The following is a 126,980-nucleotide window of genomic DNA, read 5'->3' on the forward strand; positions in this document are numbered from 1 at the left end:
CCTGCCAATGGAGTTCAGATCATTCCTTGGCTAATACCAATTCTGTCAAATGACAGGATGAGAAAGCATAATCACAAAACACCAAGTCCCTAAGTAAAAGCCTCTCTCATTTAAAGCATAATAAAGCAAGGTACATGACATGTTCCTGGAAAAGCACTGAAATGATCTGTGAGGACTTCCCTCCAGTTATATTTTCTTTTCATAGCAGTGACATTTGAAAAAATTAATATCCTTTCTTTCAATCAATATTTTTGGAAAATCTCTAGATGTAAGGTCATTTGAACATACATCAGTATTTCAACATTACATTATTTTCTTTATACCTATGTTTCAGTATTTTTATTAATAAAAATCTAACTATTAAGATTGTATCACTCTAAAATTAACAAGAACAACTACAAAAAAATGACTTCAGGGCTTAAACAAGTGAGAGGTTTCTTTTTCTGGAGGTAGGCAGCTCAGACTGGAGCAGCTCCTCAAGAATGTCTAGGAATCAAGCTCAATTTGTCTTCCTGCATTGCCAGTCATGGTCATATCCAAATGATCGCAGAATGGTTGCTGTGTGTTCAGAAAAGAAGACAGAACGATAACAGTCTTTCTTTGATCCAGACTTTATTCCAGAAAAGACAGCCTCCCTAGAGACTTGTGCCTATATTTCATTGACTAAAACAGTGTCACATGGCCTCCCCTAGCTGCAAAGGAGTCTAAGAAGGTAACTACTTTATTTTCTAGCCTCTGTAATAGAGACAAGCAAGAGAAAGGGGGGTAGAATTGAGTGTCAAATGAACTAATCTGCGTTGCCTGCCTTAGTGACTTATATACTAATATATATAAAAGTAAATGCAACTTACAACTGCACTCCTCCCCTGCAGCCTATTAGATGGTTTCACAGTGACATACAAAAAATACAAAGGCAAAATGCTTTATAAATTATAAAATACTTTGTGAATGTCATCTTCAGGTATATTTAAATGGTTAATTAAATTTTCAGCTTCCAAGAATTTTATGAAAACATCGTTTATCTCCAACTTTGATTCCATACTTGATATATCAAAAATATATATTCTCAGCCAGTATGATAGCATTATTTTCTCTCTTTTCAGTGATCATTCTTAATAATCATAGACACTGTTCTGGGCCACCTTGGGTGAACATTTCCCTTTTTATCTCTAGCTATTTTGTTCTTCTCACATTTATCTATTTGTATCTGAGAGTAGAAGCTGTACCTGAATTACAAACAGGAGGGAATTGCCAATTCACCAGCTGGCTATGTATTCTTTTTCCTTAATCTACTGCACATTTTGTCCAAGTGCTGATTTATTTCATTGAGTAGTTGCATCCAGACAGCTATATGCCAATCATGTGTGCCCTGATTACTCATTATGAGCCTTAGGATACCATACAACTCACTAATGAGCATATTATAATGCTGGCCAGTGACAATTAGACGATAATCATGCGCACTGCTTTATTTACTGTCCACTCATTTAAATTAATTGGGCATTTAATTGAACACAGTGTGAAAGAAATTGGAATTGGGTTTCTAAGTTAAGTTACTTTCATCTCCCACATCTTAGGGGTAGGTGAGTTTATTCACTTGATCTGGAAACTTAAAGCAAATGCACATAGACATAATTATTTTATAATGGTACACACATATGTAAATTTATCTCAAATTTTGTTTGAAAATAGCAATAAAATTTGCAAATTTTTAATCTCCGCTAATATCCTTCTGTGACCTGCTTACAGAGAAAATCTAAATGCATGAGGTATTAATAAATCCAACTCTTGGTTGGAAATATGAGATGTGATCTTAAGCCAACCTGATATTGTTCTAATATTTTCTTAGGATAGGAAATTTACATTTAATTTATTAATAAATATGTGACAAACCACACTTAATTATGATCCTATGTATTTTTATCTTTCAGGACATAGTATCAAAATATTTCAGGTTCTACATTTTTTAGTGAGTGTTTAATTGTCAAAAATTGCATGCGTGAATGCACCATTAAGTTCAAAGTGTTTTTTCATTGAAATAATTTCTTAAAAGCACATGTAGAATAGACATTGAGTAACTATATTAAAAAAAAAGAGTTTCTAGACAAAAGACTCTTTAGGCCAACTCTTACTTTTTCCTCAAATAATAACATTCCTGGCTTATGGACATCTGCCTCCATGTAATTTTGACAAGCATCAAATGACTGACATTTTCTTTCTAAAATAAGTTGGAAGATCTGCTGCTCCAGCTATCCATAAGAATTCTTCATAGGAAAAAATTATAAACAATTCTAATAAATTAATTGGAACTAAACTTATTTTGGAAAGAAGACCTCAAGGGAATTAGGTAATATGGCAGCTTTTAAAGTTACATTGCATTACACTAAGGCTAAGCAGTCTTAGTTCTCTCCCTTTGCCAACTCAACTCAAACAGGTGAATCAAATAAAATGTAATGCATTTGATGTAAAGAATGCAAAGGACTTTGATCCCTCTGAGAAGAGTTAATATAATTTTATTTGTAACTCCTGACATCATGATGTCTAATTCTAACAACATCTCTCTTTAGTCCAAATGGGCACTATGATCTTTGTCTAAACAAGTTTTCCAAAGTTTCAGAGTACAGTATAAAGACAAGTTTCAAGGGAGAAGCTGGGATAATGTTTTTATAAAGCTCCAATTGTAAAGGAACAGCTGAGGTTCAGAATCTAGATTCTCTAACTCACTCTGTCTCATAGAGTAGCCTCTAGTCACATGTTTCTACTGGGAACTTGACATGTGGCTACTCTGAACTGAGATATGCAGTAAGTGTAAGTACACATTGGTGTTTGAATATTTAACATGATACAGTGTTAATAATTTTTATATTAACTACATGTGGTGGTGAGAATATTTTGAATACATCATGTTAAATAAAATATATTACTAACATTAATTTCATCTTTTCTGTTTTCCTTTCTTTAGTGTAACTAGGAAATTTTAATTATATATGTGGCTCTCATTAGTGGCCCATACTATATTTTGATTGGAAGGCACTGCTCTATCCTAACAGGCAGAATGAATATTTCTCAATTCTATCATCTTGGAGCTGACAAATTATTGACTCAAAAATGAAAAAAAAAAAAAGCTCCTCAGTCCTTGAGGTGTTCAAAGTCTCATTACTCCAAGACCTCTCATTAATTCCTGTGTAGTGACAAGACTGGCTCCTGCACAGAGAAAGCACTGAGTGACCTGGGAAGCAGCTAGACGTTGGCTTTTCACACACACTGGACCTAGTTTCTTTCATTTTCTACATATAGACATTTAAAACTAAATTGTTCCTGAAGGTCATTAGAAATTAGCTTGGATCCCAATGTATGACAATGTGTGTAGAAGTAAAATAATCATCATTTCTTCTAAAAGGAAAATAAAAAATAACCATGGCATCTTATAATGGGTACATCATCTGTGCGTGAAGTTCTTGAGTCAAGTCAACTGATAGGGGCTCCTGTGGTGACCAGCTTGTAATAGGCTCCTTTCTGGGCCATCAGCTCTTTGTGGGTCCCCTTTTCAATCACTGTCCCCTGTGACACAACAGCAATGATATTTGAGTTCTGGATGGTGGACAGCCGGTGGGCAATGACAATGCAGGTCCGGCCTTCTCTGGCTTTGTCCAGGGCAACCTGCACTGTCTGCAAAGAAAAGATGGAAAGATGATGCAAAGATGCCTGCTTGTTCCCTGGCCCACCATTACAAGGGTTCTGTTTGATACTACCTGAGTAACATTGCTATTGTCAGGGGTTCAACCCAAAGACTTCACATGAAAGAAATAAGTGTTTGCTGAGTACACAGCATTAATGGTTTGAATTGCAGTCCATAGGCTGAGAAATTTCAGTGAAACAATAGAGAACCGAACTATGAGGTCTTGTAATTTCAAAAGACTTGATGGTCTAATTTGCTAAAATGAAACCAAAGAACCAAGGTTAAGGCAAGAATCATTATCATTCCTGATTTTGTTCTTCATCAAGGACATTTTAGCCATCTCCAAAATGGAATCCTGGTTTTTAAGGAGTTAATAAACAGTAAATTTTATAATTGCATTTTGCTCAACTGCATTTCCTGTCATGCAAACTTCACATCAGATACTGTATCTTACTTAGTGTTGTATGCTGTCCACCTGCTCTGCCACCTAACTTTAGAACTATAAAAACTAAAATACCCAACAAATGACCTCGATTATTTTACTTTCCTTAAGAAAGCTAATTATTTTCCTTGGAAAAAAGGTCACTAAGCCTAGAAAATCTTTTAAAAAGTTTTATATTAAGGTTAAAATTTTTTTTTATTTGAAGCAATCCTATTTTAAGTTACTATCTCTAGACTATTGTCCTTGGCTCCACAAAGTATTGGCAATTTCTACTGTTAATGAATCAGAAAATTGAAAATTGAAGGACAAATATTGCAGGAAAAGATTCATTTATGATGATCTAGGAGTTCAGAAAATCAATACGTACCTTTTCACTTTCTGTGTCTAAGGCAGAAGTAGCTTCATCTAGCAGTAAGATTTTAGGATCTCGCACGATGGCCCGAGCAATAGCAATGCGTTGTTTCTGTCCACGAGAGAGTTGAGACCCCTGGGACCCAACGTTAGTTTCATATTTCTGGAAAAAAAATATGATAAGTTTGGAAACTAGTAGCTACCATTGCTCTTATGCTGTATAGAGCCTACATCAATGATCCATCTGGGAATCTAAACAATTTGTTGTTTTTTTGAAATTGGGATTAGTGAATGAGTTCTTCTATGTACGATGTCAAATCCATTTAGAAATCTAAGACAAGCATGGAGTTTGTGATCCTTTTGTGATGGGGGAAACAGCGGTGGGGGGGTTTTGGGGGGGGTGGAGACAAGAGGACTTTAATCCCCTTCTCTACATTTCTTTTAGCTTTGTATTTTTTAATCACTTTCTCCCTGTGTGAGATTCCTCTTTGATTAAAGATTCCCTAATTTCCAAACTCCTTTGAGAAAGATCTCTCTAAAACAGAATAATCCTAAGAGTGGAAGGGCCTTGAGAGAGGTCTGTTTGTCTAGTTCCCTGTGGAGGACACATCATTCTAGAAGGCAAGCCTGGGTGGGGCTCTCTTTTCTGCTGCTCATTAGCTCTGTGATCATGAAAAAATTATTTAAATTTCTTTGAGGTACAAACCAGTCTGAAAAATGCAGATATTAATAACTAGTTCACGTATTTGTCATGCATTTTAGATGAAATTATGAAGGAAAATTTCTTGCTAGAGACTGGGCATGACTATATAAAATAATTAACATTTATGGAATCTTTGCTATGCATAAGGTATTGTACTAACTATTCCAGCCAGGTTATCATTTAATAGTCACAAAAATCATTTTCTCCCTATGTCAGAGATTATAAAATTTAGGCACACACAGGTAAGAAAATTGTATAAAGATAAACAAGTAAAAAAGCAGTGACAGTAAAATCTAAATCCAGGTGTGTCTAGCTTCTAAGCCCTTGTCCTTGAACTCTCTCTCCCGGCCTTCCACAACAAAGTCTGCTTCTGCCTCCTTTGCCTCCTGACAGATGCGCAACCAAGCCAAGTGAGATTCGTAATAACCTACTTTGTCCTACCTTAACCACTGAGAAAAAATGCTCAGTGAAAGGTATTATAGGTAAGACTATATGAGAAAGAGGCAATAAATTAACTCCAAGCCAGCATCTCCCACAAAATAAGTAGGTGCTCAACAAAGATTTGTACAATAAATGAATCTTCCAGTGGACACGCAAGCTTTGCTTTTCATTTAGGATACAGCAGTGATTTTCCACATTAGGCTACCTAAGTTAGAACGAGGCAAGAGCCTAAGACTGAGAAGCTTTTGTGAAGAGAACAAAGAAAAAAACCCAGCACAAACACCACAAAATTTAGAAACATAGTCACTTACAAAGAAATACAATTTCCCAGTGGCATTTAAAAGACAGAAGTGGGAAAAGTGAAATGTAATATTTGGCTCCTAAAATTCAGTTTCCATGTCTTAATTTTCTTTGTGATCACTCATCAAGAGAGACTCATGGTAGACAGAAAAATTTAGAGTCAATACTGTGTTACATTTGAACTTGACTCTGGAGAAGTGTGATGAACTAAGACAGATGCAGTTTGCCCCACCAGCTGCAGTTTATGCTGCCAAGTAATGAAGTTATAGTGATGGCAATAGTAACAGCAGCAGCTTTCATTGTAGGGCTGTTATGTATATTCTTTCACTTTCATGCTCTTTTTTGCATTTTTGCAGATGACTGAGTCTCAGAAAAGATCAGTAATCACCCCAAAGTTACACAACTAATAAGTGGCAGAGCTTGGATTCAAACTGATGTCTGCTTTACATCTCAAGACTTTCTTTTTTTTTTTTTTTCTATGCTAAGCTGATGTTCATGTGCTACTGCTTTAGGTACAACAAGTTCTATAGCATCCTTTGCACATGATAATGTAATACTTCTCAAAACAAAAGAGTATGTTAATGAAGGACATTGATTTTGCTTAAAGACTGAGTTGAATCCCAAGCACTGGGAAATAAATCGTGATGCCTTTGACCTTCCCTTTGAGCCTAAATTATAATAGTCATTATAGTCTTCAGTCATTCTACCTGTCCCCATCAGCATCTCCCATAGGGAACAACTCTGACTTGGGACTTACCTCTGGGAGAGACATGACAAAGTCATGCAGCTGAGCCTGCTTTGCGGCTTCTATGACTTTTTCCATGGGAATTTCTTTGGTGTTGTCCCCATACTTGATATTGTCCATTATGCTGCAGGCAAACAACACTGGTTCCTGGGAAACAATTCCTATGTTCGAGCGGAGAAACTGAACATTGACCTTTTTGCTGTCATGCCCGTCTATCATCTGCCAACAGAGGTGACAACCAGGGAATGAGGTTTTAGAATTCCAGCAGCGAGGAAAGCCCCTATTCTAGAGTTCATGTTATGTTGGACACTTGCTTTGCTTAAGAGATGATAATCCCAGGATGCTTGGAAATAAACTATGTTGTCTTCGACCCCCTGGAGGTGGTGTCTGTCAGAATAATGTAAAGTTGTGATCAGACCAGGGTTTTATTTGTTTGTTTCCCAAACTCTCACTCGATAGGTGGTACAAATAAGGAAGATACTCAGGAGAGGATTTAGTTGCTTTTTTTAAAATTCCCCTTATATTTGGGTGTAAGACATTCTCTACAAGTGTGCAGAACTCCCGGTTTTGCAACTCCATGGGTTACAAAATTGGGCAACATAAGAATCAAACCTGTTTCCATGATCTTACTCCTCTGCATAACTGAAATAGTAGATCCAAGTAAGAGAGTACATTTATTCACTTACTCAGTCACTCAATAAACATATACGGAATTCCCTGCCACAAAGGCACCTTGCTAGGCAGCCTTTTTGTCTGCTATAAGAAGAAAAGATCTCTTTTTTCTAGGAACTCATTCCCTAGTTAGACAGTTAAGTATAGGAACTCAAATACCTACCGTTTGAGCTGGTTCACTTAAAAGTCCTAGAATAGTTAAGATACAGTATGTCTAAAATACTACTGTAAAGTATTTGCCCTTATAATTTCAGAAAAAGACTACATTAAATGGTGTGACATATTATTGTGCAGATAATGTTTCAGCAATGGAAAAGGCAAACACTATTAGAAAAAACATACGGCATTCCTCAACAATTAGCGTTCTCTCATTCTCCATAGCACTTACAGTCTGCAAAGCACAATTTAATACTAAATTAAATACTGGAGCTGTTTGCTAGTTGTTGTACAAGTGCTAGTAGTATAAGCTTCTAGAAGACAGAGACACGCTTCATGCTCTTTAGAGTCTCCCACAGGGCCTAATGCAGTACTGCACACCACAGGTATCCAATTAAGTGTTGAAAGGTTGAATGCCTGCATTTGGTAGCTTCCTTAAGATCAAAAAGGATTTTTCAAAATTGTATAAAAACTGGTGTTTCATCTACTTACAAACATTTGTGGAAATGTTTTACAATGACAACAAAATGTAACATGTCCACAGAATCATATTGATTTCTTCATGGGCATTGCTTTTTACCTGTGACCAGGACATTAGCTGAGCACATTTAGGGAAATATACTTAATGTATATATTTTTCCCAGCATTTCTCTTCATACTGCTATCTTTCCTTATTGCAAGGAAAATTAAACTACTCAGGGAAATTTTTGTTAAAAAAATGCATTTTTCAAAATATTAAATGAAGAGTAGAGCAGAATAAAGGAATCTCAGACCCACGCCTCTGAATCATATCTTAGAAAATGACTGTTGAGGCACTCCAACAAAATGAGAGGGAAAATCACGAAAGAGGAAGATGTGGGAACTCTGGAAATAATGAGTCTAATCTAAGAAAACTGCAGGAACCTCACAGGGTGACAATTACTCAGCAGGTACAGGTTGTAATTAGCCTAGGCAGTGACAGAAATGAGGGAAAGAAGCAGGTCCTTCAAAATAGGTAGCAGCATGGAGGACCCACGTATGAAGGACTCATGGACAAAGCCAAAGTGGGGAAGGAGACAGGGTTGGGGGGGGCAGGGGACAGTGGTGGCAGGAAAATGGAGACAACAGTACCTGAACAATAAAAAAAAATTAAAAAAATAGGTAACAGGATAGAAACATTGGAAAAACACAAAGATTTTATAAAGGCAGGGAATGCAAGAAGAAAAAATCCTTTCTGAAAAACAAAAAAATGTAATGCTAATGTACCTCACTACTTGACTATGGGATAGACATTTATTTACGTAATCATAATACAAGTTGTTAATTGATTTTCAACTTGAGAATCAGCCTGGAGTGAAGTCATGAAACGTAATAAATGTTATAAAGAGAATGTAAGACTTTTTTGTATTCTTGATCATATAAAGGTGTAGTGTTAGGACTTGACAGGTAAAAGGAGGAAGAGGTGAAAATAAAGGTAGAACTGCTAATATTTTCATCTTGGGAAGAATTCAAGAGATGTTATCTATATATAGGTGGTGAAAAAAATCAGAAGTGTATTAGTTAAATTTATAAATAGAGGAACTTTTATATATTTATATTGGGAGGAGGTGGGTAAACGGAGGAACAGTGGTGAGTGGTTAAATTTCCATTTCTTGAAAATAAATCAACAGGATCTAAATCTGTTAAATCATGAAACAGCAGCATAAGCATATTATTTAGAGACAATGAGGTAATCACTGGGAGATCTAAAAACATCAGTGGTTAAAAAGAGTTGCCTTTGAGCAGAGTAGTGGGGAGCGGGAGAAAGGGTAGAATAAAAACTTGCTTTTCATTACAAATCTTTCTTATTTTACTTTGTACTCCTTTGCATATATTATTTGGAAAGAAAAAAAAGAGAGAGAAAGGAGAAAAAATAGAAACACTGTGAAAAATAGCAACAAAGCAATCCACGAATTTTTCAAATATTCTCATCACAGCTTTATGGAGCATGACTATCATTGGAGTTCCTTATACTATTAAGATTTAAGCTTCTTGAACCAAGATTGCCTCTGATTTTTTTTCATACTAAATCCCCTTTCTTACTCATTTATCATTGTGTCCCTCCCTTAACACCCCCATTTTTTCCGTTCCCAGTCATTAGTTTCCTGATTAGTCTGCACTTTCTGCTCCATTTACGGGTAAGTGAATGCTTCTGTTAAATACACTCGTCTCCAGCTTTGCAGTGTGCCCAGTTTTCTTTGTCTAACTGGTCAACAGGCCATCTGGAACTGGGAAGAATATGATATTGGAAATTGGAAGGTAGAATCAGGTCAACCAGCAAATGACTGGTATTAGAAACTATCCATAGGGGTGAGCGTCCAAGGCAAGTGCTTTAGAGTAAGTCTGACTAGGCACGATTTTGAAGACCACATTCAGGGGTAGGAGACAGTTTGCAGAAAGCAAGTTTCTCTAAAGCATTTGCATTGCTTACCACCTTCCCTTGGTCAGGATCATAGAAACGTTCCAACAGCTGAATGCTGGTGCTTTTGCCACATCCACTGCTTCCAACAAATGCCAGTGTTTGCCCTGGACTAACCGACACTGAGAGACCATTCAGAACTTGTATATTAGGTCGAGATGGATATGTAAATTTACAGTCAACAAAGTCAATCTGCCCCTGGAAATTGTCCTGTGGGTGGGAAGATTAGAATTATATATACTCCTACTAGAATCTAGAATATTGAAAATGCACATAAATCTGAGTTTTAAACCCCTACTTAAGATACCTTCAACACCATGCTGCCAAAGTGCAAAGTATAAAGACAGAATGGCATTCTATTCCCCATTTTAGCAAGTATAGAATAAAGATGCTTGAACAGTGAAATTAAAGACATTTGAGCTCTTATACCCATTCTAACCTAAAGGGATTTCCTTGTCATCCAAGAGAAAAACTAGAATACATGATTACATCGCAGAATCCAGGAATTATCCAGACCCCTATAGCTCTGTTCCTCCAAAGAAATAAAATAATAGCATTGCAGTTGAAATGACTTAGAAAGTTATGTGACTCCTATACTGCAAGGGTGAATACCTTCAGTTGTACTATATGAATTATGAACCTTAGAAATGGACAGACATTTAATAGACTATACAGAGACTTTACTTTTATTGAGCTGAAGGAGAGACAGGTCATTAGAGCAATTTAAAAAGATTTCTGAATTTAGGTTAGTTTTACTAAGGTTAGATTTGTTTTGTTCTCCTGAACATATTTGGGTATTAAAAAACAAGCAGAGAAAATTTAAAAACATGTGTGGAGTCTATCAATTAGAAGAAAAGATATTTCATTAAGATTAAACTAGTCTTGGCAGGTGTGGCTCAGTGGATTGAGCACCAGCCTGTGAACCAAAGGGTCGCCAGGTTGATCCCCAGTCAGGGTACATGCCTGGGTTGTGGGCCAGACCCCTAGTAGCAGGTGTGTGAGAAGCAATCACACATTGATGTTTCTCTTCCTCTCTTTTTCTCTCCTTGCCCCTCTGTCTAAAAATAAGTAAATAAAATCTTTTAAAAATATATTAAATTAATTTTCTAGTAGTCCATATGAATGAGCTAAAACTTGAACCCAGATAAACACAAATTACACCCATATTATTGGACAAGAAGAACTGGTTTTCCTAAATTCTATACCAGAATATCAGTAGAAAACATGGTGGCCAGGTAGCTTCATTATTCTGGAACTAAGTGTGTTTTATAGAATATAGAATTTAGCATTCACTGGATATTGTTGCCTTCTTCAAATGCCTGCTTTGTGAATACTTTTTAATGCTAATTTACTTCATTTTTTACATCTATAAATCTGTCTGTCTATTCTGAGTCCATGTGAATGAACCCATGTACTGCAACAATTTAGAAGCTAAGTGGTGGTGTTGTATGATCAGCTGCAAAGGTTGTTCTGTGCACACGCATCAGCACAGCCCTCCCTCACTGCTCTCTTACTCCCGCCTCAGTACTTACCCATTTTTCACCTGCACCACTGTATACACTGATAGGAGGTCGTCGGTCCAGCAGTTGAAAAAACCGTGCAGCTGATATTTTAGCTTTGGCATAACTTGGAGTATAAGAGTAGGCTTTTCCAAGAGCTGTTGCACTCAGCACAACTGAAGAGATCACCCTGCAATTGGACGGACACCCGTGTAGAGGGGGCTGAGGTGTGGTGAACTAAGAGTCAGGAGTTTAGGGGTCTACTCCGGCTCGGCTAGCAGAGGCCTGAGCAGTGTGGGCAGGTCACTTTAGACTTGTCTGGAAAGGTAGAATTGGAGAGATTAGCAGTTTTCAAATTGTGTGCTTGAAAAAAAGGGCAGAAGGAGGATTAAACAAGGGAGGCTCAGACCTCCAAACTATGCTTCAATGACAAGTCTCTTTTTTAAAAACTTGTTTGAGAAAAGACTTCTTAAAAAAAAAAAAAAGAGGGCATGAAAATCATTAGACTGGATTGATTTTTATACAATGCTAACATTCTTTGAATCTATCATAAGTGCATAAAGGAGAATAATTGATGATAAAAGCATCAATTTGTACCAAGTATGCATGCAATTCATGCTTCAGACAGCATAAGAAAGATGTAATTGCCTGTATTTTTCTACTTGGCCCAGACTCTAACTATATTCAACATGTGTTTAATTAATGAGCAAATGAGTGAATGAATAAATGAAAGATAAACGTGGTGAGAGAGAGCTCTGTTGCTATATGCACTATGATGCAAGGGGCACCCTGCAAAGCTGTCTGCACGCACTGCAGAGCACAGAGGACCTCCCTCGGCAGTGGTGGCGGGCAGTGTCCTTGTGTGTTTTATTGCTCAGTTTATAAGCAGGAATTGTTTGAGGCCAGACTTGCAAACCGAAACACTTCCAGAAGCCCATCTCAAGGCCTAAAGCAATAAAAAACTGGAATAAAATGGGAAATGGTGGGAGGTGGTCTTTCAGTTTTTAAAGAGAAGAGAGAAATAAGGAGCTTATTATAATCTCCAGATTTTTACGTGACAATTAATGCTTCAAAAATCTTACATAAACTAAAAAGCAACAGTTTGTGATTTCAGACTGAAGTTAATAGCTCTAAATGTGTAAAAATTTAGAAGAGGCCTTCCTAGGTAGGGTCAGTGTAATGGGGAAGGAGAAAAAAATTCTTCTATATGGCATCTCAAAGGCAAGAAGATGGAATTCATGACTTGAGAATGAACCCAAAAGAAGAGATTTCTTTTGGGATGGCTTTTCCTAAAGCCCTGCAAGGTTGTCTCAGACCATTTCCCCTTACTTCTCCAATGCTCCCTCTCATGGCCCTTCTAAAGCCCTCTGACCAACCACACCGCACCCACACACAAGCCCGTTGGTGCCCTGACACGCGTAGGCTCTCTCTCACCTCTGGAAATGTGAGAAACTGGACTCAAAGCTGATCTTATTAGAAGAGCAGGCTCCAGCTTTAAGAAAGGAACATAATTTCCCTGAGCTGCCCTTTTCTGTCTCCACCTAGAAGGAGTCTGCTGGGAACATGCCCTTTTGGTAAGAATTAGAATTCAAATAAGGTAGTTCTCTGAACTATCCTGTTTAAGGTCTCTAGAGTTTCTCAACATTAGCCAGTATGATAGATTATGAAAACACTTAATTCATCTTATTATTCCATATGCACCCCTTTGCAATATGACTTTTTACTCCTCTGTGATATTGTGATTTATAGTAAGAAACATATTTTGCTTGCTCAGTTCTTGACACAGAACACCTAAACCTTGGAATTTCCTATATCTGGAGAGCAATCAAGGTGTCTTTGGCTATGTTAATGAAGTATATTTTGGAAAGTCCCTAGGTAACCTAAGGATGGGGGCTGGATGCCTGGGAAAGCAACCATTTGATTAAGGATGGACCTTCCAGTCTCTTCTCCCACATTTCACTTCCAGAGAAGGGCACAGAGGTTGAGGGACCTGAGGGTGGTGGGACTGGCAGGCTTGTGGGACTGTGTCCTTAACCTGTGGCCCCTGAGCTATATCTCCAGGCCCATGGTACCAGAATGAGATTGAATCGAAGAACATTCATCAAGTGTAAGAAGTGTTGTGAGTAATAGCAGTGTGAGAATAAAGGAGAAACATTGTATCCTCTCACCAAAAGGTGGGTTCTACTTTTCTATTCTTTAAATCTTGGCTTGGTTGTATGTCTTTCTTTGGTCAAAGAGATATTAGGAAATAGGATGCCTGCAGAGGCTTGACTTGCATGTTGGGGCTTGCTCCCTTTCGTTGCACTTGGAATTCTGAGTCCATAATGAGAACAAAACAAACTCACTTACTAGAGCAGCCCTGCGGAGACAGAAATCTGACTGAGTTGGCCAAGTCCAGAAGAACCACCCTGAGACCCCACAGAATCTTGAGAAATAATAAATCCCAGCCTTTTTCAGACACGAAGTTTAGGATGATTTGTTAAGTATCAAAAGCTAACTTACAGAACCAAGTTATTCCTCCCAGAGTGATGATCTTCTATGACCTTGGCCTATAGTCCTCACCTGAACACATAGCTGAAATGGAGCCCTTCATTGTAGATTAAGTAACCTCCATATCTGTAGGAAGCAGAATTAGCAACAAACACAATGCATTGGGAAAAGCCAAAGCAGAATCCATAAACATTTGCTTTTCGAATGGCAGTCTTGAATGGCTTCACCAGCTCTCTCTCAAATGCTTCAATAAACTGCCTCTCCTTTCCAATTCCAGCAATAGTGCGGACGTTACTAAGGGCTTCACTTGTAATCTGAAGAATGAAAAAGAGTTTTAGGAATAAAAAAATTTAAATAACTACTTTCGTGACATTTCAGCCGCTACGTGGACTAAATCAAGTACAAGTAGAAGAATGCAGTACAAGTCAGAAACAAAGGCAGCATCTGGGAACACAAAGAAGTTGATGCAGATCAACTCAGTTGGACTGTGAGACATTCTGTCAGTCAAGTTCAAGTTCTACTTAAAACCAACATGGTTTTGCTGCCTCCACTGACTGTGGAGTGGCAGGGTTGCGGGGGGAGGGTGGAGAGATACTTGGTTATCCTTGAAAGCTTTTCAGCTTCTCCATTAATTCATTTAAAATGTCTAAAATGGTATCTCTAGATGTCTTCTTAGATAAAAGGTTATTTAATAATACAAATTTAAAATATTACCTTCTATTTTCTTAAAAAATTAATCTGACCAAATATTATTTAAATAAATTAAAATTATGTATAAAGTTTATCTTTTAGTCTCTCCTAGAACTTTATTTCAATCCACACTCCAGAGTAAATAATCACTGTTTCTGAATTAGGGTCCTCTCCTAAAAAAAGACACAAAGGTGGGCTAGTTTCAACCATTGGCATACAAAATCCTTTTAGCTTTTGCCTGCTTGGGCAGTGTTCACATTCTCTCTCTTAAAAGAGACAAAACCTAGATTATCATCAAGTTGTTGAAAGAATGAGGGTGTATATATGCATATGTGCATTATTTCTTATAACTAGTAAATGTCCATGTTCTCATTCCCTTGTTTACCCCTGATAACCAGACATCAATTAGAACATACTTTTTAAAAGTGTATAACTAACACCTCAGTGAATTTGAAATCTAAGCTGTACTTCAGGGTTCTATTTAGGAATGACATTTGCCACAAGTCTACCAGACACTAAAGTGTGAAAATTAAAAGTGTGTGTGATTAAAAAGCTATCTCTGCTCCATGTGGGCAGCATGACCTGGGGAAACCATTAAGCTGAAAAAAGAAAACTGAACAGATAGAAAATTGAACTATTGAATTTGCAAAGGAAAATACAGCAAATTGAGATGTGGAAAAAAGAACGATTTGAGAAGAAATTGAACATGCCCCTCTATCTGTGCAAACTTACTCAAATCCTGTATCAGAACTTCAGAGCCACAGCCTTTGGGGGGAGGCACATATGAAAAGGGATAGTGGGAGGCTGATAACCATGAAAGTTAGTGGGCTTACAACTTCTTAAGTCTCTTTGCAATACACACCTATTCTTAACAGTTTGTGTGAGTGTGACAGCCACTGAGCCGTGATCAGTCTAGAAATTGGGTCTATAAGATTACCTGTCCCGCAATCTCCAGAGCCTGCTTGTCTTGAGAGGCAAATCCTGTCAACATTTTGGTCTGTACAGCTCCCGATAAAGCCAAGAAAGGGAGGAAACACACTATGACCAGGCTTAGCTTCCAGCTAAAGAAGAAGGCGATAATCATGGCCACAGCGATGCTAGTGAAGGCATTGACCATCATTCCAATTTGAGAGCCGGTAGCCTGAAAGTCAAAAGCAATCAAATAACCTCAGACATAGAGACTCTGTTACCATAAACTATTATGTGAAAAGGCTATTTTATGCCAAGAAAATCGTTTTTAATAAATTACTATGATAGCACTGACGACCAGTCAAGATGGCAGTGTATGCAGACATGGTTTTGCAAAGTGGTAAGCTTGGCTTGCCTCCTTGCAAAACCATGTCCAAATTACAACTAAAATATAGAACAACCATCACTCAGAACCATTGGAAATTGAGCTGAATGGAAGTATGACAAGTATAGAATTAAAGAAACCACATCCACCCAGACTGGTAAACAGGGTGCAGACACGGAATGGGCTGGTCCCTTACCCACATGTGGAAGGATATCTCAGGAGGAGGAATCCCAGCCCCACACCAGACCCCCCAGCCCAGGGTTCCAGTGCCAAGAAGATAAGCCCACAGAACTTCTGGATGCAAAAACCAGCAGGGATTGAGTAAGTGGAAGAAACTTCTGGAGCCCCAAACAGTTCCTCTTAAAGAACCTACACATGGAGTCACCTACTCAGACTCGCTTCCTCTGAGCTCTAGCAGTAGGGTAGCAGCTTGAAAGGCACACGTGACATAAAGGAGGAACTGAAGTGCCTGGCATCGAGGTGGACAGAGGTCATTGTCCCTTTGCTAAACCCTCCCCCCACAGAGCTGGCAAGATGGTGCCATATCTGAGACTCCATCAACCTGGCTAACACTGTGTGACCATCTTGAAGATCCCCAGAGGCTCTGCCCCACCAAATTTACAGGCCCACCCAAGCTGCTTTTCCATAAGAGTGGTTTGTCTTGGCTCCTAAATCCTATCAAACAAGCAACAGTTGGCCTCAGTGGGCTCCAGCGGCAGCCAGATTAGAGTCACAGCTTGGCTTCACCTGGGAATCTCCAAGCCTGGCACAAGTACTAGCCATCTCAGATTGCTTGATAGCTCAAGAAGGGTGGGCCGGGGCAAAACACAGGTGGGGTCTGACTTTGGCCTCCACCACCCAGGAAACCCCGGGGCCAGCACACCCACTGGACAACTGCAGATCATATCAGAGAACCACCACCCTGCACCTGCACAGCTGATCCTCCATTGAGGGTGGAGGTTGGTGGTCAGTGGTCACAGCTAGTCCTTGCAGCTGACTGGCCTAGGTAAATCCCTCCCATTGATCTGCCAACAGCAACCAAGGCTCAACTACAAGAGGAAGGTGTACTCAGCCCACACAAAGGGTGAACCTCAAGTACCCAGCATGGGTGATAGGGGAGGCTGTGCCACTGAACTGTACAGGACACCTACTATAGTAGGCCACACTACCAAGATACAGAGTCAAAGAAGCTCCACCTAATACATAGAAACAAACAAAAGGAGGTTGCCAAAACAAGGAGACAAAGAAATGTGGCCCAAATGAGAGAACAGATTAAAACTCCAGAAAAAGAGCTAAATGAAATGGAGCTCAGCAATCTATCAGATACAGAGTTCAAAACACAGGTTATAAGGATGCTCAAGGAAGTTAGTGAGGACCTCAGCAGCATTAAAGAAAATCCAGTCAGAAATGAAGGATACACTAACTGAAATAAAGAACAATTAATAGGGAAACAACAGTGGAATGGATGAAGCCAAAAATCAGATCGATGACTTGGATCATAAGGAAGCAAATAACAATCAATCAGAACAATAAGAAGAAAAAAGAATCCAAAAAATGAGAATAGTATAAGCAGCCTCTGGGACAACTTCAAGAGGTTCTTCATTCGCATCATAGAGGTACCAGAAGGAGACGAGAAAGAGCAAGAAGTTGGAAATCTATTTGAAATAACAATGAAAGAAAACTTTCCTAATTTGGTGAAAGAATAGACATGCAAATCCAGGAAACACAGACAGTCCCAAACAAGATAGATGGAAAGAGGCCCACGCCAAGACACATCATAATTAAAATGCCAAAGGTTAAAGATAAAGAGAGAATCTTAAAATCGGCAAGAGAAAAGAAGTTAGTTACCTACAGGGGAGTTCCCATAAAACTATCAGTGGATTTCTCAAAAGAAACATTGCAGGCTAGAGGGGATTAGCAAGAAACATTCAAAGCTTTGAAACATTCAAAGCAAGAAACATGAAAAGAAGGGACCTACAGCCAAGACTGCTCTACCCAGCAAAGCTTTCATTTAGAATCTAGGAGCAGATGAAGAGTTTCCCAGACAAGAAAATGCTGACGCAGTTCATCATCACCAAACCATCATTCTATGAAAATGTTAAAGGGACTTATTTGAGGAAAAGAAGAATATCAAAAACTATGAACGATAAAATGGTAAAAATACATATCTATCAAAAATTGAATCTAAAAAACAAACTAAGCAAACTGGAAGAACAGAGACAGAATCATGGATATGGAGAGCATTTTGATGGTTGCCAGATAGGAGAGGGGTGTAGGGGAATGGGTAAAGAGGTGAGGGGATTAAAAAGTACAAATAGGGAGTTACAGAATAGCCGTGGGGATGTCAAGTACAGTATAGGAAATGGAGTAGACAAAGAACTTAAATGTATTATGCAGGGACAGGAATAATGGTGGGGGGATTGTCTGAGGGAGTAGGGGGTGCTGGGTGGAGGGGGGCAAAGGGGAAAAAAACAGGACAACTGTAATAGCATAATAAATAAAATATAATTTTAAAAATTATTATAAAATATATATAGCATAATGTTTATTATTTTAGCCATTCATAAGAGTGTTATTCAATGGCATTAAGTACATTCACAATGTTGTGTAACCATCACCACCATCTACACCCATAATCTTTTCATCATCCCCAACGAGAACTCTGTACCCATTAAATAACAATACCCATTCCTACCTCTCCCAAGGCCCTGGTCACCTCTATGCTATTTTCCGTCTTTATGAATTTGCCTTTCCTAGGTACCACATATAAGTGAAATGACATGATTGGTTTCTGTGTCTAGCTTATATTACTAAGCATAATGCTTTTAAGGTCTATTTGTGTTGTAGCATGTAACAGAGTTTTATTTCTTTTTTAAAAATTGAAGTACAGTTAACATACAATATCATATTAGTTTCAGTGTACAGCACAGTGATTTAACATTTAAGTATCTTAAGAAATAATCACCATGATAAGTCTGGCAACCATCTGTCACCATACAAACTTATTACAATATTATTGACTGTATTCCCTATGCTGCACATTACATCCCCATGACTTATTTATTTTATGACTGGAAGTTTGTACTTCTTTTAATTTCCTTCACCTCCCCTCCCACCTCCTTCCCCTCTGGAAATCATCAGTTTGTTTTCTGTATCTGTGAGTCTGTTTATGTTTTGGGGTTTTTTGTTCATTTGTTCTATTCTTTTAGATTTCACATTTAAGATTAAGCATATGGTATATGTCTTTCTCTAACTTATTTCACTTAGCATAATACTTTCTAGGTTCATCCATGTCGTTGCAAATGGCAGTATTTCATTCTTTATGTATATATGTGTTACATCTTCTTTAACTAGTCATCTGTTGAAGGACACTTTGGTTGCTTCCACATCTTGGCTATTGTAGATAATGCTGCAATGAAGAGGTGCATATATCTTTTCAAATTAGTGTTTTCATTTTCTTCAGATAAATATCCAGAAGTTGATATTGGATCATTCTTTTTAAAGGCTGAGTATTATTCCATTATATGTATAGGCCACATTTTATCTATCCATTCATCCATTGATAAACACCTCAGTATTTCTACCTTTTGGCCATAATAAATAATTCTGCTATGAACATTGGTGTACAAAGATTTTTTTGTGTGTCCCTGATTTCAATTCTTTTAGATATATACCTAAGAGTGGAATTACTGGGTTATATGGTAGTTCTATGTTTTAAAATGTAGGTTATTTTAAATAATGGTCTCTCCTAATGCACTTGAAGGCTAGATAAGTAAAGGTCCATTTTATTCACAGCTTCTTGAAAGCTCTTCTATTAACTGATCTCATTTCATGGGTGTCAGAGCTTGAGTAGTCAGTGTGAGATTAATTCAACCCTGAGCATGGGCCGCATGTCTGTCAGGCATCATGCATTTGGCTTGCTTGAAAATACCCAGGCATTGGGCTTATGATGATATTACTTATTGTTTAGTGAAGAATGATGCTTTTGCTATAATTACAGTTTTGAAATTCATACATTACTGTTATAAGACACTACTTTGATTCTCACTGAAGTTAGCCTGCTCACTTGTACAAAGTTACATGCTGACTTAATACACAGCTGTTTAGTCAACACAGATAGACAAAATGGATTCAGTCCCAATATAGATGGAGATTGGACCACTGTGGTAATTAGTATTTATACTAATCAAAATATTCGATGGTTCCAAGTCTTCATTTTACTTGCAGCTATGCAAATATGACCAAAGGTTGGTGCTTTCTGTGTAGAAAACACAGGGGTGAATACAACTACAGGACTAATCAAAATTGAAGAGATGTTAGTATTATTTAAGACAAAGAATGTAAAACAACCAAAGGTAAGCTATTAGCTATTCAAAAATAACCTGCATCTTCATACTGTATTGAACACTCAAATAGAATATGAACTCTGTGGTCCAAAGAATTCCCATGTGTTTGGTACTAACTCCCTTGAGAACAAGAGTAAAATCTAAATTAAGAATTTCTTATTTGACTCCAGAGGTGGAAGTAAAACTCTCTCCAGCACATAGGGACAACTATTTTACAGATTTTTTTCTGGAGGAATCCAAAAGTCCTCTTTCCTTAAGACAAATGAGCTGATACTTCCATAACAGTGTTAAATAATCGTGCTGAGGAGAATCAAGATGGCAGAGGAGTGAGTGGAAGTCACACTGACCTCCTCCCAGGACCAATCTGGAATTACAACTAAACTGTGGAGAAATTGCCTGGAACAAACAACTGAACAATAGCGAGAGAGGAGCCTTATAACCTCAGACAGAAAGAAGAATCAGCTTTAGCACAACCTAACTGCCACTTACCCTAGTCTCCAGCAAAGGCAGGGGCAGAGTGGGCTAGAGACGCCTGAGGAGACTCTCGGGAAGGGGGCTTTGGGGAGAGAACTGAGAGAGTAGCTGGCAGGATCCCAGTGCTGACTCCTTCCCCATAAGGCAGCAGCCATCTTGCTTAAGCAGACCACTCCCCTGAGCAGTAACAGTGTGAGAGGACACAATAGCCCAGTCCCCAGGAGGGACTCGGCCCTGGCCCAGTAGTGCTAAAGCCTGACTGCTGAATACACAGTGGCAGCCACAGATAGTAGATCCCTGGCTAAAGGGGGGCACCGAGTGGCCTAGAGATACATGAGGAGAGACTGGAGATGGAAGCTTTTGGGAGAGAATGGAGAGAGTAGCTGGCGGGATCCTGGTGCTAACTACTCCCCCACATGGCAGCGGCCATCTGGCTCAGGCAGACCACTCCCCTGAGCATCAGCAGCGTGAGAGGACCCAATAACACTGCCCGCAGGAGGGACTCTGCCCTGCCCTGTAGTGTCTACGCCAGCCTGATGAGTGCAGAGTGACTAGATTAACAGCTGAAGGAGACAGCCACAGACAGTAGATTCCTGCAAGTCTCGAACAGACTGCCTAAGGTCAGACAGGGTCAACATCTGACATCATCAGAGGCAGATCCAGAAAGTAAAAACAGTGATCTTCTACCATAGAAGTTCACACCACAAAGTCAGGAAATCAAGACAGATCAATTTAAGAAGCAGAAGCAAAAAAGAAGAGTCTCACAAATAATGGGAAGACAAAGAAACATCCCCCAGTTGAAGGGAAGGAGAAAGCCCCAGAAAGAGAGCTAAAAGAAATAGAGGCAAGTAAACTATCAGATATTGAGTTCCAAACAATGGTTCTAAGGAAGCTCAATGAGCTCAGTGAGCTCAGGATTACAAAAAGCTACAGGGAAACTATGTGGAACTTATTGCAAACTGTATCAGCATGAAAAAAAAAAACATATAAACTATCAATAAGAGGCAAGAGGAAATGAAGGATACAATTTCCGAATTGAAGAACACAGTAGAAGGACTCAACAGCAGGCTAGGTGAAGCAGAGGGTTGAATCAGTGAACTGGAGGATAAGGTAGAAAAAAGCTCCCAAAAAGAGCAAGAAAATGAAAAAGACTCAAAAAGAATGAAGAGGTGTTTAGGGAAGTGCAGGACAATTTGAAACATAATAATATCCATATAATAGGGATACCAGAAGGAGAAGAAGAGGAGCAAGGGTTAGAGAACTTGTTTGAAAAAGTAATGATGGAAAACTTCTCTAATTTGAGGAGAGAACAAGTCACACAAGTCCAGGAAGCACAGAGGGTCCCATTCAAGAGGAATCCAATGAGGCCACTCCAAGACACATCATTATTAAAATGGCAAATATCAAAGACAAACAGAGAATCCTAAAGAAAGCAGGGGAGAAAGATGTGGTAACATATAAGGGAGCCCCTGTACGGCTAGCAGCTGACCTCTCGACAGAAACACTGCAAACCAAAAGGGAATGGCAAGAAATATTTCAAGTCATGAAAAGCAAAGGCCTGCAACAAAGACTGCTCTATCCAGCAAGGCTCTCAATAAAAATAGAAGGCAAAATAAGGAGTTTCCCAGACAACAGAAGGCTAAAAGAATACACCTCCACCTTACCAGCATTGCAAGATATGCTAAAGGGACTGCTATAAGATGAAGAAAAAGAGTCAATGAATACACAGTTCCTTTCACAGTCACCAATACTTGATATTACCAATATTTTTAACACTTATTAATCTGATTGTGACAATGATGTGTTATTTTAGTTGTTACTTTATTATTTGTTGAAAATAAACCTGTTTTTGTATATTTCTTGCCTATTTCTATTATTTTTAAAAAGCTTTAAATGACTTTTTGGTACTCTTTATCAATTTTTTGATTAAATGTTTGTAGATTTTTTTCCCCTAAAAAAATCCCAACAACTATTAACCCTTTTTTAGATGTATTGCAAATACTTTCCTTTTCTATTACTTGTCCTTTAACTTTTTTAATATGTATATTACTGTATAGTCTTAAATGTTTAATATAGTCATATTGTCAATATTTTACTTTATAGCTTCTTGGTTTGAATATTTGACTTCAGAGTAAGAAAAATATTATTTTGTATTTTCTCCTAAAACTCCTTAGATTTTACATATTGATTTTTAACTTACCTGAATATTTTTTGTAAAATGTATGAAATAGGGCTCTATGTTTGTTTTATTTCAAGTAATAATGGGCCATGCACCTTATTTGTTGAATATGCCTTACTTTCCCCATCGATTTGAAATATTAATTTAATCATATAGTTATGATTAAATGATATTTATGATATTTAATCATATATTACATTATCATATAATCATATAATCATAATAATCATACATTGTTAGATATATACATTTGTTTCTAGAATGCTCATTTTATTTCATCGACCTACTTGATTATTTCTGTGCTGTTACATTGTTTTAATTGCTGAGACTTTATAATGGATTTCAATTTTATAATACTTTATAATGGATTTTGACATTTAAAATTAATAAGTAAATAAAATCTGCATTTAAAAAGAAAGAAAGAAGGAACTCCTACCTTTTGCGACAACATGAATGGAACTGGAGAATATTATGCTAAGTGAAATAAGCCAGTAGGTGAAAGACATATACCATATGATCTCACCTATAAGTGGAATCTATTCAACAACATAAACTAATGAACAAAATAAACCACAGGCATGGAAACATGGAGCAGACTCAAAGTGACCAGAGGGAACAGGGAACGAGGACAATGGTAGAAAGAAGGGGAAGGTACTAAACAAAGAACATGTATGAATGACCCATGGACATGGACAACAGAGTGGGAATTGACTGTGGGAGTAGGGGGTTGGGGTGGGATGGATGGAGGAGGACAAAGGGGGAGACTGTAATAGAATAAACATGATTTAAAAATAAATAAATAAATAAAAGTTAAGAATTTTTTATTTCTGTACCTATGTTCATAGCATCATTATCCACAATAGCCAAAAGCTGGAAGCAACCCAAGTGTCCATCTATGGAGGAATGGACAAACAAAATTTGGCCTATACATGCAATGATATATTTTTGACCCTTAAAAAAGAAATGCAATTTTGGCATATTTCACAATATGAACAACACTTGAAGATATTAAGTGAAATAAGCCAGATCACAAAAGAACAAATTTTGTATGATTCCACTTATATGAGGCTTCTAGAATTTATAGAGACAAAGTTGAATGGTGATTATCAGGAGGAGAGAGAAGGGAGCAATGAGAAGTTATTATTTATTGGTTACAGAGTTTCTATTTGGGCTGATGAAAACTTTCTGGATATGGATAGTGGTGATAGTTGCATAAGAATGTGAATGTGCTTAATGCCACAAAATTGTACACTTAAAATTATTAAAATGGTAAATTTTATGTTATGTATATTTTACCACAATTTTTTAAACAAGAATTTCTGGTTGGAAAGGAGTATTTGAAAAATAGCTGTGCAGTTTTTTTTCAGGATATTATTTAGTTTCCTTTTACATTTTATTCAATTGATACATACTGTCTTAGGCTGTATTACTATACATCTATATGTACATATATAGTGTCTTAGGGTGTGTATATATACATGTATATGTGTATATATAACATATGTGTTTTCACAAAAAAGGATCATACTCTACATACTACTTTGTACTTTGATTTTTTTTTCACTTAGTATAGCATAACCATTGTTCCAGATTATTATATATGGCACTTTGAAAAATAGCTGCTTAATATTTTTTCATTTTGCTGTATCATGATTTGTTTGACTATTTTCCCACTGGCAGATATTCAGATAGTTTCCACAGGATTTATTAGTTTTTTTTTTGTCAATACAAAAAATATTCCTTCAATGCACACAATAAGAGAAAATTTACTATACATAAATTTTGGTCAGAGGGTTTACCTACCTGATTGCTGTCTTAAAAATGTTGAAAGACTTTATACTGTGACCAATACTATATTAGTGTCAGTTTCTCTTCATCTTCACAAATACAGGAAGTTATCATTCATGATAGTTTTACTGAGTTGATAGGTGCAAAATGGTATCTCATTGTTTTATTAGTATAGCTCTATTAGTGAAGTTGAACAAATCTTCATTTATTAACTTCCTTTTTGTATGATTCTGCTTATATTAGGCTCCTAGAGGGAGGCTCCTATGAGGGAAGAATTGCCTATCCATATATCTATTTTTAACATTTTTCATTAATTCATTTTTGTCCTTTTATCAATTTTAGAAGTACAACACATATTAATTAAGCATATTAATCCTTGTTATAGATATTTTTCTAGTTTTTGATTATTTTATTAAAAAGGCTGAAAAATTTATGCAGCCCAATAATTCTACTTTATGGTTTTCTACAATATTTAGCTTAAGATAATCTTCTATACTCCCTCTACTATTACTCTTATTCAACAATGTTTGAAAGTTCTAATAATAAAATAAAACAAAAAAATCATTGCTACAAATATTGGAAAAGAAAAAATAAAATTATCTTTTTTGCATATAATTTGATTATGTACCTAGAAAATCCAAAAGACTGTATTAACTTTTTAAAAATTATAATTAATAAGAGAACTTGAAAAAGTGAGTGGCTATAAGATAGATATACAAAAAAGGGTAGTTTTAGTTTCAACCTACAACATTCATTTGAAAATAGAATTGAGATAAATATGTATTCAAATAGTAAAAAAGTAAATAAGAAAAAGGAACAAGATAGAGGAATATACTAATATAGCTATAAATCTTGCTATAAACCAAAAGGTCTTGTTTGTTTTGTCTCTCTTGGGAACTTTTGGTATTTGTACAAAGCCATCTGTGAGAGAGAGAAAGAGAGTGTGTGTGTGTGTATGTGTGTGTGCTTAATTAGAATCAAGATGAAATTTTTTAAGAAGTCAAGATGATATTAAAGTATTTAGAATAATCAATTGTCCAGGAATAGATAAGCCATAAAGCGTAATTTTATCAATTTTATCAGTTTTAGAAGAACAACACATATTAGTATTATTAAGTGTATTAATCCTTATTAGGAGAAAATTATTGTGCCTTACCAGATAATAAGAATTTATCATAAAAGTTATAATAATTAAAACTATTTTAATTATAAAACTAATTTAACTATAAATGAAATTGATCAATGAAAGAGAATATGGAATCCCTATATAGTAGTTCTACATGTACGTGGGAAGTTGATAGTCACAAAGGGTAGGAAGATTTCAAATCAATGGAAAATGAAATCTATGTTAAATATTTTTTGAGAACTTCCTATTCATCTTGAAGGAAAAAAGCCAAATTCCTACCTTATACCAATATTAAAATAAATTTGACCTGGGTTAATAATCTCATTTAAAAAAATATTAGAAAACTCTTAGAAACTTTTTTTTAAAGGATAAATAAAATTTTTGTGAGATAATTAGATGCCACTCTCTGAATTCTGGTGAGACTGAATAACCTTTAAAGGCCCCTTGCAGATTGAAGGACAGAGGAATAGAAAAGATTATGGCTTATTTATTCAACTTTACTTCAAGAGTAAGGTGAACTGGACACTAGAATACTCAGATGATGAGAGTCAATTGGTACAGACTTTTCTTTAAGCAGTAAGATAATGCATATAAAACCTTTCAAAATGATTATAATTTTGGGATAATCCAATGGTTATGCTTTGAGAACTAAAACATAACAAAGAATGCACCAGGCTCGGTAGGGAGGATTTTCCCCATACACCCTTTGCCCCCACTCTCTGAGGAGCCCTAGTAAGTCTTGTGGAATCTGAGCCTCCGAGCTGAAGAATGTCCTGAGAAGAGTCTCCTTAACTGCTAGACTTCAGAGGAATCCAAAACCCTGACATATTTTGACTCGTGCCATAACACTGATTCTGGGCACTGCCTCGCAGACACTGTGCTTTTCAGCTACTGTTTCTCAGCATTGGAAATAGGAGAATAGGTGGCTCTGGGGTGTCCAAATCCTGCGAGGTCCTATTTCATAGGAAATACATAGGTGATTGTCCAAAGGCTCCAAAGAAAGAAAGTCTACTACAGTTACTCTAGCCCTAGCACACACCCCTCATATCCCCTGCCCCACCCATAGCTTACCCCTTGAACTTGGGAGGCATCTGTAGCAAGCCTTGTTGTCAGTGCTCCAGGGCTATTTCTGACGTCATCAAACCAGCCAATGTTTTGCCCTAATATTGCTCTGAAACCAAATTTACGTAGCCTTTTTGTGAGGAGTTCTCCAGATTTAGCAAAAGCATATCCCTAGACCACAAAAGAGTCTTTAGTGATATGTTAATATTAAAAAGATGGAAATAGCTAAATCACTTATTTAAAAATCAAATTCCTTACCTGCAGAAATTGAGTGCAAAGGGATACACAGCCCATCACTACAAAAAGCAGGCACACACCATGGATCTGCGACCTTTGCTCTTCTTTATCAGGCAGTGAAAAAGTCTTTGCAAGTAGTAAGCAAGGAAGTAACTTTATTATCACAAACAATAGCAAAAGAAATCAAATTTCTTTTAGAAATTTCTCTTAAACATAGAGTTAAAAATGATTTCACTTTAAACCTCCTAGTAATTAAACCAAAGCTAAATTGGAGTACATGTACTTTAATTCTGGGAAACCTGGAAAATGAAAACCAATGGTTATGATTTACAGAATTTTCAGCTTGTTTCTTTCCTTGATGTAGGCAATTATGTTGGCTTTCTTTTGATACAGATGAAAAATATGATGAAATGCCTCAAATCCTTTATGTAATAAGGTAAAGAAAGTGAAGGAAGAAAGGAAAGAAGGAAGGAAGGAAGGAAGGAAGAAAGGAAGGAAAGAAGGAAGGAAGGAAGGAAGGAAAGAGGGAGAGAAGGAAGGAGATACTTGAGAATCTAAGGACATTAGCTGGGGAAAAAAACTCAAATATTGTAACCTGGGTCTTTCTTCAATAACAGATGCAGTGAAGATTATGTTCCACTCGGGTACATTGCCTGTCATTAGTTTTATAGAATGCATACATGCGCACGCGTGTGTGTATACACACACACACACACACACACACACACACACACCCCATCATTATAAAAGCAACTAGCTATCAAGGCATTGGCTGGAATTGGCAATTGGTTTAGGAAAGAAAAATATTTCCATCCACCTGAGGCTGAAGTTGTTGCCTCTAAATCACCAGAAACTGTAAACAATCCCTTCAAAAACTATGAAAATTGTGAGTGGGTTTTCTTAGCCTATAAGAAGTAGTAAACTGTACTCACCGGTACCTACTTTCTGAATTTACAGATGTGCTCGAGTAGTGGATTGAGGACCAAGCTATTGCAATAAGAAAATGGAGAGAACAGCTGCATATTCTAATGACATTTCCCCACAGTGAAATGGGTTTTAGGTATAACAAAACCTTTCTAATTCAGACTAAATGAGGAAACTGTGAGAGTTCAGAAAAAAAGTATATATTATAGAACTGTACAATAAATCCTTATTTATTGCTCAAAGGAAACCATTTATTCAATAAACATTAAGTGTCTGCTATATGCCAAATAAATCTTCTGAAAACAATGTATAATAAGTTCCAAAGTGGAGGGAAGTTTCCAGATTAATGAGATTCTAGGACAAAACATTTCTAGAGCCTTCCTGGTCCTTAATACAGGTAACGGTGGGCTCAGAACTCACCGCAGTCATCCTTTCCCCCATAAAATAGCTCACATTTTCACTTTATAGGATTTAAAAATTCAGGAATTTAAAAATCTATTTCAGTTTGCTTTCTGAAAGCAGTGGACAAATCCCCTGCAAACCCAAGCTGTGATGGCATGATTTCCATCTCACAGACTAGAGAACTGCAGATGAGCCAGTTTAATCCTTATTTTATAGATGGAAAACTAAAGCCCAAAACATCAAGTCTTTTGTGCAAGTTCATGTAGCTGGTGGTATGACTGGATAAGGAAATGCTTATTTTTCAGATTTTAGTGCAATGGTTTTCTTGTGAGTGTGCCTTTCGGCTCTTGGTATTACTCATCTTCTCAGTGTTAATAAAAGAATAATTGACTAATGTTAAATCCACATAACTGTCCAATGTAAGATTGGACATCTATCTAAGCCATAGTCTTTTTTCACAAAATTCTGCCCCACGAGTTCTTTCTACTTTCTTTGCATCTGCAACCCAAAGGGCTAGCCATCAATGGTTCCTCTGTTCTTAGAGGAGCTGTAATTTGATCAGATATCAGGACCATTCTTGTAAGTTTGTTTAAGGAGGAAATTTACATTCATTAAACTCTTGCTATTTACCAGATACCAAAAGTGTTAAATAACCTAATTTAACTTAAGTGAGAATTTTCTTAAATTGGCCTTCTGAAAACAACTAGGTGAAGTTGATTTTCCTGTCCCTTATTACAGATGAGGAACCTAAGTTTCATCAAGGAGAAGCCACTTGCCAAAATGCTCACAGGAAGTACAGAGCAAAGACCTACTACATACCAAGCCAGGACTGGCTGACTCCACACTTTAGGCCTTTTCCCATCCAAATTGCTGTGCTTGGAACACTGGGCACATTTTCCAAGTCAAAAAGACCCAGGGAATGTGAATCAGATAAATTATGTCTTGCATATACATTGAGGCTTCCCTAGACTAGCAGTCAGGCTCCTAATAATGTCCAGGCATTTGCAGAGTCCATGTTCCAAATGTGAATACTGTGTCCTTTAGATATGTCAGAGTTAAAATAGCACAATTAAAAACAGGCTATTATATGACTCATGATTATACCTTATGGGATAAAAACATCATGAATCTACTGATGAATATCTGATAATTATGCCAAGAGACAAACAGAAATAATCTTCTTTACCAGAGAGAAAAAAAGTTTGTTTACGATCATCCTGTAGCAAATATAACCCTGTGAGACTATTAACCGTGAATAGGCTTTGGATTTCACCAACAGACTCTGCTACCCTGGTCCTGCAGCACTTAAGTGAAAAGCTTAATTGTTCAGGCTGCTTGTTAGGATTTCTGGCTGTGACCAGAAGGTCATAGAGAATACTCTCTCCACCATTAACCAGTAGGAGTTCTAGGTGGGCAGGGATTATAGCTGAATCATCAAGTTTTTTCTGTCTTGGCCATTTCATAGACCACTAGAGCTGGAAGGTATCTTAGAAATTATCTCTGTTGATCCTTCAGTTTATAGTTCAGGAAACAGAGGCCCAGATAAGTGGCATGATGTGAACCCAGAGCATATGATTGGTTAAGTCCAGTTATCATGGCAGTGAAGGGTTTCAGCTAGTTTTAATATTAATTGCTGAATTCTGCACCAAAAGCAAAATAAAAATCATAATAATAAAACAAATACAGTACTTGGTAGGTAACTAGCAGACAGTTTCAGAAGAAAGAAATTAGGACTGGGAAACCAGGACTCTTTCCTGACAGGGAAACCAGGACTCTCTCCACAAAAGCTCATGTATAAGGTGAAGCTGGGTGGGTATATTCCTTTCTCTGCTTTTATAAAACAAAAAGAGATGATCAACAAAGATGCTGACCTCCTGGATTTATTTTAAAAGCACACATCTTTGGTATAGCCTTGGGTCTTACAGATTCAACCCCATCCCCTATGCCTTCTACATCCACATCACGGCTAAGTGCGATGCATTTCCAGAGCTTCTTGCTACTAGAATGTCAGGTTTATGAGAGCAGAGAGGGGTTGTGATTTTCTCCTTTACCTTTGTATTCCCAACAGCAACAGGATCTGGTAAACAATAAGTAATCAATAAATGTTTGTTAAGTGGTGAAATAATGAGTGGATTTTTTTGGTTTGTTTGTTTAATGTCTCTCTTCTTCGTAGACTTAAAACTCCATTAAGGAAGACACCATGACTGATGCTGCATTTCCAAGTTCCTAGCACTGTGTCCAGGGGAGATAACAAGGATCTGTTGACTGATCAGTCATTTCTATTATTTTAGGATATTGTACTTACTATACATTAAGGAATATGAATTAATTATTTAAAAGATTTTCAGCATAAAGGTTTTACATAACCAGAAATTCCATTTACCAGAGTTGAAGGTCCCTGTGTTTCCAATTTCCTCTTTGAAATGAGTATGATTTCCTCACTTACCACAAGGGGGCAGTGTGAAAGTTGAAGCCAGGAGCCCTCCCTACTCAATTGACCTGATTTTGTTTGTTTACTCTCCAGGTCTTTCCATACAGTTCCTGTCTGTGGGAACATTTTTTTTCTGGTCAGGAGCTCTGAGAGCCAGAGAAGGAGAAGGAGGGGGAGAGGGAGGAGGAGAGGAAGGGGGAGAAGAGGGCAGGGAGCGAGGGAGGGAGAGAGAGAGAAAGGAGAGAGAGAGAAGAGAACTAAAACAGGACTCTTACCAAGCTCTGACAGTGTGGTGTGCTGGCAAATCCTTTCGACTAGGCTTCCAAAAGGCTGGGTGCTAGTCCTGGCCCCATCACCTAATGCCTGTGTTACCTTGAACAAGTTAATAAAGTTCTCTAGGTCCTAGGTTTGCCTTCTTGTTGACCTCACAGAATGTGTGTGTGTGTGTGTGTGTGTGTGTGTGTGTGTAAATTTCAACTAAGAAAACTTGATAGCATTTTGATAAATAATTTCACAACAATAAGGTTGCATTAGAACCTGACTCTATAGTCCCACTGCCTGAATTTGAATCTTAGATTCACTACTTGTGATCCTAAGTTCTCTATGCCTTGGTTGGCTCCTTTGTAAAATGGGAACAATGTGAATACCTACCACAGATGGTTATTAGGAGAGCTTAATGAACTGTTATATATAAAGTGCTGAGGCAGTATCTAGTTAATGTTTATAGTTATTTTTTATTATAGCAATGAAGTCAGATGGAGAATATCAAACTTCTAGGAAGTGGAAAACAAGTAAATTTCATCTTTTCCCATGCCATTTTTTTTACTTTTCTCTCCTTTTCCCATTTTCTCTCTATCTGCCAATTTCAATGATGGAATCAGTAGGAAAGCAGAGAATTATACAACATGCACTAACACCTGCTATTATAATTAAAACTTTGTACCACAGCAATTCAGCAAGATCAAACTAGCCCTAAAATACAAACTGCTGAATTTGTGTTATTCAGCAAACCTGCCCGCATTCTGATTTGGTTCGCGTGCAGGTAAGTTGCTCTCTCCTAACACTGCATTGGCAGCCGTGGTGCAGTTTTCACAGGCACGATGACACTGAGTGTCCTGCCAGCCCCAATGGCCAGGCTTCACTTCTCCTTCTTACCTTCAGTGTGTAGGGATACTGGAGGCATTTTTAATTCTTTAGAGATGAGAGGGAAGCCCCTAAATACATTCAAGAGCCAATCTATTGAAAATGACAACATCGACGGAGAGAAGAACAAAAGGTGAGGAGAATAAAGCTCGTCGAGCTGTTTGCTTACCCCAAGAATCTGGCTGAATAAAAAGGCATAAAGGGGTGTGACTGCCCCATTGGCAGCTGCACCCACAGACCCTACCAGCATGTAGGGCCATTCTGGGGCATTGAGTTTCAGAATCCTCCTGACCGGGGCAGGTTCAATTTCTTCTTCCATGGGAAGGTTCTTGTCCTTGAGGGGAGAGAGGGTATGATTAATCATCCAAATGTACACATGGACATATTTTCACATGCTCTTTTGTTTTTTTAATGCAGTAGACCCTTTGACATTCACAGATATAAGAGTCATGGTTTGATTGGTTACGAGTGACCTGAAAGATCTATAAGGTGTGTTGACTTGTTATTTTGTGAGAAATGGCTTTGAACTTCTTGTGCTCACGTTGTCACTGGCAGAGAGGAGCCCAGAGAGACTGCTCATCTGAAAGTGAGCTTACAGTTCATATTTCACAGTGGCATATGTATCAACTCTCAGTGAATAATAAATATGTTGGATCTGTAAGAAAAATAAACCTCTGATTTTAAAAAAATAATTGTGTTATAGTAGTATTGACGAATTTGAGGATGTGTGAAATTTTCAAGGTATGTCAAAGTTCTTAAGGCAAGGCAGAATATCTGAAACGAGGCAAAATATTTTTTAAAATTTGTGAAATAGTGTCAACAGTTATCAGTTACATGTTTTCTGTGAGGTTTCCTTAATTAGTACCCAAGGACAAATTGCAACCTAAATAGTTTCTCAATTTTACATTTTGTTCACAAGGAGTGAAAATTATTTCAGTATTTCCCTATTCTGATCTCTCTTTATTTGCCATTAAAGAGTTAGAGCCAGAAAATTTTTATCTTCTCAAAGGCAAATATTATATTCAGAACCTCATTTTTACCATCATTTTTCCTTGCTATAGATATTACTCAGTGCTTTGTCTTTGGCCCATTTATTCAATAATTTTTAAATTTATTACCCACTTTATTTGAGAAAGGATTTTAGGTGCCTTATATAGATCTGTAATAATTTTTATATTTTTTCCATTAAAATATACTAAGCTAGCTCTAGGAAATTGACTACAAAACTATTAGTTAGTGTTCTCTTTCATTAACATGTAGCAGTTTACCCTTTTGGTAGCTGAACGTTGGGAACATACAAGAGCAAGGAATGCTTTTCTTTTGCTGATAAAACAATTCAGTTTAAATAAACGCCCGTATCATGTCTATGTCATTATAGTTGCAGCCAAATAAGATTGAGGAAGGCAGCTTAGCTGGAGATGGATGTGCTATTGCCTTCATTTTAAGTTCTCTCTTGGCCTGCCCTCAACATTTGCACTTGTCATTACTACTCACTCATGCAGCAAATCCTTCTGTTCAATTATTTTACTTCTGACAGCTTAGTAAATCTAGGAATCAATGCCAGAGAGGAAGAATGGAGTCTAGTAAAGCTGAGTGGAATAGGCGTAGAAAGAATGGGATTCTTGGTTGTGCCCCACACAGCTGACAATGGAGTATATCACCAAGCACTTTAGCTCTTTGGGTCTCAGTTATTTGATCCTTGAAATGAGACAGTTGGGCTAAGGAGGCAATTCTCTATGGGTCTCTCATGTTTCTGCACATATTGTGAACAGAAGCATTGATTACCTTTGCTCAGACTATTTTTTCAAGGATGTATACCAAATAGCCTTGGAAGACACAGATGCTGTCTCCATCCCAAGAAAAGGTCAGATGTGCGTACTACCTATTAGAAGAGTCAGGTTCCTCAAGCTGGGGATTCCTCTCCTGTAACACACGTCCCTTCAGTTACTGGTATCATCTGGCCCCGTTTGCATCAACTTACGGAAAGTGGGGGTTGGGCTGGGAACCAGTGTAAATGCTGTGCTCTGGCTACTAATATTGCTTTAACAAAATCTTTTGTCTTTGACTCAGGAGTGTCGTGTATTCTGCCAGCATCTGTGAAATTGTGTCAGGCTAACTTGATAGTTTGCAATAGAGCAAAATATCAGACCCTTTACAGTTCTCAACAGTGACTGGTGTCCAGATTTGGATGCACACTAGACTCATGTGGATCTATGATCAAATATACAAATTTCTATGTTCTTCCACCAGAAATTCTAATTTAGTAAGTCTAAGTTTGATTCTGTGTTTTAAAAAAAATACTCCTCAGGCCCTGACCAAGTGGTTCAGTTGGTTGGAGCATCATCTCATACACCAAAAAGTTGTGGGTTTGATTTCCAGTTAGGGCACATACTTAGGTTGTAGGTTCGATCCTCAGAGTGAGTTCATACAGGAGGCAACTGATCAGTGTTTCTCTCTCACATTGATGTTGCCCGCTCTCTCTCTCTCTCTCTCTCCTTCTTCTCTTTCTTTCTCTCAAATCAATAAACATATTCTTGGGTGAGGATTAAAAAAAATCCCTGGGTAATTTGGTGACATGGCCCATTTTGTGAGATCCTCAAAAGTACTGTTTACAAGCTCTCAGACCCCTTTCAGCACTAAATATCTGGGATTCCATGATTATACATTTGGAAAGTGTCAGCCAGAACATTAAACTACAGCATTTTCTGGCATCACCTTCACACAGGATGGCCTTTTCATGACTTTACATGACAGAAATTTCTCTGGCCTTTTGATACTTGAAGATATCCCTAACCCTACATAACAATATCTAAGGCTTTTAAAAGCCTTACTTACTATGAAGTAACTTTGCCTAGTAGCTCTCATTCCAAGATAAACTAACAAGAAGCAAAATTTAATTAATTTGAATAGTTTTCTTTTGTCCGCAGTTACTCAACATTTGACTTTAAAGGAAACTGTTCCCTAACCCCCCAAAAGATGTGGTTATAAAGACTAAATGATGCAAAAACCAGGAACTCTGTCCCTAAGTAGTTGACTTTTGACTAACTTTCATTTGATATTGCCAAAAGCATAGTAGAAGAACAAAAGGAAAAAAATATATAATTAAGGTCATTATGTAAAGAATGCTTTTTATCTCTGATTTTGTAAAGCTAATGACAATTTTATTCATCAAAAAAAAAGCTAAAAATGAATTAAGATGAAGAAATGAAAGATGAATAAATTCACGGCAAACCAGTAACTCAAAGAGAAAGAGAAAGTTACAAAAATTCATGTGTTTCCTCATTTCAGAGTTTCTTTCTCTATTGCAGCTATGCTGAGTCGCACAGCGCTCATTTGTTTATCATATATAAAGAAGTGTCCTGCCAGCAAGGACATGGAGAAGGTCACAGAGAAGGACAGCGGGCCTCATTCATCCTTGCATCCCTGACACAATACCTGGCATGTAATAAATGTGCAATTGATGTTTATTAGATGAACAAATAAAGGAAGCGTTTGTGGCTATGGTACATATATGCAACAAAATATTTATTTAAAAAATACTGGTTGTTTACCTACTATGTTGATGGTTAGACGCTAGACACTGGGCTTTTCCCAGTTTCCTTCCTTCCATCTCCTTGTATAGGTGAAAATATAACTTCCTACTTAAATTTTATGTCCTTCTTTCTATGCTTTGTGACAGTGATTCCTGCATGCCAATTTATAGTCTCCTGCCTCAATAATGACTTTCAGAGTTGATGATAATAAATGGTAATTACGGCAAGCAGAGATTCTTTAAATGAATAAATACTGATAGTCAATTTGATGGGTCCTGTCTCTCTTGTGCCTTTTAATCAAATGCCTAAACCCTATCTCGTAAGCTAACTATGATGAAGTGATGGGTTTCTAATATTTAAAACTTTAGGGGAACAGGATTTCACAGCCCAAAAATATGTTTCTTTAGCATGAGGATTATTTTAGGCTGATTATTTTTAAGAAGTAAGTTTCAGGAACAGCTTTCCACCCCCTAACTGCCTAAAAGAATTTAAATTAATGCTGCAAAAACATAGGGGTACATATATTCTTTCAATTTAGTGTTTCAGGTTTCTTCATATAAATTCCCAGAAGTAGAACCACTGGGTCATAAGGCAGCACCTTTTTTAATTTTTTGAGGTATCTCCATACTGCTTTCCACAGTGGCTGTACCAATGTGCATTCCCACCAACAGTGCAAAAAGATCTCCCTTTTTCCACATCCTTGCCAGCAGTTGTTGTTTGTTGATTTATTGGTGGTAGACATTCTGAGAGGTGCAAGGTGATATCTCACTGTGGTTTTAATTGGCATTTCTCCGATGATTAGCATCCCAAATGTCCATCAGTAGATGCGTGGATAAAACAACTATGGGACATTTATACAATGGAATACTATTCGACTATAAAAAAGAAAATTTTACTTTTTGCAACAGCATAGATGGACCTGGAGAGCATTACACTAAGTGAAATCAGCCAGTCAGAGAAAGACAAATACCATATGATTTCACTCATGTGTGGAACCTAATGAGCAAACTGAACTAACGGACGAAATAGAGACAGATTCATGGACAGAGAGCAGGCTGACAGCGCTGGGCGGGGGGAATTGGTGGGGTGGGATTGAGCAAAAAAGAAAAATAACTCACGGACATGGACAACAGTGTGGTGATTGCAGGGGCGAGGGGATGGATAGAGGTGGAAGAGTGTGTAAGGGAATAAATGGTAATGGAAAAAATACAATAAACTATTAAAATTTTGTTTAAAAGAATTTAGATAGGGGGCCTGTTCCAGGAAGGGAGATGTCGCCAGAGATGACTACAAAGAATGTGAGCTAGGTGTGGTCGACTGAGGGGAATTTAGCAAAACCTAATTATTTAAAATTCCCCCTGTATTCCTTTGTCTGTGCACTGCCTGGCAAACATTTGCTTTTCCTATCTTCCTGTGAATTGTCTTCCTGTCACTTGAAGTCCTAGACCTCCACCCACTTCCCTAGCTCTGGAAGACATACAAGCCTCAATTGCCTGGTTGTCTTTGGGCTTCATATTCTTATGGAGACCCCATGTGTCAGTTTAATTCTTCAACAAAGCCCAAGGAACCATGAGAGGTAGGGATAAATTTTTCCTCCCCAACAAGGTTGACTTGATTTCATATATACAGGGATGGGTGGAAGTAGATTTACAGTTGTGAGTATGTGAAACACAGAGTTTATTCCTGTATTATTATTTATTTATTAAATATTATATTATTTATTATTATTATAACCTCCTTTGCCCACACCTACATTCTGCCTTGCCTTTTAGTTTCCCTGAAGGAGATGCCTAGTTTTCAGAGACTGAAACCTCTAGCCCTCAGGGTTCCCCTAATCATAAAATGAATTTTATCAGCATTACCACTAACATCAGACCCCCTTCCTGGGAGCCAAAAGTACGGCTTGGAGAGTGAAGAGAAATGGGCTGCAGTCTCTGCTCTGTGCCCAGCTCATGACAAGACTTACCAAACCGTCTCTTCTAAGTTTGCAGAGTCAAAACTCTAAGAGACCACAAGGTGGAGTAACTTCTTTATGTAATTAAACATTTTGCATTGCAATGTTAAGATAGGACATTTCCCCCATTAACGGAAGGTAAGGTTACAGCTTCTAAAAAGGAAGAATTTCACTAGTGCTTGAGCTTGCAGAATTTAGTTAGCTATTAAAATACTTTAAAATTTACTTGAGATTAAAGTAACCCAAATATTAGAAATTCTTTATAATTTACTGGGATTAGAAATTCCACAAGTTAAAATTTATTAACCCTAGGATTCCATTGTTTTCTTCATAAAAATATTTTGTGTTTTTAAACCTAGAAGACTTTAATATAAATATCATACAAGCAAACAGTATTAATAGATGCATAAGATATTTTCTTTTTGGAGCTTTAGCAGAATCACTTTGGCTTCCTTGTCATTTTCTTCCTCCTTTTTTCTCCCTTAACTAGAAAGAAAATATAAGGTAGCTCTTTTAAATGGGGGGTAGGCAGAAACAAATGTATTTGAAAAAATAAATTAATTAATTTAAAAAAATTATACTGAGTAACATTCAATTGAGTTTAATTGTTCCATTCTGATTTATAACACTAATGAGTAGGTCATCATATGGAGCATTTTTCTATCTCTAAAATGAAACTCTGTTTTTGATTTGTTTCCTTTTATTGCAATGACTCCCTTTGGAGCTTTCCCTGCATCACAAAGATGCCACAGGAATCTGAACTCCAGGGAATTGATCATCCTCTGCAACTGTATCAGGCCATCTACCTGTTTCAACAATAACAACACAATCAGATTTTCTTTTTCTTCCTCCTAACTCTCTTGATTTTATTGTCAAATGTTTGCCCAGAGGAAAGCAAAACATAAAAATGCACAAATTGGATATAATTGGTGCTGCTATGTTTGAAATTTCAACATCACATTTGGTTCTTTCTCCCTTGAAGCTCTATTAAACTCCTTACATTATATCCCTTGTAGTTATTAGTGGCAGCACCATGAATGCCAATGAAATACCTATTTCTGTTGTAGAACTAGAAGAGGACTCGAGTCCTTATGGGAGAAACGCAGTAAGCAATCGCACTTGCTAAATATTTTGTTGCACTGTGACTCATCCTGCTGCACCCGAGAAAAAGAGTTCGTCTATGAAATTTACTTAAAACAACTCCGTTAGGTAGCCGGACCTCTATTTATTCATTATTAATGCACTGAAACCAAAAGAGAACCTTAAGGATCCTTCTTAGTCATAAGGTCATAGCAGTACTTGCACTCTCTTTCGAATTTGTCATTGTGAACCAACGCTTGCAATTACTTCCAAAATGAATTCTCACATTGCAATTTTTAAACACACTTTGAAATTACATCATGTATAATAAATGTGCTTGCATTTAAACTATCCTCTGACTTATTTCCTTTGATAAATATTGTGCTTTAGGCTTTATTTTATCATAGAAATTCCAATTTGTATACTAGTTTTAAAAACTTCTAACTTACTAGGTGCAGGGCACGGGGTAAGGTGCCTAGGTTGAAACAAACACAAATAATATATAGTCCCTAATTTTGAGAAGCTTATAATTTAGTAAGGGGATAAAATAACATGATTTCAAGTAAAGTTCAATAATCAAACTGCCATTAAAAGAGTCAAGTGAAGAGTCATGGGTGATCAAAAGTGAGAGCGTCAGGGTTGGAGAATAAAGTGCAATGATTAAGAAAGGCTTTGGGGAGGAGGAGGGTCACATTCACTTTGTGTGAAAATTAGTGCCCACAAAACCTTTGGATACATGCACTCCGATGAAGGAAGTTTTATATTGCTCTATGTGTCGATTCCTCTCCTATCTCCTTCATGTTCGTGTTGTTTCGAATCATGTTAAGATTAATAGTATGGATTAGTTACCTCAGATGGTAAATAGACTTATCACAGGGGTCATTTTGTAACTCATGTAAATATCATATCATCATGATGCACATCTGAAACTAATAGCATGTTGCATGTCAATTATTTGTCAATTAAAAAAATTTGTGATTACTTGTGTAAGGCTAGCCTTATCAAACATTTCTGTTGATCAAACACCTTTGCCAAGGTTATTACAATTTAAGAAACAAATTTAAAAATTTGGGGAAAAAGTCTTCAGATAATCTTAAAAACTTTTAAAGGGTATCTACATAATCAAATAATCTGCTAAGTACATGTAATTTGCCCGTGTTTATTAGAATGGTACATTTAAGAACTATTAATTAACCCTAAATTGCCGAGTTTTGGTTACCATGTATTATTAAAAATAATTAATCAATCTTTATTTCTTAAAAAAGATGGTGTAAAATTTAAAGTTTCCATCAGGTTCTTCCATTTACTTTGACTTAGTGAAATATTACTAGATACAGGCCTTGAAAACTCATATTCTAGGTTTAAAGGGCACACAGTCAAGGGAGATCATCCCCCCATGAGTGGTTGGCGACTGACCTTTCTGTCTTCTTCGTAAAGAGATCTATGATTTACAACAGCTAACGGAGGCTCATGTACCAAGTAAGAAAGCTGAGACTTGGAGCGTTGCCGGATGGAAGCTCTGTAAATGAAAAGATGAGAGTCTGTAGACTGTGGGCAGGTTGGAACAGGACTCAACTGGCATCCAAGTTTACAGTACATGTCAAATATAGAAATGTATGCCAGGTCACACATAAGCAGATAAGGAAGCTTTCTGGTTAGAATTGACAGAGCTATTCTTAGGGCAGAATTAATCAGTAGGGCTGCTCTGAGTCCCAAGCTAGACCTTGATCCAGGAAGGGAAAAGAGAGGAGGGTAAAGTTGTCTTACTAGGTTACCAGAAAAGGTGTCAGACTCAAATACATTCCAAACCCACATGGTTCTTCTAATTGTTATAATGGCAATTGGTCCATTGCCTTTACTTCCCTTCTGGCTGTGAGTTCTAGTTTTGTTTTCTCCTCCCGCCCACTGCCCCCACCATGTGTTTACTTTAAAGTAATGCCACCTGGATACAAACGAGCTAGTAGGAGGAAAGAGAACCCCTGGTGAGATTTTTCTCCATGCTATATGTCATCTGTACGAATGCATTTTGTCAACAAATATCTTATTGAAATATAACTTAGCTTGATGTGTTCACTTATCCACTCAACAGAGGTTTATTGGGCAACTACAACATGCAAAGCAGTTCCAGGTGCTGTGAGTCTGGTCATTCATAGGCTTCTCCCTCAAGGAGCTTAAGTCTTATAGAAGAGCAACACATGTACCCCCAATACTGAAATAATGAAGAATGTGCTAAGTGCCATAAAGCACATTTAAATAAAAGAGTATGGAAATTTAAAGGAAAAAGAAATGTATGACAGGTATTACCAAGAAGGGCTTCTTGAAAGAGGTGACAAATGAAGGATTTGGTTTTTTGTAGGCTAGAAGGAAAAGCATTTCTGAATGAGAGAACAGTGTAAATGGAAGCATGAAGAGAGGAGAGAACTGGAATACTCATTTTATATACTTAGTACAGGACAGATATAGGCAATAATTGGTTCAGGATGTTGTGTTTTGTTTTGTTTCCTTGAGATTTCTGGGAAGGAGACGCCTACTCTCCTCTAGGTCATACTTGAAAATATATAGCGTTGGGAGCTGCTGGTAATTATGTCAAAACTCTTAAAAAAAGAAGCTTCCTGAAAAATAAAGCCAATAGTGAAAAAAACAGTAGAAGTGGAGAGAGATTTGGACAAATCTTTTAAGCCCCAGCCTTGCCTGAGGCCAAAGGGTCCTCCAAGGACTACTTAGTTATGTCAACTGATTCTCTCTCTTTAAAGGTTAAACCAGGCTGGGTTAGGTTTTCATTGATTTCCAAACAGAATTTTCAATGATAAAGGCAATGCTCACGACTTGAGGAGAGGGAAACTTCCTTATCAAAGTATTTAACTGGAACTAATATGTGTAAAGAGAGAAATATTAGAGATGAAGAGACTTAGTCAGATGCTTAGTGCAATCTAGATGGAACTATTCACGTGAATAAGTCTCTATCGTTTGTTTCCAGGTAAAATTGGACTAAAACAAATATCAGAGTGGTGCCTATTATATACATCATCTAGCCTCCTTGAGAAGGCAGTAATTCATCAACCTAATTACTCTAATTTATTACCGCTTTCTTAATGGTACCACCATTCTACTAGTCACCCAGGTTCAACAAGATGCATTTATCTCAAGTCCTCCTTTTTTCTCACTCTTGCATATTCTAACTCTTGCCAAACCTCATTATGAACAGGCATGAAGCCACTACTCAGCCCTACTGACTGCTACCAAACTGGCTTCTTCTGGGACAACACATTTCCCTTCCACGTGACCTGAAGCTCTACAGCAAGAGAGTAATTTCTTTTGATTAGGTAACTAAGGTGGAGCTGTCTTCTCCAGAATGTGTAAGGGACAGACAGGTGTCACCTGGAGAAGGCAGAGTGCATGATAAGGCTGAGACTGAAGGTCACACGGCTAAAATAAAACTCAAAGCATTAGAACCCATAGTAGGAGTATGTGGAGAGAGGAAGGTTTCAAGATACAGTTGAGCACCTCCCAGTTCTGAGCATGGGAAGGTCTCTATCCTTGTCCCTTCAGGTTTATATTCTAATCTTACACTTCTGAAGTCTTCCTATCCCCCAAATCATTCCTCATGTCTATCACAGGCTGTCCAAATGAGACGGCTCATCAGGCACTCTGCTTGCCAGCCAGTTCCCCTTCTGATCTACCACAAACACCAGAGTTAAAATTCTTTCTCACCTCTCTCTCTCTCTCTCTCTCACTTCTTTCCAGAAACCTACACCTGCCCCTCCTTTTCTCAGAATCTGCGTTACCACTGCCCACTGCAAATAAAAACAGCAAATTCAGGAAACAGATGCTTGTTTTCTCTCAACATTATTATTTAGGAAATTAATTACTATTATCCATTAAATTGTCCTTCGACCTAAAATATATGACTAAAGAGAGAGACTTACCCTTCAGAAAGACTGTAGGCAAGGAAATAAGATACAAATTAACATTCCACTTAGTCATCTTTTAGCAAAAAAAAAAATCTGTCAACATACACAATGAGGTGTTTTTAACCATCCTCTCAAACTTATAAATCTTTCTCTGCAGACAATTAATAGCTAACTTTCTGTGTACAGACCGTATTTCTGGATTTTTCATCCTAATCACCAAAATGTATAATTTGTGAGAACAAATGGGCAAATAGGAAATGTCTGTATATATTAAAATGTTTATTTGGTCCTAATAATAAACTGTAAGTAAACTACCTAGAACAGGTAGAATTTGGAAAGTTATGAAAATATCCATTTTCTTGTTGACATGAGGTACACTTCCTCTCTGTAACCATCAACTTAATGATCAAAAGAGATGTCTAGTCATAGTCTGTGTTTAACAACTTAGTTTATCTTCAGGTTATGATTCTAATGATCCCTGTAATTTCATTTTTCTTCGAATCAGAAAAGCATGATTAAACTTAATGCCCAGATGTCTATAAAAACTGTCTAATAATTTTGGCAGTTTTATAGCTTTTACTTCATAGAGTAACTTGAAGTTATCATTTTATTATTTTCCAGATTCAATAAATTCAATAAAACTAGCATTTTATGAAATTTTTATGTATAGTTTTGTTCTCAAAAGGAAAAAATTAAAAACTCTGTGCATAATTTCAGGGAACTATACTTTGAATATTAAAAATAAATAAATTTGTGTTTGAACTACTTGAAGCTGTTACCTGAATATTTTGTTTAAAGCTCTTTAACCATTTTTTAATAAATGATTAGCTAGCTATCTTGGACGAGCAAGTCCTCTAACTGAGCTTTTGCTCAGAGCACTGCCCTGAATGAAATGATTTAGCAGTGCTGAGAAAATGGTAGAGAAATATGCTGTCAGCTCATTGCATGCCACAGTATTCTAACTTAAGAAAAAAATCTTTAATGACATTTTTCATGAATACAGACAATATTCCTGAGCAGAATTTTTAATTCAAAACCTTTTAATATCAAAAAAGCAATTTTATTAAAACTTTTAAACCAGGAAAGACTAAAATTTACGGTCTTGTTAATAAACATACACTCCAAAAAAAAATGTTTTCAGAGTGAATATCCATATATAGTCATCCATAGAAAAATAAATAGTTAAAATTTTAAAAAAAGAAACACCTGAGCCCTGGCTGGTATGGCTCAGTGGATTGAGCACCGAACTGTGAAGCAAAGGGTTGCCAATTCGATTCCCAGTCAGGGCACATGCCTGGGTTGCTGGCCAGGTCCCCAGTAGAGAGTGCACAAGAGGCAACCACACATTGATGTTTCTCTCCCTCTTTCTCCCTCCCTTCCCCTGTCTCTAAAAATAAATAAATAAAGCCTTAAAAAAAAGAAACAGCTGGTATTTAGGAAAATCATCTCTAAACATTAGAAAATACATTTCTTTTTTCATCTAATTAAACCACAATATGGCTTTGGATGGGTTGCTCTGGAAGAAGATATATTTGAATTCAGTTGCAATTCAGTAGGTTAAAGAGTAGAGCTAAAAAAATTAATTTGACCTCCATGTAAGATGGTAATTCATAACACAGTTAGCTTTGAGGGAAAAGACTAAGCACAGATTTTTTTAAAATCCCCTTTCTAAAGTCAATAAATAACATTTTGACTATAGAGCACTTCTATCATGACCCTACCTTCAGTAAGATGAGAAGCTAACAAAAAAGTCCCTATGAGTTAGAAACAGGAATGTCAATATACCAACCAAGGATTCATTTGCATGTTGCTATTACACAAGACCTGGGGCTATATGTTAGGGTTCTCCTGGTATTACCTGAAACATTGCCTGAGGATCATTGCTGCAGAAGGCTCTTAGGAATATTTGCAAACCAAATTTGTCCCATGGCTTGAACTTACCTTAAACTATCCCGGTAGCTCCCTTTACTAAAGGTCTGTTTGCTCTCAGGCAAAGCACCTTCGGTGTCATCTTTTCCTATTAACACAGCATGAGAGATTTCTTAGTGCATGCAGCAAGCAGAACCAAATCAAAATAAAATTATTTACTGTGCTTGTCTAGCATATCATTACTAAGTGTGATGCTAAAACATTCTATTAACTTTATTACATTAAGTAGCACTTGTCTAGCACATTCTAACAAAAATATTTCAAAATACTCAGCAACATTGAATCTTTTGAAATGTGTGTGTGTGTATATATGTATGTATGTATACAAGTATATAAACATATATATAAAATAGACTATGTGTTCTCACCACAGAAATAGATATCTTATAGCATGAACCATAAAAAACTTAAGAGAAGCCCACTAGAAGTAGGAAAAAAAGGATAGACTCACCACACATTTTTAAAAAATCATTCAGAATATATAACACATGTTAAATGTATACAATTATATGCAGTTACAGACTACAGAGTTATGCTCAGTGGAGTTCAAAACCTGTTATGTGATATGGTATAGAAAGTGTGGAGTGGTGACTGATAGATTGGGATAAGCCACCAAATCTAAAAATTCAGATTAAAAAAGAGAAGGTGCACTAATGCTTTACATTAGCAAAAATAAGCACAGATATTTTAGTCATTGATTAATTCACTCAACCAACAAGAATAGCGCTAGTACTGTGTGCAGGACACTATAGGAAGCATCTTTTATTTGCAAAGTTTGGGGGAAAGGGAGAGGGATGGAGTTGAAAGTGTTTCCACAGAAGACCTGGGTTTCAGCTCTATGATTTCCTGAAGTAACTGAACCTCCTGAGCTCCTGTTCTTCCCTTTATCATTTATATAATGTCTCCAAGGGCTTTTGGGAGAACCCATAAGACAGTCTATGTTAAAGTACATAGAAACACATAAAGGATTATATATGTTAACTATTTAATATAATGTATAAGCATAATGAAAAAGGCACTTGCCCTTCATGCCCTCTTCATTAAGGGTTTGATCTCCTTCACTTTGCAAAGTCACTAGAGTGAAGTAAACTCCTTTTCTTTCCAACAATTCTTCATGTGTGCCTTTTTCCACTGCTGTACCATGTTCAAAACCGATAATGACATCTGCAGCTCTAACCGTGGATAGGCGATGAGCGACTGAAATGATTGTATGCCCTTGCTGAATCTGTAACAATGTACAGCGCGCCGTTAAATGAGACTGTAAGACAGACCTGACATTGACTTTTGGATCATCTCAGAATCTACTAGTAAGTCAGAGCCTTGGTCCCTGGGAAGATCCTTAAATAGACTTTAGAAATGGCCAGGACACTTTTTCACATTGCTGTGCCAGTTGCTGCTATTAATCAACAGCTAAAAACAAAAAAAGGAAATTTAAAACTCACATGTTTTAAGTCAGACTTAACCAGATTTAAAATTTTATATGGGCAACTTTTGGAAGTAAATCCTAAGTGTCTTCCGCTCAACCGTGAGGAACATTGTAGCCAGCCAACATGTTCTAAACAGTCAGACTGGATACACTGACCCATGTAGCATCTCTCTCTCTCTGTCTCTCTGTCTCTCTCTCTCCCCCCTCTCAACAAGCAGCCTTTCCTAAAGCACCACAAACATTTCCACATGTAAAGCAAGCTCAGACTTTCAACAAACCTTACTCAGTGCCTCTTGCACCATGGCTTCGCTCTCATTGTCCAGTGCCGAGGTAGCCATGTCGAAAAGCAGGATCTTGGGATTTCGGACAAGGGCTCTGGCAATGGCTACTCTTTGTTTCTGGCCGCCACTCATCTGGCTTCCTCCTTCTCCAACAAGAGTGTCAAATTGCTGGGAAGAAAGTGACACTAGCAACAAGGAAGAATTTGGTAACTCCTGACAATAATCTATCACAAGGTCCTTTCTCCTTCCTCCTCAAGCATGAATTTACATAGGTTCAACTTTTACTAAAATACTTTTTCCTGAAACAGGTTATTGTCTCTTCACTATTTGTGTGTTAGATAAATAAATTGATGTATTCTTTTATTCCAAGATTCACTGGCTGTATAAATGTTTCTGTTTTGCTCAACCTCAGATAAAATGTTTCCACCAAACTAAAAGCTGATCAGTCTTGAAAATCCATTGTAGAGGATTAAAGGACATACCAAATCTTGTCTTTTTTCTTTAGCTAGACAATACAGAAAACACAATGCTAAAGCAGTTTTTATATTGTAAATAAAAGACCAAACTACCTTTATATATATTTATTACCATTGACAGCAAATAGTTACTGTGTATCTTGTATGTGTAGCATTATATTGGAACCTCACAACAAAGTGTTGATATCAGACTCTTCTCTTGAATATGAGTAGAGCAGCCGCCATACATAAAGCAAGTATAGAGCTGAGCTCTTTACACATTTTCTCATTTAGTCTTCACAGATGCCCCATGAGGTAGGTACTGCCATTCTCCTTAGTTGATGGATAAGGAAATACTGGGGTATAAGGGGATGAAGTAACTTCCCCAAGTTTACAAAGCTTGCAAGGAGAGAAGCTGGTATTTGTACGAAGGCAGTCTGATTCTAAAGCTTTATATTCTTTAATCACTAGACTATATTATACTCATGGCTGTAAACCCATGCATACTGGAAATTTAGAAGGTTGACCAGAATGTGTTTTAGAAGGGGGCATGGCAGGAGCAGAAATGGGGAATGTCTGTAATAGTGTCAACAAAAATAAAATAAAATAAAATAAAATAAAATAAAATAAAATAAAATAAAATTGTGCTGGCTTAAAAAAAGGAAGGAAGGAAGGAAGGAAGGAAGGAAGGAAGGAAGGAAGGAAGGAAGGAAGGAAGGAAGGAAGGAAGCGTTCTAGAGTACAGACTCAGGAGCCAGACCACCTGGGTGTTAACCTTGTCTCTCCTGCCTTGAGCAAGTTATTTGACCTCTCAGAACCTCAGCTCTCCATCTGTATTTAGGAGAATAATAGCAGCTGCCTGAAAGGATGGTTGTGAGGGCTAAATAGATGTAAAGTGCTTAGAACAATGCCTGGTTTGTAGTCAGCACTGTATATGTTTTAACTAGTAATGACTCTTCTTTGACTTAACTAATCCTTAGCTGTAAATCCATATAATAATATGGAATTGGTTTTGTTGTCATTGTTGTTTAAAATGAAGATAAATGAAGAATTTTTTAATATACTGGCTACAGTACTGGGGACACATATTAGCTGCCTAAGCACAGGAAAATTAAGTGACAATGGGAAATATCAAAACAGCATTGTGCACCTTATTGCCACATCAATTTATTACCTGCTTAGACAAATGCTTAATAGAAAAAATAAGGAAATGTATTTATGTCAAAGGGACCTTTAAAAAAGAAGTTTCCCAATTTGGTAGACTCTTAATAGATTAACAACACAGTTTCAAACAAAAGGGAAACTGTGGTACCTTTCCAGGTATCCAACTGAAATATGTCATTAAGAATTTAATAATTTAGGATCTGAATGAAAAGAGAACGACATATTGTAGAACTTTCTTTCCTTCTGACAGGTTTCCCTCCGGAATGCAGGCGAGGGTTACCTGCGGCAGCTCCATGATGAAGTTGTAGGCATTAGCTTCCTTGGCAGCCCGGACTATGTCTTCCATCGCTGCGTCCTCCCTGCCATAGCGAATGTTCTCCGCGATGGTGGTGGAGAAGAGCACAGGCTCCTGCTCCACAATTCCAATCTGAGCTCTAAGCCACTGGATGTTCAGAGAGCGAATGTCATGGCCATCCAAAGTCACCTAGAGAGCGTGAGCACAGCATCACCTGTCTTGGAATCCTTGAGGTTTCTGACTCATAATGCTATGATGTGCTTAACCCGTGGGGAGGGAAAAGAAAGACCAACAAGTCTGTAACAGAAACAATTCCTCTTAGAATGCGGTTGCTTATGTAAGAATGATTGACAGTACATAACTGAAATCAAATATAGCTGTCGGGCAATCCACTGTAGAAACACAAATGATGTAAAGGTCATTTAATTTAACATGATTGGCAAAAGGTTTTAATTTCTCAGTAAAGAGTAGAGTCAGTTACTTACCATACTTTTAATATTTTTACTGTTTTGACTAAAATGGACTTCAAAAGATACAATGAAAATAAGCAGTGATCCCTATCTTGTATATATGTTTTATAGAAAAATCTTACTTTCTGGCCAGATTCACCAATTACCATTTTGCTGTTCAATAGCAATTGAAACTATAAGTGGGATAAGAATATTAAAATTACCATTAGCAGACAATATAAAAATCTTACATCAAGAAGCCATGATTTTTACATATTCAGAGCATAGTTATGCAGGTATGTGGCAAAACAACAACAACAAAAAAAAAAAAACTAAGCAGAGAATGAAATGTCTGTGACAAAGGAAAATTCTGGTTTCTTTGCCATGTTAGTGTAATGGTACATGCACTATAGAGAGCACACTACAGTGAAGTCTTTAATATGTACTCCAATGATTCCATCCCACAGCACTAAGGAGATGTTGACAAGAATGATTTAGGGAGTGAAAAGCCTTTGGCATCCAGCAAACCTAGGTTCAAATCAGGGGCAAGTCACACTCTCCCCTGACCCTTTCTCCACATTTGTGAAATGATACTTACTTTGTGCAATCTTGTGAAAATCAGTAATCATTTTATTAGGTACTTGAATTATAATGTGATAAATGAGTAGGGATTATTAATATTTTATTTCTTAGTTTCAGTCTATGTTCATAATCAAATAAACATATAGAAAAAAGAGGCTAAGAAGCTTCTGAAATTATATAATATTTTTTTAAACCTAACTTCTCAAAGCAGTAATCAAGAGCCATTCTTTGTTAATTCTGGCTGTGTACGCTTTCCTATACTTAGCATTTGAAGAACTTCAGGAGAATAATTATTCTGTTACAATACAAAGAAGTAAATGAAAACCTTAGCTCACTGAAGAGGCAGCAGTACTGCTTTGCATGTATCTGCGCGGTCAGTTCCATTGCTCAGAGAATGGGCTGGTTCTTCAGTGAACACGGTCATGCAGGGAATTAATGAGCGAATGACAACATCATTGAGTCAACTGTGTCATCCTGTGTGTCAGGATGGCCTCAGTGTATGCTAGGCCTTCGTGTTTGATTACATTGTCACCACTGGCACTCTCCCATCCCCTGTATTGAGAAGTTCCTGGAAGACACGCACCATGCCCTCACTGGGGTCGTAGAATCGCTGAATGAGCTGCAGGGCTGTGCTTTTCCCAGATCCACTGGGTCCTACCATAGCCGTCACTTCCCCTGATTTGATGACCATATTAAGGTTATTTAAAATCTGCAGAGAAAAGAGAAGAACAATGTTCAGATTGTCGGCCATTACGCTACAAGTTAGACTGCTTTGTGAGGATGTTGTGTTTGTTTATGTATATTACCCGTGGATATCCATGAATAAGCAGCAAATTAGTAAACAATGCCTAGGATGAAGTTTTAGCATTTAGCACATTACTTATTATTTGGCTGATAGCAGTGACCAACAAATAAAATGATGTGTAGTAACAAAGTAAATCAACCATGTCCACTTTTAAATGTTCCAGAATTTAATTTGAAACATTTCTGACATACTAAGATACCTCAAGAAAACTGTCCCAATTAGTTAAAGAAAGCCATCAAGTTAGAAATATAATAGTAATTTACTGGTCACATACCAATAATAAAACAGCTTGCAAAGTTTAAGCTGTCAAACACTTGTATTGTGAGTGAACATATTATTTGAATGTTTGTGGTGTGTTTGCTCGGTACAAAGCTCTGTTGAAGGTAGAGACTGAATGCTGCTAAGTCTAGAAAGGGAAGAACAAAAAGTAATTCAGAACCATCTATTGGACATTTTCACCAATTCAGTGGTGATTTTTGTATTTATTATGTATTGCTGGTTTGGGGTCCTCCAGATGACAAAATCTCACCTTTCATTTCACACTAGAAGGTCAGGCTTACAAATTTTCACTTATTGGGCCATAATCTGCCCCCAGGGCAGGCAGGCATTGAGTATGATGCTGCTGCTGCTGCCGCTGCTGCTTTTTTTGTTTTTAATCACTGTAGTCTCAGTACAGAGTGGCACCCAGCAAGGCTAAATAGATACTAGGGTATGAATGAAGAATATTTACAGATCTAAGTAAGAAGATTTTTATTAAAACAAACTTTTGGTATCGGGACTAAAAGGCAAATCAGAAATGAAATAACTGTGTTTCAATTTTATTAGTATTTGTTGAACAGCTATTATGGGCTGGTTCTGAACAAATATTATAAAGGAATTTTTTAGCCATCCCTTCAAAGGTCTTTACTGAGTAAACACTACCTTGTGATTTGTATTTCACTAAGTACTTTCACATATGTTATGACAAATATTGTTTATATACCTATGTAATATATATCATGAATCAAATATACTTAATCAAACCAAATATAATCATAGTATATATGGACTTATGCTTTATATATACATATGATGGATGTACATATATGTGTGTGTTATAGGTATGTGGTATCAAAATTAAGTTGCTTGAAATTTAGTTCTGTAGGGATAGCAGAAATATTAAGGGTGTCTAGAGATACTCTGTTCAAAATGAGGAATAAGACTCATTTCAAAGCTAGTTCATTCTGGGGGAGTAGATCCTTATTTTCCTGTAGAGTAAATTGCCTTTAAAGATACTTGCTCAGCGGGGACAGGAAAACTAAATGTTCTTCCCCATGGGCGACGTATGAGCATATCACAAGATCACCTTTGCACGGAGGACTGATCTAGTTGCCGTGTGAAATTACAGATAAGAAGTAAAGAAGTGCAGAGGCGGCAGCTTTCCTCTGCCACTTCATCCCCCGCCCACTCCGAGCCTTCTGCCGCCTTCTGCCGCCGCCAAGGAGGTGGTCTGACACAGCTGCGCCTCCTCATTGCTCTCTTGCCTTGCAGTTTATGGAGCCTGCGGTTGCTACGACAGGACCTGGCACCCTCATTTCAATAGTGTCATAAAGTGGACTTAACTGGAATGTGCTGCCAAACCGTTCCCTCCAGAGGAACATGCACATTAGTGTTGTCACAAAGACATATGGTTTGGTGCCTGAGAAATGACACAGCACCCACGGACACTTCCAGAGAAACATGCTCCTTTTCTGTGTTACTGGAGATTGAGTCATGCTTCAGAGAAACAAGCAATGTGTGGCTCTGGAAATGAATCATCAAAGAATAAAATGCTATTGTTCCTGGGGACAACATTGACACTTACCTTCACCTCTGGTCTGGAAGGATAGTGGAAGGTCACATTACGGAATTCAATTTCACCTTTAATTCGATCCAACTTGTAACCATCTTCTGACATGCAGTCAATAACAGGCTCCTGGAGTGGGATATAAAAAGGATATAGCAACAGCATGTATGAGATGCATTTACTGTCCGTTTCAACTTGAATTTACTCATAGAGGAGAATAATAGCCAGCTAAAACATTGCAGAGATACACTAAAGATAAGTTGCTTCTACATTAAATAATTATTAATAGTAATAATACTCATTATCACTTATGGAAATATTAATGATATTACATTACTCTATATTAATAGTTTTATGTTATGTTCTATATAATATATTAATACATATATGTTACATATATTATATGTAACATATATGTTATCTATATTATATATAAATATACAATATAAATAACTAATAGATAATATAAAATATGGTCAATTAAAATGATTTATAATATCATATTAATTTAATTATTTCTCAATATATTACTATGATTTATTAAATGATAATATATACAGATGTATAATTAATACATTAGTATATAATATATTAAGATTATCATGTATTATTACATTATTAAGATACTTTGGAAGACAATGTACAAGCTGTTTTAGTATACTTTTTTCACTATGCAATTACCACTGTAACCTAACAAGGCAGATGATATATCCATTTTTTTCAGTTGAGGAAGTTGAGGAATCTCAGAGAGGTTAAGTGTCTTGCCTCAGGCCACACAACTAGTCAACCAAGCTGGGGTCTAATATTTGAGTGTCTGTTATAAATGATGATTAAAAGCAACTGAACGTCCTCAGATGGTGTCTTCAAACACTACAAACTTTCAGTTGATGTGCTGAATTTCACCTCTGTTGTTGTTAGCAGTGAGCCTAATCTAGAGCTTAACTGCCTGAGTTAATCAGGTAGGAGTGAGGGTCCTCTCCTGCTGCCAAACCACTCCCAAGTCAGCTTGTTTTCTCTTCCACACCAGTGAGAGAAATTCATTATCATATCTCTATTCGAAGCTATAGTATAACCTACTTTCTTCTTGGGTCTTTAGGAACCATATTAAAATCATGTTTAAATGCCTTAATTTTTTAAAATAATTTTAGGGGCTTTCTAGGCTCATCATCTTAGTTGAGCACCCAAGAATGAGGTGGAATTTGGATCGTTCAACAGGCCTATGTGATTTTCAACAATCTCCTTATATCTTAATACATAAAACCCCAAAATATAAAACAGGTAAAGTGATGAGAAATTTTCTGAGGCAGGTTATATGCCTCATACATCGTGATGACTTAGGGAACCTAGAAGACATCTCTGGCTTTACCGGGCTTCTCTGAACTCAGGGCTTCTCTTAATGCACGTTTTCAGAGAAAGAAAAACGCATTGCCATCTTCCCTTTCTTTTCTTGGATTTTGACTTTCTAGCTTGATTCAATAGATTAACCAGGAAAACCCTAGCCATACTACCAGGGTCCTTTTCAAGCTCGCATAGACTTTCTGTCGCATTTAGGAGACAATCCAGCCTCATGAACGTGGTCTTCAAGTCCTGCATGATCTAGTCCCTTCTTATTCCTCCAGCCTCTGTCCTTTGCTCACTCTGCTCCATTGCACTGAATTTGTTTTAGTTCCGTGCTTTCACCAAGCTCTTTTCCAATGGAAGGCTTTCTCCCATGAAAACCCTTCCCACTCTTACTTCCCCTGTACCACCCCCGTCCCACCCCCAGTCTCCCTTTGCAGGGCCAACTCTACTTCTTTACTTCCTCCTCAGAGATGACACAATCACCGTCATCAATTTAAAGACTCCTTCCCACCCCCAACTGCTGTCACAAAGACCTATTTTATTTCCTTCAGTGTCCTGTTGAATGTACTTACTTCTTTATTGCCTGTTTCCCAGTTATTATATGAATGCAGGATCCTTGTTGGTTCTGTTTCACTCTTGTACTCCCAGTTCAGAATAGGGCCTGACTCATGACAACGTTTATTAAGTACAGCTGAGTTAAGAGCATTGTGATAATTTCTCATAGCTTTGAACACTGAGGGTAAATTCTTCAAGAGTTCATTTCTATTCTCACCCAACCTGTGAATGGCCTTTACTTTTGTCTTTTACATACCCGGTCTATTGTCTCAAAAATGCTGGTGGCTGCTGCACGGCCAGTTGCAAAGGCTTCCAAACAGGAAGATGCATTGCCAAGATTTAAAGCTCCCACTATGACGCTGAGGAAAATCTGAAGAGAAGAGATAAACATAGTTTTCCTGTGTTTTAGAGCTATCCAAGTGAGTTCAGAGACTTTAACCAACACACAGGGGGTTAGACTAGTGATATGATAATTTAATTCTTTATGTAAGTAGCCATATAATGGTTTTTCTGGTGAAAGGGTCCTTGAAACAATAAAAACACTATGATTAACTTGATCGTCCTAGAGATTGGTATGTGTAATATAGATCTAATACTACTGCTACTGCTATATTATTGCTAATAACTAGTATATAGGATAACTACTGCTACTAATACTAGCACTATACTACTACTACCAAAAATAATAACAATAATAATAAGATATGTTTCTGAGTGCTTTACCTGTATTACTTCATTTAATCCTTACAAAAGATGTGTATGAAAACAGAGGTGTGTGGAGGTTGCCTAACTTAACATATGTCACAACATATATTAGGTGGTAGGGCAATATTTAAACCCAGACTCACGACTGATATTCCATTTACCTCTCAGGCTCATCTGCTGGAGTTTGCATGCAGGTGGAGTGGAGGGGTTCCTGTGCAGAGCTGGGAAATCTGTCCTTGACTCATCAGTCTAGCCATCTCATTAGGTTAGGAAAGGCTACCTGATGAGGTCTAGATGCTCCTACTAACCAGCACTTGTTTTTATCAGTGCTGTTTATAAAGGAAGAGGCCGTGAGTCAATTCCTCACATTGGCCTCTAGGAAAAATACAGGACTCCCTCTCTCCACCCTTTCAACCTACAAATGATTGCTAGTCTCATGACACACATGGAGGATGTTTCAATGGCCACCACCTATTGGGGACAAGAGTGATCTGCTGAGCTAAAAGTTGACTTCTGCATGAATGCCATCTTTTTCAGGTAATCAAATGATCCTAGTCTGTTGTGCTTTCTGTGAGCCAGATTCTTCCCAGAGTCCCCCTCCACTCTCTTCCTTTCTTATGGCTGGATCATGGGGCTTCTCAGGACCTGCCAGCCATCTCCCTCTCTCTTCAGTAACCTCTCCATTCCACACATCAGGATTATGTGGGCCAGCCTCCTTTTGACTTCTCCCTGAATTCCCCACTCAATGCATGGGGACAAACATTATCTCTTCATCTGTCCTTGTTTCTTTTCCTTGATTATGGCAGGTAGTTCCTTCCATGGACAGATTACATAATCTTTCGAGCCCCAATTTCTTTATCTGTAACACAGGGATAAGGAGAGTACATACCTCATGGGATTGTTATGAGCATTAAATGAGGTAATGCATGTAAAGGTGATTAATCTAGTTCAGCCACATAAATAATAGGGATAATGATGCTGAAACAAGCAAGATTCCACACTTAGGAAGTGATAAGGTGAACAGACAGAAGAATAATTGTGGTATGATTTGGGTTAAGACCACTTCATCCAAGGTCTTCCTACCTGAGCAAAGGAAGCCTTCCACGTGTGTTAGATCGTGGGTCAGAAAACATTTTCTGTAAACAGCCAGAGAGTAAATATTTTAGACTCTTCAGACCACACGGGCTCTGAAGCAATTATTCAACTCTGTTATCTAGAACAAAAGCAGCCATAGACAATATTATACAAATGGCTGTGGCTGTGTTCCAAAAAAACTTTATTTACAAAAACAGGCTTAGCTTGCAGGCCATAGTTTGCTAACCTCTGGTCTAGATTCTAGACTGACTCAGGAGGGTCCTAAACTGAGGTTTGGGGTCAAATCCTTGCTTAGCCAGACTTTGCAAGCATTGCCTCAAGCAAAGTTCTCTCTCAGCATCCTTAGGAGGCAAGTGAGTGAGACAGGATAGGGGCAAGCACCTAATACCTCACAACCATCATTTCTCACTCCAAATACCATTTGTTAGCCCTGTGACACTACTATGAGAAAAAGGAAGGCAGGAAGGACCACTGGGAAACAACCTATCTGTGGGATTGCTGTGCTGGAGTAAAGGGAATCTGTGGCCTCTTGGAAGACAGATCCAGAGGCAGGAAAACAATGGTTAGTGGGTCAGGCCCCAGAGTCACAGAAGCTTGAGTTCAAATCCTACTCCGTGCTACTGGGCACATATTTCTCAATCTCATTGCTTCATTTCATTTTTCAGTGGTAGTATAATGACATCAGTTACACAATAAAGTTGTATTACATATGGTAATTTTATTAAATACCTCATTCAGTGCTTCACACCTTATATACACTGAATAATGTTCCTCTCTATTACTGCTATTATTTTTTATTGTTGAGTCCTGAAACTTTAGATGGAAATGAAAGAGCAGGCTTCTGCATCATTCAGTTCCCTTTCATTTTTTTTTCTAATAAATCACAGAGCATGATTTTTGTCTGGGTACAAGTGATACTAATTACAGTCATTTATGTGAACTACTTACAATTTATGCCCAATTACCATGCAGCCAATAATGATTTTGTGCATCACAAAATACATTCAATTAACCTAATTGTTAGTTAGTTTAGTGGTTAAAACACTCAACTCATGTGCACTCAGTCTTCCTAGTTTACTGTTCAGAAGTATGGCCAAAATGGTGCACACATGCATTTGACTCTCTTTGATGAGTCAAAGAGAGAGAGGACAAGGGAAAGAGAAAGTAGGGGAGTGGGGGGGAGGGGAGAAAACAATCAATGATCATACTGTTAAAGGATGCCTCCCACCTTCCCAAAGAAAAACTTCTTGAAGTATAAGAGGAAGCTTGCAGGAAGAGGTTAGGAGTAAAATGTGAGTTAATAACTCATGACTAATACAGGGAATATAGTCAATAATATTGTAATGACTACATACAGTGCCAGGTGGGCACTGGAAATATGGACAGGAGCACTTTGTAAAGTTTATAATTGACCACTGTGCTGTATACCTGTACACAAATACAAAATAATGTTGAATGTATACTGGAATTGAAAATAAAATTCTTAAAAACTGAAAAAAAACAAATAACTGATGACTAAAATGTTAGAGACATATAGTATTCCATGTCTGCACATAGTAAATACTCAAGAAATATCAATTGAGAGAATTAATTATTTACAGACAGTATAGAGTATCCCACAATCCAACTGGCAGGAAACTTGAAGGTGAGAACTGTTTAATTAATTAAACAAGGAGGTCATTAGACTGAGGTGGCTTTAATGCCTTAGTAGCCTACATAAACAAACCAAAACCTGAGCCTGAAATTCTGCAAGGTTAAGAAATCAAAACCTAAGGGCAACCAATCACACACAGCCAATTAGGCTTTTTCAAATATGGCAGTTATTTAAGTTATAACCAATCAAATAGTTTCATTGTTTTGCTTCAGGCTCTTCTCCATAAAAGTCTTTCCCCTCACTTCTATGAGTGAAGCCCTTCTAAAGACTTCTGTTTTGGCAGTGTCTGATTGGTATTGTTAGGTAGCAGGTAGGAATGAATGGCAAGAGGGGAAATAAAGGCAGGGCCTTCACCATTACAATCTAACAAAGAACTTAATACAGGAGACTAGAAGCAAAGGAAGACATGTCTCACCCATTGACCCAGCAGTCCTGACCTGGTCCAATAAGGCTGCCAGGCATTCCAAATAACACAAGTAAAACTATGATAGTGCAGACTGTGGGGAGCCCATGAACATCTTTGTGTATCATCTCCACTAGCTGGGAAAAGGAAAGCCTTGAGACTGTGTCATCATCCAAAGGCCTGGAAGGGAGAAGGGGATGGGTCTACAGTGCCCAAAGGAAATCCCATAAAACAACTTTGGTTAGTTGCCGGCCTCCTATCATATATACAAAATGAACAAATAGAATATGGTGTGAGATAAGGATTTGGGCTAACAGACCCCTCACACACACCTACATTTGGGTAGTCACATGTCCCCAGAGGGAAGCTGGTGCCACCTTTTCCCATCAATTAAAATGTAACTCTCTCACCCCATCCCACCAAGTATATAAGTCCTCAGAACAAAGGACTTGCCCTCTTGGCCATCTTGGCTCTCTTGCCTGGGGGATAAGGGAGTGCCCCTGACCATCTAGCCTCTGGCCAAGGGGCCCCTCGCCACCTCCTTTTTTTTGGGGGGGGGGGCACCCGGCCGCTGGCCACCCAGGTGCTGGCCACCCAGCCTTTAGCCACTCTGTCACCCTACTCTCACTCCTTTGCTTTTGCTGTCCTATTAGAAGTTAGCACTAACAAACTTTGCTTGCACAGTAACAGGCTTGCTGATCTGTAATTCTTTACTGCATTGGCAAGAACCACCAAGTTTCTCCCAGAACAGTATTATTTTTGTTCAAATAAACTGCTAAAAGTTTTAATACACCTCCGCTTTTCTTTTAACAGAACCATATAACTGGATTCTTGCTAGAGAGTTATTGAAAATTTTTTTTATTTGAGTGTTACCAATTGGTATAGTATATTAATTTCCAATTTACCAATTTATTTTTCCCTCCACTCTTATTTCTGCATATTCTGCCCTCTTCTTGCAGGCATGGAATGAAAGGAAGGAGGTCTTTTCTCAATGCATGTACTTCTGCAGAATGAGCAGATATAAGCAGCTGTGACTAAAATCAACTAGTTGTATCTCTAGTTTGGTAAATGCCTAAAGTTCTGAAGAATCATTAGATCAAAAAAGAGAAGAGACTTTACAGTCAGATTTCAGATCTGCAATATTTTCACTGCCTTTTCAAATGTTCCAAATTATATCAAAGTTGAGAATGTGGTTAAATTATGATAATGATAACACTTTCCATTTACACCATCCCTTTAAAGTTTACAAAACAGTTCAACATGCATTATCATATTTAATTTTTTTAAACAAAATTCAAGTGATGCCAGCTGTTCATCTTGCCAAAAATTGCTGAATTTTAAAACTCATTCTTAGTGTATTATGCTCTTAATGAAATCAAGTCAGTGGAGTAGAATGATTATGTTTTGACCTCTGAAAATCTTTTCTACTTGCAAATAAAATTTCCATTCAACTTTCTTTAGAAATGTATTGTTATTAAAACAGTAAATCTCAAATCTCAGGTTTTTAGTTAGCAAATATCTGGTATACAAGATTTTGTGTTTTGTTTTGTTTTTACTGTTTAATTGGTACCTGTTCTTCCTAGAACCTGGAACCAAAATATTTTATTTAAGAATTAATATGCTTAAATTATACTTAATTAAATGATTAATAGGCCAAATTACACATATATTTTATGTTTTATCTCCTTGACCTTGTATAGAGCTTACTGTGTGAGGGTGGTACAGGGTGGGAACAAATATAAATAAATGCAAATGTTCCATTTCATTCACGTGCTCTGAAGGAAAAGTTCAGCAAGCTATACGAGAGAACAAAAAAGCAGATGACCGTGAAAGCCTGGCTGGGACGGTGCCATTCACTCAGCTGAGAATCCAGACAATGACAAGAGTTCAGCTGTTAACAAGAGGGCCCCTGACTAAGGAGGAAAAGCCTTGGGAGAGTGAGCAGGAGGAATAGCTTTCCCTGACCGCACCGCGCCTGGTTATCCTGCTCATCACTATAAAGGTTCCCTGCCCTCTACCGTATAGCACGTGTTAGCGTTTGCCATTATGCATTTATGTGATCATGTATTTATTGCTTTATCTTCCCCCCTGCTAGGGCAAAGGTCACATTTCTTTTGCTCACTATTGAATCTTCCGCACTTTGTGTGGGTCTGGCATATAGTAGGCTTTCACTAATTCTTGAAAGAACAACTGAAAGGACATGGCAAATTATTCACAACATTAGTTACAGCATGGCTATAGCACAAGTGACCAATAAAGTATGTTTGTATTATCTGTTCAGTTGAGGATATTATTGGCTTGACATTTTAGTTACTCATTATGTTTCCACAAATATGCCCATTAGCACCTATCTTGTGCTATTATTAGGCTCAACGATATGGGCTGTTAATTTTTAGCTGAGAGATCACTGACTTCCAATATTCTTGGCACATTATCTTTTGGACTCGGTCAGAAAAATCATTGTTTTACAGCTATAAAACCTTCATTTAATTGGAAATCATTAAATCACTGGCTCCTAAATTCAAATGCTCAGCATACTTTTACTATAAATATGCATACATATTGCTTGTTTCTATAGATGGACTCCATCAAGTCATTGACACTTTCCTCCCTCAGACACCAAAGGAATCAGCCAAATCCTTTAACTGTGGGTTTTTCTGAGATGCCAACAGGAAATATTATATGAGGGTCATCAAGACCAAAATACCTGGACAAGGGTTCCTGCTGTATATTCTCCATCATCCAGGACAAGTTTGGAGCCGTACCAGAAGGCCAGTGCGTAACACAGGAAGATGAGACACCACATGAATCCAGTAAAGAATCCCATCACTATCCCTTTTCTAATTCCCCAACGCTGGGCAAACATGAGATTTTTCTCATACCTGTGAAGAGAAAACATTTGAGTCTATTTCATCAGCAGAAGTAGCAGCACAAGTTAGGGTGTTTCAAACAGACCACAGTGCAGTGGCTTTCCTCAATGACTATGAAAACACCCAAACACAGAGCACCTTTGAGGAAAGAAAACAACAACTTCTGTGTAGCTTGTTTAAACCTGACAACGAAATGAGTTGAAGGGATGATGCCTAACAAGGCCTCAAAGTTGATTACTTCTTGGATAAGTATGGGGGATAAGCTTTGCCCTCAAGAGAAAAGGATTTTTCAGCACAAATGGATATGAGGTATCCAGTACTATTTGTGCTTAAATTGTTTTATTAAGTCACATGACATGCTTCCTATCAGAAAATGATGCAACTGTTTTCCCCCCATGTTTGAAACTAGTATTTGCACCACATACATTCACCCATCTGCCTTGTGACCAAGAATGCCCTGTTGTAAGATGACGGGTCAGAGTCACAGCCATGGGACATGGATAACTATGTGGGAATTCAATCCAAGCACTAAGCTTAAGTAATTCTATCATCTAGCCATCAATAACGGGCATTGTCTTAAAGCTCAGGCATTCTTTAACTGCCTTCCTACACCTAAAAAAATTAATTAATGGAGAATTTTTAACATTTCATGGGACAAAACTGAAGGTCTATCCTATGTTTGTTACGTTTTTAAAACATTTACACTGTACATTGTATTAACAATAGAAGATAATATCTTTCATAGTGGAGGAAATATGCTACTGAAATTTTTTATGGGAAATAAGATACCTTTATACCACAAACCAAAAGAAGCAAATGACCCACGAACACAGACAAGAGTGTGGGGATGGCCAGAGGGAAGGTGGAGTGGGGTTTGGGAGGAGGGGACAAAAACAGAGAAAATGGGGACATCTGCAATAGTGTCAACAATAAAAATAAAGAAAAAGAGAAGCACATAAAAAAAAGCAGATAATTAAAGACTGTAAATCCTATTCTCTTTTTTATTTGATGAATTTGCTAGCAATTGAGAAGGACACCATCATACTAAATCTATAACACATGAAATAAGAGTTTAATTAAGTTGATGGTTATTTTATAAAATCAGTACCTGACACACGTAAGCACTCAATAAATACCAGATAAATGGAAGAATAAATGAAAACAATTGTTTGGCAACTGTGTTTTTTGGTCACTTAGGTTTTTATTTTCATTGAGTATTAATCTCCTAGAATGATGGTCTATAATATACCAATGCTAAATTATGTTTGATTAAATTGAAATCTGAGACCTTACAAAGAGTGTGTAGTAGAGTAGCTGAATAAAACATGTTGTTTTCAATAAAACTGTGTGACTGAGCTCTAGATCATGTAGGCTTTTCCTCAATGGCAGAAAACAGTGTTGCAGACTGGCGTGCGGTACAGTATGTGCACGTACACCCCACCAGAACTTGAAATAAATACCTCAGCTCGCTTGCAGTAGCATAGACCAAGGTGAAACCGCTTTGTACGAAAAAATAGGGAAGCTTCAGGATAATAGGTAGATAAAGGAAATTCAAAAAAGTGGCAGACTTTTTTTTTAATTGTTCTTTTATTGTATTTGTTTCCATTACCATTTATTCCCCTTATACCCTCTTTCACGTCCACAGCCCTCCCACTCTCCGCAGACATTTCAGTTAACCAACCTTTCAACCTCTTTTTTCTCACCACCAAAAGCAGCCACTGTTCGAATGGATGAAATGACTTCGTCAGCCACTGACCCTGCTTTGGCATATGCCTTCAATTCACGGTCAGTAAACCTGGACACACTCTAAAACCCAACAAAAGAAAATAAAGTAAGGACCAGGTAATCAGGTCAGTCTGTCACTCAGTGATTCCTTTAGGTGCGCTAACAGATAGCATGGGTGAATACAAGACTAGATTCTCACTGTAACAGCAGTTGCCCAGGAAGAATTCTGTCCAGGTTTGATCCATCCTAAGCCTCATCTGCAGCTGTTTGGTTGATGACATATCAAAATGACTGCATTAAAAGTCAGCCTCAAAAACCCTGAAACAGAGTTAAGTCCCACACAGGGCATTCTGTGAGACCACAGTGCTTCAGTCCTTAGAGTAATGAAGTTTTCAAGGCAAGTCATGGCACATTTCATTGCCACTGGCCAAAGGCTATTGCACAATTCACAGACAACCACAGAGGCAGAGGCCAAAGGTCAGGGCAGGCATCCTACTGGTTAGAACGTATAACGACAAGAGAGGCACTGAACATGCAAAGGCACGATGAGGCAGAGGTAATTCCACAGGAGAAAAAAGCTTTGGATAAATATGACACTATTTTCACTCGGCTATAGAGGCTCAACCACCTTGTACAAAAGAGGCTTTGTACAAAAGGAAAGAAAAACACATTGCACTTAATATTAAACAAGTTACTTTCTCTAAAATAGGACTTCTTAGTTTGAGTCCTAGTTAGAATTAACCAACAAAGAAATTTCTGACACAGATGAAGAAACAAGAAGGGGGAAAAAGCAAATATTGTGGAAGATTAACTCAATCAGAAACCTAACAAATATATAGTACCCACACAAAGAGGCTTTATCTTCCAAGTTTTTTGAAACTTTCGGCAGCAAAACACTTATCAAAATCTTGAGCACAATTCTGAGACATAAAATAAGTAAAAGTGTTTTATTACAATATATTTATTTCACAAATCCACATTTTATAAAACTTTTGTGAATTGAAAAGGCAACAATAAGAAAAGGAAAAAGTGAGGCTATTTTCATCAACATTAAAACATGGGTGTTATGGATGACATTGCAGTTTCTACCAGCCCTTTTCTAATTTATTTCACCAATATGTACTGGCAGCATAATAATGAGATAATTAAGTAGCTACCAGTGTTATCACTTTTTGTTGTAATGGTACATTAAATAATCTCAGGGTATTTCAATTAAACTGATAAAGGAACTTCGAAAACATAGATTGGGAAATGTCTAACAATTGCTCATTTTTCTTATTGTAAGTATAAAAGCCAAAACAAACACAACCCATAACCTCTAATACGTCCTATGTTGTTTCTCCACCTTTTTTGGTCTTACTTTTTCATTGAGCTTAGTGAAATTGCTTGTATCATTTTACACAAACATGCACAAACTTGAATTCAAGGAAAAACCAGTACAGAGCTACCACATTGTCAATCAGTGATGCACTTACAGGAGGATGAAATGTGAGCACCGAAACAAGAGAAACCATACTCTGAGCCTTCACCATGTAAACCAGGCCATGTTGTTGGTCTCCAATATGTTAAAATGTGATCTATGATTCATTAAAGTATTAATATTAATTTATTATGGGTTTAAATAAAGAGATTAAATATATTTGGCAAGAAAAAAAAGCGGAATCAAACGTTTGCAGAATCCCCAAAGACCCTCTGCAGAAACTGCAGCATTTTTAGAGCGCAGCTGAAAAGCATTTGGCAGAAAAGCTTTTTACAAAGCTTGATGATATGGTGGACTGGGAAAAAGTAAAAGCTAATATTATTTTAGTAATTAATATTATGTCCGGTGCTGGGCAGAGCACATAACATGGATCATGTCTTCAATCATTACAATGACTTTGGGAGGTATTATCCCTGTTCTTAAGATGAGGAAACTAAAGTTTTGATGAGTTGAGTATATCTTTCTCAAGCCAGGGCAAAGAGCCAGGTGGCGATCTGCTTAAGTGGAGTGAGATTTTTGCTGCTGTCACTGCATTACCCAGGAAACGTTTGGGTAATAACACTGGTGGATTGTAGAGAATATTGGGTTGGCCAAAAAGTTCATTTGTTTTTTTTCCATAAGATGGCTCTAGTAGCAGTTAGTTGTCTTTCACTTTATTCAAAACAGTTTTTGTTAGATTGTATTGTGACAGCTGTCATATCACATTTTTAAAATGTGTGCAAATGTGCATTTTTAAAAAACATCCAAATTGGTGAATTTTTGTGTAGCCGTTTTAATACTGAAGATGGAGGAAAGTACGCAACATTTTCGACAAATTATGTTTTATTATTTCAAGAAAGGTAAAATGCACATGAAACACAGAAAAAGATGTGTGCAGTGTATGAAGAATGTGCTGTAACTGACTGAATGTTTCAAAACTGGTTTGTGTAGTTTCATGCTGGAGATTTGTCTCTGGACAATGCTCCACGTTTGGGTAGACCAGTTGAAGTTGACAGCGAACATATAGAGACATAATTGAAAGCAATCAACATTATACCACATGGGAGATAGCCAACATGTTCAAAATATCTGAGTCAATAATAAAGTTATAACTTTATTTATAACCGATAATAAAGTTATTGGTGAAAATGAAAAGTGTGTCTTTTATTTTATGGAAAAAAATATGGGCTTTTTTGGTCAACCCAGTATTTCGCTAGAAAAATATCATCATGGAGATTGGTATTTGTTGCTCAATAATGTGCACTTTTCTCTTGAATTCTACTCTCATTTATAGCAAATTATTAGTGTCCCTGGTCCCAGTACCTGCTAGCTAATTGTGGCTTCTCTAAAAGTAAGCTATAACAATCTCTCAATTGTTGAGACTGTGTTTTAACTGGAATAACCCAAAATTTTTACTCCTACACTTTTCCTTGGCTTGCATACCTAGGGAATGGAGACTGTGACTGGGAAGCTGCTCAGAATGAACCAGGTAATCTCTCTGGAACTGATCAGATGGCATGGAGAACACTGTCATGACTGCAGCAACTGCTTAGGTGCTTCTCACTAACATGGGTATATTTATTGGGCCTTTTTGAGTGGAGCATCTGAGTTTGGAAAACCAGAAAAGCAATAGGCATGTTGGGGAGTGGGAGGAAATGTGGTGTCAGTCTCCCTTGAATGTGAATTCTGTTCTGTCACTAGCTGTGCAGTCCCAGGCAAATCCCTTTACCTCTCTGAGTCTCCATTTCTTATATCTAAAATATCATTAATACTTTATAAGATTGTGATAAAGATTAGAGATAACGTATATAAAGTTCCTCATAGTGCCTGGCACAATAGTAAATACTTGATAAAGGTATCATAAATATTATTGTTTATTAATGCAATAACATTTTTGTTATTAAAATATCATTAATCCCTAATCTATAGAATGTTGACACTGAGGAATAACCAATCAAAATAATGATAAAGATATTGACCAATGATATACTCAGGAGAAGGGACTCAAGCTTACATTTTTGGCTGTTTCTCAGAGCCAATGTCTTGCCAAGGAGGGAAATGAGAAGACATTCTTACCAGACCAATCATGGCTGCTCCAATCCCAATGAGAGGGCTGACAGAGATGATAACCAAGGTCAGTTTCCAGCCCTGGTAAAATCCCAGCAGGAACCCACAGATGCTCGTGGTCATGCGCTGAATGAAAATGGCCATTTGGTCGGCAATGGCATCATTGATTTTATTAATATCACTAGAAACAAGAGAGGTTTTGATCACTAAAGAGGAATTTGGTTAACTCAAATGTCTTACTAAAAAACCTCAACCTTTCTCTTCTAAACACTCCAATCTCTGTACCCCATTACCCTTGAAAAACATAACTGACTCTCACATCTTGGAAAATTTGCAGCAGCTTGGGAGGTCATCCAGTCTCTCCCTTCATAGCCAAGTAAGATGGTCATTAACCCAGTTTTCCCAACTGGAGTCCATTACACATTAGCAAAGGCTTTTGGAAACCATCTTATTTGTCTCTTTTTTATAGCTAATATCCTTGGTCTGCCCTGAAAAGCCTCTTTTCCCTTATTTATATCTACTAAATCCTTTAGCCTCAAGGTTCTCACATACCAACGAACCCTTAAAAACATATAATTTCCCAGAAAGAAGTAATATCTTATTCCCTGTGTTTACATAGCAGTGTAACTAATCTGTATACATGTATGTGTATATGTATGTAATTACTGAATTCTGCTTATAGACAGTATAGAATAGTGGTTAAAAGGACAGACTCCAGAGCCAGGCACTTAATTTAAACACAAGCTTTTTTTGGGCAAATTACTTAACCTTTCTTTTTTTTTTTTTTTATTAATTTATTTACTTTTTAAATACATTTGTCTCTGCCTTCCCCCCCCCTTTCCCTTGCCCCCTCCCACCTACTTAACCTTTCTGTACCTCAGTTTCCTCATTTGTAAAATGGGGATAATAACACACCCTACCTCAATGTGTAGTAATGAGGATTAGCTAATATATGTACAATAAATCATGTAAAACAGTGCTTAGGGTATAGTAAGCAATCAGTATGTGTTTGCTGTAATTATTTATTTGCTTGCACCTTTTGTCCTCCTAGTAGGCTGTAAATTCCTTGAAATTAGGGGTTCTGTGGTATGCTTTATACTTTGCATAGAATGAGTGCTCCAGAATGTTAGTTGAATATAGTTACATTAAATGGATATTCCTGGGAACATTCCCATAATCTCTTGTCTAGATGGAGCAAACAGGGTTTACGACTAATAGCAAAACGGGACCTAAGACATTACCCAGAGATTAAGCTACTGTATTCTAGCAAGGTTATACATCTGTCCAAGGTCACAGTAATAGACAGAATGAGTGCTGGATCTAATGTTCATTCTGCTTTTAACTTCACTGCACTACACACTATCTTTCATGGGACTTCCTTTGAACCGATTCCAATTACTCAGGGCTTATTCAGAATCACTGAGAGGGCAATTAATGACCCAAACTAGTATTCTGGTATAAACTGGGTTTACAATCAGTTTTTTAGTTTAAATCTTTCTCAAACTATTATGGGGGTTTTTGTTTTTGTTTTTATGTGCATAAATTACCTCAACAGTCAAAGCAAGAAAATTTTTTCAGATTGTATTTTTCCTTGTAGATACATAGATTGTGACATCCCTCAATTTCTCCTTTGAGGCCAAATGGCCCTACTTCTCTTAACCTTCTGTAATACTTCGTTTCTAGTAGTTTCAGCAGGGGCTTATAAGCCCTATTGTAGCATCATGGCTTATAAGTTATAATGACCATATTTGATAAAACATTATCTATGGGGAAGCCGTGATACTTATAAAAGCCCAAATTAAGAGACAAAACATATCAAAAGTAACTGAGAATGTTTCCAATTGTTATTTAACTTAGAAATAAAAGTTTTATTATAAAAAAATCATACACATATTAAAATGTCCTACCAGCTACTTACTCAGAAAATCTTGTATTCAGCTCTCCCACTGAATTGCAGTCAAACCACCCTATTTCCATTCTCATTATTTTCCTAAAGTAAAATTTTCTCATTTTCTGTATCTGACGAGCCGAGGCAATTACCCAAAAGCATATCTGGAAATGGAGTAAGGAATGTTTAGCATCACGATGTTAAAAATATTCATTAATTCCTTGTCTTTTCAAAAGAAAATACTTCAATATAACAGGTGAGAAAAGAAAGAATGAATTTCACAAAATGCCTCATTTGGGGAATCAGGGTGTGAATGCTGGCATCTGCTCCTAAAAATGGAGGTGAGCAGAGCAGTTGTGCACAGAGAAGCCAGAGGTTCTAGGTTTGAATCCAGCTCTGCTGCTTTTAGATGTAAACTTACTGGAACCTATTTTTTGACTCACAATGCCAAAAATAATTACTGCTTTTAACCCATTAATCTTGCCTGCCATTTCTGAGTGAACCTTTCCCCTAAGAGGCCTGCCAACAGCATTTATACATAGTTTTCAGGCTGTAGGACAATGATTTTCAGAGAAAGCAAGACAACATTATGACATAGCAGGGAATTTGCTAAATTTCCCCCAACTGAGCAAAATAAACCTCTCATTAAAACACCCAATGCCACACTGGAAAAACTGATGCATTTTTCCCTTCAACTAACATTAACATTCTGGAATTGTTGAGTGAATAAGGGTTGGAGACATTTATTATTTTTCCTGCAGGAGGCCGCAAAAGATGAAATACTTTTTTCCTTAATAAGGATTAAGTAACTCCATGCCCTTCCATGGCTTAAATCTAGAATGTGCTCTAGATTCAGTTTACAGAATTTGGGTTGGAATGCAGTTTGGTGAGGTTTTAGCAATTGTTGGGAAATTCCCTGTCTGGTTTCGGGAACTGTAACCCTGCCAACAGGCTAGAAGGCCCCAAGGCTGGAAATAACCAGGAGGCCTTTGAGAAACAGGCTCCTGAGGAGACATAACCTGTCCTCCCAGCAGGGGCGTAGCTCCTGCCGCTCTGCTTTGCCATGGAGGATTGGTTAGTCAAGGACGGGTAAGTTACCTCGAGCTGAGGTGAACAACCTAAGACATTCCAATCGATTATTGGCAGCAAACAAGAAATCAGAGGACACAGAGAAAGGGCAAAAAGGCCCACACCTCTCGGCTCGGCTTGGACATGGCTGGAGTCCGCATTCTCTCTGAAGGCAGTCTCCTTGTCTCTTGGCAGCTCCCTCCCTCTGCCTGGCTCAGGCTTGAAATAATACAGGAATCAGCCCTAAATCAGATCTGGCGTTCCAGGGAAATCAGGCCTAAAAATAAATTCTCTAAAGTGTGCTTTGTTCTTCCCTCAAATGCTCTAGCCAGCTCATGCTGGGAAGGAAGCTTCCATTATTCACAGACCCTAACCCTATACCCTTGGGCACTCTTGTGTTTACTACACTCTTCACGTTTAACCATCTCTCTAGTTTACTAGTCTCCTCTCAGACCCATGTAAATCGGTGTGTTCCTGCCATTTGCTTTCTTCAAAACATCACCCATTCTCTGTGAACATTAACATACGGATGTAATGAGATAACCTGTGCATTCCTGTTAACCTAGCCCCACTGATACCCTTTTCAATAAAAGCCTTTGGAAAGAGGGGCGAGGAGGCCTTCTCTGCTAAGAGGGAAGTGCCCACGTCAGCTCTCCCAGCAAACAGGGAAGTGTTTGCAACAACTCATATTTATTCTCCTCATCCCTGACAACCCCAGGACCGGCTCTGCGGGATTCAGAGCCCTGCTCCCACCTCAGCTGGCCCTGGACGGTTTCCCTCAGATTCAGGGAGCACCATGCTCCTCCACTACACACTCTGTTGCCGCTCCCCTCCCCCACGTCGAGGTTGCTGCCCAACCAGGCCCAGCGGGGACCTCAGCCACACTACCCTGCGGCTGGTGCCCCGCCCCGTCCTGCCCAGTGCAACAAGCAATGAAAGAGAAAAAGAAAGTAAAGTTTGCTTTCCTCCAAATCCCCATGCCCAGCTTTCTCCAGACCACTCACTCTCCGTGGACAAACACCCCCACACTATTTCTGAGTTGAAAGGAGAGGGTGAAGAAAGGAGGGCAGAGAAGGACAGGACACTGAAACTAAAGGTCTATTCTGCATCTTTCTGGACAACTGATTGTATCCTCCTCTCCAGCTGAGGAAAGAATCCTCCTCATTCACTTATGTCTCCTGGAAATAAAACTGTAGTCCTTCGGGCTTTTGAATAACTTAAAAGTTGGAGTACACTTTGCATTTCACTGCAATGTCTTTGAATCCAGATGCTGATCAAGAAGTAAAATAGAGGCACTACTTACTTGAATATATCCTGCAATAAGTACTACAGCAGCAACTCCAGCATAGTAACTGGCAAATTTGATCATCTCACTTTCAATGTCCAGCAACCTTCAAAAGAGAGAGAAAATGTTGAGACTCACAAGTAGGATCAAGCTACCAAAGATTACATTTGTGAGTGCAGAGGAATTTGAAATAGATGTCTTATATGTTTCTATTAAATATGGTTAAAGCATTTTATCTATCTAGAATCATAATCAATCATACAAAATCCCTAAATAGATCTCATGGTACCAGTCAGAGCCAAGATGCCTGCCCCCTTCAGTTTTACAGGCAGAGATGCAAGGAGTGAGAAGTAATCCATGTGCTGTTGTTGGGAGCCTGGGGATCCTAGACAGCAGCCCAGTGCTCTGTCCTCTGAGGCCCCTTTTACTCAGGCTTTCTGTGCAATCTTTGAGATAAAGCAATCTCAGCTACAGGAAAGTTTTCAAAAGCCAGACAGGTGTTTAAAAATACACCAGCAGAGAGATGTGTGCTGTAAATCAGGAGGTTTACTGTTCCTCCTTTAGGAATCGAAGCGAGGTTCTCAAGTCCTCCATCTCAGAGTGACACTGTGAGGAAAGTATGTGTCATCTCTCCACAGAGGCAGAAAGACACTTCATTAGCAGAGTCCTTTTGTTGACTATAGCCCAGGAAGCTTCACTCTCCAGGGCGATTTCCAAGATGGAAGCCAAAGAATTTGTGGGAAATAGCGAGAAAGCTCTGCAGCGTTTTCCAGCTCAACTATCACGCTGCAGCAGAGGGTTTGGGATTGGCAAGGGCAGGAGCAGGGAGGGGAGAAAACAATTATTCTGTGATCGCTTTCAGGAAATAAGGGATTTCATAATTAGAAGATTAACATTTTGGTTGATGACAATCCTGATCCTCAGGGACAAGCCAAATGATATGGAGTCCATTGCTTCAGAAAATTAGAAAACAGCATCTTCAGCATCGAAGTTCACATGCTACGTGCTTTCTGCTTTCTCTCAGGACTTCCTTTTGCAACCAAGCTTGAATTTTTCTCTCCCTCTACTGAGCTCAAACCAATTATCAAAGTACAATTCATTTAATTCAGAACAAACTATTATCAATGACAGATTTTATTGCTGTCTCGCACTTATTCAGTATCTTTATTAAGTACATTTTTATATATGGGCTTAAGCTGCTTGCTCATACAGCCCAAGGCCAGATACAGTATCTTCCACATAGTTGGTACTCAATAAATGTTTCTTGATTTTGCTTTGACTTTCAAAATACTAATGAGAAAAGGAAATAAGTGCCTTGGTCAATACTCTGACAATCTCCAAATAAGCTGATGTCTGTGTTCACCACATTCTCAGTTTTTCATGATTATTTGAGAAAACCCCGAAAATGAACAAGACCTAGAAAAACATAAACTTATACGTAAGTATCCATTGTCCGAGGCTCCTACAAAAGCTAACTATCCCTGTATGGAGCTATAATGTAATATTATGAGTAAAGCCTTCTAATGTATAAATGAGTCCATACTCTTAGTTTTCTGTTTGTGAAATGAAATTTGGCTATCCCAAAATAGAAATCTATAATCATTTGTCAAAAAGTTTTACTTAAACTTCCCACAGTGCATTCATTCTACAGATATTCTAAGCAGAGGTGATAAAGTGCCCGTCAGGAAAAACACAGCTGCCAGTTATAAACAAACTCACGTGGATTCAGGGAACTGAGCACTGAGCCAGCCCCAGGACTTACTGGGGCAAAGTTCAGGAGAATTATGTTGTTGCCAAGTGGTGTGAATAAGGACACGTGTAGTTCATGATTCTTTTCTCTCCTGAGACACCCCAGAGAAAAAATGATTAACTGGTTTCTATTTTATACTTGGGAAGAAAAAGTTATCAGTTTTAGAGACTACTTGAGAATATTTCTGGAACAACAAGACAAAGCTATCAGAAAAACTGACTAGAAGGAAAAGAGCAGGCTGGCTGAGTTCCTTTGACTGCACATCAAATTCATGATCATCCGCTGGGTGGAGAGCTCTTGTGATGATAAAATCCTGGAAAGGCTTATTATGTAAATAAGCCAGGTGATTTGGACCTCAGAATGGGCACATTTTTTTAACAGCAAAATTAACTTAACATCTCCTTGAATAAATTAAGATTCCCTTGACTCATTTGTTGAAGAGAGAAGAGGGGAGAGAGATGACAATTAGAAGGAAAGGGAAGAGATATTTTACAAATTATTAACATCTAAGGATTTTTACCTTGCTCTTCCTAAAATAATAAATGCATCATAAGATCAAATCACTCAGTTTACACCTCAAGGTTTCAGATTTACTAAAGCCATAGGTTTTTCATTTTAAATATGTAGGAGGTCATTATGACAAGTTGCATTGCTTAATAAAGAATTTTTCTTACAATGGTTCCAATACACTCTAGACACAGCACTGACATGTTAGAGTGAATATCAGTGTCAACTCTAAGCTGAGCATCACAAGCTGGTAGAAATGTATTCATGTCCTAGTTTAGAGTGTTGGAAGCTCTATATTGCTTAATGCAATGGACACTGACTTACGGATAAATGGCTTATCACTGGCTAAAGTTGCAATAACATCCATACACTAGGGTAGCTTGCTTCCAGAATGGCTAGATCTTAATTTCAGAGACTCCACAACAATTTTTTTTTTTTTTTACCCAGGAAGGTATTTTTGTTAATTTTAATCAAATGTTTTATTTTGAGTTAAGTATAGATTCATATGCAATTATGAGAACTAATACAGAGAAATTAAATATGCCCTTTTCCCAGTTTTCCCCCAGTGGTAACATCTTGGGAAACTATAGGACAGTATCACAGTCAGGATATTGAGTTAATCAAGATCAGAACATTCTCATCAGCACAAGGGTTTCTTGTCTTGCCCTTCTATGTCCACATGTGCTATCACCTGGTCACTCCTCCCTTTCCCACTGGGTACCACTTATCTGTTCTCTATTGCTATAGTTTTGTCATTTGAAAAATGTTAAATGGAATTACACAGAATGTAACCTTTAGAGATTGGCTTTTTTTTTCCAGTCAGCATAATGCTTTCAAGTTTTATAAATATCTCATTCTTTTTTACTATTAAGTAGTATCCCATGGCATAGATGTAGCAGAGTTTAATAACTCACCTACTGGAGGATGTCTGGGGTGTTTCCATTCTCTGTCTATTAGAAATAAAGATTTTATAAAGCTTCTATTTTTTACATTTAAATTCATTTCTCTGGGATAAATCCCCAAGAGTAGAATTGCTTCATCATGTAAAAGTTGCATGATTAGCTTCTAAAAAATTGCCCAGCTGTTTTCCAGAGTGGCTGCACCATTGTGCACCCCGACCAAGGTATGACTGATCCAGTTCTGCCATGTTCTCACCAGCAGTCGGTGTTATCACTATTTTTTATTTTAGTCATTCTGATAGATGTACAAGGTCTGTCCAGGAAAAGTCCAACAATTGTTAATATAATGAAACAGTTTGCACAACATAGATGTAACCTGGCAATTAAGGAGAGTGGACTATAATACATATACATGAACAATGATGACTTTACTGTACTAGTCTATAGGAGCAGTAGATGCCATTGAGTGAGCATGTGTACTTTGTGGATGTCACATTCAAAATAACTGAGCGAGTAGAGCAATAAATCTGCATCAAATTTTGCATTAAGCTTGAACATTTCTCCACGGAAACTTTTTTGGATGATTAAGAAGGCCACAGCTATGGGCAACTGGTGATTGGCAGCTTCATCACAACAACATGCCTGCTCATGCATCACATCTCGTGCAGAGTTTTTTGGTGAAGCATCAAATCACCCAGGTGACTCAACCACACTGAAGGCCAGATTTGGCACCTTGAGACTTCTGACTTTTTCCAAAACTAAAGTCACCTTTGAAAGGGAATAGATTTCAGGCCATTGTTGAGATTCAGGAAAATATGATGAGGAAGTCGGTGGTGATTGGGAGAACTATGTGAAGTCCCAAGGTGCCTACTTGGAAGGGGACTGAGCCATCATTGTTCTCTGTACAATGTTTCTTGTATCTTGTATCTCCTTCAATAAATGTTTCTATTTTGCATATTGCAGGGATGGATATTTTCTGGACAGACCGCATATATTGATATCTCATTTTTGTTTTAATTTGCACTTCCTAGAACCCTATTAATGTTGTTGAACGTCTTTTCATGTGCTTATTTGCCATCTTTATATCCTTAATGAAATGTTTGTTCATATCTTTCCCTATATTCTGAATTTATTTTAACAATTGAGTTTTGAGAGTTATTTAACTATTCTAGATCCTAATCCTTTGTTAGATATATAATTTGCAAATATGTTCTGCCAATCTGTAGTTTATCATTTTATCCTCTTAACAAGGTCTTTTGCAAAACAAAAGCTTTTACTTTTGATGAAGTCCAGAGTATCAATTTTTCCTTTTATGTATTTCTTTTGGTTTCAAGTTTAAGAACTCTCTTTTTAGCCATAGATCTGAAAATGGTCTCCTGTGTATTTTTCTAAAATTTTACAGTTTATATTTTTACAGTTAAGTTTAAATGTAAATTTAACTGTAAAAATATACATTTTACAATTTGAGCTAATTTCTGTATAGGTTTATGTTTTGAATGTACTTACTTCAGCTCCATTTGATAAAAACTTTATCTTTTCTTCATTGAATTGCTTTCCACCTTTGTCAACAAATAGTTGGCTATATTTACATGGGTCTGAGTTCTCTATTCTGTTCCTTTGTCAATTTCACACTGCCTTGATTGCTAGAACTCTATAATATGGTTTAAAATTGGGATATTGTTTCCTCACACTTTATTATTCTTTTCAAAATTGTTTTACATTTCTAGTTCTTTTGCATTCTCATGTAAATTTTAGAGTAAACTTGTCTATATCTACAAAAAATCTTGATGAGATTTTGAAAGAAATTATATAAAACCCGTACATCAGTTTGGGGAACTGACATCTTTACTGTATTGAATCTTCCAAATAATTAACACAGGATGTCTTTCCTCTTCTTTTAGGTCATCTTTGATTTATTTCATCAGCATTTTGCAGTTTTCAGCATACAAATCCTGTACATGTCTTGCTAGAATTATACCTAAATAAATATTTTTAAACAGTTGTAAATGGCATTATGTTTTGAATTTTGGTACCACGTTTGTTGCTAGTACATAAAAATATTGAATTTTGTGTGTTTATCTGTTATTCTATGACCTTGTTGAACTCACTTATTGGTTCTAGGAGATTTTTGTAGATTCTTTGGGATTTTCTGTGTTGAAAATCATGTCAGCTGCCAGTAAAGATGGTTGTATTTCTTCCTTTACATCTTCAATTTTTTTGATTACAGTTAAAAAAAAATTCTACCTTAACCATTGTTAAGTGTACATTTCAGTGGTGGTGAGTTATTACATCAGTATTTTTTTACCTCTTTCCTTCTTAGTGCACAGGCTAGAACTTTGAGCACTATGTTAAATAACAGAAGTGAGAGCATACATCCTTACCTTGTTTCCAATCTTAGGGGAAGGGTATTCAATCTTTTAGTATTAAATATAATGTTAGGTATTGTATTTTTTGGTAGATGCTTTTTCTTCAGATTGAAGATTTGTATCATGAATAGATGTTGAATTTTCAAATGCCTGTTCTCTATCTATGGAGATGATCATGGGATTTTCTTTATTAGCTTGTTAACATGATAGATAACATTGACTTTTTTTTCAAATACTGAACCAGCTTTGTTTCTCTAGAATATAGCCTACTTGGTTATGGCATGTCATTCTTTTTGTATATTGCTGAATTCTATTTGATATTATTTTGTTAAGATTTTGCATCTGTATTCATGAGGAGATGGTAATCTGTATTTTCTTTTTTGTAATATCTTTGTCTGGGTCAGAGTAATAGTATCTTCATAAAATGAATTGAGATGTGTTCCCTCCTATTATCTGGAAAATAATATATAAAATTGTGTTATCATTTTCTAAACACAGGTAGAATTCTATAGTGAAAACATATGGGCCTAGAGATTTCTTTTTTTGGAGTTTCTAAATTTGAAATTCAATTTCCTTAATAGTTAGGACTATTCAACTTACTTATATCATACTGGATAAATTGTGGTAATTTGTGTTTTAAAGCAATGAGTTCATCTCTCCAAGTTGTCCAATTTAAATGTGAAGACTTGTTTATAGTAGTTCCTTGTTACCGTTTAGCTGTTTGCAAGATCTGTAGTTATCTCATCTTTTATTCCTAATACTGAAAATTTTGTCTTCTCCCTTTTTTCTTTGTCAGCCTTGCTAAAGGTCTATCAATTTCATTGATCTTTTCAAAGTATACATTTTTTGTTTTATTGATTTCTGTATTGTCTTTCTGTTTCTTATCTTTCTTATATTTTCTCATCTGTGGGGTGATTATCTTCACAAAGATAAACCAAATTAATAAACCTTTAGCTAGATAGACCAAGAAAAAAATAGAGAAGATTCAAATAGTTAAAAATTAGAAATGAAAGAGGGACAATATTACTGACCTTACCAGCATTACAAAGAATTATAAGCAAATACTTGGAACAACTATATGCCAACAAGTTAGATAATGTGGATGAAAAGCAAAAGTTCTTAGCACAAAATTACTGAAACTAATGCAAAAAGAAATAAGACAGACTACAGCAATAACAGGTAAAGAGATTGAATCAATACTTTAAAATTTTTCAACAAAGAAAAACTCAAGATTAGAAGGTTTCATTCATAAATTCTACCAAATAATATTTAAAGAATTAATACTGGTTCTTCACAAAATTTTCCAAAAAATGAAAGAGAAGAAAACACTTCTCAATTCATTCATCCTTTGAGGTCAGTATTACCTGATACCAAAAGCACACAAAGACATCACAAGAAAAAAAAGTTATGGACCAATATCCCAGGAATACAAGGGTATGTCAATCAATATAATATACCATATCAATATTAAAATAGAAACCATATGATCATCTTAATAGATGCAGAAGAAGCATTTGACAAAATTCAACACTGCTTTACGTTAAAAACACTCAAAAAACTAGGAATAGAAGGGAATTTCCTGTACATGATAAAGGAAATTATGAAAATCTCACAACTAACAGCATACCCAATGGTGAAAGACAGAACACTTTCCTCCTAAGATCAGGAACAAGGCAAGAAATACGTGCACTCACCACTTTTATTCAGCATTGGACTGGAGGTTTTGACCAGAGTAATTAGGTAAGAAAATACCTAAGATTGGGAAAAGACACCCAGATTGGAAAGAAAAGAGTACAGTAATCTCTATTCACAGATGACATTATCTTGTATAGAAAATCATTAAAAATCCAACTAAAAACCTGTTAGAACTAATAAATAGTTTAGCAAAGTTGTAGGTTACAAGATCAATATGCAAAATTAACTGTTTTTCAATGCAGTAGCAATGAGCAAACTTAAAATGAAATTGACAATACTATTTAAAATAATATCAGAAAGAATAAAATACTTATCAATAAATTTAACAAATACAAGTACAAAGTTCATATTCTGAAAACTACAAAATATTGTTGAAAGAAATTAAGGAAGGCCTAAGTATATAGAAAGACATTCTATGTTTATGGATCAGAAGACTTAATTTTATTAAGATGGCAATACTCCCCAAATAGATCTACAGATTCAATGAATCCTCATCAAAATCCCAGCTGACTTCTCTGCTGTTCTTTAAATTCATATGAAAATGCAAGGGATTCATAATAGCCCAAACAATCTTGAAAAAGAAGACAAAGTTAGAAGACTCACTCTTTCTGATTTCAAAACTCACCATGAAGCTACAGTAATCAAAAGAGTATGTTACTAGCATAAAGACACATGTACCACTTCTGGTCAAGATGGTGGTGTAGGCAGACACTGCTTGACTCTTTGCTCAACCACATCAAAATTACAACTAAAATATAGAACAACCATCACTCAGAACCATCAGAAATCTAGCTGAATGAAAGTCTGACAACTACGGTATTAAAGAAACCACATCCATCCAGACTGGCAAAATGGGCACAGACATGGAATGGGCTGGTCCCATACACCCAAATGTAGTGGACAAAAATTCAGGAGGAATATCTCAGGAGCAAGGAGTCCTAGACCCACACCAGACCTCCAAGCCAGCGTTCCAGTGCCAGGAACATTAGATATCACAACTTCTGGCTGCAAAGATCAGTGGAGTTTGAACTAGAGGAATAAACTTCTGGAGCCCCAAGCAGTTCCTTTTAAAGAACCCACATATGGACTCACCTACTCAGACTCACTCTCTCTAGGTTCTGGCACCAGGTTGGCAGGTTGGAAGATGCCAGTAGCATGGTTGGGGAGACAGAGGTATCTGGCATCAGGGTGAGTAGAAGTCATTGTCCCTTTTCTGGGCCCATCAGTGACAAAGCCACAGAGATGGCAAGCTGGTCCTATATCTGAGATTCCATCAACATGGCTAACACTGTTAGATGCACCTTGGAAATCCCCAGGGACTCTGTCCCACCCACCTTACAGGCCCACCCAAGCTGCTTTTCCACAAGAGTAGCTGGTCTTGGCTCAGGCTTCACAACTTCCTAACTCCTTTCAGACAAGCAACAGCTGGCTTCAGTGAACCCCGGGTACAGCACTAGCAGCAGCCAGCTTAGACTCACAGCTTGGCTTTACCTGAATATCTCCAAGCAAAGCACAAGTAGCAGCCATCTCAGGTTGCTTTTTGCTCAGGAAGGGTACTTCAGAAAAAACACAGGTGGGGGCTGGTCTTGGCCTGCACCACCCAGGAAACCCCAGGACCAGCACACCCAGTGGACAGCTGCAGACCACACTGGAACACCACCACCAAGCCCCTGCACAGCTAATCTGTCACAGAAGGCAGAGGTTGATTATAAGTGGTCACAGCGAATCCTAGCAGCTGACTAACCTGGGTAAATCCCTCCCATTGATCTTCCAACAGCAACCAAGTCTCAGCTATAAGAGGAGGGTGTACTCAGCCCATACGAAGGGCATACCTCTAGTACCCAGACTGGGTGATACGGGAAGCTGTGCCACTAGACCCTACAAGACATCTACTTCATTAGGCCACACTACCAAGATACGGAGTAAAGCAGCTCCACCTAATACATAAAAACAAATCCAGGGTGGCTGCCAAAATAAGGAGACAGAGAAACATGGCCCAAATGAAAGGATAGATCAAAACTCCAGAAATAAAGAGCTAAACAAAAGGAAGATAAGCCATCTATCAGATGCAGAGTTCAAAACACTAGTTATAAAACTTAGTGAGGACCTCAGCAGCATAAAAAATATCCAGTCAGAAATGAAGGATACACTAATTGAAATAAAGAACAATTTACAGGGAAACAACAATAGAGTGGATGACGTCGAGAATCAAATCGATGATTGGTAACATAAAGAGCAAATAAGAACCAATCAGAAGAAGGGGAAAAAAGAATCCAAAAAATGAGGGTAGTGTAAGCAACCTCTGGGACAACTTTAAGTATTCCAATATTTGCCTCATAGGGGTGCCAGAAGGAAAAGAGAAAGAGCAAGAAATTGGAAATCTATTTGAAAAAATAATAAAAGAATACTTTCTTAATTGGGTGAAGGAAATAGACATACAAGTCCAGGAAGCACAGGAAATCACAAACAAGATGGACTGAAGCACACCCACTACAAGACACATCATAATTAAAACGCCAAAGGTTAAAGATAATCTTAAAAGCAGCAAGAGAAAAGAAGTTAATTACCTACAGGGGAATTCCCATAAGACTTATCAGCTGAATTCTCAAAAGAAACTTTGCAGGCTAGAAGGGACTGGGAAGAAATATTAAAAGTCATGAGAAGAAGGGACCTTCAGCCAAGATTGCTCTACCAAGCAAAGCTATCATTTAGAATCAAAGGGCAGATAAAGAGCTTCCCAGACAAGAAAAAGCTGAAGGAGTTCATCACCACCAAGCCCTTATTATATGAAATGTTAAAGGGACTTATTTGAGGAAAAGAAGAATATCAAAAACTATGAACAATAAATGGCAAAAATACATATCTATCAACAATTGAATCTAAAAAACAAACTAAGCAAAGAAGAACAGACTGAATCATGGATACAGAGAGCCAGATTAGAGGGGCTGTGGGAGAATGGGTGAAGAGGTGAGGGGATTAAGAAGCACAAATAGGTAGTTACAGGATAGCCATGGGAATGTACAGTACAGTATGGGAAATGGAGCAGCCAAAGAACTTATTCATATGACCCATGGACATGAACAATGGTGGAGGGATTGCCTGAGGGAGAGGGGTGTGCCGGGTGGAGGGGGGAAAGGGGGAAAATCAGGACAACTTTAATAGCATAATCAATAAAGTATCATTTTTAAAAAACCATTAACCTTAAAGGGTGTAATATGAATTTTTAAAAGTAATGAGTGAAAGACGAACACCATATGGTCTCACTTATGTCTCATGAACAAACTGAACCAACAAGCAACACAGGGACAGGCTCGTAGACGGAGAGCAGGAACAACAGCTATGGGGGTGAGGTTAGGGGGTGGAGGGATTGGGCGAATAGGAAAAAGAACTCAGGGACAGGGACAGCAGTACAGTGACTGCAGAAAGAGTGGGGTATTAGGGGGATAAGTGGTGATGAAGAAAATACAATGTAAATAAATTTAAAAAAATTTTTTTAAAAGACAGACATACCAAACGGTGGAATTGAGAGTCCATAAATAAATCCTCACAATTATGGTAAATTGATTTTGACGAGAGTTCTGAGACTATGCAACGAGGAAAGCATGGTCTTTTCAACAAATGGTGCTGGGACTACTGGCTATCCCCATGGAAAGGAATCAAGTTGGGTCTGTACCAAACACCACATTCAAAAATTTACTCAAAATAGAACATATGCGTAAATATAAGCACAAAATTCTAAAACTCTTAGAAGAAAAGATAGGTATAAATCTTCAGGACCTTGCATTTAGCAATGGGTTCTTAGATACGACAGCAAAATCATAAGCAACAGAAGAAAAAAATAGATAAACTGTACATTGTTAAAATGAAAAAACTTCAGTACCAAAAATCACCATTCAGAGAGTGAAAAGACGACCTAAAGAATGAGAGGAAAATTCAACAAACTGTACATTTGATGAAGGATTTGTATCTAGACAACAAGAACACTTTTAGCTCAATAATAAAAAAATACAACACAGGTCATATTTATAGATTCGAGCGAGTAGGACCTGAATATCTTTGGGGGAATGCTATTCAGCACACAAGAGCTACTGTCAAAATATAGACAATAACAAGTGTTGGTGCGGATGTGAAGATATTGGATCTCCAATACACTATTAGTGGGAATGTAAATTGTAACAATCACTTCAAAAAACAATCTGGTAGTCCCTCAAATGGTTAAACATACAGTTACCATATGACCCAACAATTCCACTTGCAGGTATATACTCAAGAGAAATTAAAACATAGGTCCACACAAAACTTTATATACAAATGGTGATAGCAGCATTATATATAATAACCACAAAGTGGAAACAACACAAATGTCCATCAACTGATGAATAGATAAATATCCATACAATGGACTATTATTCAGCATTAAAAAAAAAATGAGGTGCTCATTCATGATACAACACAGATGAGCTTGGAAAACTTTATATTAGTTTAAAGAAACTAGTCACAATGGATCATACACTGTGTGATTCCATTTATGTGAAGTGTCCAGACTAGGCAAATAAACAGAGACATAAAATAGGTTGTGGTTGTCTAGGGCTGAAAGAGGATGGGGAATTAAGAAGTGACAACTAAGGGGATAGAGTTTCTTTTTACAGTAATAAAAATGTTCTTAAGTTAACTGGGGTGATGGATGCACAACTCTGTAAATATAACAAAAACCACTAATTTGTGCACTTTAAATGTGTGAATTAGCTCTGGCTGATGTGGCTCAGTGGATTGAGCGCCAGCCTGCAAACGAAAGGGTTGCCGGTTTGATTCCCAGTGTAGGTAGGACACGTGCATGGGTTGCAGGCCAGGTCCCTGGCAGGGGGCACACAAAATGCAACCACACATTGATATTTCTCTCCCTCCCTTTCTCCCTCTCTATAAATAAATAAATAAAAATAAATAAATAAATAATGTGTGAAGTATATGGTATGTGAGTTTTATCTCAATAAAACTGTTTTTAAGTGTGTGGTTTTAAAGTCTCTGACTTCAAGAGTGCTTGAATAAATGTACATCCCTAAGAAAATAGACTGAAATCCAAGAGATAATAGACTTTGATTTCTACATCAATGCATCCATATGTGGGGCAACTGAGGACAGGGGCTTCCCAGTGGCTGGGGTAGTCAGTCTCCAAGAAGCCCCTAATGATCCTTGTCTTCTGGTATTCACACTGTGTTATACGCCCCTCCATATTGTACCAGGTGAGTTATGTGAGATTAGTAGAATGTGGCAGATATGATGGTATGTAACTTGCATGATTTTATTTTAAAACTGTGGCTTCCACTTGAGTTTTTACACTTTAATTGGATTAAAGTAAATTGCACTGTGATATTTGGACCCTCTTTCTTTCACCTTCTTCATTCTTTAACCTCATTGTTTGATTATTCTGAGCAACTAAATTCTGATAAGCTAATCAGGAGGCCTAATGTTCTGTAATCCTTTTTTGGCTTTATTCACTAAAAGCCATTTAAAAGGCTTTAGCCTATAAATTCCATCCAATAGGTTACAATTGATATTTGGAAACCAATATAATGAAAGAGAAAAACTAGCTCCTACCATTACATATGCATGCTTAAGTTGATAAAATCATTGAGTTGGCTTGTGTAGAACAACACTAATACACCTATTATAATAGGTGGAGAAACTGTACTCTTAATGATATACTTTTTTTCAACAAAACAAGTTGCAAAGAGTTGGGTAATTCAGGAGGCATATGAACTACTTACACATAGGAAAATGTTCTCTCCCTACTCCTCTGTGCCACCCAACTCCATTTTTGCAGTAATCTCTTTATGTAAAAACTAAACAAACATATTAATTTAGAGGTGTAACAGTATTCATATCAGTGACCATAATAACTCAAAGTATTTAACTCATCAAAGGAGTTCCTGGTAAAGGAATAGTCTAAAAAAGATATGGTCTATACAATTGCAATTATCATATAGAATTTTTTTAAGGATAAATATTCATTTACATGTTTGGTATCATGTGGATTCAGCTAAAACCAGTAAAACCTATTTGCTTTGCACTATTTGCTCCCCTTAGAGTATTTAACCCAGTAAAGGTGAAGAAAGTGAGTGATGAGTAGTCACAGTGAATTCGTTTCTAATGGATGCTGGTAATGCAGAATTAAGGGTAGATTCATCCTTTAATTCATCTAATAAGTAGTTATAAGCACTTAATCTCAAATTTTGGCCCCTCTAACAGTTATTTCCAAATTTTAAAACACAGCAGGGTATACGTTCAGGAATTTTTCCTTGAAAAAATTTATCTTCATGAGTGTTTCTAATGATTTAGGTCTATTTATATTGTACAGAAGTCAGAATGCATCTTCTTCAAAGAGAGGAGTGATTAACTTTGCATTTTGTAGTCATTTCACTCTGTAAAAAGCAATTCATCTCAGTCCTCCAACATAAATGACTTCAAAAATTGTCATGGGACATAGTCTCTCTTTTATGCAAACTGTTCTGAATCTTACTTTTAAATTTAAAAAAATACATATTTAGACATTAGAACATGTATTTTTAATGAGTAGGCTTAGTGTTTTTCAAAGGGCAATTCTGCATATTTTATGTTTTCTTATACTTTTCTATCTAACAGTAACCAAAGTTTGCAACTATATATTTATTGAGTGGTCATTGAATTAATGATGGTATCAGAGATAAGAACTTTGACTCTTCAGATAACCACTGTATCCTTGACGCTTACAAAAGTTTCTGGTACATAGTTGGTGTTCTAAAGTTTTTTGACAGAATGAGTGAATGAATAAAATATTTTAAATACTAGATAATATTATGGAAAAGAGTCAGTGATTTAGAAGGATTTTTCATAATATGGAATCAAACCTGTAGAAAAAATTTTAAATGAAGGTAAAAAATATAAATTCATTTGGGAAAGTCATTCAGAGTGTCTTTCTAGCCAGGATGTACCACACCCTTCGTTCTCAGACCTGAGTGTATGGGTTCATACATGCAAATGAGCTTGTTATGACACTGAGGCAGCATGAGGCAGGCTTCAAAGTCCATGCCATAACAGTGAGTCAATCTGTGTACTCTACGAACTCACTGATTACAAGTCAGCCTGTTGGACTTATCACTAAAGACCACAGTGAGCTTTGGCTAATTCTGCATGGCTTCCTCCTGTTCATTACCCCACACCACTCTTGAAAGAAACAACTACTAACTGAGACCAGTGGCTCCTATTCCAAGTCTTGTGGTGCACTAATGAAATTCTCATTGTAGAGAAAAGGCTGGGGATCTAGTGGATCATTAGCTATGGCCACATAGGCAAGAGAACAGAAGAGAGTTACAAAAAAAAAAAAGAAGAAGAAGAAGAAGAAGAAGGAAGTCTTAGATAAGAGACATGACATAGGACCCAAGTAAAATTCATGGGTCGTCTTCTTTGACATTAAGTATTGGTAGTCCCATCCTCAAGCCTATAGTATACAAAGTGGTTTAATTTAGGTGATATATTTAATGGGCAATTTCCAGTTATGCTTTTTGTTAGGATTTAAAAATGTGGTAGGATAGGAGAACCTCAGGGCAGGGTAATTTGTAGAAATAGGGATACATTTATGTTTCTATTTTCTTTATATGAGATACCATTCCAGCTCAGTCAATAAGTCTACTTTATACATGTTGAATTACAATTTAAAATGTGAACAAAAGAAGTAAAAAATAAAAAATCACAGCCTACCCACAACGCGTTCCATTTGTCACATTCTGGTTGAGGGAGCTGTTGGTCCACACTATGGTGTTATTTACACATGCTTTTCCAGGGATCTTGAGTTCTTGTACTTCATTTTCATAGTCAATAAAAACATCTGTCATGCTGCCAAAAATGAGGAGCACACCTGGATGGGCCAGGCCGTGGAGAAATGCACATATACCTCCCACAGACATCAGCCAAATGTCAGTCGCTGAGGAAAATCGAAACTTGAAAAACAAAGGATTCAGAGGTCATCTATGGGTGCAAAGCAGGAGAGGTAGGAGGACTGTTTAATTTTAGTTACTCGATTCTGATAAATGGTATTCAACACTAAACTTTGGGGGATCATCTTGATGAAAAACAGAATTCTTACTAATTATGTCCAAATAAACAGTGTATCAATTATCTAGAACATTAGACTCATAATTGTCAGTCCATGTTCTTTCTTTCCTGATTTTTGAACTGACTTCTTTTTTTACTATCAAGAGCTGACTTTGGCTCTTAGCTATTCGTCTGCCACTTCAGTGAGAAGCAGTCCCCAGCACGGACGCCATTGCCATGTGTATCTCCTGTGTGGGGCACTCAGCAATAGCAGAAACTGTCTCCCAGGACTCGTAGTGACAAGAAGAGTGCCCATCTGTGCCTAGAAATGCCTCCACTATGAACAGATTTGGGGAAAAGACTTATACCATGGAATATCTAAAGTCTTGTCATAGAATAGATACACATGATATGATTACTGTGATGATTCTCCTTATTAAAATAATTATAAACTTAGTAATTATTCTCCAGGACACTTTTTTTAATCTTCCCAATGTGTTTCATCAGCAATATATTTCTAATTGTTAGTCAGAATGCTATCACATAGACAAAGTGTATGACTGAAAAAGTGATCATTGTAGTTAAAAACCTGCCAATATGACTAATGATTTAACACTTCCTCCAGGATCTGAATAATTTATAGTTGCAAAACCTATGCCCTATATTGGCACAATTTTATTACCAGTTGAAAGAAGCCAACTTGACTGCTGTCACCTTTCTTCTCATTTTGTAACCTGAGGAGAAAAAATAGGGATTTAAAGACCAGCTTTTCCAAACAATGAAAAATTCTGCCTAGGTGGTGATTTTATGAGTCATTCTTTTTCTTCTTCTTTTTTTTAGCCCTCACCTGAGGCTGTGTTTATTGATTTTAGAGAGAGAGAAAGGGAGAGAGAAACATCAATCTGTTGTTCCACTTGCTGATGCATTCATTAGCTGATTCTTGTACGTGCCCTGATGGGAGATCAAACCTGCAACCTTGGTGTATCAAGATAATGCTCTAACCAACTGAGCTGCTTGGCCAGGGATATGAGTCATCTTCAGTAAGAAAAAAAAGCCCCCCTCTGGCTGAGAAATTCTTGCAAAATATGGTATCTTAAAAACAAGCTTTTATTCTTCAGATTTGCCTCTTATAGAGATTTCAGTATAGATATATATCATGTTCAGTAGAGATTCATTGAGGTTTTTCTAAAGGCACTGAAAGAAAATAAAAAGTACTCTGCACGTTCAGTTATACTAATAAATACTGGATTCAATTGTTGATAGTTATGTATTTATTGTCATTTTAAGATTCATAGTTTTGATCTTCTTCTTTTTCTTAAGTAAGTCCCTTTAACATTTCATATAATAATGATTTAATGATGACAAACTCCTTAGCACAAACTAAGCAAACAAGCAGAACAGAAACAGAATCATAGATATGGAGAACATTATTAGGATGGTAGCCAGTGGGGAGGGGGTTTGGGGGAATGGGGGATAAGGTGAAAGGATTAAGAAGTACAAATTGGCAGTAACAGAATAGACAGGAGGATGTTAAGGGCAAGTACAGGAAATGGAGTAGCCAAAGAACTTATATGCATGACCCATGGACATGAACAAAGGAGGGGGGATCATCAGAAAGAGTGGGGTGTGCCGGATGGAGAGGGCAAAGGAACAAAAATTGGGAGAACTGTAATGACACAATCAATTTAAAAAAAGAAATAAAAAAATAATTGTTGGAGTTCAGCCTTGACTCTTGACCTATTTCTACTTACATTTCCTTGTGGGTAAATTGAAGTGGTTGGATTAGCTGATTTAAAACTTCTTTCTAGCACTTAAAAATTTTTACAACTACATTAAATAGTGTTGATATGATAAAAAGTTCCTCCAAAACTTCCATACTTTCCATAAAATTATATTTCCTTAGTATTTCTTATGTATTCTATTTTTCATTAAGTTATACTTAACCCATCTTTGACCTTCTCAACTCCAGAATCTCTATTTCAGCTGAGTCATTCATTTATGGATACACCCTGGACCATGATTTCACCAGGAACTACTCTACTTCATTGCATGCAAGGATAGTCCAGGCATTTTGTTTTCCCACTTCCTTCCCCCTTCCACAACTATTTGTCATCTCAATTGAGACATGCAGTCCTTTAAGCCCTCCACTTATTTATAATTGCTGAACTTCATCAAGATTTTGCTTCCTTCTCACTGAATTCCAGGTCCCACTGTCTGCCATTTGAACCACTCTCTCATCATCCTTAATCTTTTCCCAAAATCCTTCCTTGGAAACTCCACCTCTATATTCATCCAGCCTGTTTGCCCTCTTCTCCTGAAACCAGGCTACTCAGCCAGCTGGAGACAATCTCTCCAGTCAAATGCTAAACACATGCCATATTTATCATTCGCTTGCCCTGAGTTTCTCTTATGGAAACCCAAGTCCTGGCAAAATATTCAAGGCCCTCAGTAGTCTGGCCAACTGGATCTCTGAACTTGTCACCTCTTGCTGCATTCCAGTTCTCACCACCTGAGCCATCTGGCCTCTTTGCTGACTTTGTCCATGCCAAATTTGTTTCCACCCCTGCCCACTTGCACTTGCTATTCCCTCCTGCGAGAGTGCTGTCTCTCCAAATATCTGCATGACCAGTTCCCTCACCTCCTTCAGACCTTTCCCCCAAAAGTCACCTTCTCATTGAGGCCTTCCTTGATCAAAGTCATTAACATGTCAACCTTCCCTCACATCATTTCCATTCCATGTTTACCTTTGCCTTTGTAGAAAAAAAGTGATAGATTATCACTAGTTGCCATGCTATATGTTTTATTCATTTATGGTGTTTATTATGTCTTCCTCACTAAAACACAAGCTCCTCAAGGACAGAGTTTTGCCTAATTTATTCTTTTCTGTACCTCAGCACTAATTTTAGTGTCTGACACCCAGTGGGTACTCAATTAATATTTGTGAAATGAATGAATAAATGAGTGAATGAGTATGGTCTCTGGCTTAGCTCAATCCAAACACTGTATTTTCTCCCTCTAGAGATTGTTCCCTTCTCCTCAGCAACTTTATCAAACTTTCACTCTTACCTTCTCATTCTGTGTTGTCACATCTTTTAGGAGATAGATTATTCTCTCCTCTAAAAACCAAAGAACTTACTCCAACTTCAAGGTCATTCTCTGATTGCCTTTCATCTACACTCACACCCATTTTCATATTTTCACACCCAGTGTGATTCTTCTAGGCCTGGGCTGGTCCTACCACTCCTAGTCCAAAACTAATGATACCACACCCATCCCTTCCCTCTGCCATGAATTATTTAAAATTTCTTAAGTACCTTCAACTTCTTTTATGGGAATTTGCCTGGCACCTCCCTTCTGTCTTCTAAATTAGACTCCATCTACCTTGCTTTCACGTCAAAGTATGATTAACTGACATTTAATTTAAATGAGAATTTAAACTCTTAAGCTAAAGAGGAATATCCATTAATTAAGTTTTAAGTTTCTCCTATTTGCTTGTGGAAAGAATCTGTGGCTTGGAAACTTCCCCTGTACAGAAGAAATCATAGTTGTCCAACTTTTCTTCTACTGTTTAGGTCGGAATTCTGTGCTGTTCCTGGATGCACAGGATAGATTTGGACCTAGTCTAGAAGGGATGTTCCAAAATATTTTTGAAATCAAATTATACTGTATTAAATCTAAAGAGAAAAACAATGGATTATCTATATCATTTTATAAGAAGTACGACATATATAAGAATATTTTTTTTATTTTGTGCCTTTTATAGGAAAGGTGTAGAATTATTCTAGAAAAGATATATTGGTGAAATAGTCTCTTACCGTGAATTCTTATCATTGTTATCTGTCAGGGAAAAAAACAATGCATAAGGCAGTTAATAATGACAAAATGCAACATAATCATTAACGATTTTTCTCTGGGAAAAAAAATTCCTATAAATTATTTTTATTCATGAAATATAGCAAAATGATTATTTGCTTTTTCTCCTTTTATTCTCTCTTTACATATATAAGAAGAAGACATTCTTTCAGAATTAGGACTGCTGGCTTGATTATGTTTCTAGACTTTTCTCTAGGATATGAAATACATCTTCTGAATATTAACTGGACACTAGCATGTTTAAGTTAGCTGAAAAAGATATGATTTTTTTGAACTACCAGGTGAAAGGACAAAATCAGCACCATTTGCTCTCATGGCACCATTTGTGGAGCAGGCCTATGACCTTGTTAAACATGACTGCCATTTCACTCTTCTGAGCTTATGTCCCCAAGACTGGAAATTACTGTAAAGCAAGAACAGAATATGACTAACCGCCCCCCACAGCCATAGGCAGAAGATAACATTGGAGCAAACTGCAGCTTATGCAAAACCACCCCAAATCTCCTGTGTTGCAATGTTCCAAACAGCCCAGGGTCCTCACAACAGCAACCCCCAGCACTTTTATAATCCAGTTATAATCCAATAAAAGCTCAAAGCTCCCATCCCTCTGTGCTGGTGTATCTCTTCACATCAGGCCCCTTTCTACTCTTGGAAAGTGAATAAAACTTCGCTTTCTGCATTTTCTTGTCTTCGTGAATTTTTACACAGCCCACATCACCTACCACCCTAACCCCAAATGAAATGAATATTTATTTATTATTTGATTCTTTAGATGCATCAGAACTTATCTATTTAAAATTTAGACCACAGAATAACTCTGCAGTATGATGCTGTTGATTCTTGCATGCCAGGAGAAGCCATAGGATTGAGCTACATATTATTTTCCCCAGCATCAATCAGAGCAGATGGAGGTAGGAGGTAAAAGAGTCTGGGGTAGGGAAGTGACAGGGAAAGAAACTCAAGTTGCTTATGTCAACCATTACCATGGAACAGCACAACCTGATTCTCCTGGCATTTTAATTTAATTTAACTAAGAGTAAAGAGCCATTATATTACAGATAGAGATTAATATTATGGATTTGGGAATCAGACAGAAATGGATTAGGATTATGGCTCCATTATTAATCATGTTATCTTTGCCAAGTTTTAAAAAATTTATCCAAGCCTCAGTTTCTTCTCCTGTAAAATGACAAGATTTATTTAAAAAGTAAGGCTTGCTTAGAATCATTTGTGTTCACTACACGTTAGGTACTAGACCCCTTCCATTCTAGCCAGCCTAGTCCTAGGATAGTTCCTCTCAGGGAGAGCGCTCACTGAATAGTCCCTACTCTAATTAATTATTACATTATATGAATAAAGGTAATAATAATAGCCAATGTTGGAACAATCTTGCTCTGCCTAAGAATGAGATATTTATAGGTTTGATAATTTACTCACCCATATTTTGTGCATTTTTACAGTAACATTTTCAGACATTCCATTACATGGATACTAGGAAGAAGCACCCATTCATGTATGAGAAACATGTTCTGTAATAGTTCTAAATATTGTTGATGATTTTCTCTGCCCCTTTAAACCTCACTGGCTTGTTCTACTTTTGTTCTAACCTGTACAATAGACAGTGAGAGAAAAAGGCCACTTACATGATCTATCTGACTCAAAACCATGATTTTCCTCCCCAAATTTCTTCACACTGCGAAGAATTACTGAGTCAGACATGGTAATTGCATTCAGTGACCCTGTAATATAAATTAAAAGAATGATTACAATTATTTCTTTTTTAACCAAAGTAGCCAAATGAAAGAAAAATTGGTTTAAAAAAAAACACTTCACTAACAATCTCATAAAAAGAAGATTGTTTAAGTGATTAATGACTCCATGAAAGAGTCTAATGATTAAGAAAGATAAACCTAAACTATTGATTATGGATTTCTCGAGCTGATGAATGGATAGATGTTTTTTAGCTATCTGTCCTCTCAGCTTACCTGTCTTTTCTTCCTTCCTTCCTTCCTTTCTTTCTATCAGTAAAAGGAAATATCACTATTCCCTGGCCAGTGTGACTCAGTTGGTTGGGCATTGCCCCAGAAACCAAAAGGTCTCCTGTTTGATTCCCAGTTAGGGCACATGCCTGGGTTGTGGGTTCAGTCCTCAGTTGGGGCATATACAAGAGGCAATGGATCAGTGCTTCTCTCCATCTCTTTTCTCCCTCCCTTCCCTTCTCTGTAGTCAATAACAGAAAAAAAATTTTTTAAACCCTCTAGAAATGTACAATGAACTGGCAACATTCTTGGGTCAGTATCTAACCAAGGACACCCAAATACTAGTATTTAGCCTTCAGAGCTCCTTTGTAAATAAAGCTCCTAGATCCAGGATACAGCAAGTCCAGTATGGACCAGAACTGCTTTCCACCTTATTTTAGAAAACAAGTATAACCTTGTTATCAAAACAAACAAAAATGTTATAAAAAATCATAATTACTTTTCTAAATAGATTTAAAAGCATTAAATAAGATATGTTAAGGATCATTCAACAGTTTTTATTATATGAAAACATATAATGAGCAACGTTAATCCCAAGAATGCAGTGATTATTCAATGTAAAAGCATTTTGATCAGTTTGATGTAAGCAGAAAAGTATTCAATAAAAATTATTATCCATTCCTGATTTTTAAAACCCTCTAAAATTAGAAAAATTATTATTTTTCACCCTAATGAATAAATTATGGAAAATGATCCACAATGAGTACTAAAACCATTAATTGAAATACTGGCAAAGAGTAAATATCCAATAGTACAAAGTGTTATGAAGATTTACTTTAAAAGAAAGAAATCACATTAAGTTGTCATGTTTCTTGAAGCTCCTCTTTGCTATGACAACGTTTCATATTTTTCTTGTTTTGATGACCCTGATCGTTTTGAGGAGTATTGAGCTGTTATTTTGTGGAATGTCCTTTAAATAGAGTTTATGTGATATTTAATTTTCTCATTAGACAGAAGTTGTATGTTTGGCAGAGGAAGACCACAGAAGTAAAGTGCCCTTCCCATTACATCATATCAAAGGCACTATCAATATTATTTAATTAAGTAGTTTATGAGGTCAGTATAAATTTTAAAAAATACTAAATGAACAAGATTCAAAATTATTTTATTCAACAACAAAATTTTTTCAGTATAACAGTATTACAGAGACTGCAATTCTTGCTGTTTCTATCGATTCTGAAATTTTAATCAAATAAATTTTTTTCAAAAAGCAAAGAAACTCTTCCATAATGAAAGAATAATAAAATAATTTTAACAATAGTTGTAATATTGCATTTCCTGACTTTAAAATAAGACTTTTTAAAAAGAAATTAAGTATCCAGTTATATTTTTTCTGGCTTAGCTCTTACTTTAAAAAAGTTTCTTTCTACTGGTACATAAATATTTGGCAGTATTTAGAGGCCATTGGTATAGTGTCTTGCCCTTAAACTTCAGAGTCTGACAGACCCTGGTACTGCCTATGGCTTCACTCTGTTATGTCTTTTCAATTTCTCTCCAGGACTAGATTGCTTCATCTTTGAAGTCAGAGAGTGGTGGTAATGGTAAAATCTGCCTTGCAGGACTGATAGGAAATGAAATGAATCTGTGTCTGATATCAGCTGGCACAAATGGAGAAGGGAGCTAAAGTTCCCCTTGCCTTTCAAGCTTGGTGACTGATTCCACCCCACCCCCCACCCACACCCCTCACACACACGTCCTGCCCCTCCCTTCTGAGGTCATTGGTAGTAACTGCAGTCTTCATTAAGGAAGAGAATGCTAATCAACCAGCATACTCTCTTCACTTTCCCTTTCTTGTGCCTTCAGAAATTCTGTACATTAGGTTTCACTTTAAGTTTCTTTACATCTTCCTTCTTTCTGAACTCAGTGATTTTTGTGACATCTATCTTACTATTAAAAAGTAATATTCTCAGTCAAAAATTTATGCAAGGCATGGATTTCTATCCTCATAGCTTCATCATGCCCTTGAGCCAGGGACCACCAGGAATACACCTGTGGCTGAACAATCTCAATTTCTTGTTGCAGTGAGAGAAAACACACTGTGAAGGACTATAGGTATCTCAGTAAAAGGGTGTTAGGAAGAACCAACTATAGGACGTGGCTTTAGTTAGGTGACTTGGGAGAAGGCCCAATGAAGTGGAGGTTGCTCCAGAGTAGATGCTGTCAGAAAGCCAGAGCAATTTTATGATCGGGTAAAGAAATAGTAGTCATTCATTTGAGAGGGAGAGAGGGATGTGTGGCTTTTGTGTGTGTTGCAGTGACCTTATTTTGTCCTGTGCAGCATTATGAAATGGGCTTGCTTTTTCTCATTTTATCTTGGTCTCAGGGTGACCTTGTCTGAGGTTAGTGGGATGATCAATTTTATCTGTCAATGTAAGTGGGGCTAAGCAATACCAAGATAACTGGTAAAACATTATTTCTGGGTGTGTCTGTGAGGGTGTTTCCAGAAGAGGTTATCATTTGAATCAGTAGGAAATCCAATGTTTTGTATCCTCACCAATGTTGATGGATACCATTCATTCATTCCTTTGAGGGCTTGAACAGAACAAAAAGGCAGAGAAACTGATGGTGGAGAAACTGAATAGACATTTTTCCAAAGAAGACATCCAAGTGGCTGACAGATAAATAAAAAGATACTCAATACTCATTGTTATGGAAGTGCAAATCAAAACCACAATGAGACATCACCTCACATCTGTTAGAATGGCTATCATCAAGAAGACAAGAGACAGGTATTGGCAAGGATGTGGAGAAAGGAGACTCTTGTGCACTGTTGGTGGGGCTGTAAATTGGTGCAGCCACTATGAAAAGCAGTATGGAGATTCCTCAAAAAATTAAAAATACAAATACCATACGACCCAGAACTCACTTTTCTATGTATATATGCAAAGGAAATTAATACAGAATATCAAAATGATATCTATACTCCCAAGTTTACTGCAGCATTATTCATAATAGCCATGATATAGAAACCACCTAAATGTCTGTCAATGGATAAATGGATAAAGAAGATGTGGTGAATATATACATATGGAAAACTATTCAACCATGAGAAAGAAGGAAACCCTGCCATTTGTGATAGTATGGATGAATGTTGAAGGCCTTATGCTTAGTGAGAAAAGCCAGACAAAGAAAGACAAACATTGTATAATATCACTTATATGTGGGATCTAAAAAAGGTGAACTTGCTGACTCCCTGTCAAGGTGGAAGTGTAGGCAGACATGGCTCACCTCTCCCCACAGCCACAACAAAATTACAACTAAAATATAGAACAACCATCACTCAAAACTGGCAGAAATCAAGTTGAATAAAGTCTGACAACTATGGAATTAAAGACACGACATCCATCCAGACTGGTAGGAGGGGCGCAGATGTGGAAAAGGCTGGTCCCACATCCACATGTGGCGGGTAAAAATTCAGGAGGGATATCTCAGCAGCAAGGAGTCCCAGACCCACACCAAGACCCCAGCCCAGGGTTCCAGTGCCAGGAAGATAAGTCCCCGCAACTTCTGGCTACAAAAAGCAGCGGGATAGAGTCAGCGGAAGAAACTGCTGAAGCCCCAAGCAGTTCCTCTTAAAGAACCGATGCATTGACTCATCTACTCAGATTCACTCCCTCTGGGCTCAGGCGCTGGGGAGGTGGCGTGAGGGGCACCAGTGGCATACGGGGGGGCAGCTGAGGTATCTGGAATCAAGGTGAGCAGAGGTCGTGGTCCCTTTTTTGGGCCTTCCCCCCCACAGAGCCAGCAGACGGGTGACATATCTAAGATTCCATCAACCTGGCTAACACTGAGGCACCTTGAAGATACCCAGACACTCAGCCCCACCCAACTTATAGGCCCACCCAAGCTGCTCTTCCATATGAACAAATAAGCATCAGCTGGCCTCGGTGGGCCCCAGGCCCTGCACTAGCAGTAGCCAACCTAGATCCAGAGCTTGGCTTCACCTGCATATCTTCAAGCCCAGCACAAGTAGCAGCCATCTCAGATTGCTTTATCGCTCAGGTAGAGTGCCCCAGACAAAACACAGGTCGGGGCTGGCTTTGGCCTGCACCACCCAGGAAATCCCAGGGCCAGTGCACCCAGTGGACTGCTACACACCATGTTGGAGCATCACCACCTGCCCCTGCACAGCTGATCCTCCTCAGAGGAAGGAGGTTGGCAGTCAGTGGTCACAGCTAATCCTTGTAGCTTACTAACCTGGGTAAATCCCTCCCATGGATTCACCAATAGTGACCAAGGCTCAATTCCAAGTGGAGGGTACTCAGCCCCCAGGAAGGGCACACCTCAAATATCCAGCTTGGATGATAGGGGAGGCTGTGCCACTGGAACCTATAAGACTCCTATTACATTAGTCCACACTGCCAAGACACAGAGTCAAAGCAGCTCTACTTAATACATAAAAACAAACCCAGGGAGGCTGCCAAAATTAAGAGACAGAGAAACATGGCCCAAATGAAAGGACAGATCAAAATTCCAGAAAAAGAGCTAAATGAAATGGAGATAAGCAATCTATCAGATGCAGAATTCAAACTGTTGTTTATAAGAATGCTCAAGGAACTTAATGAGAGCCTTAACAGCATAAAAAAGACCCAGTCAGAAACAAAGGATACACTAATTGAAATAAAGAACAATTTACTGGGAAATGACAGTAGAGTGGATGAAGTCGGGATTCAAACCAATGATATGGAACATAAGGAAGCAAAAAACAATCAATCAGAAAAAGAAGAAAAGAGAATCCAAAAAAGCAAGGATAGTAAGCAGTCTGTGGGATAATTTTAAGCAATCCAACATTCAATTCATAGGGGTACCAGATGGAAAGGAGAAATAGCAAGAAACTAGAAATCTATTTGAAAAAATAATGAAAGAAAACTTTCTTAGTCTGGTAAAGGGAAAAGACATGCAAGTTCAGGAAGCACAGAGAGTCCCAAACAAGATGGATGCAAAGAGGCCCACCCCAAGACACATCATAATCAAAATGCCAAAGGTTAAAGATAAAGAGATGGGAGGGGGTGTGGGAGAATGAGTGAGAGGTGAGGGGATTAAGGAGTACAAATAGGTAGTTACAGAATAGCCATGGAGAAGTAAAATACAGTATATGAAAGGGAGCAGCCAAAGAACTTCACGCATCACCCGTGGACATGAACAAGGGTGGGGGAATTGCCTGAAGTAGTGGGAGGTGCTGGGTAGGAGGGAGCAAAGGGCGGTAAAATCAGGACAACTATAATAACATAATCAACAAAATATAATTTTTTTTAAAAAAAGGTGAATGCACAGAAACAGAGAACAGAATGGGGATTTCCTGAAGCTGGTGGGTGGTGGTGTTGGAGAGATGTTGTTAAAGGGTACAAACTTGCAACTAGAAGATGAGTAAGTTCTAGATATCTAATACATAGCATAGTTATTATAGTCAAGAATACTATATTGCATACTTCAAAATTACTGAGACAAGATCTTAAATGTTCTCACCACAAAAAAAGAAATTATAATGTTGTGACTTGATAGAGGTATTAGCTAAAGCTATGGTAATCATATTACAATATATTGTATTAAACTTACACAATGTTCTATGTCAAATATATTGCAATAAAAAGTTAATTAATTTTTTTAAACTAAAGAAGGATGTGTTTGCTCTTTTGCTTTAGTTGGGACATCCATCTTTTCCTGCTCTCAGACATTCTGGTTCTCAGGCCTCTGGTCTCAGATTGGAACTTACACCATTGGCTCCCCTGGTTTCCAGAACTTTGGTTCACCAGCATCCCTGGGCCTCCAGCTTACAGACTGGGAGACTTGTCAGCCTCCGTAATCACACAAATCAATCTCTTATAATAAATCTTTTTCTACTTATCTTATTGGTTCTCTTTCTCTGGAGAATCTTGAATAATACAATTGATATTCTGTGAGATTGTTTATTTCTAAAAGAGCATAACATGGTTTAGGTGTGAATGCCAGGCCAGCTACTGAATACCTGGGGCTATTCCTTTGTCTGTTTTCTTTCTGAGCCGTGCGCCATGCTGAATTTTGCAAGTCCACTGTTCCCTTTTGACACACCAAGGAGTTATACTTCGAAAGACTATACTTTCCATTGCTACAGGGAATGCATTGTGTAGAATCTGGTGTTGACCAGTCAGAAGTGGAGGCTAGTTGCTGTATCTCTGGCCAGTTTAGAAATGGCAGTGATGACTTTTGGAGGCCATTGTGTTGAAAATGTTAATTGCTTGCATGCATGCACAGAGACAGTGGCAATATCATAACACTAAGTTTGGAAAAATGCAATGAGATGCCAAAATTTCTAAAAAGAATAAACAAGGCCTTGCTTGTGATATTTTCCAGAAAAGGCAATGTTTCCAGAATTAGATGTTACATGAATTGCTTCATATTATTATAAGTGTACAATGAAACTCTGATAGATCATTAGACATGTTTCCTCTCACTGGTTAATTCGCTTTTTATAAGACAAGATTTTGGGAACATCATTTGGAGATGCTGGGGAATATCTCTGCTAATCTCTGAAACTCTGAAAACACAGTGGGAGTCTGGCTTTCAGAGATAAACAGATTTGTTTTGCAGAGTTATGAGAGTATGTCCTCCTCACTTAGTACATTCTCTGATTTAAGAGTGCTATGTTTTGTCACATTAGTGTTTCCCATTAAATCAAACAGATATAATATCATCAAATTCTATGCTTTCGGCACCTAAGCAACAACTTGTTCTTGAGCTTTCTGAAGTATGCGACAGATAGTGGGTATCACACATTGCAAGAACCTTTAATTAAGGTTTCTTAACCATTTACAATAACAAAATTTTTCTTTAACCAACACAAAATAACTCAGAGTTAAAAATAAGGTGTCATGCTATTTCCTTTTCACTCTGAATTTTGATGTAGTAAGTCGTTTTAATCTCCAAAAAAAATCTCTGAAAACAAATTTCCAGGGTCTTTCAGAAAGTCTTATCTTTTAATAAACTTGAGAACCTAAGAGTTAAAAGTAGGGTATCCAGATTTTTAAGCACTGGTTGGCAGCCTTTGGTCACTTAATCATGGGATCCCCCAAGAATTCCTAACTGTCCATGTCAGCACCAGTGTTTCTCCTTGCCGAATCACATGTACGCTATAACCTGTGTTCTCCATGTGCTTCTGTTTAACTATCCAGGGTTGAAGTTTTCTTTTCTTTAACAAAATGTATAATCCTATCAACGCAGAAACCCACATTAGAAAACAGTCTTCTGACCTTTACTGGTGAACATATCAGAGGTTTTTCTACCTTAGAACATTCGCAACAACATTCTTTAAGACCACTTTTTGGAGGGGGAGGAACTGAGAGAACCTGGGACACTGGTGACCTCAGAAAGGGGGCTGAATGCACAGTGCCACAGGCGCATGAGGCGGTCAAAACTGGAGGAGATACAGGGTTCTACAAGCCATGCCAGGAACAAATCAGAAATCCTGAGAGTACAAAATGTCAGCTTCCACCATGGGCCATTGCTCTAAGGTTGCTAGTGTGACCAAAACACCAGCCTGGAGTAACAGATAAGTGAGTTGATCTACACCAAATCCTGCAGAGGATCTGAAAAAAAGGAGGAGAAAGAGGGAAGGGAAGGGAAGGGAAGAGAAAATGGTCAGGGTGAAAACAGTTCTCCCAGAGTCTGGAATACTTCCACGCTGAAGGATATAACTACAAGAGGAGCATTCAGCCCACAACCTATTTTTGTCAATGTTTTATTGGAACCCATTTGTGCCCATTTGTTTTCATTTTGTCTTTGGCTACAATGGAAGAGTTGAGTAGCTGTAACAGAGACTGTGCCCACACATCCCCCTCCCCACCCAGTTCCCAATGCTTAAAACATTTACCTGTTAGCCCTTTACAGAAAATGTTTGTTGACCTCTGCATCTTGAGATCAGCTCAGGACAGCCTGAAGCCCAGGGAGAAATCTTCAAGGACCTGATTTCCCCAACTGAAAAACTGTTCAATGCTCAAGCCCTCCAGCCAGCCCTATCCTTGTGGAGTTTATAGTATGGCAGGGAAGACAGATGACACATAAGAAATTACAAACAAAGTGACTAAGAATAAAGGGGAGGTACGTTAATCTCCTAGACTCTTAAGCAGAAGCTCTGCCCTTATCTAGAGAGTTAAGGAAGGCTCTGGAACCAGTGCATTTAGGATGGGACCTTGAGGATGAAAGGAAGGTAGCCGAGGGAAGAGGAGAAAGAAGAGTTCCAGGCAGGAAAACGCACATGCAAAGACCCAAAGGACAGTTGGTTTAAGGGCTGAAAAAGATCAAGTGAGTCTGAGGGGACATAGGTGAGACAACCTTGGAGGATGGGCTGGTTGATTCCTTGGGACCCAGGAATCCTTAACATTGAGGACTTCGGCCCTTACCCCGAGGGCAATAGGAACTAATAAAGACTTTCAAGCAAAAGGAGGGTATGATCACTTTTTTTTTTTTTAAATAACAGCACTCTGATAAAGCTTGAGACTTGGGAGGCCACACCCAGGAAAAAAGACAAGGAAATCATGCTGGGAACATCAGAAATCCCCCCAGATCAAGCAGCGGCTAACCCTCATTTACTAAAGCCAGAAGGATATGTAGTTCAAATGACTCCAGGCAGATGGGCTTGAGGTCATCAAAGGAAACAGTCTCTGTGACGTGACGTAGCCAAGCCAGCGGTGCCCTGGCTCTTGTCACTTCAGGAGATAGCTCCTTGGCTCTGTCACAATCCAGGGTTTTGAATTGGGGGAAGGAGGTGCATTTTTTCTGCTTCCCATTTTCTTTTTTCCCAAATACTATTTTTAAACATGTTGGTCTTGCCTAGACTGAATTCCGGAGAAAGAGGCTGAGGTTTTTCCACATTCATACCAAGATGGTAAAGAGGGGCTCCAGCAGCCACCGAGGAGCCAGGCTCAGGAGTGGGGTGGCCCTCACCTGCACCCTGCATCACACTGAATATTCTCCTTCACTTTGCTCTTATGAGGTCTCCCCTTATGTAAAACCTTTGATTTTACAGCCAGCTTCACAAACTCCCCTTCCCTGAGCTGCTCAGAGAGAAAAAATCAGAACTGTTCCTGCTCCTCTTGAATTTGAAAGTCACTTTCCAAGCCACCAATTTTTCTAAAAAGCTCTTAAAATGATTTTCACTGCTCACATTTGGGAAGGGTAGTAAGGCCCCTTTGTTTTCATCAAAGCTAGCTAATGATTCCTTTCTCCCGAGGATCATTAGAGGAGGAAAGAAATAGTAACTTATATTAAGAAGCGAGAAAAATATTATCTTGCAGGTTGTGGAATGATGGTGTGTGGCAACAATGTGAAAGACATTGTCCGGGATAGGATTAAAAATGGGGCCGTTTTAGCCCCAAGAGAAAAGAAATATACAGGGATCCTCAAGGGACATAAAAATATCCTTTCTTCACAGAGTCACTCACAGTTGAGATGGAGGACTGAGGAACAGCTTCTTGAAGAAAGTAATATTAACACCAAAGTTCCTCGCAGGTCTCCTTTGTCTCTCCATGCATAGCTCTTTCATCTTCACAAAGCAACACATACCTCTAATATTTGATTCCTGCAATGGAACTCAGGCTTTTTTTTTTAAAGCAATTTCAGTGTCTTTTAAAACCAGAGTGGGCAATTTTTTCCCTAAATTGCTTCTAATTCACTTCCAGCATTCTTCAGCTAATATTCCTCACCAGCGCTCTTAGTAGTAGGACACTCAAATGATTTGAGGGGCTTACAATCAAGTGGGGGGAGGGGCGTGTACATTGCTTTTCCTCAGCAGGGAAATGGAGGCGTCAGAGCAGAGCACAAAGTTAGCTAAGTCTGAGCGGTAGGGAGCACATGGGGATAGAGGGGCGGACAGCAGCACACAGAACGAACTTCTATTAAACAAGAGCCTATAAATAAGTCAATACTTTAAAAGTTTAATAAGAACCACTATTAGATCCCAATATTAAGAGTCTCAAGTACAATCATACTGTGTCTCTGAAATGTCTAGAAAGCTATTCCCCCCTCAGAACATTTAGAAATACCACACGTTATTCTCAGTCTTCAATGTGTACATTTTATCTCTGCATTCAAATCATCAGCAACATGTGATTTCTACTGCCTAGGGAAACCTAAAAACTGAAATAAGATTCCAGAAACCAACTTTTCTCCTTCTAATCAGGCACCCAGAGCTCGCATTTCTTAGTATCTAAATTATTAGAGGCTGGGGGAATGAACGTGAGATTGGAGAAAAGGTAAGTCAGTATAGTTCTTTATGAAACCAGCACCAGCTTTCCACGGAATGATTTGTGGTTATCAGTGTAAACAGAATTATGCTTTCATAAAGCCAAGTTAAGACATTTCACTGGCATTTTTACTTTTGGCAGGTTATTCAATCTGTTCGCACATTTGCACAACACATCCCCATACACCACACACTCTCAAAAGCATTGATGCATAAAATAGCATGGCTATGAGTAGGACAGCAACTAAGAGTCCTCTGTATTGTACATAATATTATGAAATCATTCATGTGTTCTGCAAGTTCCTATCCAAGCATTGTCATATTATTTATCACACGACAAGCCTTGTAAATCAGAAGCACAACGCCCCACAGAGTGAACTTCAGAGGAAATAGACTTGCCGAACATGGTTTCCGAATGCTGTGGACAGTAAAATCACTTACCTGTGACAGTGAACTTGAGGAAGCCAGAAGAAACAATGAACTGCACTGCCTTTTCCAACTTCAGTGTTCACCACTATAAAGCACTGAACAGAATTCAAGCTTTTTTGAGAGCATTCTCTATTTGCTTAAGGGTCAATGCCCTGAAGGCTAGCCTAAGCACAGTTCAGTGACATCTGAGGAAAGGTTGAACATGCTCAAAGTAATGACCCCAAACACAGTGTGCTGGGGAAACCCTCTGAGGGGTCGCCAGGCTGGGAAAAGTGCTGATTTCCCTTGGAAAGAGCGGTGAGTCACAGGCAAGGGGGCTGGGGCGGGTGTACCACGATCCTGGCTATGTCCGAGGCTCCTTTTTATAGGCTCTTATTTTGGAAAAGTTGCTTAAAAACATAACAAGGCAAAACAAAACAAAACAAAAACAAACCTTTAAATATTCCCCCTCCATCTGAAAGACTAGTCCTGAAAAATCCTTAGGCCACAGGTCCCCAGAGTTTCCCGGAGACAGATAACCTAAAAGAACATCTGAAATAGCCTTTTGCTCCGATGGCCCTTGCACCCTGACCTGAACAGTCAATAACCTCAAACCCTACTTACCAGATGGAGCCTTGTGTAAGTAGAGAGTAACGATTTTTTTAAAGGTTCTAATTAACAGAAATTTACGCCAAACACATATAGCTTCTCCAATGGTTTTTGTGGTGGCCATATCTGTTCCTCTTCCTTTCTGTCAAACCTTTCGTTTTCTCAAAAGGTTCTTATTCTTTATCTCGCTCCCTGCCTGAGCTAACCCTTGCCTAAGCATGCCTTCCCATGGCCTTCGCACTGCATAGCAGCCAACGTTGGTCAAGTCCCTTTTGGGTGCCTGGCTCAGTTGAAGAGCTTTACGTGTACTGCCTTATTTGGGCTTCTCAATAACCCTAGAAGTTAGGCGCTATCACCTTTATTGAGGAAACTGAAACAGGAGCCTAAGCCCCTGGCCACTCCATGCCACCTTTCCTCCACCCGTGCTCTGAACTGTGCGCAGTGGGCTTGTGTTCCTCAGTTTGCAGAAAATAGGAGCAAATTAAACCATAAGGACATGTGTTCTCAATTTGGAAAAAAGTTTGTTTTTTTGTACATTCGGCATCCACCAACCACTGTTTGTCTCTACTGGAGGCTAGATATAAAATGGTTTATGATTTAGCCCCAAATTCCTTATATTTTTATTTTATTTACATTTTAAAATCTCAGAATATCAAGGTCAGCAAAGAAAAGAAACATTTCTAGATGTTCCCCTACCTGACCTGAGTAGTCCTGGAATGTGATGACTTGTGACATGGCACAAATGTAATAATATTCTGTTTGACACCAGTTAGGACCCAGAAAAAAGGACTTTGCTTTACACAAAACCAAAAAGGCAGCAGAGCCATGGGGTTGTAGCTCTGGGTGGGAGAAATGTCCCTATAGAATTCTGCTTCGTTTGTTGTGGCAAAGTTATTGGCAACAGCTGAAGAGTGAAAATGCTAAAGGGAAAACTGTCACCTCAGGAACAGAGTGGAACTCTCATGGGTCCCAATGTCCTGAGACTTCCCCTTGTGTGGTGTGTAGACCTAAGGGAAGAAAAAAACATAGAGGCTTAGAGCCAGAAACATTGCAGATACAGGAAGTCCTCACTGAACATTGTAGACAGGCTCTTGAAAACTACAACTTTAAGTGAACCAACGTATCATGAAACCAATTTTATAGACTAATTGATACAAACCAGAATTAAGTTCCTAGGCATATTTCTAGTCACAAAAAAAATCACCAAACTTCTAAATAAAGACTCAAAACACTTCTAATATTAAGCATTGAAATAAATGTGAGCTCCACATACATTTAAGAATGATTAATAAAAACAAATAAGATCATTGTTTTCCAACCCACTTATCCCCAGTTCAGTGTTGCAGGGGCTGAAGTCTATCCCAGCGGCTGAGGGCACCAGGCAGGGACTCCCTTGGACAGGACGCCCTTCCATTGCAGGACGCACTCACTCACACGCGCGCGCGCACACACACACACACACACACACTCAAATGGGGCAATGTAGACACACCCATTCACCTCATAGGTACCTCTTTGGGATGTGAGAGGAAACCGGAATCCCCAGAGAAAATGTAGATGTGGAAGAACTTGCAAACTCCGCCTATACAGTGGCCCTGGCTGGGAATATATATATATTTTTTCTCATCAACTTCTGTAATGAAATGACATTGGACAAAATGACGTTATTCAAGGACCTGCTGTATTTCATCTCCAACCACCTCATCTTGTAGATGAGAGACATGAGGACAAAGCAGCAACCCCTCCTGAGCCCTCGGAGGGTTAGTGGTGCCTTCCTTTTCTCCTTCGGTCTGCCCCTAGACAGGCCTGGGCAGAGAGAGGATTGAGTTAGTCATTTCTAATTTCTTTCAGCAGTGGGCGACTTTTCTTTATGGTTTATGGTCAGAAAACAGGTAAGATTATTGTTCCTGCTGTCTTCCAGTTAAAACAACTACTTTTTGAGTGCTCACTACGTGCCCGAACTGCTCTAACCTCTGGGATGCAGGGAGGAGCAAACCAGATGAGAACCCCTGCCCTCAGGAATTTGCAGTCCAGTGGGGCAAGGGCTAGACAATAAGCAAATAAGTACAACATGTGACATGTCAAATGCCATGCTATGGTACATGCTATGGAAAAAAGCACTTCAGAAAAGGGATATGATTATCTGTGTCTATGGGAATGTGTGTTGCTATTTTAGATCAGGTGGTTAGAAAAGAATTCAGTCAGAAGGTGACATATGAAGAACCACCTGAAGGAGATGAGGGAGCAAATGCATGGGAATCTGGGGGAACAGCAATGCCAAAGCCCTGGGTGGGAGCAGGGAACACTTGGTATGTTTAAGGAACCACAGGAAGTCAGTGTCGCTGGAGCAGAGTAAGACAGCAGCAATAGATAGTATCAATGCCATAGAAGTGGGACAGTGACTCTCAAGGTGTGATTATTAAACCAGCAGCATCAGCTTTACCTGTTATAAATGTAAATTCTGGGGCCTATCTAGAACTACTGACCCAGAAACTCTAAGGGTGGCACCCGGCATGCTCAAGCTTGAGAACCACTATTGTAGAGCCTTGGAGGTCACTGTAGACCAGGTTGGACCATGTTTTAAAATCACAGCCAAAAATTCCTCAGGAAGGGCCCCGAACCATGAAAATAGACTTTAACCCACAGCTGTGTTTAAAACTGTGCTGAAGATCATTCTAGGTGCTATGGAACGGACGAAAGAAGTCACCATTACTTCATTCCTTGAATTATTCAAAAGCAAATCATTGAGGATCTTCTATCTGCGAGACACTGTGGCACATGTTATGCTGGTTGCCACTGGTACACATTACAATTAGTATCCTCGACAAAGTTTAAACTTCAAAGGGAAGATAAAGCTTTTTATTTTTTATTTTTTATTTTTTGTTCAAATACATTTGTCTCCACCTTCCTGCCACCACTTTCCCCTGCCCCCTGCCCCTACCTCCCTGGGAAGATAAAGCTTAACACACAAAACAATTGAAAAACAAAAATAAACAGAGCAGCATCAAATGTTAAAATGTTTGAGGTAGATTTTTAGGTATTAAAAAAGTGACATAGCAGTGTGGAGAGGAATCATTAGGAAAAGATTCTTGGAGAAAGGGAGCTTTATGTCCCCAAGCATCAGAAGGACAGGGTGAGAATTACAGCGTGGGCAAGGCCGTCGGACACACCCAGGCAGGGTTGAAAAGAACCAAATTCCTACTGAGAGGAGAGGCTGGGAAACAGCATTTTGTTTGCTGACTGGCAAGCAGGGGCATCGAAGTTTGTTTAAGAAAGTGAAGACAGACAAAGAAGGGTTTTCAATGCCAGTAGAACGAGTCCCAGGCAGGCTAAGACGGATACGTCAGTCCAGGGGAAGAATTGCACATGTACACTAATGACAGACTCTTTTGCGTGGTCATTACCACCCTGAAAATCCATATAAGTTGTGAAAAGTCAGATTGACATAATATAATTGGCCGTGTTGTGTGGCAGAAAAAATGTCTAAATGAAAGCTTCCTTGGGTAGTTTTGTGTTTTTAAAGCAAGATGTGTGGAAGGATGTAGTTCCTGTAGTTTAGTTCACTTCAGAGTGAGGTAGAATGGACAATGAAAAGAGCACAAGATCCCATTTGCTCAGTGTACAGACTGTCCCAACCCTATGTCATGTGCGGCCTTGGCTCCTGGAGCTCTTCCAAGCTCCACTTGTTTACCTATTTAGAGTCAAACTCTTGACACATACAACACTTTGTTGCAATCTTCAAAGTATACTTTCTTTAAGATAATCATGGGAACAAAAGGTAAAAGTAGTGAGTTGAGTACCCTCAATACATATTTTAGATGTTTATGCTCCCTCGATAGAATTTACAACACCAAATAAGACCATTTAATCACACTCTTACCAAGTTGTAATTTACAATTACCTAAATAAAATACATTCATTGATCTTCACAGTTATTTATCTTCTTCAGCACTTGATACTCAGTCAGAATTTCTGTTTTTGTTTACCTCTGTAGTGAGGAAAACTGGCACAAAATATAGGATTCCCTCATAAGTAAATTTTTTCTTATATATTTTTAGTGTAGTAGTTCTTGTCTGTTTCTAAAAGCTCATTCTATTGCACATATCATGTCAAATACTTAAAAAAAATACACAGGAACATCAGTAATTGGAGAAGGGAGATAAATAGGTGCAATAAATAAAGAAGAAAAAAAAGAACAAAAATTCATTAATAAGTGTTTGTACTTATGGTATAGAGTAGATGTTTGAACTGTCAAGGGAACTCATTTCTCACTGGAGAGGGGCAAGGCTGCCTGAACATTTGGGTGAATTGGGGTTTCATGTCTCGCCTTCACTCAGGGCACCTCCCTTCTTAAAGGGATGCATCAGTCTTGGGAACCATTTTTTTACTGGGGTGGAAGAGGAGATGGTAAGAAGTGGGTGGTTGCTAATAGTCAAGCATAGGTCACTGTGTTCTATGCCAAGTGGTTATACTAATGAGGCGTGAGTGATATCTGTTACTCCTTAGCCTAAAGCAAGGCAATTTATACTTAATACAACATACTTTTGTAACTAGGAACCAGTTTTACCAAATTAGTTGATTGTGGTATTGAACAATTTGATAGCCCCATAAATCCAAAATCCAGTTCTTTATGTAAGCTTTTCAATCTAGGTGGATGTTGCTAAACTAAAAATTTTCATATTTGAGGGAAAAAAATGAAGACAGCCATATTATTTTTATTGCTATGTTGCAAATGGCTGTTGAACACCCCATTATCACTCTAATTAACTCTGGTTGACTCGTTAATGTATCAGGAAACATAGCTTGTGAAACACAAAAGCAGTCAGCTATCTAGACCTGATTCACTAACTCATGGCTAACACGTGGCTAACATGGCTGAACACATATTTGAGAATGACACAATTTTTAATAACGATGATTAAGGGTGATTAACTAGGGTTCCCTAGTCTTGGGTATCAAACCTCAAGCTGAGGTAGAGTAAAATAAAGGACTGAGCAGCCATCAGCTTGCATCTGACTCTGATAAAAATGTCCAGGTGGCTGCCATTACACTAGGGACTCTCCCAGTCCATGCTGGGAGTGTCAGCAGACCTCCTGTCAGCGTCCACACTTATCTCTCCCCGGATACAGTCAGGCATCTTCACCCTTAGACCATAGCCCATCTCACGTTGGCTGATTTGCCACATCTTTATTTCCTTATTGAGAGTGGAAGTTGCCAGCATTCTCAGGATTCACTTCAGACCCTCGCGTGTAACTTATGGGCGTATATACTAGTGATAGTCACTAGTTATTTTTTTTTTCTTCAGGGTTGTCGTATATGTCTTTATTTTTAGTAGAAATGAATGTTTGTGGGTGGGGGGGGGGGTGCCACGCAGAAGCAAATGCACCGTGTATCATATTCTAAGCTATAGTATTTCCCTTTCAGTCAGAATTTAAGGAATTATGTCTGGTGACTATGAGGTGACATACTAAAAAATGAAGAGTCACACGCTGAGGATAACAGGGTGGAGAGATGGAAAGAGTCTCCAACTTTGACGATATGATTGAGCCACTGAACCAACCCTGAAACTAAATCTTCAAAATTTCAACCCTGACCGGTGTGGCTCAACTGGTTGGGCATCATACGGCAAATCAGAAGGTTACCAGTTCAATTCCTCTTCAAGGCACATACCCAGTTTGCAGGCCCAGTCAGTCAAGGCATGTGCAAGAGGCAGCCAATAGATGTTTCTCACTTTGATATTTCTCTCCCTCTCTTTCTCCCTTCTTTCTCCTCCCTCTAAAAATAAATAAATAAATTTTTAAATGTCTCCAGATTCCATATAATTTGAAATAATTGCCTTTATTATGTAAGCCACTTTACCAGGATATTCTTTCCTATGCAACTAGATGTATGTTAACTAGATATTGCTTAACCTTCTTAAATAGCTTCAGAAACTAAATTGCATCTTTTCTTTTTGAGGAAGTATAGGAAAACAAATATACACACATGCACACATAACTATACATTATGATTATAAAAAATTCAGAAAATAGCACAAGAAAGTAAGAAAAAGAAAGAGAAAGAAACAGTTTAAGCAATTCTTTAATGATTCATCTCAAATCTTTATTGCAATAACTTCTCATGGCCTCTCTGAGGGATTCCCCCAACTAAGCGATTATTGACTTCCCTCTTCTCTCTCATCCTGATTCCTGATGTCTCATTGCCCATTCAAATCTACTATTAAAACACAAAGTTCTTCTTCCCTCCACATCTCTAATTCCTGACCCCCTCTCTTGTAAAATACCCAGAGTTAATTCAGTCAGCCATTCTGGGTAACAAACTTTCCATCCTGGAACCGTGGTCAACCACTGGGAAGGCTCTCATGTGATAAATGTTGCTGTGACTTATTCAAAGCCTGCATTAGCCACATTTCGGCATGCCCTTGAGCTTGAGCAGGTTTCTCCATCCCCTGCTGATATTCTTACAACTACTTAGAGCCTGAAAAAGAAGTAATCAAGAGTGTGCAAACCAGTAGCTGCAAACAACTCACAATTAAGGAAGCTGTGCTGAATGGTTTGGTGGTCACTGAGGTATGGGTGAGATAATAGCCAAGTATGACATCATTGACTTATAATGCTTAAGAACCAGTCTTCAAACCTGATTATGTTGGCTTACTATTTCAGTGTTCTTGGACCATGTATAATCAGACTTATATCTGAGCGAGATAAGATAATGTATCATAAAAAAATACCTATACTTTAGTTATTCCTGAACCCAATTTATTACTTCTGATATCTCCTACCATATCACAAAGTCCAAAACATTTAAATTTTATAATAGGGATAACATTTACAGCAATGTTAAGTGTGCACATCCTCATAGTTTCCAATATTGCTTCCCAATCATCACCTTTAAATCTCTAGCCCCAAACTACTTACGACTTCCAGCTCTGAAAAACCACTTCCTCTTTTCTTCATATATCCACTGGATTCACATTTTTCCCCTTGCGAGGGAATAGCTATGGTTTTTGACACAGATGCTGGATTTCATTTTAACTCCAATGTCCTTTGCTTTCATTTTTATTTCGTTCACCTCCTCATAACATTTCTGGTAAACTCCCCTCATAAACCCATGGCCTTTTGAACTTCTTTTTAAGAGTTCAATGGGGTTAGTTTCTCCCCTTTTTCATTGGTAATTCCTGGTTCATTGTGAACATAAAGAAGTCTCTCTTTCCCTTGGCTTGTCTTGGCATTCAGTTTCTCCATCCCAGAGCAAAGTGTTTGAACAAAGCAAACTACATTCTTGACACATATAAGGGGGAGAAGAACAAGCAAAATAGGGGTTCACTCTCCTTGAAGGAATGTGGGCAGATGCCCAGGAAACACTTCCTGCTAGTTTCTCCTTGGGAAGAACCAGAATAAAACTGTTTCTGACGCCTAATCCACTCCTTCTTTCATTTATTCATTCAACAGATATTTATTTGTCAATGACTATTAGCTTGGCATCTTGATAGGCACTATGGATAGAGAGAATGAGCAGAACAGACATGGTTTCATGAAGCACATAGTCCAAAAGAGAATCAATAATAAAGAAATAATCTTAGAAATAATCATTAAAATGGTGATAAAGGTCAGAAGATCTATTAAGGAAAAATTCAAGAGGCTATGGGAGTGTTCAGGAGAGGAATTTAATTTAGACTGAAGATTTGGAGAAGGCTGGCCCTGAGAGAGATATGCTGAAGGGATTGTCCAGGAAAAGGGTGGGAGGAAGAGAACAACAGCTAAAGGAAAATAGCTCATACAAAACCCTAAGGTAGGAGAGAACTCATAGATTAGAATAAGCTAAAGAAGGCCACTATAGCTGGAGAATGGTGGGAAAGGCAGAGAGTGGTGTGGCCTGGGGCAGATCAGGGGAGGGAAGGTTGATCATGCAGGATTGTGAGCCACATTAATGAGCTAAGAGTCTGCAGACAAGTACTGTGATTTTATTTGCATTTCTAAACATTCCCTCTCATCAAAGGGGGACTTGAGGGAGCAATCTTGGAAGCAAAGAAATAGGTAGGAGAGTATTGGATTACTGCAGTCAAAATAAAGTATGGCAGCTTATCTTATGGTGCTAGTAATGGACATGTCATAAACCGTCCACTTTTAAGGAATATACATAGGATTATTATTTCTTAATTATTAAAATTAATAGATTTGTGAGTCAGCAGCAGTGGAGAGATAAGGATGACTCCAACATTCTTAGAGTAAATAACTAGGCAAATAGGAGCATCATTTAGTAAAATGGGTAAGAACTGGGGAGAAAAATAATTACAGCAGTAAGAACTAAGTGTTCAATTTTTAATGTTTATTTTGAGATAGTAAGGAGAAGTGTTGAGTAACAATTGGGTCTGGAATTCAGCAAGTAACTCTAAACTGGAGATATTAATTTTGGAGTTGTTGTAGTTTCTGTGGTATTTACAGGCTTGGAAGAATATAAAATCCCATAGAAGATTAAAAAACAAAAAGAAATCCTATAACTGATTCCTAAAGGACTCTATCATTTAGGATTGGGCCAAAGAAAGGGAGTGGATCAGCAAAAGAGATTAAAACCCAGCTTCTAGAAATGCAGATTAAAACTAGAAGAGTCTCTAGTAGTGGATTCTGGAAGCTAAGTTTTTCAGATAGTCTACCTTTCTAGTATATCAGAGAGTCAGACATTAAGCCAGAAAAAAACAATTTTGACATTATCTTCTATAATCATCAAAGAAAGTATGGCAGACTATAGACATTGCTAGTAGTATCTGAATCAATCTGTTGTCCAATTGGAGATATACAAAAGGGATTCAAACACTATTCAAGTTGATTGGTGACATCAGTGAAGATGGCACAGTAGGGACCTCAGGAGGCTTGTCGCTCCCCAAGAACACAAAAAAATATGGCAAAACTATAAGCATCAACCTTATTAGAGCACTTGAAGATAGACAGAAATTTACAGTAACTCAGTGAATGTTTAACCAGCAGAGAAGCCACAAGAACATAGGAGGAACTGTGTAACAGTTTAACTTACTCTTACCCCACCTCCATCTCCGTCCCAGCACAGTGTAGGTCTTCAGAGTGGCAGCTTGAATCTCCAGTATGAATACATAATACTAGCGGGAGTACAGAACACCTTGCTTCTAATTTTTTATTATCGCGTTTGTTTTTACCTGGCTGTGCGTTCCCTGAAAAACTAACACAAGTTGCCTTTGTTTAACCTAACTTGAAATTCTCTCAGGGTAGAGGATGTTCCTTAAGAATACTGGCAGCTAAATGAACAAGCTTCTGCCCACTGGGACAAAAATCAACAGTTGAAGCAAACACTAGAGATGACAAAAGCCAGGAGGAAAAAAGCTGGGGAATGAGACTCTGGGGAATAAGGGCTTTGAAAATCTCCTGAGAATATCGGATAATCCAGAAAGCCATCCACATATTTAAGGCATCACACATACTTGGAAAATAGTAGAGAAGAGACAGAAAGCTGATCTGTAAGCTCAGCATAAGCAGGAAGTAAAGACTAATACAGATTTGTAAATGGCCTGGCTAAGCATTGAGGAGTAGCCCAACACAGAGCCAATCTTCAAAGACCTGGAGATAATTTTTCTTTTCATTTTCTTTTTCCTTTTTCCTGGCTCTTGACATTTAAAAAATATCTATCAAACAACTGGCTGACTACTAAACTAAAGAAATAGAGACTTCGGGGATCAACAACAGAAAATACTCCTCTTAGAAAAATCATTTGACAAACAACTACAACCCACAGCAAGGAACAAGAGATTCTAGAAAGAGTAGAATTTGATTTTCAGAGTTTTCAATGGAGAAGGATTAGTCTTTTCAACAAAGGGTGCTGAAACAACTGAACATCCACCTAGTTTTTCTACTTAAACATCTACTTGATTTTCAGAGCTTCTGCTGTGTCTGCTCTTTCTTCCAGCCTACAGTAATCCTATGCCAAAGAGACATATTTTGGGATGGCAAGCTCCACTCCCCTACACTCACATGCATGGTGGTTTGGTGCTGGCAGGTGGCTGTGCCGCAGGACTCTAGCAACCTAGCCCAGACTACATAGTGGCAGCATTACAAGAAGGCAGGTGCTAATGCACTCTTTTTTAAAATTTGTTTTAATTGATATTTTAGAGAGAGGGGAAGGGAGGGAAAAAGAGAGGGGGAGAAACATTGATGTACAAGAGAAACATCAATTGGTTGCCTCTTGCATGTCCTCAACTGGGGACCTGGTCTGCAACCTGGGCATGTACTCTGATCAGGAATTGAACTGGTGACCTATCAGTTTGTGGGACAATACCCAAGTACTGAACCACACCAGTCAGGGCTGCACTGTTTTTTCAAGCCTGTCCTTGCATCCTGCCTGATGATGTCCTAGTGCCTGAAACAAGCCATTCCCATTTGTGGCCAAACCCAGACTCAATATGGGAAGAGGCTACATAAAAGAGAATGGTTAGGGAGGAGCCCTGCCCATTACTGAAACAATCTATCACAAACTCCAACCACACAAAGATGCTTAAGTAGTATAAATTTTAGTAATTTATTCTAAGTAAACAATCAGATGTATGCAAAAATTTACATTTAAACATGTTCTTTAAAATATTATTCATGATAAAAAATTAGAAGCATATAAATGATCAATTATTGAAAATTAATCAAGCAAATGCATATGAAATATAATACAACTTCTAAAAGAAACCACTGAGAACTTCCAGACAAGATGGAGGCATAGGTAGACACATTTTGTCTCCTTACACAACTCAAAGAAGGAAAACAACAAACTTTAAAACAATAAAACACAACTGCCAGAAAATTAAACTGTATGGAAGTCCCAAACCAAGGAGTCAAAGAAGAAATATTCATCCAGATGGGTAGGAGGCATGGAGATGCGCAGCCAGGGTCGAGAGGACACACAGCAAGGCAGCAACTGGAGAACCAGGCAACGCGGCAGCTGGTGGACCCGGTGGTCCCACATTTGCATGCAGATAAACCAGGAGGAACAGCTGGGGACCAAGAAAGATCATGCAACCCAGGGTTCCAGTGCAGGAAAAGAAAATCTCAAAACCTCTGGCTGTAAAAACTTGTGGGGGTTGCATCAGCAGGAGAAACTCTCAGCCTCGCAAGAGAGTCTGTTGGAGAGACCCCCAGTGTCCTAGAACATACACAAACCCACCCACCCTGAAATCAGCACCAGAAGGACCCAATTTGCTTGTGGGTAGCAGGGGAAGTGACTGAAAGCTGGTCGAGAGCCGAGCAAGCAGCATTGTTCCCTCTCGGACCCCTCCCTGACACACAGTGTCACAGGGCATAGACCTGGGTTGCCCCTCCCTGGCAAATACCTAAGGCTCCGCCCCTTACAATGTAATAGGAGTGCTGAGACAAAGGAATAGGGCCCAAATGAAAGAACAGATCAAAACTCCAGAAAAAAATACAGCTAAGTGATAAAGAGACAGTCTACTTATCAGATGCACAGTTTAAAACACTGGTAATCCAGATGCTCACAGAAATGGTTGAGTGTGATCTCAAAATAGAGAAAAAAGTGAAGGCTATGCAAAGTGAAATAAAGAAAAATATACAGGGAACCAACAGTGAAGGGAAGGAAACTGGGACTCAAATCAACAATTGGGAGCAGAAGGAAGAGATAAATATTCAGCCAGAACAGAATGAAGAAACAAGAATTCAAAAACATGAGGAGAGGCTTAGGACCCTCTGTGACAACTTTAAACATTCCAACATCTTAATCATAGGGGTGCCCGAAGGAGAAGAGGAAGAGCAAGAAATTGAAAAACATAATGAAGGACAACTTCTCCAATCTGGCCAAGGAAATAGACTTCCAGGAGATCCAGGAAGCTCAGAGAGTCCCAAAGAAGTTGGACCCAAGGAAGCACACACCAAGGCACATCATAATTACATTACCCAAGATTAAAGATAAGGAGAGAATCTTAAAAACAGCAAGAGAAAAGGAGACAATTGCCTTTAAAGGAGTCCCATGAGACTCTCAGCTGGTTTCTCAAAAGAAACCTTGCAGGCAAGAAGGGGCTGGCAAGAAATGTTCAAAGTTGTGAAAGACAAGGACCTACATCTAAAATTACTCTAAGGAGCAAAGCTATCATTTAGAATGGAAGGGCAGATAAGGTGCTTCCCAGATAAGGTAAAGCTAAAGGAGTTTATGATCACCAAACCCTTATTATATGAAATGTTAAAGGGACTTACCTAAGAAAAAGAAGAAGATCAAAACTTTTAACAGTAAAATGACACCAAGCTCACAACTATCAACAGCTGAACCTTAAAAAAAAACAAAAACAAAAAACAAAAAAAACCTAAGCAAACAACTACAACAGGAACAGAATCACTGAAATGGACATCACATATCACATATCACATGGAGGATTATCAGAGGGGAGAGGGAATAATAGCATAATCAATAAAATATACTTCAAAAAGTAAATAAAAACATTTTAAAAACCACTGAGAAATTTACTTATTAATATCAGAAAATGAGATAAGTTTATGGTAAACATTTTAGAAAGCTGCAAGTCAGAAAGTACTCTGGTACATTGTAAATACAAGGCAAGAAATTCATTTGGGACATTTACCTAATAATCGGCACGACACTGGAGGACCACTGATAGCTGGGAAGCTAACCTGCATTAAGTCAGATCTACTTCACTATGAGATATTATCTGTGCCTACAGCCAACCATCTTCAACAGAGTGTTGCAACAATGGGTCCTTTATTTTGGTAGGTTTCATTAACAACATGGTCATTCCCAGGATGTGATGTTTTGCACTAAAATTATTGGGTTGGCCAAAAAATACTATTTTTTCATAAAATAAAGGACACATTTTTTATTTTCACCAATAGCTTTATTGATTTGGATATTTTGAGTATGTTGGCATCTCCACATGGTTTGTTTTTCCATTAATTGATTGTTTTCACTTAATGTCTCGATTTGATCACTATCAACTTCAACTGGTCTACCCAACTGTAGAACATCGCCCAGCGACAAATTTCCAACGTGAAACTTCACAAGCCATTTTTGACACATTTGATCAGTCACAGCACCTTCTCCATACACCACACAAATCATTTTTTGCATTTCAGTTGTGTTTTAACCTTTCTTAAAATAATAAAGCATAATATACCAAAGATGTTGTGTATTGTATTTTCTTCCATCTTCAACTTTAAAATAGCTACACAAAAATTCACCAATTTTGATTTTTTTTAATGCATGCTGATATGACAGCTGTCACAATACAATCTAACAAAATTGTTTTGAACGAAGTTCTAGACAACTAAGCTCTACTAGAGCCATCTAATGGGAAAAACCAAACAAACTTTTGGGCCAACCCAACAGTTTACAGGTAGTTTGCTTTCAAACTAATAATTCACAATTTATATATAAATAACAAATTACATTTATATCATGTTTTAAGATTTTTATAATAGAATGTTTCAAACATATATAAAAATAGATTTGTATCTTGAATCCCCATGTACCTTTCACCAGCCCCACCATAAGACCACAACTGATCCTGGCCCAGCCACATCTGTATCCACTCTTCCCACACCTGTAGAATTTTAAACCAATTCCCAGCCATCATATTATTTCATACATTAATATTTCAGTAATGAACCTAAACATGTAAGGGTTTTTTTAATAACCATAATATCATCCTTACATCTGAAAAATGAATAATAATTAATATAATCAACTAACCAGTATTTAAATTTCAAACTGTCTCTGAAATTGTTGTAAATGAATTGTGACTTTAAAGTATGTTCCTTTGAACCAAGATTCAAATAAGGTTTGTATATTGCACTTGATTATTATATCTTTTAAGTCTCCTTTAGTCAAATAGGTCCCCTCTCCATTTTTTTAATGTGTGATTTATTTTTATTAAATAAATTAAGCTTTTTGTCCTTAGAATTCTCCCTTGTTTTCCTAATTAGACTCCCAGGATATAGCTTACCCTGTTCCCTCTATTCTCTGTATTTCCTATAAATTGGTATTGGGTGTAAAGACCCTATTAAATTCCAGGGGTGGGGGGGTTGTGATGTTTTTTGGTGAGGAGGGAAAGGATGTGGGAGTTGTTCCTAGCTGTCATTGTATTGGATCATAATTTTCAGTGCAGATTTTTTAAAATATCCATTCTTTTTTCTCATGTTTCATCCTCTTCTTGTTTTACCTACACCACCTATCTGCAAGTGACCCATATTAACAACCCAGTGCATAGCCCTCCGTATTTTCTCCATGTCCACTTAAATATCATTATACACATGCACACAAAGGTTCTCTGATTCTGTGATGAGGTCACAGAAAGCCTCCCAAGCCAAGTTGTAGACCTCTAATTTGTTTTATTTAATGGCTGCAAAATAATATTCATGTGTACATCTTCCACAATTTACTCAGCCATCTCACTTCCAGTGGCAATAACTCTGTTCCTGGTTCTTGTTGACACCTCTTGTTCATATATACATATATACTGTCTTTTATCTTTATAAGATGGATTCTCAGGGGTAGAATTGCTGGAAGAAAAAGTAATATGCATTTTTTTTATTTTAATAGATGCTTCCAATAGCTTTCAAAGAGGGCTGTAGAAGTTTGCAGCTAAGGATGAGCCATACTTTCCTGAATAATCTAACACAGTCTCAAGGGACAGAAAATAGTCACAATGACAGTCATATGTTGGAAGACAGCAAGGAGTGGAAGTAGTTCAAGGAGAGGTAAACCTCCATGAGGTTTCTTAATGAGCGATTTCTCAATAGAAAGTTCTCTGTCTAGTAATCTTTGTATCTCATGAGCCTAACACAGACCTGGCACAGAACAAACAATTCAGAATACCCACAAACAGGGTCTGAAGACAGTTATTCAAACTGCTGAGTTATCTCTCACTGCTCTCTATTTTATGGCTCTCATTGAGTTATTTTCCTGCTGGATAGTACTTGCATATTACACAAAAGGATATATCTAGCATCTTCTCTTAATTTCATTTGATTCTTTATTTTTCTCAGTTAAAAATCATTGGAAAAGTTGTTTTGGATTAGAAGAAACCAGGAAGTTTAGCAAAAACATCATTCTTAACCCAGGAAATTTTTTTTTAATGCTCCACATGTGATGATCACATCAAAAATAGTACCCACTTCGTCTTATCTGTGAGAGTCACATTTTTCTTATGAAGTCTCCAATCTTTCTTGCAAGTCCCTCTGTTGCTAGGAATCCCTACTGTTTCTGGTCCTTTACCGTCATTCTCACTCATCCTCCTTCTTTCTACATTTGCTTTTTCAGGACAATGTTACCCAATATAAACACTCCTCACCCCACCTTTCAAACTAAGACCTCTTGTTTGAGCAAGCTAAAAGGATATGTCTTCTGCAAATCAGAAAAATCTTCTTTAAAGAATCTACCAAATGTTCTCATCTCAGTCTCTAATAGCATATCCAAGGATCTTACAGTGTAGAGGCACAAAAGATTAGACCAGCTTCATTTTACAGCTGGGAGACTTGGGAAATGCTAAATGAGTAACAAAGCTCCTGGTTTTGACCAAGCCTAGCTATGCATTCAGGGGCATCATTTGCAATTAAACTTGCTTGCATGTCAAAGACATTGTTAGTATAGCAAGGGAGACCTTTATAGGGGAAATAAGAGAGCTTTCTGCTGTCAAAAGGAGGAGGTAGAAATTACAAGTATACTTTTAAAAATACATAGTCAAATACCACATGATTTCACTTAAATGTAGAATCTAAAGAAAAATATAAATGAAAAAACAAAACAGAAACAGAGTTATAGATACAGAGAACAGACCGCTGGTTGCCAGAGGGGAGGGCGGGTGGAGGACGGCGTGAAAAAGGTGAAGGGATTGAGAAGTACAGGCTGGAAGTTCCAAAATAATAATGGAGATGTAAAGTGCATCCCAGGAAAGATAGTCATCAATATTGTAATAATTAGGTATGGTGCCAGTTGGGTATTGGAACTACCAGGAGAAACACTTTGTAAAGTATGTGAGTGGCTAACTACTATGCTGTGCAACTGAAAGTAGCACAAAATAATATTGAATGTAAACTATAATTTAAAATTTTTTAACTAAAAAAATTTTAAAGTAAAAATATTAAATAATAAAATATATAGTCATAATACCAATTCATAGTTATTAAGAGAAATGCCCACCACTTGTTACAGAGCCCGGACCTATACTGTTCTGGAACAGCCGTGAGGTCTGATTACCCCCCCACCAAGAAGTGTGAATCCCAATGTAAGAGTTTAGTGAACAGAAAAGGAATTGTTTATTTAAAATTTATATAGATTTAAGTATTAAAAACATTGGTAATATTAAATATTGGTGGCTGTGAAAGGAGCTGGGTACTCATAGACTCTTTTTCTTCATCGTCTAAAGCAGTCCCTTTCGCATGTCTTGCAATGCTGGTGACAATGATGTGTTATTTTAATTGTTACTTTATTATTTGTTGAAACTAAACCTGTTTTTGTATATTTCTTGCCTGTTTCTCTTATTCTTAAGAAAATTTTAAATGACTTTTTGGTATTCTTTATCTGTTTTTTGACTAAATGTTTGTAGAATTTTTTCCCTTAAAAAAAATTATTAACCCTTTTTTAGATGTGTTGCAAATACTTTCCTATTCTATTACTTGTTCTTTAACTTTTTAATGTATATATTACTATATAGTCTTAAATGTTTAATATAGTCATATTAAATCAAAATATTATCAATATTTTACTTTATAGCTTCTGAGTTTGAATATTTTACTTCAGGTTAAAAAAATATTATTTTGTATTTTCTCCTAAAACTTAGATTTTACATATTGATTCTTAACTCACCTGAATATTTTTTGTATATTGTGTGAAATAGCATTCTATACTGGTTTTAGTTCAAGTAATAGGGGTCCATGCACTTTATTTGTTGAATAAGCCTTATTTTCCCCCATTGATTTGAAATATAAATTTAATCATATATTACATTGTTAGACAGATACATACATTTGTTTCTAGAATGCTCATTTTATTTCATTGATTTACTTGATTCTTTCTGTGCTGGTGTTATGTTGTTTTAATTACTGAGACTTCATAATGGATTTAAATTTTTTAATATTTTATAATGGATTTTGACATTTAGAAAAGTAAATAAATAAAATCAATCTGCATTTTAAAAAAAAGGAAGAAGGAACTCCTACCTTTTGTGACAACATGAATGGAACTGGAGAATATTACACTAAGTAAAATAAGCCAGCCAGTGAAAGACAAATACCATATGATCTCACCTATCAGTGAAAACTATTCAACAAAATAAACTACGGACAGGAAAACATGGAGCAGACTGAAAGTGACCAGAGGAGATGGGGAAGGAGGACAATGGTGGAAAGAAGGGGAGGAGACTAGACAAAGAACATGTATAAATGACCCATGGACATGGACAACAGAGCGGGAACTGACTGTGGGAGCGGGGGGCAGGGGATGGGTGGAGGGGGGCAAAGGGAGAAAAATTGAGACAACTGTAATAGAATAAACATGATTTAAAAAATAAAAATTAAAAAATAATAGAAGTAAAAATTAAAAAGTTTTTAAAAAATAAATAAATGAAAATGAAAAAAACACGCAAAAGTTATATAGATTTAGAATAATGGCGGAATTCTGCCATTAAGTCCCACTCTCCTCAAAAACACCCAAAACACACCATCCCGCCTTCCCTTGCCAGAAAAGGCCGGTTCCAGAATACGCCCATCAGAAGTACCGTCTCCCAGGAAGACAGAAGTCCGTGACTCGGCACCCCTGTCACAGCTCAGCATCTCAGGCATCTCCCGTTAATCCGTGTGGGCTGGGCAGGTCCCCACAATTCCAGCCTCATCGGTCATGCCACCAGGCTCTCCAGGAAGGCCGCCCATTGGGTCCTGTCTTTTTCACTCCAGCTCTTAATCCAAAACCATGTGGCACCTCCTTACTCACCAAACCTCATGGCAGGCTGGTGGGGGCCCTGCTACACCCTTTCAAACTGCATAGCCACCCCATCATGGCTGGGTTCCTCAACTTCAAATGCTGACCCAGGGCTTCTTACATGACCTCATATTCAGTACTATATGTCCTGAAGGTCACGTATACCTTTACCTGGGTGGCAGCACAGCTTCCCCTCAGGACGGACACGGCTCTCACCTTGCCATCCTTATGTATCTTAAGCGGAATCATCTGCTTCTCCCCTTTCCCCCGTCATGGACCGTGGGGGACCATGCTCTAAATCAGAGTCCTTTTGCTTTGCATCCCATTTCAATTCCCCCTGTTTAGACTTCTGGACCCTTTATAATTTTATAAAGGACAATGGGTGAAGGTCTCATAATCTCCTGGAGCTACTTCCTGCTGACAAAGGAGCCATAGTTCTATCTATCCCTGGGTCCAGGGATCCCTAAGAGAGTGGAGGTATGTAGGAGAGGGGGGCTTTCACGCTGGGCAAGGACCTTACAGAGTCAGGTCAGTTGGCTGTCCCTGGGGAGCAGCATGCTTGACATCCAAATGCTGGCACTGCTGGACAAGTTGACATCCTTGTATTCTGGGAACAACAGATTTGACAAGAGGGTTAGAAGGCATAATTAAAACCATAACCGCTAAATGACAAAGGCAGGGACCAATTCTACAATTTCCTGCATTAGGAAAAGAGTGGCTTCTCTGGAAGAAGGTGTGCAAAGCATGTCACACCTGTCCAAAGCCTTTTTGACCACCTCACTAGCTTGGGCTGAGGGGAATATTTTAGGACTCCCCTTTTAGGCCTCTGGGCCCTTTCTGTCCAAGCCATTAGGGCAGAAAAGGGAAATCGGTTTTAAGGTGAAGCCCACAGACTGCCCCATACTTCACCAACCCAACCACTTAGTTCAGTCAAATCATTGAGTCTCAGGAGTTGGCATTGTAGATGGGCTTTTAAGTGAGGCCTATATTGCTACCAGTCACTCAGGTAATGAGATCATAGGATTATGCCCTACGAAAACAGAAGGAAGAACACATGTTAATTCAAGCAACAACCTGCAAGCCTGTCTCTGCATCTGCAAGACTGTCTTTTGGGAAGACATTCAGTTGCTGGCATGACATTTAACAGTGGCAATTTGACAGATCCTTCTTGCCTGTAAACTGAACATCTTTGATGATGTTACAAACCCAGTTACAACCTCCAGATGAAAACAAACTCTGAAGACAGCTGTACTAGTCTAATGTCCAACACTGAGCATTGTGACTTTCCTTGAGATTTTCCTTGAATCACGATTTTTCTAAGGTCACCCTCATTGTCAACAAAGGGACTGCATTAAGTCCAGTTTTAATTTTTGCCTACTTGCTTGCATAAATACAAGAGCAACTGTTGATCCCATATGATCTTTAAGTCTATTTTGCTGGAACTCACACAGGGGACTTTCAGTTTGACTCTTTAATCCACCCCTCAGGGCACAGAAGATGAGCCACACACCTGCCACCTGGCCTTGCCAGTAGCACCTGCTTCCCTCAAGTCCTTGAGGCTTCCACTGTGCCTTACAGTTCTTCCTGGCCATCTTTCAGGAAAGCAACCTTCGTTCCTTCCCTGGAAAGACTGCCATGAACCACACAACCAACCAAGGTACCAGGCTTTATCTTGTGGGCTTTTACTAGCTTTAAAAGTCAATCTCAGCTCCTCCAGACTTTCTGGTAACAACAAGAGCCCAGGCATGCTTCCTTCAGGCATGACATTCCAGTCTGTGTTTGTTAACAAAACCACCATTAGCAACTGGTCCTACTAGTTTTATGCAAAGAAACCTTATATCATCACTCACTCCTTCAGAATGCCAAATTATGGAGGGATTAGGTAGAGAGAAAAATACAAAGTTTGCAGGAAAATCCTCGTTCTTCTAATATTCACAAAATTGCATCCCCATGCCTTATACTTTCTGTTACTAAAACCATACAACTTCTTTCCAAAACTTTCACAAATTTCTGCAACTTCCTCTACACCTTTTACAAACCTTCTTCATTTCCATGCCTTATCCTTCAAGTTCAAAACTTTCACAAACTTTCCATTTATCTTTACAACTTCCCACAGACCTTCTGCAATATTCACAAACTTTCTATACACCTTTATGCCTTCAGATTTAACCATAATCCACTTTCAACCCTCATTCTTTTCCACACTAGGAGGGACCATACTCAAACTCGGTATTTGGCTGCTAAAGGTCCCTAGATTTATGAGCACATGAATAAAGTAAAGGAAATGTTGTCCTTTTGGGGTTCACTGTCCTTTTCCAGAAGAGGAATTTCAAATCTTCTTCCAGAGTGCAGGCCCAGCTTTCCCTTTCCGCATCAACCACAGCAGCAGGGTCTGCGTCCTCCTCAGCTGGTGCCCATTTTACTTGTGTGTGGTTGATCCAGGGCTTGATCCCCACCAGCTTCAGGGAAGAAATGCATTGTCAACAGGACATCACAGGGACCCGTCCACTTTTCAGGCAGCCGCTGTTCAGGGCCTTGAGTCTTCCAGATCATCAGTAAGTCTTGGTCCCCTGGCCAGAACGGGTGCAGGGTCTCAACAGATGGTTAGACAAAGCTGCAATGAGCAAACTTGTGCAAAATGGTTAGTGTTGCCCTAAATATTGTCCATATTGCTTAATTCTTGCCTTGAGCTCTAAATCTAAAGGGGGCATTCCTAAACCAGAGATTTGGAGGGGTCTCCCATAAACTATTTCAAAAGGGCTCAATTTGAGCCCACTTCTGGGTGCCACCCTCAATTGGAGCAAAGTATTGGAGAGTGCCCGCTCCCATTTTAAATGTGCTTCCTGGCATATTTTTGCTAGGGTCTTCTTTATTGTGTGATTCATTTTCTCATCTTCCTATAGTTTGAGGTCTCCAAGACGCATGCAATTTTCATGATATTTGCAGTGCCTGTCCAACCTTCTGGGAGATCTCTGAAGTGTACAATGGTCCATTGTCACTCTGAATGCTGGGAGGAAGTTCAAACCTAGGAATTATTTCTTAAATAACAGTTTTGCCACCTCAGTTCCCTTCTCAGTCCTAGTGGTATACACCTCTACCCATCCAGAAAATGTGTCCACAAAGACCAACAAAAATTGGAAATTCCCCTTGGTTTGAGGCTTTTGTGTGAAGTCCACCTGCCAGTCCTTGAATGGACACATCCCTTTATATTGTACTTCCTCTCCGCTGGGACATGTTCTGTTTTAGCATTGTTCTTGGCACATATCTAACAGGCTTGGCTGATCCTCTGAATGGTCCTTTACAAATCAGGGCCTTTCAAATGTGGTCTAATAAAGTCCATTAGGGCATCCTTTCCATAATGAGTCCCTTCATGTAGGTGTTTGAGGTTGGGATACACTAGAGCCTCAGGGAGTAAAATCATACCATGGGCATAGACATTCCACACAGAATTGGGATCAGTGTTAGTGAATCTCCATTCATGGGCCCATTCTTCATCCTGTTCTGTGTAATGAGGTGTAAGCTCTGACAAATCCAGATTGGGGACCAGAACCCCTAGGTGTGGCTGCTCCTTGGCTGCCTGTCTTGCTGCTTTATCAGAAGCTGGTTTCCCTGATTTGTTTGGAAACCATCCCTCTGGTGCCCTGGCCAGTGCTTTATGGCAACATGGCCTTGTAGATTCACTTCCTCTAACAATTATAAGAACTCCTCTGCATGTTTAACATCTTTGTTCCCCAAGGTTAAGAGTCCTCTTGCCCTCCATGTTGCTCCATGGGCATGCACTATCATGAAGGCATATTTGGAGTCTGAATATATGTAAACCTTCTTTCCTTGGGACAGCATTAAGTCTCTTGTGAGAGCTATTAGATCAGCCTTTTGTGTTGAGGTTCCCAGTGCAAGGGCTTGGGCTTCTAATGCCTCGTCTACAGTGACTACCGTATTCCCAGCTCATTGCTGGCCATTGTCCATGAAGCTGCTCCCACCTGTATACAGCTCCCAGTCTGGTGCTTCCAGTAGCTGGTCCAGCAGATCTGGCCTGCTAAAATAAACTTAGTCAATAATTTCCAAGCAATCATGCTGGAGGGCTGAGTCCCCCTCCCTATCTGGGAGGAAGTGTCTGGGTTCAGGGTTGTGGTAGTCTGCAAAGTGACATTTGGGCTGTCCAGCAGAATGGTCTGGTATTTCCCCATCGGCCCTGGTGTCAGCCAATACATCATTTTTGTTCCAATAAAGTCAGGACCTGGAGCAACACTGTAGTGAGTTGCTCCAAAGTAAACTTTTCAGCTTCCTGTAAGACGTGACAGGTAACTGCTACTGCTTGGAGGCACAGTGGCCATCCCTCTGCTGTGTGATCCAACTTCACTGAGAAATAGGCTGTGGGTTGGGGGTGTTTCCCACAGTTTGGGTTAGCACCTCCATTCCATTCCCCTGCCTTTCTTGAATATACAATTTGAAAGGCTTCTGTAAATTGGGCAATCCCAGTGCAGGAGCTGAAATTAGCTTTTCCTTCAAGGTATCAAATGCTACCTGACAATCCCCTGTCCGTTCAAGGGGTTCAGACTCCAGTCCTTTCAAGGAATTATACAGTGGTTTTGCTGAGTCCAAAGTTTGGAATCCAAACTCAATAAAACCCTGTAAGTCCTAAGAACCGATGAAGTTGCCTCCGGTTTTCTGGAATTTTTAACAGCAATGTCTTGGTTCTATCTGCCATGAAGCTCCTGGTACACCGTTTCAGTGAAAATCCCAGGTAACCACTTCCTGTTTGCAAATCTGGGCCTTCTGAGGTGACACCTTATATCCTCTTTTGGCCAAATGATGTAGGACTGTGATGGCGTTGTGCAAACAGTCCTCATAGTTGCCGCTGGCTATCAATAGGCCATCTACATATTGCAGAAGAACTCCCGATTTCAACGGAACATCCCTTAAGTCTCTTGCCAGCACTTCCGTGAATACAGTGCGAAAGTTCTTAAATCCTTGTGGCCACACGGTCCAGAAGTATTGGAGCATGGCTTTAGTTTCTGGGTTCTGCCAGTCAAAGGCAAACAGTTGCTGAGGCTGTTCATTTATTGAGATACAGAAAGAGGCATCTTTCAAGTCCAGGACTGAAAATCATTTGCTATCCCCAGGCACCATGGACAACAGGGTGTAGAGATTGGGCACCATAGGATGAATGTCCTGAACATTGTCATTTATGGCCCTGAGATACTGTACACACCGATATTCATCAGAGTGCAGCTTTTTGACCCGCAGAATGGGAGTGTTGCAGGGTGACTGGCATGGCCGAATCAATTCCCATTTTAAAAACTTTTATAACACTGGCTGGATCCCCTCTAATGCCTCCTTCTTGAGGGAGCACTGCTTCTTTTGTGAGGCTCTTGCCACTTGTTTCAGGTTAACCTTTATGTGTTGCACGTTAACCATTTTACCCGGGGTTCCATCAGCCCAAACAATTCGATCAACCTGTTCATAGATCGCAGGTGGCAAATGTTCACCTCCAGGACCTCTTGGATGGGTCAGGAATGCCTGTAGCTGGAGGGCATGTTCCAGCGGGACTTCCACACACAATTGCTCTTTTTTGGGGAGAAAGAGCAATTGACAGAGTAAATCTCGGCCCAGCAATGGAATGGGGCAATCTGGCATATAGGGAAAACTAGGTATAAGATTTTGATCCCCAAACTGGCATTCCAGAGGTTGCAGGAATGCCTGGTTTCATAACTTTCCAGTCATTCCAGTAACCGTTACTTCATTCACACTTTTCTTGGTGATTTTGTGTTCAACACTGAGTATGTACCTCCTGTATGTACCAGGAAATCAAGTGGCTTGTTCCCCACAGTCAACTGTACCCAGGGCTCCTGTGGGGAAATAGTAATAGGTAGGAAGATGTCCAACGGAGTCCCTGGGCCTCCTCATTCATCATCATCCTCCCTTCTCCTTTCCAGCATTGCTCAGCAAGTGTTCTTCTCATCTCTACTTTCCCTTTGCATTTCAGGCACTCATTCTTCCACTGGCCCTCCTTCTCAAACTAGGCACATTGATTGATGCCTAATGCGTCTCTCCTCCTCTCTTTAGGGTCCTGCCTCTTCCTTCGGCCTCCCCAGACTGTTTCTAAAAACACCGAGGCCTGTTTTGTCTTCTCTGCTTCCCAGGCATTGTAAACTTTAAATGCTATGTCCACCAGCTGAGAGGGACTCATTCCCAATGCCCCATCAACAAGCTGGAGTTTCCTTTTAATATCCAGGGCACTCTGCTCAATAAACGTCATGTTCACCATCCACACATTCTCCAGTGCCTGTGGATCAGTGTGCTTGCTATAGGCCTGATAAATCCTCTCTAAAAATTCAGAAAGGTCCTCCTGTGGCCTTTCCTGAAGGGCCTGTATTAAATTCAGGCTCTTTTGCTTGAGTACCGCCTTTCTTTTTTTTTTTTTTTTCTTCTTTTTTAAATATATATTTTATTGATTATGGTATTACAGTTGTCCCATTTTTTCCCCCTTTATTTCCCTCCTCCCAGAATTCCCCCTTGCCCTTAGTTCATTTCCATGGGTCATACATATAAGTTCTTTGGCTTCTCCACTCCCTATACTATTCTTAACATCCCCCTGCCTATTTTGTATCTACTCTTTATGCTGCTTATTCCCTGTACCTTTTCCCCCATTCTTACACCTCCACCTACCCTCTGATTTCCATTTCTATGATTATGTTCCTGTCCTAGTTGTTTGCTTAGTTTGTTTTTTTGTTGTTGTTTATTTAGGTTCAGTTGTTGATAGTTGTGAGTTTGTTGAGAGTTTTCTGTT

General features: G+C 38.2%; 1 protein-coding gene across 2 annotated transcripts; it reads right to left on the minus strand.

Annotated features, from left to right (window-relative positions):
- Positions 1-626: 626 nt before the first annotated feature.
- ABCB11 (ATP binding cassette subfamily B member 11) lies at positions 627-101,732 on the minus strand. Of its 2 annotated transcripts, XM_054562324.1 has the most exons (28): positions 101,669-101,732; positions 90,616-90,711; positions 88,915-88,936; positions 85,782-85,833; positions 84,767-85,005; positions 69,834-69,921; positions 67,493-67,626; positions 65,584-65,755; positions 62,005-62,129; positions 60,161-60,335; positions 53,853-53,966; positions 51,719-51,829; positions 49,654-49,779; positions 48,025-48,228; positions 46,123-46,293; positions 45,442-45,643; positions 44,431-44,506; positions 39,995-40,097; positions 32,181-32,345; positions 27,133-27,237; positions 26,884-27,045; positions 15,543-15,746; positions 13,988-14,229; positions 11,459-11,615; positions 9,939-10,136; positions 6,674-6,880; positions 4,489-4,635; positions 627-3,669 (listed from the first exon to the last, which is right to left on the minus strand). In XM_054562324.1, exons 2-28 carry the CDS (start codon positions 90,689-90,691, stop codon positions 3,469-3,471), a joined length of 3,978 nt encoding a protein of 1,325 aa, XP_054418299.1. In that variant the 5' UTR covers positions 90,692-90,711; positions 101,669-101,732; the 3' UTR covers positions 627-3,468. The 2 variants fall into 2 exon arrangements, with proteins under 2 accessions (XP_054418299.1, XP_054418300.1); XM_054562325.1 differs by lacking the exons at positions 67,493-67,626; positions 84,767-85,005; positions 85,782-85,833; ... (1 more) ...; positions 90,616-90,711; positions 101,669-101,732 and having other exon boundaries at positions 69,834-69,887.
- Between the last annotated feature and the right edge of the window lie 25,248 nt (positions 101,733-126,980).

The sequence above is a fragment of the Pteronotus mesoamericanus genome, unplaced genomic scaffold (genome assembly GCF_021234165.1).
Source record: "Pteronotus mesoamericanus isolate MK-2021 breed Mesoamerican mustached bat unplaced genomic scaffold, CSHL_Meso_final scaffold_651, whole genome shotgun sequence".
Classification (NCBI taxonomy): Eukaryota; Metazoa; Chordata; class Mammalia; order Chiroptera; family Mormoopidae; genus Pteronotus; species Pteronotus mesoamericanus.

Excerpts from the sequence above, each read along its gene's own strand:
- ABCB11 (XM_054562324.1), bottom strand. The coding sequence starts at position 90,691 with ATGTCTGACTCAGTAATTCTTCGCAGTGTGAAGAAATTTGGGGAGGAA. Across the intron at positions 49,780-51,718 it reads CTTCCAGACCAGAGGTGAAG|ATTTTAAATAACCTTAATAT; the intron begins GTAAGTGTCAAT and ends TTTTCTCTGCAG. Across the intron at positions 14,230-15,542 it reads CTCTGGAGATTGCGGGACAG|ATTACAAGTGAAGCCCTTAG; the intron begins GTAATCTTATAG and ends TTCATTCTTCAG.